Source organism: Oncorhynchus keta, chromosome 25 (assembly GCF_023373465.1).
Source record: "Oncorhynchus keta strain PuntledgeMale-10-30-2019 chromosome 25, Oket_V2, whole genome shotgun sequence".
Lineage (NCBI taxonomy): Eukaryota > Metazoa > Chordata > Actinopteri > Salmoniformes > Salmonidae > Oncorhynchus > Oncorhynchus keta.
Window position 1 is genome coordinate 16,232,781 of NC_068445.1, and position 106,464 is coordinate 16,339,244.

Consider the following 106,464-nt stretch of genomic DNA (forward strand, 5'->3'; position numbering starts at 1 on the left):
GGGATGCTGGCCAATGCTTCGTACAGTTGTGTCAAGTTGGCTGGATGTCCTTTGTGTGGTGGACCATTCTTGATACACATGGGAAAATGTTGAACGAGAAAAACCCAGCAACACTGTATTTCTTGACACAAACCGGTGCGCCTGGCACCTTCTACCATATCCCATTCAAAGGCACTTAAATATTTTGCCTTGCCCATTTAACCATCTGAATGGCACATACACAATCCATGTCTCAAGGCTTAAAATCCTTCGTTAACCTCCAAAAGTCTAAGCCATACAATAGCCCATAGAAACACATTGAATAACACATTCATAAATGGCAAAAAAGAAATTCAAATTATAAATAAGGAATAAGGCTTTGAAGTGTCTGTCCTATATCTAGGAGATATAGGACATATCTAACATGTTATCTTTGTTAGAAAAAAACTACCTCCATACTTCAATTAACATTACTAAAGTAAAAATCTCTTAATAGAAAATGACTCATGTAAAAGTGAAAGTCACCCAGTAAAATACTACTTGAGTAAAAGTCTAAAAGTATTTGGTTTAAAATATACTTAACCATCAAAAGTAAAGATAATTGCTCAAATAAATACAAAAACAATATTTTTTATTCTTATATTTATCAAACCAGAGGGCACTATTTTCTTATTTTGTATTTATTTATGGATAGTCAGGGCACACTCCAACACTCAGACATAATTTACAAACAAGCATGTGTGTTTACTGAGTCCACCAGATCAGAGGCAGTAGGGATGGATGACCAGGAATGTTCTCTTGATAACTGTGTGAATTGGACAATGTTCCTGTCCTGCTAAGCAGTCAAAATGTAACGAGCACTTTTGGGTGTCAGGGAAAATGTATGGATTCAAAAGTACATTCTTTTCTTTAGGAATGTAGTGAAGTAAAGGTAGAAGTTGTCAAAAATAGAAATAGTAAAGTACAGACAGATACCTATAAAAACGACTTAAGTAGTACTTTAAATTATTTTTACTGAAGTACTTTACACCACTGTAGACACGTTCATTTTGATTAATTAACTCCAGGAGTATAGCCTAGACTGTAAAATAAAAGTGTTTTTTTGTTGTTGTAGAAAGCAACATGCATTGAAATTGGTTGATTTTGCAGCACTATTCATAAACACATGCGCATACACTGGAAGATGGGCCATGATATTCACTTTCTGCATCCCATGATTTGTAGTGCTCATGAGAGCAACGTCACTAAAAACGATATAGAACATGATTTGAAACTCTGATTTGATTATCAAACAATTAAGTAAGAGGCCTAATTTAGATGATACACAACGCCTTGAAGAAAATGGTCTAGTTATCTGAACAAGGTGTGCCTTTTGCTAAAGGAGCTGCAATTAATGTTTCCTGTAAACAGGCTACTAAGCTTTGCCTCTGGCGGCAACGGTTTTATGATTAGAACTGAACGTGCGTGCGCATGAGCCGTTAGGCTACTCTCCACCCATTGCCGAACAAATATAAACCAACAAGCAATTTAACATATAACAACATTGGCAGCGCCACTTGATATAGACCTCTCCTCCGATGACTGTTTAGCCTACAAGTGGACAAGTGACAGGATACTGCAGATGCTTGCTTTCTAGACACACAGTCTTTTCAATTTCAACTACTTATTGTAACAGGAACAGTGGCGCGCCAGCCTTCGGAGGGACACTTTTTTAACGACATTATTGGTGAGTTTTAAGCAACTTGTTCCTCTTATGGTTTTTAGAATTGGACAATTAAAAGGCTACTACTCTATGGTGGTTTTATGTTCCACTTGTTTTAATTTCATAACTGGTTTTAGTATAAAGCACACGTGAAGCAGCCTAACCAGTCAGTTATTCATTGCAGGTTATGCAAGATACAGAACTTTCTGGTTGCCTAGTCGGCCTATTGCATAAGACCACTTTTACTGTGTTAGTCTATAATAACTTTATGTAGCATTCATGGATAAGGCCTCATTAAATCAAATAACACTGCTCTTGAAGTGCTTGAAATCTACTTTTGTGCTCATTTTTTATATTATTATTATATTTATTATTATATATTATGTTACTTTTATGTTAGTGTATGATCACTGACAACTTGTGAAGGCCTACAGAAAGACTACTTTTATACTGTATTCTTTCAGCGATTTAAATTCATTTTGAGCCATCATACATGATTTCTGAAGTACCATCTCTCAAATTACAGTACAAAACATAGACTCCTTCGGGTAATGATTCACACCATGGTTAACCCACCAATTCTTGGATGTGCTCTTAGTTCACAAATGAAAGGCTACTGTAAAAGAAGCCCAGACAGTTCACTAATGTTAAAGTCAATAGGTCAGCTTGACAGAGACTGCGCCAGTGAGCATGGTGGAGAGAATGGATTACTATCAAATGTCAAAAATTCCAAAACAGTAGTTTTGTCTGCTTTTTTTCCCACATATACCATGGTCATTAATTTGACCCCACCCAAGTTGTATCCATATTGACTTTGATCTGTCAGCAGATCAACATTGTTGATCCATAGTGACTGTTTTGGTCCTGTCTGTTAACTCCTGGTCTAATAAGTTTATGTCACTTCAAGTATGTAATTAGTGTTCAATGCTGAAATGAAACAATGCTTTATATCTTCTGATTCAGTGTGGTGGATTAATCTTTTTGGTTGTTTTTTTGCAGAACATTGTATATCATCAACCACCTGCTGAGGCTACCACACAATGGATGTCCTTTGCATATCATCGCAGTGTCTAAGAAAACTCTCACACCAGCTTTGTGTACTTAGATAACAAATATAGTTTTACCCTTCCCATCAGCCGCTTATTGAACAGAGCTCGGAAAGGAGTAAGAAAATAGCTATATTCTTTGATTTGAGGCTGGATACCTGAAACATTTATTTATTGAATCTCAAAGAAGCAATATACCTCGTTATTTATTAATTATATCGGAAAGCATTGTTAAGTAATTTTGAAACTATCCTAATATTTAGAATTTAGTTTTGAGATTCAAACACACAAGTTTTTTGCAATGGAGTCTTCCACTAGAGCATCTCTCGCAGCAGCCACCACTTTAGCTACCGCGGCCTATTCAAGCGATATGTCAGGCTACCTGTGGCTACTGATCCTGGGCTTTGTCATTGCCTTCATCCTGGCCTTCTCTGTGGGGGCCAATGATGTGGCCAACTCATTTGGCACGGCGGTGGGCTCTGGCGTGGTCACCTTAAGGCAGGCCTGCATCCTGGCCACTATCTTTGAGACCGTGGGCTCCATGCTGCTAGGGGCCAAAGTCAGCGAGACCATCCGCAAGGGCATCATCGATGTGAACATGTACAATGGCTCCGAACACGTCCTGATGGCAGGCTCCATCAGTGCCATGTTTGGTGAGTGCTTATATGATGGTCACTGTTAGGAGTTCTGAAACTCATTGCGTGCTATGTTGATTTGAAAGGTCTCAATGGCATTTGTTGATATCCTTTTGAAAAGGGCAACAAATTAGGATTTTGTTCATCCTTGTGTTCTACAGGTTCTGCTGTGTGGCAACTGACCGCTTCATTTTTGAAGCTCCCTATATCTGGAACCCACTGTATTGTGGGTGCGACACTTGGTTTCTCCATGGTAGCCAAAGGTCATCACGGGGTCAAATGGATGGAGCTACTACGCATTGGTATTTAAATGACTGTGGAGATATTCTGCAATAGGGACTTGCTCAGAAATTATAATTGTGAGATGACAAGACTATTAAAAGGGTGCTTATGACAAGTCTTACAATGTGTTATATCTGTATCATAATGCATTATATATGTCTGTGTTAAGGAAAGTGTTGACGAATAGTGTTGGTCAGAGACTCGTTGAAATATGCATTGAAAGGATTCTCTATTAAAATACCCCTATTTTCTCTCTGTAGTGGCATCTTGGTTCCTCTCACCTCTGCTGTCAGGCATCATGTCAGCAATTCTCTTCTATTTTGTTCGTAAATTCATCCTGAATAAGGTAAGATAAACCTGTAATTCACTATTGTTTATAGTGTTTCAACTTTCCCTTGGGGAGTGAATGTAGAAGGATGAAATTACTTTTTCAACACAACATGGGGAGTGTCTGAGGAATATATGAAATAACAATGATATTTAAGAAGAGATCCTTAGCTATGTTCTCCAAGCCAGACCTTACCCATCCTGTCTTCCTCAGGAGGACCCTGTTCCCAACGGCCTGAGAGCTCTCCCTGTCTTCTATGCTATCACCATGGCCATCAACCTGTTCTCCATCATGTTCACTGGAGCCCCCTGTGAGTACAATACATACTATTTCACAATGCACACATACACACCACCTACTTCATCCTCCCAAAACGCTCTCTCACAGCACTAATGCAGGGACCATTGACACGCCTGGAGTACGCTTGATGCCTTATTAAAGTGTCACTGGAGGCACCAAGAAGTCTGCTTTGATGACATCTGTAAATATTTCACTCCTATGTTTTGTCATTCAGCATATTTAACTACCTGAATCTTAGAAAAGCAAGCATGCCGCTGTCAGAACCTCTGCAATGACATTTCTTATACTGTGTTTTGGAAACAATTGAATTTTCAAGTTGAATGAGCCACTGAGAGAAATGTGGATATTAAATGGGACATTTCCACTCCTTTGTGTTTCACTTGCAGGGCTGAACTTTTCAAGAAGTCAACTGGCCTGGGCCCTTCACTGAAGGCTGCAGGCCGGTGTATGTCACGGATTAATATACACCATAACCCCTGCACACAGCACACATTCAGCACACATTCAGCACACATAGACAGCAATATATAGGCTATTTTGTATGGTATTGCTCATTTAACAGGATAAACATTTTAATGCTTGCCCACATACTCTTTTCACATACACTTGCCCACTTTTTCTGTTTCTCAGACACTCACAGTATCACAGCTGATGCTGATAATCTCACTCACTCCAACAGACACGTAATCAGAACCACACAATTGCATGTAGTATCATTGAGAGTAGGGCTTTCCTACCCTGTTCCTGGAGAGCTACCATCCTGTAGGCTTTCACTCCTACCTTAATCTAGCGCACCTTATAATTAGCTGGTTGATAAGCTGAATCGGGTTAGTTACAACTGGGGTTGGAGAGAAAACCTACAGGAGGGTAGCTCTCCAGGAACAGGGTTGGAGAATCCTGATTGAGAATATAAGAAGTGTTCTCTTGGGAGCCTCTTGCTGTATCTATGGCAGTAGGAGATTCAATGTCACTACATTACAGCATTTTCCATCCTGTATATTTTTATTGTTCATCTCTTCCTCCTGCTGTAAATGGTGTTTGGCTCCCTCTCTCTTACTTCTGTCAAGTCTTCATTAAAATAGGAAGAGCTAGACATTTTCTTTTGCTTCATATACCACTATGAGACACTTTGAAAGAGCATCTCTTAATTACATTTACTAGTTAGCTATACATTAGTCTGTTACATTTCATTCGCTACCGGATTAAACAGGTAAGTATTTGATGAAAATGGTGTTACTAACCATATAGTATAAACATATGTTAATACGTAGGAAACAAAAACGTAAAAACAATTACTAGTGATTGGTACATAGTAATGCACTGGCCTATTTTAGAGTGACCCTAAATCACATAATCACTATGCCACAGCGCCTGTCTGACTTCCATTATCTGTTGTGCAGAGCATGTCCTCTGTCTGATACTGCTAATCTCTGAGGTCATATACAAACAGCTTAGCTGGAAGTTAAAAATTTCTCAAGAAATTCTACCACGTGTCTCCCATCTCATGTGATCATGAAATAAGCAGGGGCATAGAAACTACCAAGAAAGGACAGCAAGAGGGGTCATTTGGTTTGTGCCATCCTAGTGATTATCTAAATGGACTTTGAAGGCACAAGCAATAGTATACTCAATAGTGTACTGGACACTGGCATAACTTAAATTAAATGATCACTTTCTACTTTATTCAAATGACTGAATTATGTACAATTTCAAATTTTAGAAAAGGCATCTAACCCAACTACGAATGTAAACTGAGATATATTCGATGTTTTGTGCAGCATTTTGTTGCTATGACTGTGATACAATACAGTGGGAAACGTTGACAATCCCATGGCAGGTGCTGTGTATGATGACCTTGGATTATGTGGAGGGTACATGCTTTAGTGAAAGCGTCCTCTGAGCATTCTGGTCTTTGTTCCCTTGTCCTGTACATAGTGCTGGGGTTCAACAAAATGCCATGGTGGGTAACACTGCTCATATCGCTAGGCTGCGCCCTCGTCACAGGTCTGGTCGTGTGGTTCTTCGTCTGTCCACGGCTCAAGAAGAAGATCAGGCGTAAGTGGCATTGCTATACTTTTTCTTTAATTTGAAAAAAATAAATACTGGACTTCAAACTTGTGTTGTTTTAAAGGGAATTGACTGATATGAAAATAATCCTGAGTGCTCCCTTTCTGCCTGTTTGTCAACCAGGTAAAGTTGCCTCCAGCCCCTGTATGACTCCACTGATGGAGAAGACCCCTTCCAAACCTGCCCTACAGGAGCATCCCTCCACAATTCAACCTTGTGACTCTGTTCCCCAGACACCACCAGACTATGAGAAAAGGGCGGCCTTTAAGATTGGAGGTTCGGAGGAGGCTGATCTGGACAGCAACATGGACACCAAAGACTTAGGTGCTAGCAGCGGTGAGATCCCCCTACTTTGTTGCAAGTGGCTAGTAACCATTTTAGTTTTAGGGCACAATACATTATTTGTAAATGTATACATTTTATATAGATAAAGTATTATCATATTATTACATTACTAAAGTAAGTGTTATAGTATTTGTACACTCATCTGTATTGTTTGAACTGAATGTATTGCTGCTGGTTATCCTTAGGTATTAATGGCATGGGCCCCATGACCATCACGGACCCACACAGTGGTCAGGCTCACACTGTACACAAGGATTCAGGGCTCTACAAAGACCTGCTGCACAAGCTTCACCTAGCCAAGGTGGGTGACTGCATTGGTGACGACGATGGGAGGCCCATACGGCGGAACAACAGCTACACCTCTTACACCCTGGCCATCTATGGCATCCATGGGGACCCCAGATACAAGGAGGGAGAGCTAGCAGATCAGCGGAGGAGATTGCGGCTGGACAGCTACAATAGCTACTGCTCGGCAGTAGCAGATGGTGGCACAGTGGCTAAGGAGGAGGCAGGGGCTGTGGGACTGACACTGGAGGCTGGCCAGGACATACTCCAAGAGGAGGATGAGCTGGAGGTGGACCGGCCAGAGGTCACACATCTCTTCCGGTTCCTTCAGATCCTCACTGCTTGTTTTGGCTCTTTCGCCCATGGAGGAAATGATGTCAGGTATGCTAGGATAGAGAATATGGAGAAATAATTACTGTCTGTGAATTATCATAGGCTGATTATAGGCTGTTATTCTCTCTCAGTAATGCGATTGGTCCTCTGGTGGCTCTGTGGCTGGTGTTTGAGAGTGGCTCTGTGGTGTCCAATGCTCCCACACCTATCTGGCTACTGTTGTATGGAGGAGTGGGCATCACTGCTGGGCTCTGGGTGTGGGGACGCAGAGTGATCCAGACCATGGGCAAGGACCTCACCCCAATCACCCCCTCCAGGTATGCCATGCACTCAAACTAAATATCTGTGTTTTACATGAGTCTGTGGGCCAATACAACAACATATCACATTGTTCAAACTCCGAATGTTTATTCAGTATGAATGTCATTCATTGTACTCTTACATCGTATTACACAGTATAGTGTATAATGTGGATCTTATTTGCTTCCTCCAGTGGATTTAGCATTGAACTGTCCTCAGCGCTCACAGTGGTAGTGGCCTCCAATATTGGTCTCCCTGTCAGCACAACTCACTGCAAGGTAATTCAACTTTAAATGTATAGATGAGTCTATCCAATTTCTTAGCCGAACAACAAGAAACTCTATGGTGCTAAATCACTGTTAAGAAATATTTTGGAAAATCATTGTTTTATAACAACATAATGGAGGAGTCGCATGACATGTTAATAAGTCATTCATTCATTGACCAGTGTGAGCCGGTAGAAACAAGTGTGAACCTGTGCATAGTGTTGAGTAAAGTTGTTTATATTATGCTCACTCAGGTGGGCTCTGTGGTTGCTGTTGGATGGCTGCGGTCCAGGAAGGCTGTTGACTGGCGTTTGTTCAGGAACATCTTCATCGCCTGGTTTGTAACCGTCCCCATCTCTGGGCTCATCAGTGCTGCCATCATGGCTCTCTTCACCTATGTTATCCTGTGAGGTTCAAATGGACCTGGGTTGACCTTGACTTCACCCCTGACGAGGTTCTACTACACTGCAGCCGGGGATACTGTTGTTTTCTCACTGACCATAGTTTAAAACTGTGTTGAAAAATGTGTGTTTCAGCATGTTTATGTTATCTGTACATATCAAGTCCTGACACTGTTTCTTTGTTTCTTTATACACATGTGTTTACTGCACAGTATTCAGCATCATTGAAGTTGATTACTATGTAATGTTGATCATCTATCTATCATGTAATGAATTGTTTGAAAAATTGTAAAATGTCTAGTTTACAGAAGAACTAGGAGGTGTCCCTCCAATGGTGTTTCTAATTACATTTTTGATTCAAAATAAAATGACATTACTAACCCATTTGTTGTTGGGGTTATGATGTCAGTACACTTACCAACAAGAAAATACAATGCAGTAAAAACATAGACAATTCATATTTAGTTTGAAGAAACAATAGATAAATACCCTCTGTCATGATTTGCGTAGGCACATACAATACAGAGACATTGTAATCCTCATAAAATGTAGATTATTCTAGTCTTTCATTCACTTAATCAAGGTTGCCATTCACTCTAGATTACAAACATTTATGCTATGTGCGGCACTTGGGTGATAAACATCTAGAGGATCATAATGAAGTAGTGGATAACACTGGACAGTATTTAAATCTATATGTAGGCTAGTGTGTGTGTGTCCAAATAATTTGACCCTGGGTGGGACTGAGGTAATCTGTCACACAGTGTAAGTATTTAGTGATAGATAAGATCCAGGAGATGATGCACACACTAGCCTACATATAGATTTAAAATGCAATACATCATTTTGTTGACTATGAAATAGGCTGTGCAATAGAGATTAGACTATACTACAACTATATTATTATATTGCAGTATGTACAATCACAAAGCGAATTGAGCAACTGCAGGCAATTTCATGACCATTTTTTAAAAGAATGACTCAGCAGCCCAATTATTAGCTATGCCTTTGCTGGGCAGTATTCACAAACCTATATGATCTCTTGCAATTATATAATTGCCACCAAAGCCCAGTCTGGCTAATAATATTGTCAGTGCTGGTTGAGCATGAACAGTCTGGGGTTTGGACCAGGGACACTGTGTTGAGTGAGTTCCTGGGGTGAGTGCATTACCGCAGATGCAGCACTGATATATGGGGAGGCTAAACCCACTTATTAACAGAGTTGAAATTCTAGAAAACCAAATCATTGCAATAATAAAGTTGGCCGCAGCGGTGACGCTTCAAATAGTCGATAGAGGGCATTGTAGGAAAAATGTAACGTCGAATTTGACTTATAACACGGACGGAAGCGGAAGTAATGACTCTTGTTGTTACATCGTGTTTTTCGGGACGTATGGCCAACGCTTTTATTTACAAAAAGTACATCACGTATCGCTAAGTGTAAATATAAATATATCTATAGGTACAGAGGATTTCTGCTTATCTGTATTTATTGATCTAAAGCACACCAACATTGACTGTGGAGCTAGCCAACCTTAGCGGGCTGCTCCGCAATCTAGCCATCGTTTTTCCAGTGTTGAACAACAAAAGTGCGATTACGTTCATTCAAAAATGGCAGATGTTACTGCGCGTAGCTTGCAGTATGAATACAAAGCGGTGAGTATGACATTTAACTCAGTTAGCTAACGTTAACTACTTGGAAATATGTTCACTCAGGCTATTGTTTTGTTGCGCCTATGTAGCTAGTTCGCAGTATATAACATTAGTTAGCGTAGCTGGATACAGGCTTTTAACTTTAACAACCAAAACTGACTAAAGTTACGGGTTACTAACCAGCCGCGCTTGTACGACCAGTTACCAGCTAGCTAGCGAGACAAGTTAGTCTGCTAACTAGACAGTTGATTGTCCAATGTTGGGAAACACGAATTCCTCAAAATAAGTTGTTTTTGTGTCTCAGTAACTGTATAACCAGCCAACATAATAATAACTTGGTGTAGGGAAGTTTACATTGCATTACAGTTCCTCCTTTTATATTTCGTCTCTTGTCCAATAATAGAACTCTAACTTGGTCTTACAAGCGGACCGTTCGCTCATTGACCGCACAAGGCGCGATGAGCCCACGGGAGAGGTGCTGTCCCTGGTGGGAAAGTTGGTGGGAACCAAGATGGGTGACAAGTCCCAGAGGACCAAACCTTCAATGCAAGGAGAGAAACGGGCAAAGTAACTACAAGTGCCTCTTCATGTCTATTTCCTGGTGCATGTCTGAATCACTTCTTGACTAACTAACCCACATATGACTCTTCCTTCCACCTTTGTCTTTTAAACTGTGCAGGAGGAGGAAGAGAGATGAGGACGGGCACGACATGAATAAGATGAAGGGCTTCACCCTCCTGTCAGAAGGCATTGATGAGATGGTGGGCATTGTGTACAAGCCTAAGACCAAGGAGACTAGGGAGACCTACGAGGTCCTTCTCAGCTTCATCCAAGCTGCCCTGGGAGATCAGGTCAGAGAAACAAACAATAAGGCACTTGTGCAATTATGTCTGTCTCAAGAGTCACTGATTTGAAAAGATTGAAGAACACTATGCAGACAATATATACTGGTGGAATTAACCTCTCTAGGGGCTGTGGGACGCTATCGTCCCACCTGGCCAACATCCGGTGAATTTGCAGAGTGCCAAATTCAAAAACAGAAATACTCATAATAAAAATTCATAAAACATACAAGTGTTACACATCGGCTTAAAGATTAACTTCTTGTTAATCCAACCGCGGTGTCAGATTTCAAAAAGGCTTTATGGCGAAAGCATACCATGCGATTATCTGAGGACAGCGCCCAGCTCACAAAACATTACATACAGTTACCAGCCAAGTAGATTAGTCACAAATGTCAGAAATAGCAATAAAATGAATCTCTTACCTTTGATGATCTTCGTATGGTGGCACTCACAAGACTCCCAGTTACACAATAAATGTTTGTTTTGTTCGATAAAGTCCCTCTTCATATCCAAAAACCTCTGTTTTGTTGGCGCGTTTTGTTCAGTAATCAAATGGCTGAAAGGCAGTCACAACAGGCAGACGAAAAATCCAAATACTATCAGTAAAGTTCGTGGAAACATGTCAAACGATGTTTATAATCAATCCTCAGGTTGTTTTTAGTCATAATAATCAATAATATTTTAACCGGACAATAGCTTCGTCAATATAAAAGAAAAACAAGAAAGGTGCGCTCTCGGTCGTGCGCAGCAAACAGCTCTGGGGACTTCTCACTATCCACTGACTCAAAGTGGTCTTACTCCCTCATTTTTCAGAATTACAAGCCTGAAACAATTTCAAAAGACTGTTGACATCTAGTGGAAACTATAATCTAGGTCCTAACCATTGACATACTGTATAGGCAGGCAAGAGAAAAGCACCCACATCAAAAATATCCCACTTCCTGGATGGATTTTACTCAGGTTTTCGCCTGCCATATCAGTTCTGTTATACTCAGACATTATTTGAACAGTTTTGGAAACTTTAGAGTGTGTTCTATCCAAATCTACTATTATATGCATATCCTAGCTTCTGGGTCTGAGTAACAGGCAGTTTACTTTGGGCACGCTTTTCATCCGGAGGTGAAAATAGTGCCCCCTACCCTAGTGAGGTTAACAACCATTCTATTCAAATCAATGATGACTTAAATATGCCTGTGATGTGTGTCTGTGTCTCCACAGCCAAGAGACATCCTGTGTGGAGCAGCTGACGAGGTGCTGGCTGTGTTGAAGAATGACAAGATGAGGGACAAGGAGAGACGGCGTGAGGTGGAGCAGCTACTAGGGCCTGCAGATGACACACGCTACCATGTGTTGGTCAACCTGGGTAAGAAGATCAGTGACTACGGGGGTGACAAGGAGCTCCAGAACATGGGTAAGGAAATTAACACAATGATGAAGGAATGTTTACATTATGTTCACTCAACTGGAACATGCCTTTATTTTTGGCTAGTATTATGCACTCAAATTAATCAATGTTTCAACACACAGATGACAACATTGACGAAACATACGGGGTGAACGTCCAGTTTGAATCTGATGAGGAGGAGGGTGATGAGGACCAGTTTGGGGAGGTGCGAGATGATGGCTCAGATGAAGAGAGTGAAGGAGAGGAAGCAGACTTGGGCTGCACCCTGACGGCCAACGTAAGAACCCTCGTTTACATGACAGCACACACATCTGTGTTCATACTAAACCACAATGTCTTTTTTAACCATTGCACTAATGAAACATTCATCTCCATGTTCCTCTGTAGCTTGGTGTGACAGGTGATGTGATGACAGCCAAGAAGAAGGAGCTGCACCCTCGTGACATTGATGCCTTCTGGCTCCAGCGTCAGCTCAGCCGTTTCTATGACGATGCCATAATCTCTCAGAAGAAAGCAGATGAGGTTCTGGAGATCCTCAAGGTGTGTGTTTTATTTGTTTCAGTGTGTCTGTGTGGTTGCCTTGGTCTCTGACTGACTCCCTGTCTCTGTATTCCACAGACGGCCAGTGATGACAGAGAATGTGAGAACCAGCTGGTCTTATTGTTGGGATTCAACACTTTCGACTTCATCAAAATCCTTCGGCAGCATCGGCGGATGAGTGAGTACCTGTCATTTCCACAATGGAGAACATCACAGCCTGCGTTGCCAAATTTGAAAGGTCACTCATAATCAATTTACCTTCACAGTCCAGTACTGTACCATGTTGGCAAGTGCTCAGAGTGAAGCAGAGAAGGAGAAGATTATAGGAAAGATGGAGGCAGATCCGGACTTGTCCAAAGTTCTTTACCAGCTGCAGGAGACTGAGAAGGAGGACATTATTAGGGTAAGACGCCATCTTCATTGTTGCATTAATCACTGGATAAATCATTATTTCTATACTGTGTAATATAAACATACATACAGACTGAAATAAATAAACAAATGATCACCTTAACATTTCATGTTGGTTCCCTTGGTCTTAAACAATGGCTGGTGTTCCATGTCTTTAGGAGGAGCGATCTCGCAGGGAGAGAGTGAGGAAGTCTCGTGTGGACAATGACTTGGAGTCTATGGACATCGACCACGGAGAGGTGAGGAGGAGAACCATGAATAATGCACACACTAATATAGTCCGTCTACCCACTGTGTAGCACACAGACTATTTGCACATACAATGCAAACATGACACACATGTTGCAATTCCACATGTAATTAATATGAATACATTGATGCTAAATACTAACTTGAATCATTTACCCCCCTCTCAGTCCATGGCCCCTAAACAACTGCTGGACCTGGAGGACCTGGCCTTCACCCAGGGAAGCCACTTCATGGCCAACAAGAGGTGCCAGCTACCAGACGGCTCCTTCCGCAAGCAGCGCAAGGGCTACGAGGAGGTGCACGTTCCTGCCCTCAAGCCCAAGCCCTTCGCTGACGATGAGGTGTGTGTTTGTGTGCACCTGTGCATGTTTTATTTTTTGCTGTAGTCAGTACTGAGGCTTCTAGCAAGTGGATGGTCTTGTCTTGTTAATTAATTTATTATCTGTGTTATTAGGTGCTGGTGGCCATTGAGAAGCTTCCCAAGTATGCCCAGGCAGGTTTCGAAGGATTCAAAACACTGAACCGCATCCAGAGCAAGCTGTTCAAGACTGCTATGGAGACCGATGAGAACCTGCTTGTGTGCGCTCCTACGGTTAGTAAATAAACCACGGTCAATTATAATACTTCTCCCCACAATACACTGCTCAGCACGCTGTCATGTTGCATATGTTTCGAAAGTGCCACTGTCGAACTCTTATGTTTTCTAACTTATCACTATGTATGGTTTCCCTCTGTCTTTTCCCCTTGGTGCCTCCAGGGAGCAGGAAAGACCAACGTGGCCCTGATGGCAATGCTGAGGGAGATCGGCAAGCACATCAACCTGGACGGAACCATCAACTTGGACGACTTCAAGATTATCTACGTTGCTCCTATGCGCTCGCTCGTACAGGAGATGGTGGGAAACTTTAGTAAGGTGAGACTTGTTGTCCTTTCTATGGGGTCAGAACTCAGTGTTCAATGCTGTCAAGGGCTTGATTTGCCAAGGAAGCTGTGTTTGTATAATTAATCACAAGGCATGTCCTGTTTGATCAGTTTTGCTTGTCTCCCTCCATCCCAGCGTCTGGCCAGTTACGGCATCACTGTGTCTGAGCTGACTGGAGACCACCAGCTGTGTAAAGAGGAGATCAATGCCACCCAGGTCATCGTCTGCACCCCAGAGAAATGGGACATCATCACGCGCAAAGGAGGCGAGCGCACCTATACCCAGCTAGTGCGCCTCATCATCATTGTAAGTACAGACACTCAAACGGTCCTCTTGTGGACCTCCTGCATGATCCTTCGAGTGTTTAGTCAAACATCCCATTATTACATTTCCCAAGCATTTACATTGTTTTACGTTATTTTTAAAACTAGTTCTAAACTCATTGGGTGTAAGTACTGTATATAACGGAGTGTGTTTTATGGTCAGGATGAGATCCATCTGCTGCATGACGACCGCGGGCCAGTCCTAGAGTCTCTGGTGGCCAGGACCATCCGCAACGTGGAGCTGACCCAGGAGGACGTGCGTCTGCTGGGTCTCAGTGCCACCCTGCCAAACTATGAGGACGTGGCCACCTGCCTGCGTGTGGACCCCGCAAAGGGACTCTTCTACTTCGACAACAGGTCAGCCAGGGCTCAGGAAGGAGGAATCTCAGGAATCTCTTCTACACTCATAATCCCACTTCAGTTTAAAGATTTTATCGTGTGAGTGGTTGCATTGTCAGCATAAGACTAACAGTCTTTTCTGTCCGGTAGTTTCCGCCCAGTGCCTCTGGAGCAGACGTATGTGGGCATCACTGAGAAGAAGGCCATCAAGCGCTTCCAGATCATGAATGAGATCGTCTACGAGAAGATCATGGAGCATGCTGGGAAGAACCAGGTGAGGCCAGCTCAGTCTAGTAAAAAAAATGTTTTACCCCCTTTTCTCCCCAATTTCTCTCTTGTCTTATTGCTGCAAAGGTTGAGTCATGTGACCTCCAAAACAACATGACCTGCCAAACCACACTTATTACAGGGATACAAACTAGTTACCTTTCTGCAAAATATGTCTTTTGAATCCAAAATTGGTGACCTATGTGATTTGTGTAGATCCGATGAGACATGTTTGGGGGAGGGGGGGGGGCTTTGGATGACCACTGGCTGCATGTGAACTAGTGGTGCGTGTTTGGAGCAATACTGCTGGTATCCAAGGCTCAGCCACTCGTTCACATAACAGAATGCACCACGCGACTGAAGAGATTGGCTAGTTACAGCATCAGCGCACGTTCTGGAAAGACAGCAGGAGAGTTGAAAGGCATTTTACCAGTTAACTTACAGCAGCGCGTCCCCTGAACGATAACTACGGTAGGTGAGAAGCCTGACCACGGAGACGAGGGTGAGAAGGGTACTGCATGAGCTGTAACCGAAAAACAACTGGCATTTGGAACGTTTGAGGTGAGGGAGAAAGTGTGGTAGAACAAGTATTGTTAGCATTGTTAAGTATTTTGCTCGCTGGATCGAATTATCCGTTTGCTAGCCAGAGAAATGTTGAGCAACATTAGCCAACTTTACTGATCAAATAATTGAGTTCATGGTGTGAAAATTAGCAGACTAATAAAGTTAGACCGCTAACGTTAGCTCACTAACATTACATCAGATGAGCTAACGTTAGTAACCTAACCAATTCGCTATAATATTAACTGGTAAGGTTATACGACTCCTTGCCGTTCCTCAAGTTATAATGTGTTAGTTGTTTACTGGACCCTGGCAATCTGTGTGACATGTTGACTAGCTAACAAACTCATGTTTTCCCTTTACAGTATGTGGTTAATTTTCAGAATGAGAGAATTAGATGAAAAATGAGATGTTGCTTGTTAAACAAGTATAGCTGGGCCTGGCTTAAACTGGATGCCACTAGGTGAAAGGAACACCACACACTTTCTCACTTGTTCAATATGGTGGATACAAAGGGTTATGCCAGGTGTACTCTCTGCCTGAAAGAGATCAATTATGCCAACAAAGGGTCTCATGCTGTGCTGGCACATTGTAGAACAGATGTCCACAGGCAAAGTGTAAAGTGCAGTGTAGGCCAAAGATATTGCTTTTGTTGTGTTGAACTTGACTAACACGTGTATGAGTGAGGGGGGATTATTAAATTTTTTTACTCAGTGAACTTTATTTTTGCACACATGTAGCCTTAGAGCAAAAATAGAATACCTGTTTGTTTCATTCTATTTCTACTTAAGATGTTTTTTTCCCCCAAGTATAATATTTAGAAGTGTGTGGTCACAAGCGTTCTATTATAAAGGTTAGCATGGCTAACTGCAATATTAATGTATTGTTTTTTTCTCAAGGCTTGAGTGTCATTTGCAGTGAAGTCTAGGCAACAAATAACATTGGATTGCTTTCTTTACATTTGTTTAGCTGTGAGTTAGTTTCACAACTACTTTTTATTTTACACACAGAGACTGATGATTTAGATCATATTCTTTGTTTAATTCGTTAACCTGCATTTCCCCAGGAGGGATTTTTTTAACATGTTTAAGTGCAAAAAACGTGTCACCTTTTTGGGCCCTCACCAGTTTGCATCCCTGTTCTTAACACCCACCTGCTTAACACAGAAGCCAGCCGTGTTGGAGGAAACATTGTTCAACTGACAACCACGGTCAGCCTGCAGGCGCACAGCCCACCACAAGGAGTCACTAGAGCGCGATGAGCCAAGTAAAACCCCCTTAGGCCAAACCCTCCCCTAACCCAGACAACGCTGGGCCAATTGAGTCGTGTTCTGTAATCATCATCATCTGACTCCACATTGCTCTAGAAAATCCCAATGTCTGTTTATCAGAGGAAGAGCAACAGAGTGTTCTACAATCTAGTATCCCTGTGCTAACTTGTGTTTGTTAGGTGCTGGTGTTTGTCCACTCCAGGAAGGAGACTGGGAAGACGGCCCGGGCCATCAGGGACATGTGTCTGGAGAAGGACACTCTGGGGCTGTTCCTGAGGGAGGGCTCAGCCTCCACCGAGGTCCTCAGGACTGAGGCAGAGCAGTGTAAGGTGAGCTCATCTGACCTGGATACTGATTTTAGCTGTCAATCTATGCACTTCATTGAAAACCAAATCTTACAATCTGATTATAAAATAAAAATTCTCTAAACAGTACATACATTTTTTTCATCCACCAGAACCTTGAGCTTAAGGACTTGCTGCCTTACGGTTTTGCCATCCATCATGCTGGTATGACCAGAGTGGACCGTACCTTGGTAGAAGATCTCTTTGCTGATCGCCACATCCAGGTTAGTCTCTTCTAAATCTCTACTAACCTCTTTCCCGTGGTCCTATACAGTCAGAGTTATTGTTACAATGTCACTAGACCTGTCCCACTGAAAAGGCTTTGTCCGTCTGTTTCAGGTGCTGGTGTCCACAGCCACATTGGCCTGGGGTGTGAATCTGCCTGCTCATACTGTCATCATCAAAGGCACCCAGGTGTACAGCCCAGAGAAAGGCCGATGGACAGAGCTGGGAGCCCTGGACATTCTACAGGTTTGTCTGCATTGGGTGGATTAGATGACTGAGATACATACACAGGGCTAGACTTTATTGTAGCACAGTGCAATTTGTTAGCTAAATAATCCTCAAACTCTGGCCGTGTTTGTGAGTTTGAATGACACCTCCCTGTGTTCTGTGTTCAGATGCTTGGTCGAGCTGGGCGTCCTCAGTACGACACCAAGGGAGAGGGCATTCTGATCACATCCCACGGAGAGCTGCAGTACTACCTGTCTCTGCTCAACCAGCAGCTGCCCATCGAGAGCCAGATGGTGTCCAAGCTGCCAGATATGCTCAACGCTGAGATAGTATTGGGCAATGTGCAGAATGCTAAGGTGAGCGTATAACTGGGGTTCACCCCCCCCACAACCAGGGCTGTGTCGGTCACGAAGTTTCGTCAGCCGGTAATTGTCAAGCAAATAACTGTCGGTCTCACGGTAATTGGCCGCAAATTAACAAACACATTTAGCATCACCTGGCTTCCACACAAGGTCTACAAACCACTGACGAATCCATGTAATATAGCCTACACCTTCACAATAAATCAATGATTTATTTTAGACAAGTCTAAAGAAGCATGATATAAAGAAAATGTCATCCATTTCAGAAGAACAGAATAGCATAGAGTTGTCCTTTATGGTCCTGATCATGCTATGCCAAATGGATGTGGGCTACACTAGTTCATTTAGCAAACAAGATTTGCTTAGAATTCCGTGGCATTATTTTATATTATGAAGAATACAATTGAACAAAACTGAATAAAATAAAAAATTATATTTTGAGGGAGTGTGCACATGCGGTTATTCTGTGTCGAGCGGTTAATAACAAAGAAATAGGTGTCTCCTATATGCTTAGTTATTCATGTAACTTCAGTTGTTCTAGAAACGTTGGGCTGTATGTTTTGATTTTTAATACATTGCAAGGCTGCATGATGCGACTCTAAATGATGATTTGAAAAAAGTTGCTTGAAAGGCATGAGCTCTGCTTGTTTTTTTTGCGTAGACTGTACACACTCCAATAGTCTCTCATTCACAATTTGACAAGCACTTGATAATGCCTATAATTTCACAGCGGCATCCCATTTGTGTGGCTTCATGCACCCTAAAAGAAATCCATGCCTTTTGCAGCCAGTGACCGTTATGCCCTACTCCCTGAGTGCTGTGCTGTGCCCTTCTCCCTGAGTGCTGTGCTGTGCCCTTCTCCCTGAGTGCTGTGCTGTGCCCTTCTCCCTGAGTGCTGTGCTGTGCCCTTCTCCCTGAGTGCTGTGCTGTGCCCTTCTCCCTGAGTGCTGTGCTGTGCCCTTCTCCCTGAGTGCTGTGCTGTGCCCTTCTCCCTGAGTGCTGTGCTGTGCCCTTCTCCCTGAGTGCTGTGCTGTGCCCTTCTCCCTGAGTGCTGTGCTGTGCCCTTCTCCCTGAGTGCTGTGCTGTGCCCTTCTCCCTGAGTGCTGTGCTGTGCCCTTCTCCCTGAGTGCTGTGCTGTGCCCTTCTCCCTGAGTGCTGTGCTGTGCCCTTCTCCCTGAGTGCTGTGCTGTGCCCTTCTCCCTGAGTGCTGTGCTGTGCCCTTCTCCCTGAGTGCTGTGCTGTGCCCTTCTCCCTGAGTGCTGTGCTGTGCCCTTCTCCCTGAGTGCTGTGCTGTGCCCTTCTCCCTGAGTGCTGTGCTGTGCCCTTCTCCCTGAGTGCTGTGCTGTGCCCTTCTCCCTGAGTGCTGTGCTGTGCCCTTCTCCCTGAGTGCTGTGCTGTGCCCTTCTCCCTGAGTGCTGTGCTGTGCCCTTCTCCCTGAGTGCTGTGCTGTGCCCTTCTCCCTGAGTGCTGTGCTGTGCCCTTCTCCCTGAGTGCTGTGCTGTGCCCTTCTCCCTGAGTGCTGTGCTGTGCCCTTCTCCCTGAGTGCTGTGCTGTGCCCTTCTCCCTGAGTGCTGTGCTGTGCCCTTCTCCCTGAGTGCTGTGCTGTGCCCTTCTCCCTGAGTGCTGTGCTGTGCCCCCTTCTCCCTGAGTGCTGTGCTGTGCCCTTCTCCCTGAGTGCTGTGCTGTGCCCTTCTCCCTGAGTGCTGTGCTGTGCCCTTCTCCCTGAGTGCTGTGCTGTGCCCTTCTCCCTGAGTGCTGTGCTGTGCCCTTCTCCCTGAGTGCTGTGCTGTGCCCTTCTCCCTGAGTGCTGTGCTGTGCCCTTCTCCCTGAGTGCTGTGCTGTGCCCTTCTCCCTGAGTGCTGTGCTGTGCCCTTCTCCCTGAGTGCTGTGCTGTGCCCTTCTCCCTGAGTGCTGTGCTGTGCCCTTCTCCCTGAGTGCTGTGCTGTGCCCTTCTCCCTGAGTGCTGTGCTGTGCCCTTCTCCCTGAGTGCTGTGCTGTGCCCTTCTCCCTGAGTGCTGTGCTGTGCCCTTCTCCCTGAGTGCTGTGCTGTGCCCTTCTCCCTGAGTGCTGTGCTGTGCCCTTCTCCCTGAGTGCTGTGCTGTGCCCTTCTCCCTGAGTGCTGTGCTGTGCCCTTCTCCCTGAGTGCTGTGCTGTGCCCTTCTCCCTGAGTGCTGTGCTGTGCCCTTCTCCCTGAGTGCTGTGCTGTGCCCTTCTCCCTGAGTGCTGTGCTGTGCCCTTCTCCCTGAGTGCTGTGCTGTGCCCTTCTCCCTGAGTGCTGTGCTGTGCCCTTCTCCCTGAGTGCTGTGCTGTGCCCTTCTCCCTGAGTGCTGTGCTGTGCCCTTCTCCCTGAGTGCTGTGCTGTGCCCTTCTCCCTGAGTGCTGTGCTGTGCCCTTCTCCCTGAGTGCTGTGCTGTGCCCTTCTCCCTGAGTGCTGTGCTGTGCCCTTCTCCCTGAGTGCTGTGCTGTGCCCTTCTCCCTGAGTGCTGTGCTGTGCCCTTCTCCCTGAGTGCTGTGCTGTGCCCTTCTCCCTGAGTGCTGCGCTGTGCCCTTCTCCCTGAGTGCTGCGCTGTGCCCTTCTCCCTGAGTGCTGCGCTGTGCCCTTCTCCCTGAGTGCTGCGCTGTGCCCTTCTCCCTGAGTGCTGCGCTGTGCCCTTCTCCCTGAGTGCTGCGCTGTGCCCTTCTCCCTGAGTGCTGCGCTGTGCCCTTCTCCCTGAGTGCTGCGCTGTGCCCTTCTCCCTGAGTGCTGCGCTGTGCCCTTCTCCCTGAGTGCTGCGCTGTGCCCTTCTCCCTGAGTGCTGCGCTGTGCCCTTCTCCCTGAGTGCTGCGCTGTGCCCTTCTCCCTGAGTGCTGCGCTGCGCCCTTCTCCCTGAGTGCTGCGCTGCGCCCTTCTCCCTGAGTGCTGCGCTGCGCCCTTCTCCCTGAGTGCTGCGCTGCGCCCTTCTCCCTGAGTGCTGCGCTGCGCCCTTCTCCCTGAGTGCTGCGCTGCGCCCTTCTCCCTGAGTGCTGCGCTGCGCCCTTCTCCCTGAGTGCTGCGCTGCGCCCTTCTCCCTGAGTGCTGTGCGCTCCATCACGTGATTGGGTCTTTCTCACAGGCTACAAATGAAGACGGACACAACGGGGACGCATCTGTCGCGTCCTTATCCAATTCCGTCCGAGGTGCATATTGAAGATATTGGAAGATACTTTTCTATGCCAACAAGAGGTCTAAGGAAGAGCAAAAGCACCAACCTTATGTCATTCTACTATCCTCCATAGTACAACAATCAACCTATTCTGTGCGAGAAATAAATATTCCAAACTGTCTGGGACAGTTGTGGGATGCGATAGATCTGAAATGAATACAACCACTAGCATTAAAACTACTTTTTTTTATGCATTGTGGCTGTTGCAACAGATCAGAACATTTAGCTTAAAATGTTGATAAATTATTAGGCTTTTTCACATTCTAAGCTCAGCAATGCGCACATGGCAGTAGGCTATAAGCGCAGATATTCTATTAGCGGAAAATAGCATTTATCAAAAGTGACCGCCAATGCAATTATGCATGTACTGCTTTTATTATAAAGGTGTATTTCTATGGTGAAAATGATCTTCCCCAAACTCACCTGCTTCTTAAATATGCCAGTTAGGCTCTACATGGTTTATTTTCATGCCAGCCAGGTAGGCTATACTCTTGTTGTAAAGATAAACAATGTGCTTAATATTTGGGGAGTTGAGAAATAAATAGAATAGTTGAGAAATAAATATAGTAGGCCTAGTCTATAGAAAGCTGATGGCATTCTCCTCTTTTTAATAGAGGCCGTCACTCTGTTAACTCGCGCAATTTCATAGCCTATAGAAATGTAGCGCAACATGAGCTCATGGGCTCTCATGAAGTGTTTGATTTAGATTTTCAAATACATTTTCATTGATGTTAGAGGGACAATAGAGTACCAGGCAGTTAGCAAGTTTGGTAGGCTACTAATGACCAACAGCAGCATCAGAGCTTGGAGAAGCCTAATTACCATGACTGAACGGTCACGTGGAATTTGACTGCCTTCATGACTCGTGACCTCCGGTGTGGCGGTAACAACTCACCACAAATAACCATACAGACATGCTGTGGTGTGCTCTTGAGACTGCACTTTACCTGTACAGAAACTGGTTGGCTAGAATCATTAGTGCTCACTCCTCTCTCGTTGTCTCCTCATCAGGATGCAGTGAACTGGCTGGGCTACACCTATCTGTACGTGCGTATGCTCCGTAACCCCACCCTGTACGGGGTCTCCCATGACGACCGCAGCTCTGACCCCTTGCTAGAGCGCCGCCGGATGGACCTGATCCACACTGCAGCCAACGTGCTGGACAAGAACAGCCTGGTTAAGTACGACAAGAGGACCGGCGCCTTCCAGGTACACACATTATTTTTGTTCAGGCGGATCAATGACCAATTGCGAACTCTCTTCAAGATTTTAAGATGGTGAAAGCAAGGATTATGCTATTGATATGAATGAGACAAATTGATGTGCATAATAGATTATATTTTTGCCAACTTCTTTGCATCCCTCCCTGAAGGTTACTGACCTGGGTCGCATCGCCAGTCACTTCTACATAACCCACAACTCCATCCAGACCTACAACCAGCTGCTGAAGCCCACCCTTAGTGAGATCGAGCTGTTCCGCGTGTTCTCTCTCTCCTCAGAGTTCAGGAACATCACCGTCAGAGAGGTATGCACCACTCTGGGATACTATATCAATTACTGAAGCCTACACATATTTTTTTTTTTGGGGGGGGGGGGGGCTTTTGGTTGGATCTACACAAAACTAGTTACTAGTAAAATGCTACAGATACATAAAATCTCACATGTGGGGACTTATTTCAGGAAGAGAAGCTGGAGCTGCAGAAGCTTCTGGAGAGAGTTCCCATTCCAGTGAAGGAGAGCATTGAGGAACCCAGTGCTAAGGTATACTACATGTGTCAATGTTGTCACTGATCAGACTTGGGTTGAAATACTATTTAAGGTATTTCAATTACTTTCAAAGACATTACATTTTTTGTTGTTGTTGAAAAGACAAGCACTTGAATATTGGAATGTATTTGGAAATACTCAAATACACTCCTGTGCATTTAACCCAGGTATTTGAAATAAGTATTTTAAGATAATTTCAAATAGTAGGCTATTTATAGGAAATACAATAGAAGTAGTTGATTCAGGCCACATTATTTGAAAATACTAAAATACACAGAAAATAAGTATTTAATTAACAAATACACATATTTGAGCCCAGGTCTAACACTGATCAATGATATGGTACACCACTGCAGTATGTATTACTAGAGCCCTGTTGGTATGAACCAGTTCTGAGGTGTGTGTTCTTATTACAGATCAACGTGCTGCTCCAGGCTTACATCTCTCAGCTCAAACTGGAGGGCTTTGCTCTGATGGCTGACATGGTCTATGTGACACAGGTAAGCCCATGTCTGTTTGCTTGATTTGAGAGTCGTTTTAAGTATGTTACCAGTCTCTGACTGTTAAAGCTGGAATCCTTAGTTGCTATATCCATTTTTTGTATAATTATAATTTGTATAATTATTTTAACAGTTGAAGTTGGAAGTTTACATACACCTTAGCCAAATACATTCAAACTCAGTTTTTCACAATTCCTGACATTTAATCCAAGTAAAAATCCTGTGTTTTAGGTCAGTTAGGATCACCACTTTATTCTAAGTATGTGAAACGTCAGAATAATAGAAGAGAGAATGATTTATTTCAGCTTTTATTTCTTTCATCACATTCTCAGTGGGTCAGAAGTTTACCTACACTCAATTAGTATTTGGTAGCATTGCCTTTAAATTGTTTAACTTGGGTCAACCGTTTCGGGAAGCCTTTTACAAGCTTCCCACAATAAGTTGGGTGAAGTTTGGCCCATTCCTCCTGACACTGCTGTTGTACCTGAGTTAGGTTTGTAGGCATCCTTGCTCGCACACGCTTTTTCAGTTATGCCCACAAATGTTCAATGGTATTGTGGTCAGGGCTTTGCGATGGCCACTCCAATACCTTGACTTTGTTGTCCTTAAGCCATTTTGCCACAACTTTGGAAGTATGCTTGGCGTCATTGTCCATTTGGAAGACCCATTTGCTACCAAGCTTTAATGTCTTGAGATGTTGCTTCAATATATCCACATAATTTCCCTCCCTCGTGATGCCATTTATTTTGTGAAGTGCACCAGTCCCTCCTGCAGAAAAGCACCCCCACAACATGATGCTGCCACCCCCGTGCTTCACAGTTGAGATGGTGTTCTTTGGCTTGCAAGCCTCCCCTTTTCCTCCAAACATAACGATGGTCATTATGGCTAAACAGTTCAATTTTTGTTTCATCATACCAGACGATATTTCTCCAAAAAGTACGATCTTTGTCCCCATGTGCAGTTGCAAACCGTAGTCTGGCTTTCTTATGGCGGTTTTGGAGCAGTGGCTCCTTCCTTGCTGTGCGGCCTTTCAGGTTATATCGATATAGGACTCGTTTTACTGTAAATATAGATACTTTTGTACCTGTTTCCTCTAGCATCTTCACAATGTCCTTTGCTGCTGTTCTGGGATTGATTTGCACTTTTCGCACCAAAGTACGTTCATCTCAAGGAGACAGAATGCGTCTCCTTCCTGAGCAGTATGACAGCTGCGTGGTCCCATGGTGTCTACTTGTGTACTATTGTTTGTACAGATGGACGTGGTACCTTCAGGCATTTGGAAATTGCTCCCAAGGATGAACCAGACTTGTGGAGGTCTACAAATTATTTTCTGAGGTCTTGTTAATTTTGATTTTCCCATGATGTCAAGCAAAGAGGCACTGAGCTTGAAGGGTAGGCCTTGAAATACATCCACAGGTACACCTCCAATTGACTCAAATTATGTCAATTTGACTATCAGAAGCTTCTAAAGCCATGGCATCATATTCTGCAATTTTCCAAGCTGTCTTAAGGCACAGTCAACTTAGTGTATGTAAACTTCTGACCCACTGGAATTGTGACACAGTGAATTATAAGTGAAATAATCTGTCTGTAAACAATTGTTGGAAAAATTACTTGTCGTGCATGAAGTAGATGTCCTAACCGACTTGCCAAAACCATAGTTTGTTAACAAGAAATTTGTGGAGTGGTAGAAAAACAAATTTTAATGACTCCAACCTAAGTGTATGTAAACTTCCGACTTCAACTGTATATACCCATTAATTCTTGAAGAATTTAACTTAGAAATGCCTCATGGGCTTAGTTCAACTGTTGTACCCCATCAGTACACAAAATATAAGCATGCTTTACTCCAATGATTGTAAGCAAACACTGTATATCCTCAACATGGTTAACTATGATTTTGAAATCATGGATGGTCAGTCCTTGCATCCATAGCTCTGTCTATGAATTTGAGAAAGGTGGCATTTCTCAAGGCGGCTGGGTGAACGCTTTGTCTCACCTTCTGATTCTAGCTTTAACTGTGTTCTTCCTCAGAGTGCTGGAAGACTGATGCGAGCAATCTTTGAGATCGTCCTGAGCAGGGGATGGGCCCAGCTCACAGACAAGACCATGAACCTCTGCAAGATGATTGACAAGAGGATGTAAGTTAACCATTGCTGTTTATTCCTAGTTTTCACTGATTTAAGACCTTCGTCTACAGTCCTAGTGAATTACACGATGAGGCTAGAATGAAATGTGATGTTCTTCCCTGTGTGGATGTGTCCCTCCTACACAGGTGGCAGTCCATGTCGCCTCTGCGTCAGTTCAGGAAGCTCCCAGAGGAAGTCATCAAGAAGATTGAGAAGAAGAACTTCCCCTTCGAGCGCCTCTATGACCTCAACCACAATGAGATTGGTGAGTCTGCTCTGCAGTCTGCTCCACATGCTCCACCTCAGACCTGCACAAACTAACACTACATTCTCATTGATTCATCTCCGGGTGTTAAAGTCCTTCTGTCCCTCAGGTGAGTTGATCCGCATGCCCAAGATGGGGAAGACCATCCACAAGTACGTGCACCAGTTCCCCAAACTGGACCTGGCCGTCCACCTGCAGCCCATCACCCGTTCCACACTGAAGGTGGAACTCACCATCACACCAGACTTCCAGTGGGATGACAAGGTCAGTGGTTTCTAAATGTGGATCTGTTTTAGTACCGTCAAGCTATAGTAGTTTAACAGGATTCACTTACTGTAACACACACACAAACCGTTAACACTGCTCTCTGTGGCCCATACAGGTGCATGGCTCATCGGAGGCCTTCTGGATACTGGTGGAGGATGTGGACAGTGAGGTCATCCTACACCACGAGTACTTCCTGCTCAAGGCCAAGTATGCCCAGGACGAGCACCTGGTCACCTTCTTTGTGCCCGTGTTTGAGCCCCTGCCCCCGCAGTACTTCATCCGTGTGTCCTCGGACCGTTGGCTATGTGAGTGACATTCCTCTGGCTAGATATTATATATATGTGTGTGTGTGTGTGTGTGTGTGTGTGTGTGTGTGTGTGTGTGTGTGTGTGTGTTTTTTTTTTGTGGTTAAGAGCATTGGGTCAGTAACCAAAAGGTCGCTGGTTCAAATCCCCAAGCTGACTAGGTAAAAAAATAAGTTGTCTGTGTGCCCTTGAGCAAGGCACTTAAACCTAATTGCTCCTATAAGCTGCTCTGGATAAGGGCTTCTGCTAAATATGTCAAATGTAGTTAATTAAACTGTATGAGAAAATCTAGACTTTAGAGGATGTCCATTGAAAATGTATCTCTCTCTCTCCTTCTCTCAGCCTGTGAGACGCAGCTGCCGGTGTCTTTCCGACACCTGATCCTGCCAGAGAAGTACCCCCCTCCCACTGAGCTGCTGGACCTACAGCCCCTGCCTGTGACAGCTCTGCGTAATGCCGCCTTCGAGACCCTCTACCAGAACAAGTTCCCCTTCTTCAATCCCATCCAGACACAGGGTAAGATTGCACCATGTTGGCTAACAGTTTCTCACTGCACCCATCTGACCTCTTAAGACCAATGTGGCCCATTCAATGACTTCGATCAGGCACATGCCTCTATACCTTTTGGTGCTTACACTGGGAGTAAGCTGTGTGGTATTGTCCGTCTTCCTCCAGTGTTCAACGCTTTGTACAACAGTGACGACAACGTGTTTGTGGGAGCCCCGACCGGCAGTGGGAAGACCATCTGTGCTGAGTTTGCCATCCTGAGGATGCTGCTGCACAACGCAGAGGGCCGCTGTGTCTACATCACACCCATGGAGGCCCTGGCTGAACAGGTACAGTTGTTTACCAACGTTGGATTAAAGCAAGTTTATATTTTGGGTTCTGATGGGGCAGGACAGTAAAACTACGCTCGTGAAGCATTTAGAAATTATATTCCTCAAGAATCAATGGGTACATATCATTAATTTAGATGTAGGAACTCTACATTGCCCCCCTTTTTAACATAATGTTGTTTTCATCTGACTTCTAATTGTTTGCCCATTTACACCTCCGTTTAATATCTTCCTGTGTGTGTCCAGGTGTTTGTTGACTGGCACCAGAAGTTCCAGGATGCTCTGAATAAGAAGGTGGTGTTGCTGACGGGAGAGACCAGCACTGACCTGAAGCTGCTGGGCAAGGGTGACATCATCGTCAGCACCCCGGACAAATGGGACATCCTGTCACGCCGCTGGAAGCAGAGGAAGAACGTCCAGAACGTCAGCCTCTTCATCGTGGATGAGACTCACCTCATTGGAGGAGAGAATGGAGTAAGTCCATGAATCCTAACTGATAAAACCTATATATCCACCTGCCTAGTGCTTTGATTAGATATAAACTATACAATACTTGTTTGGCATGTGAAGTAAAATACATTGATATTCACACTCATTGTCTTGCTTGTAGCCTGTGTTGGAGGTGATCTGCTCCAGGATGAGGTACATCTCGTCTCAGATTGAGCGTCCCATCCGCATCGTGGCCCTCAGCTCCTCCCTGTCCAACGCCAAAGACGTGGCCCACTGGCTGGGCTGCAGTACCACCGCAACCTTTAACTTCCACCCCAACGTCAGGCCTGTCCCTCTGGAGCTGCACATCCAGGTCTGGACAATGACTGTAATGTCTTAACATGTTATCATCATCAACCTGCCACCAATAAGGATTTGGCCATAAAATCTGTTATCGTTTGGCTGGGTAATATCATCTGCTCAATTGAACCTCATTGTAATGCCTGTCTCTCCTCAGGGGTTCAATGTGAGTCACACCCAGACTCGCCTGCTGTCCATGGCCAAGCCAGTGTACCACGCCATCATGAAGCACTCCCCCTCCAAACCGGCCGTGGTGTTTGTCCCATCCCGCCGACAGACCCGCCTCACCGCCATTGACATCCTCACCTTCTGTGCTGCTGACGTGGTCCCTCAGAGGTCAGACCCATAACCTCACCCTTTAATCTCTGGGGGGTTAAAATTTTGAATAGGTATCCAGTAATGATAGGTGTAACCTGAGGTCTCAGAGCAGTAACATGTCTCCCTGTAGGTTCCTGCACTGCACTGAGAAGGACCTGGCTCCCTTCCTGGAGAAGGTGACAGACGGCACCCTGAAGGAGACGCTGGCCAATGGGGTGGGCTACCTGCACGAGGGCCTGTCCACCACAGAGCGCAGGATCGTGGAGCAGCTCTTCAACTCAGGTACAACTGGCCATTCCATTAGACCTGCTGATGCCTAGTTAGAGGAATTATGGGCCATGGTTGTTAAATGACATGCTGTGTCTGGTCCTCGGTCTGCAGGTGCAGTCCAGGTTGTGGTGGCTTCACGCTCCCTCTGCTGGGGCACCAACATCTCTGCTCACTTGGTTGTTATCATGGACACCCAGTATTACAACGGCAAAATCCATGCGTAAGTAGCTACGACACTGGTTTTGGTGATGACTACATTTCCTAATCTATACCCGTCAGAACCTCCTACTGCCGCAGGTTGAGTGTGTGTTAGTGACCATGTCCTCTCTGCCCAGCTACGTGGACTACCCTATTTACGATGTGCTCCAGATGGTGGGCAAGGCCAACCGGCCCCTGCAGGACGATGAGGGACGCTGTGTCATCATGTGTCAGGGTTCCAAAAAGGTACGTTGGAAATATCCTTATTTTACTCGCCCTCTCCATTTTCACTTAGTCCCTCTCCATCTCTCGTACTCCATCATTCTGTCATTTATAACCTACTCTCTTTTTCTCAAATGTAGGATTTCTTCAAGAAGTTCCTGTATGAGCCCCTGCCGGTGGAATCTCACCTGGACCACTGTATGCACGACCACTTCAACGCTGAGATCGTCACCAAGACGGTGGAGAACAAACAGGACGCAGTGGACTACCTGACCTGGACCTTCCTGTACCGCCGCATGACCCAGAACCCCAACTACTACAACCTGCAGGGTGAGACAGACACTCATAGCACTGCGACTGCTCTCTACTGTTGATATTCTTACAGATGGGCGATACAGGTTTTTGGACTGTATGCCTTTTAGTTGAAGTTGATTTATTTTCCAGACATACAGGTAACTGCCAAAATAAAGGAAACAACTAAATAAAGTCTCTTAATAAGGTGTTGGGTCACCACAAGCCACAACAGCTTCAATGCACCTTGATATAGATTCTACAAGTGTCTGAAACTATTGAAGGGATGCAACACCATTCTTCAGTGAGAAATTCCATCATTTGGTGTTTTGTTGATGGTGGTGGTAAAAGCTAGCTCAGTTGCTGCTCCAGAATCTCCCATAAGTGTTCAGTTGGGTTGAGATCTGGTGACTGAAACGGCCATTTAGTTTACAGTCGTGGCCAGAGGTTTTGAGAATTATACAAATATTAATTTTCACAGTCTGTTGCCTCAGTTTGTATGATGGCAATTTGCATATACTCCAGAATGTTATGAAGAGTGATCAGATGAATTGCAATTAATTGCAAAGTCCCTCTTTGTCATGCAAATGAACTGAATCACCAAAAAAACATTTCCACTGCATTTCAGCACTTGCTACAAAAGGACCAGCTGACATCATGTCAGTGATTATCTCGTTAACACAGGTGTGAGTGTTGATGAGGACAAGGCTGGAGATCACTCTGTCGTGCTGATTGAGTTCGATTAACAGACTGGAAGCTTCAAAAGGAGGGTGATGCTTGGAATCATTGTTCTTCCTCTGTCAACCATGGTTACATGTGCCGTCATCATTGCTTTGCACAAAAAGGGCTTCACAGGCAAGGATATTGCTGCCAGTAAGATTGCACCTAAATCAACCATTTATCAGATCATCAAGAACTTCAAGGAGAGCGGTTCAATTGTTGTGAAGAAGGCTTCAGGGCGCCCAAGAAAGTCCAGCAAGTGCCAGGACCGTCTCCTAAAGTTAATTCAGCTGGGGGATCGGGGCACCACCAGTCCAGAGCTTGCTCAGGAATGGCAGCAGGCAGGTGTGAGTGCATCTGCACGCACAGTGATGCAAAGACTTTTGGAGGATGGCCTGGTGACAAGAAGGGCAGCAAAGAAGCCACATCTCTCCAGGAAAAACATCAGGGACAGACTGATATTCTGCAAAAGGTACAGGGATTGGACTGCTGAGGACTGGGGTAAAGTCATTTTCTTTGAAGAATCCCCTTTCCGATTTTTTGGGGCCTTCAGGAAAAAAGATTGTCCGGAGAAGACAAGGTGAGCGCTACCATCAGTCCTGTGTCATGCCAACAGTAAAACATCCTGAGAACACAGCCATGAATAAAGAATGGTACCAACACATCCTCCGAGAGCATCCAACCAGGAATAGCTTGGTGATGAACAATGCCTTTTCCAGCATGATAGAGCACCTTGCTATAAGGCAAAAGTGATAACTAAGTGGCTCGGGGAACAAAACATTGATATTTGGGGTCCATGGCAAACTCCAAGCATTGATTATGCAAGAATTGGCTGCTATCGGTCAGGATGTGGCCCAGAAGTTAATTGACAGCATGTCAGGTCGGATTGCAGAGGTCTTGAAAAAGAAGGGTCAACACTGCAAATATTGACTCGTTGCATCAACTTCATGTAATTTTCAATAAAAGCCTTTGACACTTATGAAATGGTTGTAATTATACTTCAGTATTCCATAGTAACATCTGACAAAAATATCTAAAGACACTGAAGCAGAAAACTTTGGAAATTAATATTTGTGTCATTCTCAAAAATGTTGGCCACGACTGTACATCGTTTTCATGCGCATCAAACCATTTTGACCACTTGTGCCCTGTGGATCAGGGCATTGTCATCCTGCCCAGCATTTGTACACAAGCATGATGGGATGTTAATGGCTTAATTAACTCAGGAACCACCTGCATTCACGATACTTTGTATCCCTCATTTACACAAGTGTTTGTTTTATTTTGGAAGTTACCAGTATATGTATAGTCTTATGTTAAACTGCTGCTCTCCATCTCCCCTGCAGGCATGTCTCACCGTCACCTGTCAGACCACCTGTCCGAGCTGGTGGAGAACACCCTGCATGATCTAGAGCAGTCCAAGTGCATCAGCATCGAGGATGAGATGGACGTGGCACCTCTTAACTTGGGCATGATCGCTGCCTACTACTATATCAACTACACTACCATCGGTGAGAACTACCACAACCAACAACCCACTCACGAAATATGGCTGTATCAGTCACATCACCTATACTGTGAACCATCGCAAAGACTAAACAACTGTTGAAAAAGAATACATTCATCATTGAGTATATAACGTGTTGCTATGTACAACAGTTCTGGAGTTACTGACATTTTATTTGTGTTTGTATCAGAGTTGTTCAGTATGTCCCTGAACGCCAAGACCAAGATTCGTGGATTGATTGAGATCATCTCCAATGCTGCGGAGTACAAGAACATTCCCATCAGACACCATGAGGACAACCTGCTCAGACAGGTAAACATACTAATGCACATCAATAATCATAATATGCATTTTGAGCAGACTCATAACCCACTCAAATACCCATGTAGAAGTGAAAAAAATTGAAATCGCTCACGAATACTAATCTGGAAACACTTGTCATTAATCAAATTGTATATGTGGTGTTTTCAGCTGGCCCAGAAGGTGCCACACAAACTGAACAACCCCAAGTTCAACGACCCACACGTGAAGACCAATCTGCTGCTGCAGGCTCACTTGTCCAGGATGCAGTTGAGCGCTGAGCTGCAGTCAGACACAGAGGAGATCCTCAGCAAGGTGAGGATGAATGGCTGAGACATTGATAGATACTTTGGTGGAATCTTAGCTGTGGTAAATGGACTCTGTCGAGCAGTAAAGGCATCCACATATATTATGATGACATTTTGAGACCTTTTGGACATGGGCAAGGGTTTTTCCGGCTACTTCCGGCACAACTTTTTTTCTAGAGGCAAGCCGAAGTCGGAAGCCGAGGACTACGCCCCCTCGTTTGTCGATTTGGTCAACAGTAGGGATTCTTCAATTCGTAATTTCTCTCAGACGACTCATCCTCATGCACATTTTTTTTTAGAAATACTGCACCAAACATCCTAGTCAGAAGCAAAATTGTGTGACTAAGATCTTGCCTGCAAAAATGTGTACATTAATTACAGATTTCTTGAGTTCTTTGACTAGATTCAGCCACTTGCCAATTTTGTTTCTTGAGCAGATGGTTGGGGGCCAGAATTGAATTACAAATAATTTGTAAACTGCAAGTTGACTGCAAGAAGCCCAAACATACAGTACCAATCATAGGTTTGGAACACCTACTCATTAAGGGTTTTTCTTTTTTAAACTTTTTTCTACATTGTAGAATAATAGTGAAGACATCAAAACTATGAAATAACACATGGAATCATGTAGTAACCAAAAAAGTGTTAAACAAATCAAAATATATTTGATATTCTTCAAAGTAGCCACCCTTTGCCTTGATGACAGCTTTGCACCCTCTTAGCATTCGCTCAACCAAAATCACCTGGAATGTTTTTCCAACAGTCTTGAAGGAGTTCCCACATATGCTGAGCACTTGTTGGCTGCTTTTCCTTCTCTGCGGTCCAACTCATCCCAAACCATCTCAATTGGGTTGAGGTTGGGTGATTGTGGAGGCCAGGTCATTCAGCACTCCATCACTCTCCTTCTTGGTGAAATAGCCCTTACACAGCAAGGAAGTGTGTTGGGTCATTGTCCTGTTGAAAAACAAATGATAGTCCCACTAAGCGCAAACCAGATGGGATAGCTTATTGCTGCAGAATGCTGTGGTACAGTAGCCATGCTGGTTAATTGTGCCTTGAAGTCTAAATAAATCACTGACCGTGTCACCAGCAAAGCACCCTCACACCACCTTCATGCTTCACGGTGGGATCCACACTTGCGGAGATCATCTGTTCACCTACTCTGCATCTCACTAAGACATGGTTGTTGGAACCAAAAATCTCAAATTTTGGACTCATCAGACCAAAGGACAGATTTCCACCGGTCCAATGGCCCAAGCAAGTTTCTTATTATTATTGGTGTCCTTTAGTAGTGTTTTCTCTGCAGCAATGCGACCATGAAGGCCTGATTCACAGTCTCCTCTGAACAGTTGATATTGAGATGCCTGTTACTTGAACTTTGAAGTGTTTATTTGGGCTGCAATTTCTGAGGCTGGTAACTCTAATGAACTTATCCTCTGCAGCAGAGGTAACTCTGGGTCTTCCTTTCCTGTGGGAGCAGATTTCCCAAATGTAAAATCATTTGAAGCTGATTTCCTGATGTTTTTACAGTTTTTATACATATGTCTCAAAAATATATATTATTTGTATAAACATTTTTCAAAACTTGGGGGGCCAAATAGGCCACCAGTTGGGTAACCCTGGGCTATGAGATCTCAAAATGGACAAACAGTACTATTGCTGCTTTTTTTCTTGTTTTTCAATCAAAGGTCTTTTAAGGGAGTACGCAAGCACACTCGTTCAATTCGGCTAGCTGGTATCGGCTAGGCGCCAGCCAAACTGAAGCATGCTTACACCTTAATACTGTGGTATGATCTAGTGTAATCTGTATATGGTTCTGTCTTGTCCAGGCTGTGCGTCTGATCCAGGCCTGTGTAGATGTGCTGTCCAGTAACGGCTGGCTGAGCCCTGCGCTGGCTGCTATGGAGCTGGCCCAGATGGTCACCCAGGCCATGTGGTCCAAGGACTCCTACCTCAAACAACTGCCTTACTTCACCTTGGAGCACATCAAACGCTGCACAGACAAGGTAACACATCCACTACTGCCTGTTACTCTATCCATTTGTAACACTTTAATTTACCAGACAAGCAATGAACATCTTGCACGGGTGTGGATCTTGAAGCTGATCTCTCAATATATTTCTCAGGGTGTGGAGAGTATCTTTGACATCATGGAGATGGAGGATGAGGATCGTAGTGGGCTGCTGCAGCTCTCAGACACACAGATAGCTGACGTGGCTCGCTTCTGTAACCGCTACCCCAACATTGAACTGTCCTACGAGGTGGCAGAGAAGGAGAATATCAAGAGGTGATTTAAATGGGGGCTGTTAGCGGTGTAGGGAAATCTTTGTGGGGAAATAGCTTGACCAAATATAAAGAGATCGGTAGCACAGGAAACTGTCAATTTGCTTAGGAGTTTGATCATGTTTTTACTAGTTACTACTACTGCCCAGTGAATCTATAGAACATTGCGAATGAGAGAGAAACTGAGTAGGTGTCTGATCATATCTTTGTGTTCAGTGGAGGTCCAGTTTTGGTTCTGGTCCAGTTGGAGAGAGAAGAGGAGGTGACTGGGCCTGTTATTGCTCCACTCTTCCCCCAGGTACCTATCATCACCACCAGCTTGTCAGAACTCCCATACTGATTTGTTCAAAAAGCACAAACTCAACAATGGCCATTTTTAACATTTGATTGTTGTGTTATTGTTCCAGAAACGTGAGGAGGGCTGGTGGGTGGTAATTGGAGACCCCAAATCCAACAGCCTGATCTCCATCAAGAGGCTGACACTGCAGCAGAAGGCCAAGGTCAGTTAAATACCACACATCAATCTGATCTTGTGGAGCCAATGAATACCTGCAGGCAACTGCATATGTTTGACAAAATTGTTGCATATGGCTTGTGGGTGTAAAAACAAAGTAGACAAATAATCTTAAAGGTGAATGCCCTCTGTCAGCAGTGCTTGGCCTCACTCTGTGCCCCTTCCTCCCACTGCAGGTGAAGCTGGACTTTGTTGCACCAGTGCTGGGTATTCACAACTACACACTGTACTTCATGAGTGATGCCTACATGGGCTGTGATCAGGAGTATAAGTTCAGTGTGGACGTGAAGGAGGCAGAAAGCGATGGAGACAGTGACTCAGACTAATCAGGGATCTATAGATGGTGAGGAGCCTCCCCAGACTGGGATCAGTAGGGATTGTTGGTTTTGTTTTAGGTGAGGCATACACGGGTTAGCTGAGAACGTCACGAAAACGAGGTGCACGCTTCAATGGGGCAGAAGTCTGCGTTGTGATTCTGGATAGCTAGCAGCCATGACAAGTAGCTGCCATATGCGGAATTGTAGATGGCTTGTTTCATCTTGTTCTTGATACCATGTCTTGTTTTGAGGTGTTATGGCTATAATTCGCTAGCTAGCTAACCAACAACTAACTATTTGAGACAAGTGCTCATATAGATTACATGTCAACAATCTTAGCCAACCCGGTCTTTTTTGCCCCTAAGTTGTGTGTGCGTCAGTTTTGTTGCTAAACCGTCTAGTTGTTTTTTCCCCTTGAATCTATTTTTGGACATCTCATTATATGCTCTTGAGATAATGTTAAACGTTTTCCATGTCTACAGTAGTTTTTGAATTTGGATCAGTCGAGAATGTATATAGTACCTAATTAGAGATGTCAACCACAAGGTTTGAATTGTACATGAAAAAAGCATACTTACTATTTTAGTGAACAGTCATTGAATATTAAAGATTTGTCTACTATAACTGTTTCAACAACGTGATTAATATTGACCTGTTTTTTTTTTTTGTAAAATTCTTGTGCAGTTTTTTTTACAATAAATCATTCAAATTGACCTGACTGCTTTGACTGTCAATTTAAAGGTTGACTAAGTGTAATGATGTTGCCACAAGTAGCACTGCAGATATTGCGATGAACGAGGTGCAAGACTTCACTCTCAGTGTCTATGCATGTGCATGGGTTCGCTTCATGCGCTTACGTGGTAGCCAAAGGACCGAAATTTACCCACTGCATTTTACATATAGCTGAGTCTACCTTTTAAAATGAGGACGATAATCCTTACGAACAATGTAATATTTTTTTAATGCAATGGTATTGAAAGCTAAGGCACTTTACATCATAGCTTACAATTAAGTGCTTTCTTTCCCTTACAACGTTTCTGGAAACTTTTAGCTAGCACCAGTCCTAGACATCCAAATGTGCCGAACCACTCAACTTTGATTAAATAGCTATAACAATGTTATTTTATTGATATTACAAAATTCCTTTGGAATATGTGTACATTGTATTGTTTTTCAAATACATAATTATGACAATACACATTTGGGACCCTTGAAACCACAATTTATGAAGCACAGAACAAGTGCACAGGCAGGAAGGAGTCTTATCAGTATCACATGAGACCAAGAAACCTAATGTTACAATCAACCACTAATCTAGTTATAACAGGATATTCCAAGAGACAAACAAAATACATTACTATTTCAGTGCTGGTAGCAACCTCGATTATACAAGGTAAATTCAGCAGTGTTAAACACTGGATGTGGAAGTCCTAACTGGCCCAGCATACTGTACATTTTCTCAGACCTCAGACTGGTAGTTCCAGACGGCTATCTCCCCATTGTCACTGCAGGAGACAAGGAGCCCAGCCTCCTTGGGGTGCCAGGCGATACAGTTGACATCCTGGCTGTGGGCCTTGGGTACATGGGCAGACAGGGAGAAAACAGGCTGGTCTGGGTCAGCCGTCTCATCCTCCTTAAACACACGCACTCCGTCATCACCACATGCAGTCGCCAGGGCACCGGTCAGCGGACACCTGAGCAAAACAAATAAGTACTGAATTGGATCTGTGGCTGCATTTTATCATTTTTTTTTATATAAAGAGGATGCTCACCATGCAATATCATACACTGTCCGTCCATGAAACCCTGAAAGGGTGCAAACACATTTCCAAGCCGTGTCTGTGCCTTCAGTAAAAAAAACAAATCGGGCGTTAAATGGGCATTTATCATTGCCTTCCTTTTCCCCTTACATCATTCACACATTCATGGAGCATCTTGCTCACCCTGCCCACCTCCAGACTGACATTCTTTCCAGATCTTCACAGTACGGTCATCACTGCACGATGCCAGTCTCTGGCCACTTGGGTCAAAGGTCAAACCCCAGACAGTGGAGGTGTGACCCTCCAAGGTCGCCCTGCACTCCCAGTCATCATCCTCTTCTTTATAGACACACACATTGTTGTCGTAGCTACACGAGGCCAGAAGCTGCGTAGAAAACATTTCACTTCAGTGGGTAAAAACACACTGAATGCAGAATACTGAAACGATTAGTCCAGAGAAGCCTTGCAATAGTGTTGGGTGTGAAAGGATTATATAATGCTGCTATTTAGCACAAAAAGTGAAACAGTATGAAATAGGCAGTACCTCCTGTGTTGGATGCCAGACAACATGCTTGACATCCTGTGTATGAGAGTTCACCACGCTCACACACTCATACTCATCCTCCTCATCCACTGAGAAAGACAGAAAGAGACATGGTGACAGCCTGTTCAAAACTACATACAGATACACAACAGCTGAATGTTTATGTGGAACACAAGTAATGTGATAAAAATACAAGGAATTCTATTCCTTTGTTAATGCAATACTAACCCTCCCAGATCCAGACACTCTTGTCTCTGCTACATGTGGCCAGCAGGTTACCGGATGGGGCCCAGGCCACACATTTGACCTCATTCTCATGTCCTTCCAACACTGTCAAGCACTGAAAGAAACAGAGACAGTGTGATGCTCTCACGGGCCATATCTTACTATCATCACAAAGCATTTGGTCAATTGTCTGTGGACGACTCACCTCAAAGTCATCGTTCTTCTTCTTCCAGATGCAGGTTGTGGCATCAAAGCTGGCTGAGGCCAGGTAGTTTCCACATGGGGACCATGCCACCTTTCTGACAGCTCTCTGGTGTCCATCCTGGAGCACTGTCTTGCATTCCCAAGAGTCACCTACACAGACAAAGGAGTTCATTTTTTCTGTTTTCCCCACCGGCACATGCCTCTGATATGGTTGATTTCACACAGTGGATTTGGGATATTTACCTTCCCTTCCCCATATCCGAATGGCCCGGTCACCACCACACGAGGCCAGCAATGTGCCCTTGGGGTTCCATGCAACATACCAACAGCGGGAATCTGGATGCGCGTTGAATTTCTGTAGAAGGGCCAAAGTGTCCTTCATTGCTAACAAGCTTGCTATCTTGCAGTTACTGGCAACTGATAAGCACAATGTGCAGCCACCAAACTAGTCGTGGCTATGAATGATACCAACAAAACCGTATCTCCAAGAAGATAATGCAAATATCATAGAGACATAAACAATGACGATAGCTAATATCCACTTAAAATACGATGTTGTTATCCGGTATATGTAAATACATTTACCAACCAAATCCAAAAACGCTCAACCTCAACTTCCTACTTTTTCTTCCTGTTCGTATCTAGTTACTGCTGGCTGCCAATCTAACGTCCATCTGGCTCATTACCGCCCCCATGAGTACAGGGTGAACATTGCGCGCGTTTTCTGGTGTGTAGCTGTACAATAACCCAGTAGATGGCGGTAATAACCACAAAAATACCTTGGTTTGTGATGAATAACAAGGAAGGAAACAATTTTACAGGAAGCTAGCTAGCGAATTGGCTGCCTTTTGTTTTTGTTTTTAGCGTGAGAGCTAGTATAAATCCTGATGTTCGCGTTTTAGATACATTTATTGGCCAGATTGTAAGTATCATATCATAAGATTGTATTTATTATGCCAGTTCACGTTACTGTTTCAATTAGGATTGTATACTTAGCTAGCTAACGTTATACGTCTAAAACGAACTAGATAGCTAACTTATGCTGCTAACAGGCCTAGGTCGAGATCTTAGCTCGTTCGACTGAAAATTATCGGTCTATTTTTTAGTCATTTATCATATCACACCCAACAGTTGAAACGTATTTATTTGACAAATAATGTAACCAGTTGACCTTCTCTATCGGTTTTGGTGAGCTGATTATTTCACAGGCGGAAGGGCGCATTGTCAAAACAAAAGCTGTCCTTCCTTTGAGTGACATAACATAGATATACATCAGGCACTGAGTCCTGGTTGAAAACAAAGCGGGAATTGAATGACAATGTATGCACCACCTGGTGCCACTGTCCCTGGAAGCCGGCGAAGGAGAGGGGGTACCGCACTGCCCAAGCAGCCAGAGCGAAGCCTGGCATCTGCCCTCCCCGGAGCACTCTCCATCACGGCTCTATGTACGGCATTGGCTGAACCAGCTTGGGTCCGAGTTCATGGAGGGACGTGTCCCAGGCAGGAGCTTGGAGTGGCTGATGTCCTGGGATACATTGACCCAAAACTCATGGAGGGTAAGTAATGATATTGTCAACAGTGGTTCGAGCACCGAATGTGAAATCACGTTGGCATGTTTACAAGACCTGTGGTTTGTGTTAACTATCACGAACTTCTCCTAAAGATTACTGCATGAACTCCCAGACCATCTTACTGATAAGGGTCATTGCTGCATTCTGCTTCCTGGGCATCCTGTGCAGCCTGACAGCTTTCCTGTTGGATGTCTTTGGACCCAAGCACCCTGCCCTCAAGATCACCCGCAGATATGCATTTGCACACATTCTCACAGGTATGAATGGTTTTGGCCGGTGGAAGGGGGAGGGAATGAGCTTTTCAGCTAAAGAGTGTGAAAACAATTGCAAGGCAAGGTAGAAGCAAAACAATATTTTCCCATTTGCTGTTATTTTGTATGGTTTCAGTGCTGCAGTGTGCCACAGTGATCGGGTTCTGCTACTGGGCCTCAGAGCTCATCTTGTCACTACAGCAGCAGCACAAGAAGTACCACGGATCCCTCATCTACGTCACTTTTGCCATCAGCTTTTACCTGGTGGCGGGGGCTGGTGGAGCCTCTATTCTGGCCACAGCTGCCAACCTGCTGCGCCACTACCCCACAGAGGAGGAAGAGCAGGCTCTGGAGCTTCTCTCAGAGATGGAGGAGAGCAGTGAAACATATCCTGCTGATTATGACATTGCCAATCAGTTCCAGCCGCCTCCTGCATACGTGCCTTAATGTTGCCAGACGGCCGCTTCTTTCTCTTACATCCAGGCTTCTCTATGAGTACCACTTTTGGCCTCGTAACAAACGCGTATACAGATATGTGATCCAATAATTGTACCAAATGGATATTCTCTGCAAATAGCTTATTCTCCTTTCCTTTATCAACACACTAATGAACACACTTATTTCTTGATTGTGGGTGCTTGAGTGCATGAAAGCTTCCTTTTATGATGGCAGAGATTCAATACTTGAATCTTATTTTCACCACTGAAGCTTTTAGTAATTTGCATGTAAATGGCATTAAGGTCTTGACCCATACATGTAAAGCAAGAGAAAGTGGTAATATATGGGGTGTTAATTCACTGTGTGGTTTGGGTCTACGCCTGGTTATTGAATGATCAGATATGGGTTGAGACTCAACTTGGTATATGACAGTGTATGACAGTCATGGCTTGACAAAGGTCAAGTTTTCAACAAAGTTTTGTGGTTCCACATTGTAGCAGTAGTATTTGGCCCTTGGTTTGAAGCATTAAATACCCACTGAACATCCAAAACTTGGTGACTTGCCTGCCATTTGGATATTATTTGACATTTTATCAGTTAACCTAATAAAAGGCACCAAGATTACACAGACACTGAATTGTGGACATTTATTTTTCAATTGAAAATTGGTTTGTCATGGTAGTAAAAAAAAAGTTATTTTACATGATTATGGCTAGTGAGTTAGGCACTCATTGCTGTGAAAGTAATTGATGGAAAACCATGAGAAATGTGAAGTGTCTCATATTGCAATGGATGTTATTCAAGATGTTCCTATGTTGGACAACTAGAGGAACATTATTTTAACAATGTGGAAAATGGGTAGAACGTCATTGAAGAATCATCAATCCACAATGCATTGGTCATTTCATAAATTAAGTCATTTCACTTAAATATACACAACTGATTGACAACTCTTAATTGTACTTTGTGATTACTTGGCTTGAGTTATGTGACAGTTGTGTGTTGTCTGTGCATGAGTTCTTCCCCCTTGATCCTTAAGATAGTGAGAATCTGATTGTAATTATTTGGGATGGAATCTTACACACACATATCTTAACTTGTGTTCAGATTCAGCCCTGTACTGCTTACTTTTTAAATGTTTTTATAAATGTGGTTAATAATATACTTTTACCATAGGTGATTTGTTGCTCTATTGTTTATTTTATTTTAGCCTTTCCCCTCATTGTTGCTTTACTTTCATCAGTCTGTAAACATTATTGTGGACTGTTTATACAAAAGCAGGTCATATTTGAAAAAAAATAAATTGTCCAATTTTCTTTTAGATAATTGCTTTCAATGTAAGAACTGTAAATGTAGGCTCGTACCCGGCTCCACAAGGGTACTAAAGGGGGCATGCTTCAGTTCGGTTAGCGCCTAGCCTAGGAGAACCGAACGAGTGTGCTCGCATAGTCCCTTAAAAGGCCTTCGCTTAAAAACGAGAGAAAAGTGGTAATAGTACTGTTTTTCCATTTTGAGATGCCGTAGCCAGTAGTACACTTCCTGAAAATAGTCAGAATTAATCTAATATTAAAACCCCTTTTTTTTAAATCATTATTATTAACAACAAATCAATACAAAAAGTACATGGTGGAACACAGTGAGATCTATGTGTATAAAGAATATACAAAGGACAATTGGGCTAGGGGGTACAATATCACATTACACATGGATGGACCTTAAGGGACATACACACACATTTATAACTCTTAGTTTTTTTGTTGGTAGAGTATAGTTGTCTTATGGTTCAATTTACTTTTGTAAGGTAAGAAAATGTGGTGTTTTGTTTGTAAATGTACATTTGTGAATATGAAATTGGGCCAAAAGAATAATACAATTAATTACATAATTGTTTCAACTTATTTCTATCGTAGGTAAAGAATCCAAGTAGTACATCTCTCCATAAGTGTAAATTCTTCATAAATGTGTTCAATTATACATCTACTGATGTCTTGCCACAGATTCATTACATGAATACAATGCCAAAAAAAGATGCAACACCGTTTCTGGGAGGTCATTACAAAAGGTACAATTTGAATTTATGTTTTTCTTAAACTTCTTCATATAGTGGTTGGCAGGATAATATTCATGTTTTTTTTAAACATCCTTAATTTTGTTAATACAGTAAGTAGGTATGTGTGTGGCAACATCCAAACTTTTTTCAACATATATGATCAATAAAACCATTCCAATAAAGGCATGACATGAGGTACAGATACAACATCCTGCTGAAAGAAGGCTAGTATTGTTGTTGGATGGACCAAAATAGAAACAAATATTTCCTACTGATGAGTCAACAGGGTTAATCTTAGGTATGTTCTGAGGGTCAGGCCTTGACACGTTCCTGAAAAATAAAGCAACACCTGCGGGAATGGCATCTAAAACAATTGCACATCTTTAGGTGTTACAGGGATCTTGTAGAGTGGTAAGAATTCCTTATAATTAAGTAAAAGACCCTCTGCAGCCTAAAAAAAACCTTACCGAAGTCCAAAACTAACAAAAACGTCACTAAATTGTGTCATAATATGGGCTCCAGAGGTCCGCAAAGTCTAAGGCACTGCATCTCACTGCAAGAGGCGTCACTGCAGTTCCTGGTTTGAATCCAGGCTGCGTAACATCCAGCCGTGATTTGGAGTCCCATAGGGCGGCACACAATTGGCCCAACGTCGTCTGAGTTTGGCCATCATTGGAAATAAGAATTTGTTCTTAACTCACTTGCCTATTTGAGGTGTCCAAATACCTTAGAAAAGATGGTAGTAATCTTGCTAAGACCAGAAGAGCTGAGGAGGAAAAGGTGATCATTAAGATGCCTTCCCTTTCTCAGAGGTCCCCAGCAGACCTCTCAGGGGAGGAGAAGATGGAACTAATTGAGTTACAAAATAAACTGGATAATATATATATAAATTAAAAGCAGGAGCCTTTATTAGATCTAGGAAAAAAATGGATTGAAGAGGGAGAACAGAATTCATCCTATTTCTTTAGACTTGAGAAATTTCACTCTACAAATAACACTATCCATAAGTTAAACATTGATGATGTTATTACACATGACAAAAAATGTATTGCTAAATACTGTAGCAATTTTTACAGAAAATTGTATAGCTCTACGTATTGTCAGGAATCCACAGATATGTTTTTTAACTCACTGAAAAATGTTCACTCTATCAGTGATATAGAATCTAAACAGTGTGATGAACCCATCAAAGTTGAAGAGATTATAGAGTCTATCAAACATCTAAAGAACAATAAATCACCAGGTGTTGATGGAATTACATCAGAATTTTACAAATTATTTTCTGAACAAGTAGCTTTTGCAATTGTTTTAGATGCCATTCCCTCAGGTGTTGCTATGTTGTTCAGGAACGTGTCAAGACCTGAGCATCAGAGCCTACCTTCTATTGACCCTGTTGACTCATCAGTAGGAAAGATTTGTTTCTCTTTTGGTCCATTCAACAACAGAGCGATACGATCCTTGTTTCAGCAGGGTGTTGTATCTGGATGTATACCTTATGTCATGCCTTTATTGGAATGGATTTTTTGATAATATATGTTGGAAAAAAGTTTGGATGTTGCCACACACATACCTACTTGTTAACAAAATTAAGGAAGTTTCCTTTAAAATTATTCATAAATATTATCCTGCCAACCACTATATGAAGAAGTTTAAGGAAAACATCAACTCAAATTGCTCCTTTTGTAATGACCACCATCATTTTTGGCATTGTATTAATGTAAGAAAACTGTGGCAAGACATCAGTAGGTTTATAATTGAACACATTTATGAAGATTTTACTCTATTGCTGAGAGATGTAGTGTTTGAATTCTTTACATACAATAGAAATAAGCAGGATCATTTTCATGTAATTAATTTAATTATTCTTTTGGCCAAATTTCATATACACAAATGTAAATTTACAAACAGAAAACCACATTTAATACCCTTCAAAAAATAAATTGAACTGTATTTTAAGACAGTTAAATGCTTTACTAACAAAAAATCTGTTAGAATTATAAGTATATGTATGTCCCTTAAGGTCCTTGTGTAATTGTAATGTGATATTGTACCTCCCAGCTCGATTGTCCATGGTTTGTAATCTATGTTTGCTTGTGTTCCCTCGTGTGCTTTATGTATTGATTTGTTGTTAATAAAAAATAAAAAACGGGGAAAAAACAACAACTCACTTGCCTAATTCAATAAAGTTTAAATAAAAAAATATATGTAGTAACTCTTCCGCCTAGGAAGCATGCGAACACCAACGATGTGCCACCTCAAATTGAAACTATTGCCAAAGATATTTATAACTAATCTGTGTTGTTTACAGTGGGAACAAGAGGGAAGCTTAGTGGGCAGAACATGCAAGGAGGTGGTCAAAATCAAGCGCGAGATCCTATTGTCTCGTAGCATATACAGTGGGGCAAAAAAGTATTTAGTCAGCCACCAATTGTGCTGGTTCTCCCACTTAAAAAGATGAGAGGCCTGTAATTTTCATCATAGGTACACTTCAACTATGACAGACAAAATGAGAAAAAAAAATCCAGAAAATCACATTGTAGGATTTTTAATGAATTTATTTGCAAATTATGGTGGAAAATAAGTACTGGGTATCTCCTGTAGAAAATGGCCCTCATGTTGAACTCAAGGTTTCCATCCTTCTTGAACTAACCTGTTCTTATGGTGTCATCCTCACAGCATACAAACACAGACAATACAATTATTCTTCATGATTTTGATGGAAAGATGGAAATCAAGGTTTATACTGAATAACATCAGATGTGATCATAGGCTACACCTTGCAGTGAAATTCTTACTCATGGGATCCTCTCAACTGTGCAGTACACATCCACCATTACCTAAGGTGGCAATATCTGTTCATGATAATGCAATAACAATGTCCCAGTGATGTGTATACCTGTATCTTTAGGCTGGCTGAGTCGAGGACGGTGGTCACTAGATTGGGCTTTAGGCTGGCTGAGCCGAGGACGGTTGTCACTAGATTGGGCTGGGGAATACACTGTAATGTATGATGCAGATGTAACAATATAGACTTTACGGCCGTCCCCTCGCCCCGACCTGGGCGCGAACAGTCACCCTCGAAGCATTGTTACCCATCGCTCCACAAAAGCTGCGGCTCTTGCAGAGCAAGGGGAACCACTACTTCCTCTTGAAGTCTGATAGTCCTGTCCAGCTGGTTTGGAATCAACTCAGGTATCTTCCACTATAAAGATATAACTATATAAAGATATAACTCAGAGACAGACACACAACTGATAATGTAGCTTAGCTATACCTCATTAGAATGTGTCATGACATCATGTGTTGCCATGCATAAATTACACTATTGCGATAATCAGATGCCATGTGAGGCTAAGGTATTCCCCAGATGCATTCATTCATTCGCTCCCTCTCATAATAGCTAGCTACTCCTCTCAAACTCACGATCACAAACAGATGGCTTCAACCTAACAAGCTTAGGAAACATCATTCAGTGTCGTAACATTAGCCCTTTTGTTTGCTATATAACTAAATAGCAATCTAGGTTAGCTAAAAAAGCAAAGTCTGGTCAGCATCTAAAACAGCTAGTTAGCTAGCCACGTCCGCTAACTCAACGATTTACGATTAGACTTGAGTTTAGCTTGGTTGGGTAGCTAACGTTAGTGAGAGAGCTATGTAGATCCTGTAACCACAATAGAGCCGAATTTAATGTAATCCATATAGCTAACTAGTTAGTTTAACTAGCTGATGTTATTATATAGCTAGCTTGCTACAGTTATCTAGCAATATTAACCACAAACAAACAAAAATGCTCAAACAACCAAAACATAATAGGCAATTGTAGCAGCACGTGATCACATCAACCAACATTTCTTCCAATCAGTCCCCTGGATTCTACTAGCTAGTCATTCAACGTAACACTCCATAGCAGTCTGAGCTGTAGCTACATATTGTGCCCCCTGCTGCCTCCCTCCCTCCACTTCTCAACGTTCTTCCAAAGAAGTGTGATGTGAAGTTTGCACTTACAATCGTACACTCTCCTGCCCATAGAAGTCGTCACTCCCGGTTCTCGTTGCATCAGCAGTTCGAGTCTCCCAAGAATCACTCTAATTGCGGCATTGCCTTATCAGTTGTTAGTTAAATATTATATTTTACAATCGAGGTATAGCACGCATTACGCCTCATACCCTAGCGCCGATTGGCATGAGAGAAAGAATGGTCTTGGGTCTCATCAAACAGAGCCTGAACTCCAACATAGAAGAGAGGAGGAACAAAACTGTGCTGAAATCCCGTCTGAGAAGAGTGGTGCTGTTGGACACAACATAATAATCACAAATTATGCTGCCCTCAGTTTTGAACCCAGTTCACTGAATGGTGACCTCGTGTAAAGTCTGAAATAAGTAAAGGTGTAAAGTCTGTGAATGATTCACTCTTGAGTTTTATCTCACTGTTACCAATAAAATGGGTGCTGACTGGATAGTTCAGGACACTGTTCAAGACTTTTCAATGTCAAATCATAATGTCACATTCTGGTACATTCAGAATAAAACAATTTATTCAATACAAAAATAAAAACGACAATGACAACAACCAAATGAGCAGATATTGAAAAAACATCCAGTTTGTACAAAACATCAAACTTATTTTTAAAAAATGCCAATGTACTCCAAATGTACAGATGTACAAATGCTCCTTAAGTATAATACATGCTTCAATTCTTTCCTTTTATGAAATTGTATAAGAAATATCTCTCTTGGTTACTGTAAAACAGTTCCATTATAAAGTACAGTTTTTTTATTAAATAACAAATGTCAGGACACAATTTTGGATATAAAATGTACAACACTAAATGGAGACTTCTTATTCCAGCAGAATTCAGCTTAATGGAGTATATTCACAGTGTGCTTTTCACATCAATAATGTGAACTTGCATGTAAACATTGTTGCATATCAAAACTCATGTTAATAAATATACAATAATGTTCAATAATGCTTGTAGTACAAAAGATGACATACATGATGATGACATACATGATGATTACATACATGATGATGACATACATGATGATTACATACATGATGATGACATACATTATACACAGTACTTAATCTCAAGCCGTATTGTTAGTCTTGAATTCCAATAATTTAATATAGGCTTAGTTTGGGAATAATGTTCAACCATAATTGTGAATGGTGAACTACCATTTTTTGGGGGGACAAAGGTAAAGCAAAGATGATACACAACCTGTCCCTGTCATGGACAACTTTATAACATATTTTTCATATGATCAAGGATTAAGATGTTGAGTTGCTATGGTACCAACAATACAAGGTGTAATTGTCTAGGGCTACAGTATATGAAAACATTGACACATAAAGTACAGCAATCACTCAACACTTTCCTGTTAGTCTGAAATACTCTGCGGAGAAAACGGAGTATAATTACAAACACAACAATGAGGGAGATTTACCTGTTTAATTGGGAAATGAATAAACATGTTTTTCTGCTCAGGTAATGGTGAGCTAGCTACCCACTCACTGTAACAATGCAACACAAAGATGAAGGCTCGCTCACTCAAAGCACATGCCATTTAGGTGGCTAATGACAGAATACTGTTTGTGTTGAGTACGGTACTAAATCTTCATATTCAGTGTTTTCACATACAGATCAATACATTGTCATAAACTGACTGATGTTTTCACCAATTTTCATAAAATGGTGGTGGAAGCAAAGAGACTTTGTCCTTGATGTGAAATACTCTTTGGACTTGAAATACAGATCTCAGGCACAAGTTATAGCTTGCCACCATTAGCTGGCCAAGTGGTTATGTACAAGCATGAATCCAGGGACTTTTCCAAGATCTTTTTTAAAGAGGGACAACTGTGTTTGATTGTCCAAGCTTACCAAAAGCCCATAAAACACTTGTTGTTTTGGTTTTACATTTGTACTTGCCTCTTTGCAAGGTTCCTGGTCAGTTTCACCAAAACACAAGAAATATAAATATCCAGCATCTCATAACAGGCTCCAATCAGGGCCAAGTATTATTCTGTGTCAATAATGATGGCACAACACAGGTATCAATATCTGTGGCAATTGGTGTGTACGACGTGTGCCATATGATCAAGCATATCCTGTCTCTTTCAGTTGGTTACACTTTTGACAGTGTTCCGTCCACAGAGGATCCAGTTGGATTGTGGAGGATTTGGATTTTGAGGTGTTGCATGAAGCTTCAAAAAAGATATCAAGCATACATCCAGGACCACAGAACTGTCAGTTCTCTGCATCTGAGTAACTATTTGGTTCCTTTCTTTGACATATCTGAAATACAAAATGTTAAAAACCGTTAAACACATTCCCTGGACAAACAATATAAGATTCAGAAAGACAAACATCAAAATACTGTGACATTAGGATTCCATTAGCTAGTATAAATTGGTGCTTTGCTTAAAAAATATAGTGTTCTAAAATAAACAGAAAAAGTGAACGCACAATTTCACAACAGATGGTTGAAAACTAGCAGGGATAGAGGCAGGCAGTGAGAGGTCAAAGAGAAGGTGAGGGGGTAACAGTAGCAGGCAGAGAGGAACGGACCAGGGTGGGCAGGCAGTTAGAGGTCAAAGAGAAGGTGAGGGGGTAACAGTAGCAGGCAGAGAGGAACGGACCAGGGTGGGCAGGCAGTGAGAGGTCAAAGAGAAGGTGAGGGGGTAACAGTAGCAGGCAGAGAGGAACGGACCAGGGTGGGCAGGCAGTTAGAGCAGTGCTGAGTTGGAGTCAGAGTCTGTGTCGGGAGGGAGGCAGGGATCACTGGTGCAGGAGGATCCCTGAGAGCGCCTGTACTCCTGGTACTCCAGGCGGAGTGCATTGAAGCGCGCCTCACTTAGGGAGCGGGTGTATTGGCAGTGAGGTAGGTTGGAAACTGGTGGACTGACTGAGGGAGGAGGGCCTGAGGGGCAGGATCGAGAGGAACAGCATGGAATGGGAAGAATCATGGGTACAACTCACATCACCACAACCACAACAAAAGGCACATGATATGATACATTCAGTGTGGTGAATAATAAAATACAATTGTCTTACCTTTCCTGTAGAGGTCCTGAAGGCCAGCCACAGAAAGGACTCGATCATGCCTGCCCTGGCCCCTGACCTTCCCTACCCCCGCCTGTGGCTTCATGGCCTCCAGGACTTCCAAATCCACACAGACATCAGCAGAATCCCACTCATAACTCTCATCTACTGATGTGTTCCTTCTAATGACAGACACACAAAACAAGTAGTCCGAGTCAGACATACAGGGGACAATAGCAATAATTTAACAGTAAATCAATTACATTTTGGCAATATCCTCAATTTCTTCAGCTGTGAAGACACCTGTGTGTGATGTTGGACTGGTGCGGTAGTTTCACCTTTTTTTTCTCCACTCACGTAGATCCATCTCAGCTCTGTGTCTCTGTGTCTCACTTTCCTCTGTTGTCTCCGGGGAGCTGAGAAGGATGGGAGTGATAGAGAGGGACTGACGGAGGAGGCCAACGCTACCTCTCCCACTGCTCTGACTGGCATAACTGGCCCTCCATCCTTCCCTGTTGTCGCTCATCTCTGCCTCACCTCCTGCCCCCTTCCCTGTCCCTCTCTCTGCCTCTCTATGACTGTCTACATCCCTGGCTGGGAAAGGGTCACCATGGTAGGGTGAAGGCCAGCTATACATCCGGGGCAGGTTGGGCCTCGGTTGGCCCCTCTTGGACTCCATCGGTCTGGGGTAGTCTCCCCTCATGCCTGGTCTGGGTGTGTACTGGTCTGGTCTGGGTGGGTACTGGTCTAGTCTGGGTAGGTACTGGTCTAGTCTAGGTAGGTACTGGGGTATTGAGGAGTTCATAGAGACATATCTTTGCTCTACAGACCTCAGAGCATCCTGATATGTGATAGGCGACGTGGTGGCATCAGGATAAGCACTGGCCTGTCTACACGGATCTGATAAGTCTAGTCTAACAGAGACTGGGGGTTGTCTTGGTGGGTACATGGAGGGGCTGAGGTAGGTATAGGAAGAGCTGGCTAGGGATCTGTCATACTGAAGCCTCTCCAAGGATCTGTCAGCATTCAGAGGCTTCTCCAAGCTTCCTACACTCGGCTGTCTAAACTGGACCCCGTCCCGCCACGAGGGGTCTGGTCTGGAAAAGGAGGATGCAGGGGTGTGTCCTAAACTATACGATTTGACCCGGACGTCTGGGTTTGGGAACTCATCCCAGTAACATTTCTCTGAGACATAAGTCCTTGGTCTTTCAAAATGCTCCCATTTCTGTGACCCTAAGCTGATGGACTTTTTTATGAATGGACGAGGCTGTCCCATGCCTGAAAGAGTTCTGCAGGGCCCAATGCTCAGAGATTTCTTGATGAACGGTGCAGGGTGTTGATAGATCCTAGAGGCTATTTTATTAGTCCCGTTGCCCTGAGAATGAAGTCTTTGGAATTGTTCTGAAGCTGACTCTGGTTTCCCTGCAAAAGTATTAGTGTGTTTAAACACAACTTCTGCCATGCTTTTAGCTGCACTAGCCAACGTCTGGGCTGGACTTAAACCAATTCTCGTTGGTGGTCTCTCTGAGCCTGTTGTCTTTTGACTAATAAGTGGTTGTGACTGCTCATAATAACGATAATTCCCTGTGTATTCTGACCCGGGTGCTAGTTTTTTGGACCTGTCTGGAATCGCAGCACTGTGGCTTGAATCTCTTGCTTGCACTTGCAGAGAGTATCTATAGTCTGGCTTCTCAGTTGCCTTTGAAGTTCCTGCTGGACCAACAAAGTGTCTGTTTTCTAAAAAAGAAACTGTGTTTTGGCTTGAACTTTTCTCTAGCTTCTCCTGCACATGAACATCCCAGTTTTTTGGAACCACGTCTGGCTTACCTTCCAGAGAAGTGTCTGTCTGTGGCTCTACGCTTTTGCAAGCAGTGTCTGTGAGTTCAGATTCATCCCCAGGGTTGTCCACACTCATCTCAATGAAACCCGGGAGGCTCAAATACTCCAGAATTGCACTTGTTTGTAGTGGGGACATTTTGGGTGCCTGGGTTGCCGGCTTATTCTTGAAAGACTCTGTTATTCTAGCAGCAGAGAACTGGGACTGATCGCTCTCACACGCTTCCAGAAGAGTTAAGGGGGAAATTTGACTGGGGCTGTCACTAAAAAGAGCCCTATCACTCCTTCTGGAGCGTGCCCTGACACCCTCTCTCTCCTGCTCAGGATTTGACAGTGAACTCTGAGGGTCATCCCTAATTTGATCACCTCTCACTTTCCCTTTGGCCCCTGCTTTGTGGAGCAAGGTAGAGTAACCATATGGCAAGGTAGAGCAACCAGAGGGAATTTGATTTAATCTCTCCCTATCATCCATTGTCTCTGTTCTCTCAGACAGACTATATGGTGCAGTGCCTGGGTATGGCTGGCCAGAACCAGTGGCCCTCACTCGCTCTGCTGAAACAGATCTTTCAGCTGTTGGCTCCAGATGCTGTGGACCATAAGCAAAGGACGATCTTGGTTTTAAGTCACCTCCCCCTGGCTGTTTTGTCTCCCTCCAGCCCTCCTCAACCATAGACCTTCTACGATACATGTCCTGCTCTCTTTCTACAGTTCTGTCAGGACTCCTTGGCCTGGCTCTGCCTACGTTTCTGTCTGTTCCTTGACTGATAGGTGGTCTTTCTGAGGTAGTGGAGAGCTGAGATGGAGAGGTGCATTGAGTGACTGGGCAGCGTGAGCAGTCCACATGTAGTGAGTCCTCCATGGACAGCCCAGCATGACGTTGGTGAAGATGTTGGGATCTTGGCGTGGTGCTCTCTAAGGGGCTCTGCACTGAAACAAGGCTGCTGATGGAGGTGACTGGGCTGATGTCCCATTGGATGTAGGAGGAAGGGAGCCGGTCCATTGGGCTGCTGGTGTTCCCAAAGTAGCAGGCCCTCCTATAGTCCGACAGCTGATGGGTCTGCCCGGACGCCCGGTGGGCTTTGGGACGTAAGGTAATGTCCTGTGGCTTCCATATAGGATCCTCAGCCCCTGAACTGCCCAGTTCTCTGTTAGGGCTTGTTGCCTTTTCAAGCTGGTTCTCCTCTTTCTCCTGCTCCCTTTCCCTCTGGCTGGCAGTATAGTTATCCAGCTCCCTCTCCATCATCTCCCTCTCTTTGGCCAGCTGCCGACACTTTCTGAGGTTATCCTGCTTTTGTTCACTTGTGTCAATCTGTGAGACCAGTGTGCTGGCGTTAGTCAGCTGGCTCTCTCTCTCCATGGGTTGGTAATCTGCTAGGTGATGCCTGTCCATCTCCAGCAGTCTGGCTGTCCTGCCCAGGCTGGGGAAGATGTCCTCTGGGTGCCCAGATCGGTATCTTTTCAGGGAGTCACAGACTCTCTTCTCACTCCTATCGGAGTGGAAACTGGCTCTCTCCAGCAGAGCCTCTGAGAAGCCCTGCTCGTCATCAGAGTAGAAGCAGCCGTGACGGGAGAAGTTCCTGGCCATTGCCCTCACTCTGCCCGGGGAGGCAGGGGGCTTGCTGAGTTCTGTAACCTCCACTGTCAGGGGGGAGTCCTTTCCCTCTCCCCTCTCAGAGCTAAGACTGCTGGACTTCGGAGAGTCTCTGAAAGATGTCCGGTTGCTCCCTGTGCCGCTGTCTCCCCTATTGTTTTGGGTTTGTAGGAAGACTGTCTTCATGTTGGAAAGAGTAGGCGCCTCTGGCAGGGGTTGGACAATGAAACGTCCATCTGGGCCTCTTAAGATGGACTCCAGAGCAGAGGGTGAGGGGGCCTTACCTCCCAGGTGGCTCTCAAAGAGGGTGTAATGTGGTGGGGGAGTAGAGCTGGACAGGAGCTGCCTGCGCTGGTCCTGGTACTCTCCACGGCTGCCTTTATTGAAGGAGGAACGATCAGCCTGGGAAGACGAGGAGTTGGGGAAGAAAGACAGGGGAGGACAAAACTTGATCTTCAGGACACTGTCGGGGCTGTCAGAAGGCGAACGAGCTCTGAGGAAGAGAAGAGTCATAAAGGAGGAGAGATGAGTTAAACAGTACAGGTTAATGCATTATTACATTATTGTCTCAAGCTTAGAAGAACCATATGTAAGGATGCATTCAGTGGATACAAATAGTTATGTTTGTTATTAGTAGCAGATCAAATAAATACACATTAATTTGCAATGATTCTCCAAAAAATGCACAAGAATGAAACATGGGTTGGTGAGAAGACGGCCAATGCAATGAGGAAAACATGCTGGTAAGGATGGGAACTTACTCTGGAGAAAGACTCTTCTGGAAGGCAGAGGGTTGATCTGAAAAGGCGGGGAAGGGTGAAAAGGTCAAACAATGGCACATGTAAAATAAACAAATAGATGGGATGAAAAGGAACGCTGTCAACTGAAATACACTGAGTATACATTTCACCGGGGCATGGACTCTACAAGTTGTTGAAAGCGTTCCACAGGGATGCTGGCCCATGTTGACTTCAATGCTTCCCACAGTTGTGTCAAGTTGGCTGGATGTCCTTTGGGCAGCGGACCATTCTTGATACACACGGGAAACTGTATAGTGTGATAAAACCCAGCAGCATTGCAGTTCTTGACACAAACCAGTGTGCCTGTCACCTGCTACCATACCCCGTTCAAAGGTGCTTAAATCTTTTGTCTTTCCCATTCACCCTCTGAATGGCACACACACAATCCATGTCTCAATTCTCTCAAGCTTAAAAATCCTTCTTCTTCCTTCCCTTCCTCTACACTGAATGAAGTGGATTTAAGTGACATCAATAAGGGATCATAGCTTTCACCTGGATTCACCTGGTCAGTCTGTCATTGGAAGAGCAGGTGTCCTTAATATTTGTATACTCAGTGTAGATTAGCATGCATAGGAACCACTTGACAGTTACAAAGAGTTGATCCAGTCACCAAGGCGTTGGAACTCCAGCTGAGTAGGCTTTGAAAATACTCTCTTAAAGATAACCTCTAATAAAACAAAAGCTTGAAATTCTCTGTTTTAGTATCAGAAAAATGTTAGGATGCAACAGTCTTTACCATCTCTCCTCTTCCTGCGCCGATGGGCTCTTCTGTGACTCATAACACAGGCTGTCACCAAGGAGAGGATGATTGCCACGAACAGGAAGCACACTCCACCCAACACACCAGCCAATAGGGGCTCAGGGACAAACTCCAAGACGCCTGGCTGGACAGGGTACATCTCCATCCCTGCAACCATACCAGGCACAGTGTCTGAGTAATGCACTACCAACAGCGTAGACAGCCATGCTTTTGGCTAACAATGGGAAATACCTACGCAATACATTTATCAACATAACGACAAGTGTCATGACCATTGATTATTATCAAGCACAATTGATATACTTGCTACATAATGTTTAGGACTGTTTAGTCTAGGCTTGATGAACCCAAACAGTGTTTCTATCATGCAGTTGATGATACTAACCTGTGGTGTTCACATTGACAGACTCGCTGGGCTCACTCAGTAGTTTGTTACTGCGAGACATCAATCTCAGATCATAAATGCAGTCCTGAGAGGGGAGAAGGACAAGTGTTCAGTAGACACAATTCTGGGCAACGTATCTGAAATCACATTAGAGCTTGGAGGTCATAGCCTTCAGATTACAGTTCATTACACCTCATTTATCAAATAGTCAGTGTCTTCATTCATTCTGCCAAGGTCCAAAATGATCATCGCCTCTCACCCTCAGTAATCCTTGCACCAGTAGTTCACTCTGGTTGGTCTTCACAGCACTGTTGAGAATGACCCATTGGCCTCTGTCCCTCCGAGCCTGGAGGACATACCCCGTGAGTAGTGTGGCCTGAGACTCAGGAGGATACCACTGCAGGACAATCCCCAGCACTGTCCGATTGGCTGACAGGAACAAGGGAGGGTTGAGAGTTGGTAGACTGGTCACCACTGTCGGTGGATATGTTGGCAGGGCTGTGGAGGTGAGACAAGATAAGATCAGACTTGTACATAGAGTAAAAATGTAGATAAATGTCCAATACAGACAAATTAAAGAGTACTTTGTAATTTAAAATTTGTACTGACCCTGAGTCCTGACAGAGGTAATTTCACTGAAGGGTCCAGAGCCCAGTTTGTTCTGAGAAAGGACACTGAACTGGTAGCTGGTGCCAGCCAGCAGCCCTGTCACCAACAAGTGAGACTTGGAAGTGGGCACAGAGATAGATCCCCACTCATGTTTCCCTCTGGAGGTCTGCTTGACCCTGGGGGCAAAAGGGAGGAACAGAGAGATTCAACCACCATGTTCCAGAGAGCAGTGTTGAGTTGAGTCTCATTCGGATAAACATTGAGATGAGTTACTAACCAGACAGTAAACTTCTGGGTGTATCCTCCATCAAAGCCAGGTTCCCAGGACACATTGGCCTGGTTCATCCCAGTACTGACTGATACAGATGAGGCAGCATGAGGGCTGGTGCCTGGGAGAAAGATGAGGAGAACAATGAGAATAGACCAGCAGAACTGTACGTAAATATAGTATAGCATGTCTTGTACCATGTTGCTCCATGCAGTTGGCACTCACCCAGCACCAAGACCACAGTGGCAGTGCCAACGGTGGCCACACGGTTGGTGGCGAGGCACTCCCAGCCCCCCTGATGATCTTTGCTGAGAGGCTTCAAGAGGAGGGAGCCATTGGACAGAACAGTGTACGGGGAGCGAGGAATGGGACCAACCTACAAATGAAAGGGACAAGATGTAGAGATTAGCGTAAGTAGAGAGATAGAGAGAGGGCTATGATGTCTGGGGTTCCTTCAGCAATGTCTATCAGGGACACCTCACCTTGCTCCATGTGATATTGGGAGAGGGGTTTCCATCAGCTTCACAGGGGATGACCAGCTCCCCGCCCACCTCCTGCATGTACTCAGCACGAGGGGACACCGAGAATGAGGGTGGGTCCTGCAGAAGGAGAGAGTTTTAAGTCCATATACTCTCAGAAATGTTTTCCCTGGGGTACAAAAATATCAAAATACGCATAACCTTCAGAGGTACATATGCAGTATACCAAACATTAGGAACACCTTCCTAATAATGTGTTCCCCCCTTTGCTCTCAGAACAGCCTCAATTCGTCAGGGCATGGACTCTACAAGGTGTCGAAAGCGTTCCACAGGGATGCTGGCCCATGTTGACTCCGCTTCCCACAGTTGTGTCAAGTTGGCTGGATGTGCTTTTGGTGGTGGACCATTCTTAATATACTGTTGAAACTGTTGAGCGTGAAAAAGGGAGCAGTGCTGCAGTTCTTGACACAAACCGATGCATCTGGCACCTATTACCATACCCGGTTCAAAGGCACTTCATCTGATGCAGCACTCCACACTTAACCAGCATAACTACCACAGCATTCTGCAGCGATATGCCATCCCATCTAATTTGCGCTTAGTGGGACTATCAATTGTTTTTCAACAGGTCAATGACCCAACACACCTCCAGGCTGTGTAAGGGCTATTTGACCAAGAAGGAGAGTGATAGAGTGCTGCATCAGATGACCCGGCCTCCACAATCACCCGACCTCAACACAATTGGTTTGGGATTAGTTGGACCGCAGAGTGAAGGAAAAGCAGCCAACAAGTGCTCAGCATATGTGGGAACACCTTCAAGAGTGTTGGGAAAGCATTCCAGGTGAAGCTGGTTAAGAGAATGCCAAGAGTGTGCAAAGCTGTCATCAAGGCAAAGGGTTTTAAGAATCTGAAATATAAAATATATTTGGATTTGTTTAACTTTTTTGGTTACTACAAGATTCCATATGTGCTATTTCATAGTTTTGATGTCTTCACTATTATTCTACAATGCAGAAAATAGTAAAAATAAAGAAAAACCCTGGAATAAGTAGGTGTGTCCAATCTTTTGACTGGTACTGTATATATATTTCCTGAGCTTTCTTATATCTCCTAGATATAGGACAGACATGTCAAACCCTTACTGCTTATGATAGATGTTTTACTGTCTTTTTGCCATTTCTGAATGTGTTATTCAATTCAATGGCTTAGTAGTAAAGGCCACTTTCGAAATTATATCAAATCGTTTTTAAATATATTTGATTTATAAATCTAAATCAAATAGCTAAATAATTCACCTTCTTAAAACAATTACATGTGTTAGCTTAGTAGTACGAACAGGAAGGATACAACTATGTACCTATAACTAATGGTACCTTACAGGGTACCTACAGTGACAAGCGTTTGTAACCCTTTAAGTACAATTCGGGAACCTTTTTTTTGCGTACACATTTACAGGTAGCACTGTAATCCATAACTAGGGAACAGAGGCCTGGGGTACAGCCTTACCTGCAGGATAACCTTAGTGGGTTCAGACTGACCCATGGTCCCGTAGCTGTTATAGGCAGTACAGGTGTACATACCCACTGCATTGTCATTAGCTGTGGCTATAAACACAGAGCCCTCGGCGTTCACCAACCAGCCAGGGAACTGAGCAGGCAAAGACAGAAGGAGAAAAAACAAATATGAATTACAACAGAGATTAATGGTGGATATACTGTGTGATAGGATTCATGTTGCCCTGATTGCCTACATTGTCAAGGTTTAAATTGTTCCCATCTTTGGTCCAGTTGACAAAGATCATGGGGGGCTCAGCCTGGACTGGGCAGAAGATGACTCCTCCCATGCCTGTAGGTAGATACGTCTCCCTGGGCATCCGGCCCACCCTGGCAGGGTCTAAGAGAGACAGAGGAAGTAGATATAGTAAGTCACTCTCCCAGAGATGGACTAAAACACACAAGCCAGGAAATCAAGGCATGCATAGCCATAGTCAACCACAATTCTTACGTTTGACTTTGAGGTGTGCTGAGGCAGAGGGTGAGGTCATCAGCCCATTGGTTGGTATACAGGTGTAATTCCCAGTGTCCTCTGGGACAAGACTAGGGATGAGGAGTGTGCCGTCCACTAGGATCTTCACACGTGTCTTAAGATACCTGAGGACAAAACACACACATCACAACCCGGCCTTGAGTTAGTATCTTCTTAGTTGCATTATGCACCACTGTCTAGGGATTACCTGTGGTGACAATGCTACTACCGGTATTTAACTGACTTAGTAACAATCCAATTAACCTGAATTGTAGTGCCAATGGCTTTGTAAGATCACATGGAATCAATGCTTGAAAACATAAATGCACCACATAAGAAAAAAGGGTTCCAAAAGTTATTCAGCTGTCCCCAAAGGAGAACCCTTTTTGCTTCCAGGTAGAACCGGTTTTGGTTTCAGGCAGAACACGTTTGGGTTCTATTCAGAACCCTCTGTTGAAATGGTTCTACCTAGAACCAAAAGGGTTCTAGCTGGAAGCAAAAAGTGTTCTTCAAAGGGTTTTCCTATGGGGACAGGCAAAGAACCCTTTAAGAACCTAGACAGCACCTTTTTTCTAAAGAGTGCAGTATGATTCTCACATATCCCTGTAGCTACTATAGTTTGTGTTATTTGTGTGTGTTTGTGTTGTAGTCAACTCACTCTATATGGTAGACATTCTGTCCCTGTTTCCACCACTCATAGGTGAGGTTGGAGGGATAGGCCTCAGCTTGGCACTGTAGAACTGCATCCTGGGATATGTTGAGGGTGGTGTCCTCTGGGGCGATAATGATGAGTGGAGGACCTATTTTGAATTTGAGAGATTTTCAGTTACTGCATGTGCTATTATCTGGCTGTAAAACAAGTGATTCAACTGATTAACCTTAATGATACAGTTATTCTCATGCCAAATAACAGCTTCACAATCAGATCACGATTTGATGTGACAAGGGCAGTGCATTTATAGACCATACACCACTAGATGGCAGTATGACAGTAGCTCTGATCTGCACTCTATTACCTATTAGAGAGATTCCCGCATTTGTTTTTCTGCTGCTCATTAAAGGACAAATCCACTCAAAGACTATCTTCTGGTCTGTTTTCATTAGTCCACTGTTGATACAGTCCCAAAATGTTTTGCATGTCAGCAGTTTTCAAGAATTTGGACGTTCAAAAAGCAAAGTGTCACTTGCCACATCATCATATGATGCAAAACGTATCATTGTGATGATGTGGCAAGTTACATTTTTGTCGCCTTCACGTGCTCTTCGGAACTAAGAAACTCAGACATTTCTGACTTGATAACTGGTTTAAAATAATCAATTGTACATTTATTTAAGTTAACTGCCTTGTTCAGGGACATAACAATTTTTACCATGTCAGCTCAGGGATTCGAACCAGCAACCTTTCAGTTACTTGCCCAACGCTCTAACCACTAGGCTACCTGCCGCTATAACTGCTACGTTGCAACTGTGTTGCAGTTATACACAAGTCGCCTACACGTAGCTGTCTTTTGGGCACCCGAGTGGCGCAGCAGTCTAAGGCATTGCATCTCAGCGCTAGAGGTGTCACGACAGACCCTGGTTCATTTCCAGGCTGTATCACAATAGCCTGGAAACGGAGTCCCATAGGGCGGCACATAATTGGCCCAGAGTCGTCCGGGTTAGGGTTTGGCCGGGGTAGGCCGTCATTGTAAATAAGAATTTGTTCTTAACTGACTTACCTAGAACAAAAATCTAGTTGGAAATGTTTCCGCGTTCTGACTAGTACGTGAATACGGCATTAGCTTCTTGAAAATCCTATATATTGAAAACTTGACTGCTGACATGCTAAACATTTTGGGACTATATCAACAGTGGACTAATGAAATAAATATGAATATTTTTCCTTTAAGAAAAAACTAAGATTTGAGTCTTGGGGGTGTGGTTCGATGTGGCTGTTATGTTCACTTTATCATACCCTGGCAGTTATAGAGTTGTTTTTCACTCTTGAGGCATGGTAACAACAAAACAGCCACTACCACCTCCTCAAAATAGTCAGAATTAATCTCAAATTAATCAAGAAATCTGTCTATTTTACATCTAGCTAAGGTGTTTGGTGCAGTATTTCTCAAGTAAACATGTTTGCATGAAAAACTAGACTATAACCAGAGTGTGCATCTGTCTGGCAGTGTTTCATAGCGTATCATGTTACAAAACAGGTCGTGACCTTGGGACTATAAGGTTTTATCTACACAAAGCATAGTTCTGAGATATTGAGCATCACATCCCAGATCTCAGAACAGTTTTGTAGTGAATGCTTCTTTCATAACCCATTAAGGTCCTCACCATAAAGGTACCTAGAGTGCAGAGTATCAAAATCCTGAAACATTTTAGTGGGTTGCAAAAGCAGTTAAAACCGTATGGCTCTGAAATGTCAATCTGGGTTTGGCCATAATGTTCTATCTGACACTTCTGAATTAGACATGTTCTGTTTTTAAGAAAACTGTTATTTTCATACATAAATGATAGAATAACACGATTTTACCAAGATAGAGTCAGAAAACATCATCAAATACATTAATAAATGTATTATGATCATCTGACCAACTACTGTCATCACTGAACAACGATGTGACAACATCATTTACTTTAAGATTACTGACAGTGTTGTTTTTTTTGTTTGCGTGTCATTATTGCTGGTTAGACTAGCCTAGACCATACTTAGAGTGAGATGGCAAAGACATACAGTATGTTTTGATTGGTCCATCTGTATTTGTTCAGGCTTGTTATTGGATTGCACATAGAACATTGGGTTTATGCTGATATAACTTTTTGATAGCCTAGCGGTTAATAGCGTTGGGTCAGTAACCGAAAGGTTGCGCTAACTGAGCTGAAGTGTCAGCAGAGGGAAGACCTTTCTGCCTCTCCCAGATTGTTAAAAAATAGTCAGACTCTGACCTTTGACCTGCAGCTGGGTAGTATGGGTCAGATTCCCTTCCGAGTTGGACACCTGACATTTATACATTCCTGATGTCTCTCTGGTGACGGTGACCAAAGACAAGGTGCCATTGAGCACCTGAGCGAGAGAGAGAGTGAGAGAGAGATTGGAGATGCTTTAAATCACAACCAACAACTTCATCCAACAACAGCAAACATGTTTTTATTTTTTATTTTTTTTACATACCTCCATCTTTTCATGTTTCTCAATTGGGGTCTCATCTTTATGCCAGATAACAGTTGGTCGAGGATTGCCATGAGCACCACAGCTGAGGGCCAGGGAATCCCCTTGCAAGACTTCTACAAAGGTAGGCGGAGTCTTGATAAACACAGGTGGGGCTGTAATAGAGGAACAATTGATGATCTTTAAACAAATATATCACAATTAGCTAGCTAATTAATTAACTAATGTGTAACAATTAGATAACTAATGGCAAACTATGAATTCTGTTATTGCTACATCTGTAAGCTAGTCATGGCCTTTGTGCATTACTTGGATGTAACACAATACTTGCCCTGATGATATCCTATTTGATGCATGAAGGAGGCAGGAGACAAATGGAAAGAAAGAAAGGTAGAGGTAGATAGTAAATTGGAGTGGCATGTGTTTTGACATGAGTGTGGATGGGAAAGACAGAATAGGAAAAGGAGAGAAGGAGAGAGTGACAGTAGGGGAGAGATGATCCAGGACTGCAACACAAACTGCAACACACATCACTGTTTTCCCTTTAGCCTCCACTATCCTGGTGAGGTCACATGCACTGTGTCTACGTCCCCTGTGGCTCCTAACAGACACTCCTGTGTCAACGTCATCCCACAGTGAACAGCAGAACCAGACAAGGACGAGACGTGAGCACTGTGTAAAACACTGAGCATTATGCAACAACAGCTCACACACCGCAATAAGACTCCATATGAAGATAAACAGGAGAGGGACTGTCATGCTCCAGCCTCATGCTGAGGATATTTTAAAGGGAAAACATTGATGGTTGTAAGCAGCTGGAGGATTTCCTGTCCTGTAAGCGCTAGTCCAGTTCCTCTGACTGCCACAGAGTCCCACTGAGCTGCACCTGTGATGGAGAGAAAGGTCCAGGTGCCGTTGCGGAACTCGTCTGTGGTGCGGTCCAGGAGCAGGATGTGACACTCGAACCAGCCCTCGTCCTCCAGGCTCAGCTCCTCCACCAGCAGCGAGGCCCCCCGGGTCAGAGACACACGGCCTGGGCACAGAGAGAGACAGGGAGCCACCAGGGTCAGAACACACAACCAGACTATCAGAGTCAGCACATGCAGACAGAGGGCTTACCAAGCAGAGGACACAGGCATCCAGTGTCACAAAAGGCCACAGTCAAAGTCCAACCTCTTGGGTTTTCAGCTCGGTTCAAGAGGACATTAACTATGCTGTCCCATAACGTTTGCTGTTAGTATCAAATATTCAATTATGCATTACATCCATTCCCAAAGAGGTTTGGACTCAGGGCTTTTTGGTCTGCTGAATGGAATGAGAAGAATGGCAGGGAGATAATAGAATTTCAAGAGAAGCCAGAGACCTTGGGTTTGGGGAAGTAGAAACACATGATTCACTTGTGACAAGTAAAGCAAGATTATAGTTGAGGAAGCTTTACTATGTTATTTAGAGCTCCTGTTGTTTACAATAGGAAGAGTGCAGAAGGCAGGTTGGTACCAAGATCAACAGAAAGAGAGAAGCTCCTATCAATGTCAAAATGTCAAGATTTCTTATGAAATGTACCACCTGTTTTTGTTTATCGTGGAGGAGCATATGGCAGAGAGAAACAAACACTGGAGAGCGGAAGACACTCTCTCTAGTCTCTCTATTTCTCACTCGCACCCCTCTCTTTTTCTTTCAACTTTGAAACATGATCTCGTGGTTGCCTGGTGACTGAAGCCTGGTTTTCAGGGTACCCACCCTTTTATTCTGTCTCTCAATTATTATTATTTTTTCTCCCAAATGCAGAGGATGTGTATAGTACAGTACATCAGGGGAAAACACATGCACTTAGCAGGCAACTGCCAAGCAGTTTGAAAATAAACAGAGCAGTTACAGAGAAACCTCATGCATCCCCCTCATGAGAACAAAACAAATGTAGGACCTACCCAATCAGTTACTCATAACTGTAATAACGTGTGTAGCTTTATATGAGCAGAGGAGAAAGTGCATGGCTTCCAAAAACAGGAAATAGACTTAAGGTTCGGGGAAGGGTTAGCTAACATCCTAAGTAGTTGCAAAGTTGCTAATCAGCTAAAATGCTAATGTTGTCTGTGATGAAATTTGAACACGCAACCTTTGGGTTGCTAGATGTTCGCGTTATACACCCATTCACCCTGACCAACCACCCTACTTCCATTTTTGCCTGACCATACTAAACATAACATATCATACTAATTTGAGTGTCCTGGATTTTCATGTACTATGTTACTTCTAGTCTATGAGACCAGGCTGAGCAATAGTATAGGGAAATTATCAGACCACAACAGTTCACCTGACACAAGACTGAATCCAAAAGTTACTTGATTTTATGTACTTTTCACAGCATTTGTCAATGATGAAATCTGAAAATACTCTAGATACATTCAGTAACATAATACAAATATTAATTGTAATTTTGGAGTAGGTGCAAGATAAGAAAAAACAATTACGAGGGTTTGAGTGAAAGGTCTAACTGGTGTCTCCATCATTAACACTGTTGTTGTTGACGCAATCCAAAAATGTTCCATTATAAATCGCAATCTGGATCAGGTGGGCATCGTGTTCTATTGCCAACATGGCTAGCTAAGTTATAAAATACGATCTTACAGTGTTAGGCTTTCAAAATGCACTTCAGAGAAACATAGTCTCATTCTGTTCAGGATAACCCGGGGTATAACGCATGTCATCCTGTAACTAACAGACTCATTCTGTTCAGGATAACCCAGGGTATAACGCATGTCATCCTGTAACTAACAGACTCATTCTGTTCAGGATAACCCAGGGTATAACGCATGTCATCCTGTAACTAACAGACTCATTCTGTTCAGGATAACCCAGGGTATAACGCATGTCATCCTGTAACTAACAGACTCATTCTGTTCAGGATAACCCAGGGTATAACGCATGTCATCCTGTAACTAACAGACTCATTCTGTTCAGGATAACCCAGGGTATAACGCATGTCATCCTTGTAACTGTGGATCAAACATAGAGATCAACGGCTCATCTTTCAGAACACATTGACTTCTCTCAATTTACAGCATTTCCCTCACTCAGACAACAACAAATGTGCAAAAGTAGCCCAATTAGCGGAAGGGATGGGGGCATCTTCTTGTCGGGCGCGGTGCTCAAATTACAGCTGTCAGTCAAAAAGCACACAGCGCTGTGATGCGGAGAACCTGAGCTCTGATATCATGTATAGCATGTTACTGTATAACCACTGCATTCCAACTTAGGCGCTTATCAATGACAAAAATCTGCCATTTTCAATCCGTATATGGGATGACAGTGGCTGTGAGTGGAAAGGGCGACACATATTTTTCAAGGTGAAAAAGTTGAACCAATTAACCCTGACAAGGAATATGATTTGGTCTGATAAATGCTTAGGCTTTATGGGCCTCTGTAGTAAGCAATTATAATAGATAACCAATCGAACTCTAGAGCCTACAGAATCTGGATAAAAGACTGTAGGCACCTTGTACACTAAATCCTATGATTGACAACACAATGTGTAAAAAGCCCCTATTTGAAACCTGGTCTGTTCATTGAATAACAATGAGAATAGAAACGGAGTAGCACCCTCATCATTGAATCTTTTCACCACACAATCTTGTAGTTCAGCTACTGCGGTCATCTCTCCAGGGTGTTGTATGACAGAGATTTATTGAATTTATGTCAACCTTAAAATGATGCCAAAACACGTCAGAGGAAAACCCAATAGCAACCCTATTCAGCTTTCCAGGATGTTTTCCCTTCAGACAGCAGTGAACAGAGGTAGCCTTGTGATTAATTATGCACCCACAGGGTGCAGGGTGAAACACCACACTGTATTTAAAAAGGAATTACAGTGACTAACAATTGACCCCACATTCCTGGCTGGGGCTGTTGCTTTGGTTAATAGTAAGGTTTGCTTGCCGAGGTAGGGATTGACCTGCTTAAACACAGACCCAACCCTTACTGGGCGGCGTTCAGTTTGTGCTTCCATAAAAAGGTCCCTTTAATCCCAGGTCAGTGTTACCAGGAGAATTGACAGAGCACTCAGAGAGAGGAAATGTGTGCTGAAATGATAACAGGTGTATGAAAGACTTCATCCACTGGCTGATATCTCAAACTGAGGGATCCTCCCTGAGCTGCCTATTTCCTATGTAGGCTTTTCCCCAAACAGCAATAAAATGTATTCTACACCTAGTGAGTGAACTGGAGGAAAAACACTTTTATGTGCAACACCATACAGACTCTCTCTCACACCACATCCCTGTGTGGCTAAATATTGCGGGATATTTTAAGTTCATTAAGATTTCCAGCACCTCTAAGAATGATTAAGAAACAAACACAAACCATGGAATTTTTAATGGTTAATTAAATCCAAATGCATGTGAGTGCTAGTGTGTAGTGCCAACTGGCTTACCAATGGGGAATTTCTCATTTGACCATCAAACATTTAACCATTTCTTGCTCCCCTCCTGCCTGTCCATCACTACAAAGGGACTGCAACCCCCCTTCCCACACCACCCCTCGTAATTCTCTCAGGTTACCATAGTGATGAAACCAAGAATACCCCAGGCTGGGCGTTTAGATTTGAATTCAGTTGCTGTAGCAACGGGGAGCGACGGCGGCAAAACACAGGGAAGGGAGGGTCGATCACAGGGGTTTGTGCCTGGGATTTGAAAGAGGACACGTGGAAGAAAGCATGTTTGTATTTAAAGATGGGTAAATGGCTTGTGACTGATAAAACAGTATGACATGGAGAGAGAGTGAGGGGAAAAAGAGAGTGAGAGAGAGAAAAGCTTGTTTTCGTTTGAATCTGTGGTCAGACAATAGCCCTTGACTTAGAGTGACAAATGCAGTTCAATTTGAATTTGAATATTTATTTTCTAGCCATGGTTAAAATTGCTTCCATTCATAAAAAAACTATTAGGATAAGATACAAATAAATATGTGCCCTGTCAATGATTGCTTTTGTTAAGATGGACAGACAGGTCTCTATCACATTGTTTAAAATATGTTCCAAATTTAAACTGTCGAGAATTTCCAATCCATCCCAACTCAAAAAAAAAATATGGGGATCTGAATACTCATCAAAGATGACCAAGTATTGATCAAAACGGTTAAGTGTCCCATCGCTGCATTCCACAAGGAATACAATGAGAGGTTATGAAGAGGTTATGGAGGGAATTTTGATCAATAATTCACCGACTGCTACCAATGAGTGAGAGACCTCTATGACCTCAGTGAGCCTGCAACACTCCAGCAGAGACATTGATCACTCCCCCTTCGTCTGCATTAGCACAATGTCTAGAGGTCCTATACACTAGTCTTTATTCAACACAGAGGCAGAGAAACAATAGATGCTGCTTTCTCCTGTCTGTTCTCCTTACTCTTTTTCCACCCCCAGATATCACATGATGGCTCCATTCTACCTTAAAATGAGCTGCTATTCTGGCTGGTGTGCAGTGAAGGGTGCAAAATGGAAACACTATAATCCACCCGCATCTCTAAAACGTACCACCCTCTTCACATTAGCCAGAGTCAGGTTCTCCCCCACTGGGTGGCAGGTTAAAAATCACTCAACTCTTTTTGAGCTACACCGCTCACTGCACTGCCAGAGAACTGGCTAGCCTGTAATAATAATAATAATAATAATATAATAATATATGCCATTTAGCTGACGCTTTTATCCAAAGCGACTTACAGTCATGTGTGCATACATTCTACGTATGGGTGGTCCCGGGAATCGAACCCACTACCCTGGCGTTACAAGCGCCATGCAGTCTACCAACTGAGCCACAGAAGGACCACAGAGAACTCACATGTGCATGAACATATACACATGGTGATTTCTAAGTCATGTTTTAGTAAGTGTCAAATACAGTGTTGTTAAAAACAGCGATGACACACTGACATGCTTTCGTGCTCTGTCACAGACCATGGTTGACTAGATTGCATGTTCTCTTGATTCATGCAATGGCAGGTACTGTACTCTGACAACCGTTTTTATGTAACCATGGCCTGGGGCCTTTAATATACAAGGACTCTCTCTGTGGTGTACTGCATTGTGTTTAAAATCACTGTGGTCCCCATGCTTACTTCATTGAAACTAGTGTTAAAATCATATTCATTTTACCCACATAATTCCAGTGACCTTGCAGTGCTAGCTGTGCCACTAGATATTCTGGGTTCGAGTCCAGGCTCTGTCACAGCCGCCCAAAACTGGAAGACCCATGGGGCGGTGCACAATTGGTCCAGCGTCGTCCGGGTTAGGGGAGGGTTTGGCCGGCAGGGATGTCCTTGTCCCATCGTGCACTAGTGACTCCTCTGGCGGGCCGGGCGCAGTGCACGCTGACACGGTCGCCATGTGTACTGAGTTTCCTCCGTGCAGCTGGCTCCCGAGTAAAGTGGGCATTGTGTCAAGAAGCAGTGTGGCTTGGTTGGGTTGTGTTTCGGGGGAAGCATGGCTCACGACCTTTGCCTCTCCCGAGTCCGTTACGGGATTTGCAGCGATGAAACAAGACTGTAACTACCAATTGGATACCATGAAATTGGGGAGAAAAAAGGGTAAAAAAAATCGAATTAACAAAAAAATGGAATGTTGTAATCCGCGGAGATATACAGAATTTCATATGCTACAATCACAGTGGCACCTATGGAGGAAGACAGATCATTCTGAGAGGCCTCAGTTCTGTTGTTCTTTGTCAGTTCCGTATGTGGCAGAGGTGCATTGTGGGATGTGTTTTGATTTGAATACAATCATAAGTCTGGGGCTGGACCCCAGCCCCTGGCAGCCCACCCCTCCCTTCCTCCAAAATGTCTCTCTTCAATCCTCCTCTCCCCTAATCACTTTAACCCTCTTATGAATAGCTCTTTGTCAAACGATTACAGGTAACTCTGTCCCTCACTCTCTGTCCGACTGCGTTAACCCCTGCTCACATGTTCAAGCCACTGCTTGACACATCCAAACTTCAGCACTCAGACAACTCGGCCAACTTCAGCATGACCTGCCATTGCATGAATCAAGAGACCATGCAATCTAGTCAACCATGGTCTGTGACAGAGCATGAAAGCATGTCAGTGTGTCATCGCTGTTTTTAACAACACTGTATTTGACACTTACTAAAACATGACTTAGAAATCACCATGTGTATATGTTCATGCACATGTGAGTTCTCTCATAATCCCTTCTGTATTCCACACATGATGTGCTGGTAAATGATTCACAGTTAGTAAAACATGACTTAGAAATCACCATGTGTATATGTTCATGCACATGTGAGTTCTCTCATAATCCCTTCTGTATTCCACACATGATGTGTTGGTAAATGATTCACAGTTAGATTGACTTTCCAAAATATATGCAGCATTTTTGGGGGCTCATTCAGGCAAGTCCAACCTCTTTACTTGCAAACTAACATGATGCATCAGTTTAAACCTTTTTAAGTGAATTCTACATAATAAATCAAGCCTTTCAGCGGTGTGTAATAACACACATGTTAAGTTTAACTTATAGCCCTATCCTCCGGTCTCAGGTCTGGGATAAGGTAGAAGGTCCCAGGAAGTGTTTGGGCCTTAGAGAAGGCTTTCATACAAAAGCTCCCAGGCAGCACAATACTGGGTCTGATCTCTTTCCCCCTGCTCTGATCCCAGTCCCATGGGACACACCTACAGCGTTGTGAGATGAAGAAACAGAGCCTTTGTCTTGATGGACCACCTCAGAGCTGGAGAACATGCCGCAACCTCACTTTACCCCAACCTACATGGACAAATGACCTCGACTAACCTGTACCCCCGCACATTGACTCGGTACCGGTACCCCCTGTACATAGCCTCATTATTGTTATTTTATTGTGTTCCTTATTTTTATCTTTTATTTTTACTTTAGTTTATTTAGTCAATATTTTCTTAACTCTATTTTCTTAAAACTGCATTGTTGGTCAATTAAGGGCTTGTAAGTAAGCATTTCACGGTAAGGTTTACACCTGTTGTATTCGGCACATGTGACAAATAACATTTGATTTGATGAGCTCCACGGGTCCAGCCTGCTTTCTTCTCTTATTGTGTCACTGTTTGGCAAACGTCTCCCTGGTCCAGTTTCAGCAGAAATGCAGGCTGCAGCTGGATCATGTGGATCGGCGTCAGCTGCCACCTATGTTCTGGTTTAGGTGGTCAAATACGGTTATGTTTACTAATGAAAATGTAAATTCCAAATAAGATTTGTGTTGGAACAAGGCTCATTTATTGAGGTTCTTTAATGTGTGTATTTGTAAAAAGGTGAAACAAAGCTATGACTCCCCCAGCGTTTAGGGCTCACACTGAGACCGAGTAATGGGTGCCTGCTGGGCTGAGTCGGGGGTTTTTGCTGCTGTCGTTCAACCCCCTCCACACTGTCTCCACTCATTTACTTCAGCAGAGAGGACACAATTGATCTGCCCTTTTTTAGAGTAAGTGCCTCTGACAGGGCATCCAGTGCAGGGAGACTCACAGGCCAGCTTGGACTAAACATTTCCTCAACAAGCACAACTCGAACAGACTTCACCAGTCAAGTTGACTGCACATTCAGTCACTATTTATTTGTCTGTTCCTCTGTTTTGTCAGGTGATTGATGTTCAGTTCTCCAGGGTATGTTTAGAAAATAGACACGGAGGAAGAAGGATGTGATACTGGGAAGCCTCCTTCAAAAGGGTTTCTGATTCCCTCCAGAAATAAGAGATTTGCAGAGCAGCCTGTACAAGTAATCTGTCTGTGTTTCAGAGGGATTGGCTTCTAATGGGGTCAACAGAAGAACATTACTCTGTTGCACAGACACAGACATAGACACAGCAAGCACTCCTCAAGCACTCACTGTCATCAGAAATACACCTGATATCCTACCGGAACAACTGGACATTAAATGCATGGCAATATTATGTCCTCATCCAAGATAATGCTTCCTCTCATTCTTGCATGTGACATTTTTAGGTTGGGTGATGGCATCAGGGCAAGATTGCACATGAGAGACAGAGATGACAGAACAGTCTTATAGGCTCTCAATAACGTTTAACAACAGTGAGTCATTTCTTCCCCTTACTAAAAAGGTGTTCTTGTTTGTCCCTGAGCATAGACTGCTTGAGACAAAGACCAGGAAGTGGTTGTGTTTCATACTGTCTAGTGAGATGGGGCTGTGGTTAAATCCCAAAACATTTTAATTTGAGGGTAGAATATATTAGATCTGCAGTGCTGATACGCTTCACATGTTGCCATCTGCCTCCAGAGGAAGGGGAGCTGAGAGGATATGTGGGAGACAGGGGTTAAGCGGAGCCCAGACACACAGAGAGGGAGAATATCCCTCATCAAAGCTAAGTAACAAACCGTTAGACTGTTGTTGCATCTTTTCTGTTGGTTTTACCCCCATAGATTCAGTGATGAATTCTGGGTCATGGAGCATCACATGATAGCCCTAAAACAATAACACTGTTAATGGCCTATCTATGGGTGGGTCAGACAGACTGCCAGACATCTGTTGGCCAGTGCTCTCCAGGCCATTCCTGAGTGGTCAGAGTCTGGTGTGTGTCCAGTGCATGCCAGGGTCCATTTGATCTTCAGTGTGATAGCTGAATGTATCTAGTGATTGTTTTTAAATGCAAACAAACTCTAGGTGGACTTGAAAAGCTTCCTGCCAGTTCAGTGACCTAGATGAGAGGGTATGGGATTTTGGAGTATTGGCATGGGCTCTGTCAGAGGACGTGGGGTGGGGTGGGGGTGGGGGGGGGGTGACATAGCCTTTGTCTTATTTCTCAGAGAAACAATGACTAGATTATGGTACTCAATGAAAGAGAACTCTAATATTCCATATGCTTCATCCATCCTCCTTACAGCTAAACAAGGTCACCCCTCTGAATACCAAGAACAAACTGTCATCAGACCACCAGCCCCCACCTCAGCCAAGCCTGTCTCAATTTAACCCCACTCTCTTCAATCCATACTCCACTTGCACTCACATAAACACACACACACACAGACACACACAGACACACATCCACACACAGCCCCGCCTGTCATCCCACCCCCCTGACTAACATATTTCCGTCCTCGCCTAGTCCCTGTCCCAGCACCCTGCCCTACCACACACACACACAGACACAGACACAGACACAGACACAGACACAGACACACACACACACACACACACACACACACACACACACACACACACACACACACACACACACACACACACACACACACACACACACACACACACACACACACACACACACAGTCTAATTACAGGGCTCTTAATTGATTACCTATTTGTAGTATTCTCACCACTGAAACCTTCCAGCATTCAAAAATACCAGTGTAGCCTCCATCCCCATCCCAACTCAAAAAAAATCAGCTGTACTTAAAGCACATTCCCAGCCAGCTCCTCGTCAGGGGAAACGAAGGATGAAAGGAAGGTAATTGAAAGTTGTTTTAAGACAATGCAACCTTATTGCACGCAATCTCTTCAGATATAATCAGATGCAGTTGTCAGGTCCTTCTCTTCACTCCTTTGAGATACCACAACTGCTATCGTCGGGTCTAGGTAATTGAGGTTAAACTCTCCTTTGTCCTTTTCCCATACCCTGCACTGTAAAAAAAGCAGTAAAAACACTGGGCTGTTGTGTGCTGGCAAATGGCTCCCAATAAACAAACAGGACAAAAGATTCAATTGCACCAGGACTCTGGAAGTGAGAACCAAAAGGTTCACATGCTCAGTCATGGTGTATAACTGCAATTACCACAATGCCTTTCCTGTGCATTGCGTAATTTGATAAAAGCAGTGCTAAGACATAGATCTGGGACAAGAGGACTCACCCTTGTAGTTGGGATGCACGCGTGGTGCGTACACTCCGAATTTGATGAGGATGGGCACATTGTATCCCAGGCGAACCCACTCCACCACGTGCAGTGGGAACAGGTTTGGGGTGGTGGCTCCTGTAGAAGGGGGGGTAAGACTGCAACTGAGCTCTGCAGTCCCCCCAACCCTGGCTCGTACCACCGCCTCCACACCCTGGGATGTACCTGAGGAGGAAGCACACAGGTAACACACAGGTAACAATACCATGGAGGAAGGCTGAGCATGACTGGTGAATCTGCAGTAAAACATGCTGATATCTGAACGGTCAACACCCACAACATAAATCAATATTTAACATCCATAAGCTATGTGGATCTGTTCCACATAGGTTTGAGTGTCATGCAGAACCAGATAAACTTTAAGTGTTTTTCTAAATGCATTCAGTGGAATTTCTGGTTACACATTCCAGGATGATATTGAGTAAATATTCAATAAATCTTAGTAGGCCTACGGGGAAAGAGACAAGAGTAGATAACATAAACACACATTTAAGTGTGAATAAATATTCATGAGTTGGATGCCAGCCTGAATATCTCCAGAGTATGCTCTGTTTAAAACAGGCACACAGAGGCCATGTAAAACAATGGTACTCCATTTGGTGACAAGATCACTAGGCTGCAACCAGCTCTGTAGACATGCTGCAATCTCATTAACGACACTTGGGCCAGAGCCTGTGTTGTGTTGTATCTGCACCTTGTTTAGCCTGGTGATTAAGTACTAATCTCAAAGGGCTTACCTGTAGTCTTTTTATCGAGCAAAACACGACAGCGAAGGTACAACACTACAGAGACTACAGACCCCTCTGCGCAATCAATATATGCATTGTACAATATGCTGAGTTTCCCTGTACTTGCGCAGGAAACAGCTGTGAAAGAGCAGTAGCCAATTGCATGTTTGTGTTTGAGTCTGTTATTAAAGAATGTGAAACAATGTTGTGTCTGTTTGCTGCTTTTCATTAAATCATGTATGGCTATTTTTTTAGGCTAGGACCTAAAATAAATGTGTTAATATGGGTAGAATATTAGTCTTGCCTATTAGCCTACGGACATTTGATCAGTTATGGAAATATTCAGTCCATGCAAAAATATAAGAATCTAGTAAAAGGCCAACATATTTTTCAATAAAATTGAGTATTTGTCACATGACTATAGAAATGGAAACAGTGTGGTTTTAGAGACTCAAAGTAACAGTAGCCTACTCTATGATTAAATGGACTGCAGTCAATATGTTTTCTGGGCTCACACCATCATTATCATTATCATTAGGCACTTCGCATAATTCAAATTCCATCAAGTCACATGCACAATTCGATCGCCCGTCATTCATTAATTGTCATCAGTAAGGAGAGACACATTGGGTCTAACAACACCATATATTTAGGACTATGATGTAATACTTCTTCGTCATGAAATGTCATAACCAGTCCATTTTGTTAATAAGCCCACTAGGCGACTCATTTGTTTTATGTCCTGAATAATGCTAAGGCTGTTGGGCAATAGCAATTGGCCTACACAATTGTGCACAGTGGACTAGGTGTTGATGGGTTATCTCCAATTTAACTGGAGTATACAACTATATCCCAGACAATGCTCGGATTCAGATCCGAAAGGTGATGAACGGCCTAAAGGAGAGAAGCCTGGAGACCCAGGAAGAAACCGACCAAGTTGTGGACCGTGGTACACACGGTTTGTGCTTATTTGGGGAGAAAATACATTCTTTCAGTGGCGACCCGTCATTCAGGGCAGGTGGGGCAGAGCCCCTAATTTTTTGCAAAAAAAGAAGCAAACAAACAAAAACCATTTGGGGGGGGCTTGCCTGTTTTGCATGTTATTTTGGCATTAATACGTGTCACATATCAGTTTGCAAACAATGTAAAAAATTATGTATTTAAGCCGCATACTATCCGTGTACAAACATGGTCTCTTTTTGTTTTCTTGAGTAAGGCAGCTCCAAAATGCAGGTGTTCCAGCCGAGCTCAGTGCTCTCTGTGGTGGTGGGGCAAGCCAACAGAAAATACAGAGCAATGATTGGCTCAGTGTTCTATCACTCATGGGAACACTACGTCACCACCAAGTCTCAGGGTAGAGCTAGAAAATTCTAGCCCCTTGGGTGCTGCCATAGAGTTACATTAGAAGTGTCCGTCCAAGAAGGCTCAAGGTCATTGGCCACAGATAAAATGACGTCAAATCACATTATATGTACAGTAGCTTTGATTGGACTGATCATGTCAACATCATACTTTCAAAATCTTACCTAGCAGTCATCATCATGAATCAAGTCAATAATCTACTGGCAAATCCTTTTTAATCCTTCCGTCATCGGAAGAGAAATAATGAAGAGAAATTATAGATAAAATGTATGGGTATCGGCCATTGGACATAAACATTACAAAACATGTTGGAAATGGCAAATTCCACAATGTAAGTGTCTTCACTGACATTTTCAACATGTCCCTGATTGAGTCTGCAATACCAACATGTTTCAAGCAGACCACCATAGTCCCTGTGCCCAAGAATACTAAAGTAACCTGCCTAAATGACTACCGACCCGTAGCACTCACGTCTGGAGCCATGAAATATTTTGAAAAGCTGGTCATGGCTCACATCAACACCATTATCCCAGAAACCTTAGACCCACTCCAATTTGCATACCGCCCCAACAGATCCACAGATGATGCTATCTCTATTGCACTCCACACTGCCCTTTCACACCTGGACAAAAGGAACACCTATGTGAGAATGCTATTCATTGCTATTCATTGCACCGTGTGGTGCAAGAAGAACAACCTCTCCCTCAACGTGATCAAGACAAAGGAGATGATTGTGGACTACAGGAAAAGGAGGACTGAGCACACCCCAATTCTCATCGACGGGGCTGTAGTGGAGCAGGTTGAGAGCTTCATGTTCCTTGGCTTCCACATCACCAACAAACTAACATGGTCCAAGCACACCAAGACAGTCATGAAGAGGGCACGAAAAAACCTATTCCCCCTCAGGAGACTAAAAAGATTTGGCATGGGTCTTCAGATCCTTCAGATCCTCAAAAGGTTTTACATTTGCACCATCGAGAGCATCCTGACGAGTTGCATCACTGCCTGGTATGGCAACTGCTCAGCCTCCAACTTTAAGCACTACAGAGGGTAGTGCGTATGGCCCTACAGGCATCCAGGACCTCTATACCAGGCGGTGTCATAGGAAGGGCCTAAAAATTGTCAAATACTCCAGCCACCCTAGTAATAGACTGTTCTCTCTGCTACCGAGTGGCAAGCGGTACCAGAGTGCCAAGTCTACGTCCAAGAGGCTTCTAAACAGCTTCTACCCCCACGCCATGAGACTCCTGAATATCTTATCAAATGGCTACCTAGACTATTTGCATTGCCCCCCCCACGCTGCTGCTACTCTCCGTTATTATCTATGCATAGTCACTTTAATAACTCTACCTACATGTATATATTACCTCAATTACCTTGACACATTGACTCTGTACCGGTAACCCCTGTATATAGCCCCACTATTGTTATTTACTAGTCTCATCTCTTACTTTTTTGGGGGGTATTCTCTTAAAACTGTATTGTTGGTTAATGGTTTGTATAAATAAGCATTTCACTGTAAAGTCTACACCTGTTGTATTCAGGGCATGTGACAAATAAAATGTTATTTGATTTTAATATTTGATTTGATTTGAGTGGTTTGGAAGGAATCCGTGTAGCTAACTGCAAGCATCGCAAAGCCATTATTAGCTTGTTACTCAGTGGAGTAGCTGTGTGGTCTAAGTCTAAGAATAGTGGTTTATTTTCCTAGTTTAAAATGATAAACGTTCAAAATTGGCCATGCTGTCAATGAAGCACAATTTGTGCCCCGCTCAAAACAGCTGTTAACTGCTAAATCTTACTTTAGTGAGTTCAAGACAATTGGGAACTCGTGAAAAATGAGCTACGACTGGGAAAGTATGTTTTAAACTTTCACTGAACTCAGAATTGTAAATTCGGAACTCTGGCCTCTTTCTATAGCTACGACCTGAAGATCACTGACATTATCATGATTCAACCTTTTTTTCAGAGTTCCCAGTTGTCTTGAAAGCACCATAAATCCAGAGAATGCCAGACTTTTTATTTTTTATTTATTTTTTTATTTCACCTTATTTCACCTATTTCACCTATTTAACCAGGTAGGCTAGTTGAGAACAAGTTCTCATTTGCAACTGCGACCTGGCCAAGATAAAGCATAGCAGTGTGAACAGACAACACAGAGTTACACATGGAGTAAAAAATTAACAAGTCAATAACACAGTAGGAAAAAAAGTCTATATACATTGTGAGCAAAAGGCATGAGGTAGGCGAATAATTACAATTTTGCAGATTAACACTGGAGTGATAAATGATCAGATGGTCATGTACAGGTAGAGATATTGGTGTGCAAAAGAGCAGAAAAGTAAATAAATAAAAACAGTATGGGGATGAGGTAGGTTAAAATGGGTGGGCTATTTGCCGATAGACTATGTACAGCTGCAGCGATCGCTTAGCTGCTCAGATAGCAGATGTTTGAAGTTGGTGAGGGAGATAAAAGTCTCCAACTTCAGCGATTTTTGCAATTCGTTCCAGTCACAGGCAGCAGAGAACTGGAACGAAAGGCGGCCAAATGAGGTGTTGGCTTTATGGATGATCAGTGAGATACACCTGCTGGAGCGCGTGCTACGGATGGGTGTTGCCATCGTGACCAGTGAACTGAGATAAGGCGGAGCTTTACCTAGCATTGACTTGTAGATGACCTGGAGCCAGTGGGTCTGGCGACGAATATGTAGTGAGGGCCAGCCGACTAGAGCATACAAGTCGCAGTGGTGGGTGGTATAAGGTGCTTTAGTGACAAAACAGATGGCACTGTGATAAACTGCATCCAGTTTGCTGAGTAGAGTGTTGGAAGCAATTTTGTAGATGACATCGCCGAAGTCGAGGATCGGTAGGATAGTCAGTTTTACTAGGGTAAGTTTGGCGGCGTGAGTGAAGGAGGTTTTGTTGCGGAATAGAAAGCCGACTCTTGATTTGATGACAAAATGTGACTGCCGCGCCACCTTCCTGTTCAAGTGGGCACAGCACAACAAGGTGAGTCCAAAAAATGTCTAGTATGCTTCTGCATAAATTATGTAATATGCCAGGAAGATATGTATACTGTAGCTAAGAAAGTAATAAGTGTATGTTGAGTAGTAAACTGTTAGTAGCCAATGTGCCTCACCCTAATAATTTGGTCTATTTTCACCTCTTAATTTCGCCTACTGTTCTGACTTGGTGGTGCACATGTAGCCTATAACCTGTTTTTGAGAAATGTAGTCTTTGAATATTGTAAGAGCTTTCATTGTCTGCTTATATACCCCCTTTATTTATCCTACGGTTCTGATTTGGTGTACAGGGAGAACACTGTAAGAACGGCCCATGTTCTGAATTCTGTTGCTGTACATTTCAAAAGTGCTGAACAAATAGTTATATTGACTACGTCCGTCCTAGCTCGCTCATTAATGTCTTAATCGAAATTACGGATTGCCTCTTATCCGCTTGTCATCCCCTTATGCCATAATTTGTACATCTCAATTGTCAGTAGAAACCACACTTGCTTCAACAAATGTGGTTTCTACTGACAATTGAGATGTACAAACTATGGCATAAGGGGATGACAAGCGGATAAGAGGCAATCCGTAATTTCGATTAAGACATTAATGAGCGAGCTAGGACGGATGTTCAAGTTTTTTTAAAGGCAGTAAATGAGGCTGAATGAACTGTTTCGCTCCCAGACAAGGCTCCGCTGATAGCCAGGTGTAGCAGTGGTAATGTGTTGGGACTGCTGTTGGGACTCTGCTGTTGGGACAGCTTTATGTAGGCCCTAACAGTTTGTGTGCACCGTTTTTCACTGTTATAGTGCAAATAATGTAATGTTTAATGTTGTGTAATGGATTTGCTGGCATGCATCCCAAATAAAATGTTTTTGCCCCACCAAGATTTCCATGCTAAAATCGCCAGTGCAGTCTTTAAAACGAAAACACATTGTAGAAAACTAGAAAAAAGACCTAGATATAGTATAGGCTGTTTTTAGCCTTCAGCCTTTATATAAACATATGAATTCATTTATATACAATTTTCTGCCCATATGAACACATGCATATGCAATATTTATATTCATACATGAATTAAATGAAAAGCAGTAAACATAAACATTGCTTCACAACCTTTAATAACAGACTCATAAACACAATCACGCAATTGGCTACAGCTCGCTTCACAGCTTCCCAGGGAAATTCAAGGCATTGTATGCCTCACGCGGACAAAAGAGTAGTGGAAGGAGTTCGCTTCTGCTGCACTGTTCTCTTTAAAATACAACACGTTGCGGCAGTGCTTTGCTCAAAAGGGGACACTCCCTGATAGATGGTAGGGTAGCAGGCCCCTCACCCCTCCCTCCCGATCCACAACCCCCTGGGGTCCACACATGGCCTCGCTCCACTAAACTCCCCTCCCCCTAGAAGCGTGCTTTTTGGATGGGACCAGTATAAATCCCAGATTAATCTAAATCCACACCATCAGATGTATTTTGTACATTCGGATTTCACCCCATTCCCTTGTACACACTTGTGTCTAGACCCCCCGACCCCCTCCTCATCACTTTCCCCAATCTATGTCACATGTACATAGTGGCTGATGTCAGAGACTTATCAGTATGATGCTTTGAATCATATGTTCTAGGGAGTGCATTCAGAAACGTCCACCAACCAGTACATGAGAGCCAAGGCCTTGGACTCTTTGCCATTACATAAGTGTCCACGTAAACAAGGAATGTAAAGAGAGTGGTATAAACTCCAGAGGAAAGGACATTGGTAATTAAGGGTGGAAAGGGATGAAGAGAGACAGAAACGGCGAGAGGCAGATAGCGAATTGAATGAGAGGATTTCTCTAGAGGCACATTTTATATGATTTACAGTACATAACTTCACGATATTGATTTACCATTGTAATAGAAATGTATGAAGTGAATTACTTGGGTAGCTCGGAGAGCAATGTAGGTGTAAGGAGAGAAACCAATAAAATGTTACGAGCATAGCAAATGCACTGTGCAGTATTATACTTACGCAGCAGACAGAGGGCAACAGCAGTGGTGACACCCAGAAGCCACAGCCTCTCCAATCCCATCGCCGTCCCTCACACTGCTTTACATATCTCCCAACCTGAAAACACAGAAACACACACATTCAAATCAAACCTCTGACATAAAGTAACACACAGCCTTCAATACTGTACAAGGACATTCCCACTGCATCTGGCATCAGACAAGACCAAGGTAATCCTCCAAGTTAACATCAACCCTAAAGTATTTCATAATCCCTACTTCAAACTGTATTCCAGTCTGTTGACGGTTTGATGACTGACTGTATTCTGTAAAAAGTCTTTGCTCACTGCAAAATTGGATGTCTGATTTGTGATTTGGATTTGGATTAAGGGAAACGTGCTTATTCAAACTAGCTTTGGGAGTGAAAATATATTGATGTGTATGTGTGTGTATGAGTTTGTGTGTATCGCCATTAGACAGACCTGTGGGTGTCCCTGTCACTGATATGGTCAAAAAGATGAACCTTCTGCCTGTGATTTGCCCAGCTCATACTGTATTTCTTGTCTCAAGCTAACTGGGCTAACAGCTTTAGACAGGTGACACATGCAAGAGGAAAACATCAGGGACATCTCTGTTTATCTCGTCATCCCAACCCCAGTCTAATGGTCAATGCACTTTCAATGCATATTTACTCTCGTGTTTCAATATATATAAAAAACAAAAACATTTCCAGTATTCGAGAAGAGAACGCTGTAAATTCCATGAATGTCATTTCTATCTCTGACATTGTGCATTATTGCACCGACCCACTGAATGTGAACCGGATATTACTGTAACCAGACTGCTCAATAATCCTCTTCCTAGAAAGAAGAATGGATGGGGCCTGACAATACAAAGGGTCAATAAAGCTCTGAAAACTGAATCTGTGTTGCACTGTCTGGCCCATGATGTGTTAAGGTAGCAGCATACAGCTTAAAATCATCTACAGTTTAAGCTTTCACCTTTCCTCCACACACACATATACACTGTATCCTCCCGCACACGCAATTCAGAGTCACTAATACCAGCTTATCACTAGTGTAAGTTAATTACACTAATAGAAGGAGGCCATTTTTAGAAAGCTAGGAAGTATAATAGCAACAGATATGCCAACTCAACTCACGTGACACAGTTGGTTTCATAGTAGTAACCTGACATAGTAAACAGATCTGGGAAGAATAGGTTAGGGATATTGTTATCCTCTGCACTTGTCTGATAAGAGTATGGGACTCAGCGGGACTCTTTAGTCCTGATGGGAATTAGCCATGGCATCTGTCCTAAGTTGGTTAAATCAGTGTGATATTTATCATTGATTTGGGGGCAGGGCAACAATGATTTTATTATATGAGAATAGCAGAAATGGCAACATGGCCATGGGCTATGTCACAACCAAAACAAAAGTCTCTCCTCTCTGAATGGAAAAGGAGCAACAGAAATGGTTTGGAAGGAATAATGATGTCCTCTCGTTCCTGCCTTATGCCTGAAATGCCAAATTAAATCGAACATTGCTCATCCCATTCTGTTTTTTTCCCAACTGCACTAGCTATTGTGTCTTCATCCCTACAAAGTGACAGAAACACACGATTACTTGTCACTGGAGCTGATTGCACAGCACTGCATCATTCTCTGAGGTAGAAGTAGTCTTCCAAGGTAACAGTTTTCATCATTCAGCCACATGGCATTCAATGGAGCACCCAGCCAACCAACCCCCTCTCATGTCATGTTGCTGCTATTGAGGGAAACGTTTAACTGCTAAAATGTTTATTTTGGATAGCTCTTTATACATGCTTATCACCTATAGGTACTTATATCACCTGTCAAATTCTTTAGAGTTTCTCCAGCCTTATAGTTGGTGCTTTGACAGGGCAGTTGAGAGGGGAGAGCCAGATTACAGACCCTGCAGAGAGAGCCTGTAGGGTTCCAGGTCTATAGGTGTAGACAGAAGAGACAGAGGACAGAACCCACCACTATTCTGTGGCTACAGGTATGACCTGTTTCCCAGGGCAGGAAGTCCTTTAATTTAAATACAAACAGAGGAGGCCTACAAGTTTATCTCAAGATGCCACATCATACATAGTAATGAGGGGTTGCATAGGTCACTGATAGTATGTTGAATGACAGTGCTTGGAGATGCACAGTACACAAAGCATCATATCAATGTGCCTTTAATCTCATAATGGAAAAGCAAATTGGGTGCCTTCAGAATGATTATCTCTCTATCTTCAAACAAATGAGAGGACTCAGTGTTCTTTCTAAAAGCATATTGTCAAGAGAAATCATTGCAATTATGGGAGCTGCTCAAGGAGGGTTCTGATTTTGCTTCTTCAATGAAAAAGTTGCTGGTTGCATACAAATACACCAAGTCAATTATTATGAATTATTGGATTATGTTAATATTGCCCAACAGTCATTTAAGTTCACCTTCCCCCCCTACTCACAAGGCAGGCAATACGCTCGACCTCATCTTTACTAGATGCTGTTCTTCCACTAACCTCATTGCAACTCCCCTCCAAGTCTCCGACTACTACCTTGTATCCTTTTCCCTCTCGCTCTCATCCAACACTTCCCACACTGCCCCTACTCGGATGGTATCGCGCCGTCCCAACCTTCGCTCTCTCTCCCCCGCTTCTCTCTCCTCTTCCATCCTATCATCTCTTCCCTCTGCTCAAACCTTCTCCAACCTATCTCCTGATTCTGCCTCCTCAACCCTCCTCTCCTCCCTTTCTGCATCCTTTGACTCTCTATGTCCCCTATCTTCCAGGCCGGCTCGGTCCTCCCTCCCGCTCCGTGGCTCGACGACTCATTGCGAGCTCACAGAACAGGGCTCCGGGCAGCCGAGCGGAAATGGAGGAAAACTCGCCTCCCTGCGGACCTGGCATCCTTTCGCTCCCTCCTCTCTACATTTTCCTCCTCTGTCTCTGCTGCTAAAGCCACTTTCTACCACTCTAAATTCCAAGCATCTGCCTCTAACCCTAGGAAGCTCTTTGCCACCTTCTCCTCCCTCCTGAATCCTCCTCCCCCCCCCCTCCTCCCTCTCTGCAGATGACTTTGTCAACCATTTTGAAAAGAAGGTCGACGACATCCGATCCTCGTTTGCTAAGTCAAACGACACCGCTGGTTCTGCTCACACTGCCCTACCCTGTGCTCTGACCTCTTTCTCCCCTCTCTCTCCAGATGAAATCTCGCGTCTTGTGACGGCCGGCCGCCCAACAACCTGCCCGCTTGACCCTATCCCCTCCTCTCTTCTCCAGACCATTTCCGGAGACCTTCTCCCTTACCTCACCTCGCTCATCAACTCATCCCTGACCGCTGGCTACGTCCCTTCCGTCTTCAAGAGAGCAAGAGTTGCACCCCTTCTGAAAAAACCTACACTCGATCCCTCCGATGTCAACAACTACAGACCAGTATCCCTTCTTTCTTTTCTCTCCAAAACTCTTGAACGTGCCGTCCTTGGCCAGCTCTCCCGCTATCTCTCTCAGAATGACATTCTTGATCCAAATCAGTCAGGTTTCAAGACTAGTCATTCAACTGAGACTGCTCTTCTCTGTATCACGGAGGCGCTCCGCACTGCTAAAGCTAACTCTCTCTCCTCTGCTCTCATCCTTCTAGACCTATCGGCTGCCTTCGATACTGTGAACCATCAGATCCTCCTCTCCACCCTCTCCGAGTTGGGCATCTCCGGCGCGGCCCATGCTTGGATTGCGTCCTACCTGACAGGTCGCTCCTACCAGGTGGCGTGGCGAGAATCTGTCTCCTCACCACGCGCTCTCACCACTGGTGTCCCCCAGGGCTCTGTTCCAGGCCCTCTCCTATTCTCGCTATACACCAAGTCACTTGGCTCTGTCATAACCTCACATGGTCTCTCCTATCATTGCTATGCAGACGACACACAATTAATCTTCTCCTTTCCCCCTTCTGATGACCAGGTGGCGAATCGCATCTCTGCATGTCTGGCAGACATATCAGTGTGGATGACGGATCACCACCTCAAGCTGAACCTCGGCAAGACGGAGCTGCTCTTCCTCCCGGGGAAGGACTGCCCGTTCCATGAACTCCATCACGGTTGACAACTCCATTGTGTCCTCCTCCCAGAGCGCTAAGAACCTTGGCGTGATCCTGGACAACACCCTAACATCAAGGCGGTGGCCCGTTCCTGTAGGTTCATGCTCTACAACATCCGCAGAGTACGACCCTGCCTCACACAGGAAGCGGCGCAGGTCCTAATCCAGGCACTTGTCATCTCCCGTCTGGATTACTGCAACTCGCTGTTGGCTGGGCTCCCTGCCTGTGCCATTAAACCCCTACAACTCATCCAGAACGCCGCAGCCCGTCTGGTGTTCAACCTTCCCAAGTTCTCTCACGTCACCCCGCTCCTCCGCTCTCTCCACTGGCTTCCAGTTGAAGCTCGCATCCGCTACAAGACCATGGTGCTTGCCTACGGAGCTGTGAGGGGAACGGCACCTCAGTACCTCCAGGCTCTGATCAGGCCCTACACCCAAACAAGGGCACTGCGTTCATCCACCTCTGGCCTGCTCGCCTCCCTACCACTGAGGAAGTACAGTTCCCGCTCAGCCCAGTCAAAACTGTTCGCTGCTCTGGCTCCCCAATGGTGGAACACACTCCCTCACGACGCCAGGACAGCGGAGTCAATCACCACCTTCCGGAGACACCTGAAACCCCACCTCTTTAAGGAATACCTAGGATAGGATAAAGTAATCCTTCTCACCCCCCCCCCCTTAAAAGGTTTAGATGCACTATTGTAAAGTGGCTGTTCCACTGGATGTCATAAGGTGAATGCACCAATTTGTAAGTCGCTCTGGATAAGAGCGTCTGCTATATGACTTAAATGTAAATGTAAGTTTCTTTGCCTAAAACCTGGCTTTAGTTTACAGGGTTGGGAGTGGTAGCTAAGCCCCTCTTATACAGTCCTGAACAGCAGACAAATGCAGCTCTGGCAGGATCAACTGTACATAGAGCAGATGCGGGTTAGGAAGTGAGGGAGCTGAGCCTGAGGGTATCTGAGGGGAACACGGAGACGTTACATAAGTGTCTAAGTCACACAAAAGAAGCCATTGAGGGAGATCCGGACCGTTCTGTCATACTGAGTAAGACCATTCTGTCAGTACACAACCGATACACAACCTCAGACACTCAAATAGTCTGGGCCTTTTCTCCCATAAGTCTGGCAATCAATGCAGTAGACTAATGGACACTTACACAGAAGACATTTTACTTTGGAATGACAGTGTAAAGACTTTCAAACCTGTTAAAGCTGCAATATGTAACTTTTTGGGCGACCCGTGACGAGACCTGTCATTCCCATTGAAAGCAAGTTTAAGAAGTGGTAGATCTGTTCTATGTGCTCCCGCTCTTAAGTTCAAACAGCTGAAAATACAACATTTTTGGTTATGGAAAATATTTGTCCGAGCAGTTTAAATGGTATAAAAATTCTCTACACAATGATTGCTTGTTTTGCCACTTAAACTGAAAATAGGCCAACAAGGAAATGCGATTTCTGCATATTGCGCCTTTAAGAATAGTTGCATCTCTTACTGGGCTTCAATGAGACAAATGACTTTGGACTGCACCCTTGTGAACACCTAGTCTAATCCAGTACTGCTGCTCCCAACCTTAATAGTGTAATCGAATTAGAAATCAAAGATAAAGGGCATCCGTCAGCAGCACGCTGTCCTGTATATGCTTTTACAAACAGTTGGTGAATTTGTATTATTAAGCACTGCTTGCCATAGCAGAGTGACAGCCATTGATCTCACTGACAAATGTACCATACCAAACCTTCCATCCATCCCCTGTGAGAGAGCCATCATACATAAATCCATAATCTATCAAGACTGTTGTCTTCTCCTCAGTAAACAGTTGTCAGCAAATACTGTTCCATAACCTGCCAGATTGTTCTGTTATAAATAACATGGATGGTTTATCCCATCTAAATGTGGCACAGCGTGCATGGTACACACTTACAGTAGCGCTAAGGGAGCAAATGACAGACAGGGCTGGGCTGGATCTCACAGGTAGGATGCAGCACAGTTTGAAGAGCCCTGCATTAAGATGGAAAGAGGTGAAAACATGGAGGAAAATGATCCCCCCCCAGGCCAGGCCAGGCCAGTAGTAAGCCCACTGAGAGTAAACCCCACCACCCCCGAAAAAGTTTTGCCGAATTTGCACCCAGACAAAACCGCAAATGTGTACATCAAACTCATAACAATAGAACACGACACTATCCATCTGACTAACTCTCTACGTTCACACACTTGGTAATACATACTAAGAAGATCCTATCGGCCTAGCGGCCAAGGCCCATCTGTGATGTTGGTGATAGTGACGGACCTGATAAGCAGCTGTATTACTTTCTGAGTAATCCTGGTTAATCCTGTTTGGGCCATGGCCTCAGAACAGGCCTGCTGGGTTTGATGGGGGAACTGAGGGCCCTATTGCAGGTGCAAAGAAAGAACACACCTACTAGTAAATCATAAACAAATATAGAATTCATCCACTGCACATCCCACCAGATTACTTCATAAAAGGAAAGGGTTAAGGCCAACATTTTACTGACCGAATTAGCGAGAATAGAGACCAAACTCTTCTTTCAAGGTGTAATTTAGTGTAGTAGGGGGGAGAAGAGATGGATACGTCTGTCATCATTGAGACCCATTATTAATAATAATGATAATAATTTGGTTGGTGCTTATATTTGTGTGTATTGTACTGTACACATGTGTGAATTTGATTTTTTGTTGTTGTTCATATCCCAACTCCCTCTGATACAGCCTCTACATCTTGTGTACTGACATCCTCCATTAATTCAACCAGCCCTTTAGAGTAGTTTGCCCCACCCCATGACCTCTGGTTCCCATACAAACCTTAATTTAGGGTCAACCACTGCATTGATGTGAAATGAAGTGTCTCAAGGCATAGATAGCTGATTGCTGCACCTGAGCTAGAATACTTCACACGCAATAACCACATTGGCCTTGTTAGAAGAAGGAGAGAGACAAAAGTGAGGTGCTGCCCAAATGTCTTGGTTGATTGAAAGAAAGCTAAAATAACACTAAAGAACCCATTTAGTTCTGGAGGTTAATTTATACCACACCAAGTCAACTCTTACCATCTATGACTGAGAAACACATTCAGAGTTTCCAACAACACTGCAGATTGAAATGGCCATGTCTATACAATGGTGCCTTTTACACTGCATTCAGCTGAATATGTCTTTATTTGCTCCCTTTTTCTAATCTCCTTTAGGTTTTCCCTCAAAACTCTAAGCGGTTTTGTATCAAATCCGTGCAAGAAACAAAAACTTGCTTTATTACACCTCGATGCTAAATAATAATGTTCCGTTTTGCAACTAAAACAGAGTTTCTATTGGACAAATTCTGTTTGGTTCCATTTTAATAAACGTTTTTCAACAGAATCGGTGGAATAAATACAACCCTGATCACCCGTACACACAGTTCACTCTCACAGCAGCCACATAGAGCATCATCACTTTGCTCATTGTATAATTCCTTCGCGCATCTATCTGCTTTTCTCGCTCTCACCTTTTGTCTTTGCTTGTGGACTTCAGTGCACAACACAACAGCTGTCTGTGACCAGGTGTAAAAACCTCTCTGAGCCAAACCTTCAAACCATAACCCCTAATCACTACACAGCCGACATCGTTGTCACCATATTAATGTTATAGTCAACAAACTAGAACAAATGCGTTAGTAAACCCACAATCCAATATGTGTGTACAATCACACAGTACAGTGTACAGCAAGCAGTTACACTGGGCACCGGTGGCAATGAATTTATAAAACTGAACACTTACCTTGACTTGGAAGAGTTGCTGTGTTGGATATCTTTAGCCAGCTAGCTAACATTAAGTAGCATTCCTCTCTGTTTGAGTCAGCTTGTTGAGTAGGCTAAATTAGCTGCATTAGCTACATAAGTGAAAGGTAAACTAAGAAGCTAAAATACAACAAAATATAGTTAGCTCTCTCTGCTGCTTCTCCTTAATTTTTGAATAAATCTTTTTTTTCTCAAAACTGTTCAACCATTGTCCTTTCTCTCTATGAGTCACATACTCACAACATTTTATGCACTGCAATGCTAGCTAGCTGTAGCTTATGCTTTCAGTACTAGATTAATTCTTGGATCCTTTCATTGGATGGACAACATGTTAGTTCATACTGTAAGAGCTCTGATAGGTTGTAGGATGTCCTCCGGAAGTTGTCATAATTTCTTGTATTGAAGTCAATGTACCCATTGGAGGATGGAAAATAGCTGTCCTCTGGCTACACCATTCTACTACCCTAGAGGGTGCTGTTGATGCTACTGTGGAACTTCATTGCTAAACTGTGTTTTAATTAGATATTTGTTGACGTGAATATATTCAGTACAGTTTTATCTAAAAAGGATAACTTTTTTTATGTTTCACAATTTTTATTTTTATGAAATTCACTGAAGAGGATGGTCCTCCCCTTCCTACACTGAGGAGCCTCCACTGTGCAGAACATAGAACCACAGAGTCCGGTAAATCACTAAGGCCCATGGATGAACTGAGCATTACAGTTGGACTTTGGTCACCTGAGTAAGCAATTAAAATCTACAAAATCAGCAATAAAAAACATCACTCTGATACAATGGACACTTTACTATATCATGAAATAGGTGCCATGGTAGATAACTGAACTATTTAGCATCAATGATGCCGGTGTGTCATGACTCATGAATTGCCACAGTCTGAGTGAGGATATCCAGTATAAGTAATTCATAAACGTATCAAACAGAAGAACTGAACGACACAATACATGGTCTTTCAGAATGAAGTTAGTCTCAATAACCAAGTGTGGATTGAACTGGTGACTCATTATGGAGTAAGTAAGCAAATATGCATCATATTCTGTTGGGTTTTTGCCTTTATCCATAGTGGGGGATGGGAGGGTTTAGTAGCAGATGCTGTTTTCATTGATCAGTTTTTAAACATAAAGAAAAATATAATATGTGGCATCAAGGCTGATATCTGAATGCAGTAAATAATTAAAGAATAGGAATAACATCATATATCAGAAAAAAAATCTGAAAGTCATTGTTATTTTAGAGTAACTACATGGTTTGTTTACAAGGATGGTCTCCATATCAGGGAACAACAACAAAAACAGGTGCCTCTATTGTCTGACATGGACTGATTGGAAAGGGACCCAACCTGAATACAAAATGACCATTCTGCTGTGATTGAACATTGTTCTCAGTATGCATTCATTTAATGCATTAATTCATCTTAATTTCACCAAAGGCTATGAATAATCTACCTTTTTCCAAATGTACACTTAAAAGCTAACGCACGCTACATAAATCACACCTCAACCTGTAATCATAAAGCAACATGTCTCGAGCAAAATGGTCAACAAGAACGGACGTCAACACAATGCACTTCAGGGAATATTCTGCTTGTCAAACTGTTTTAACGGTAGGTCGAATAGGCTACTTGAGAAAAAAGTATAAAGCTACAAAGGAATCTTTGTCTAGACAAAAAAAAAGGGTGAGGAAATGTGTGTTTGTGAAAAGAAGTAGATTCTATAATAAGTGAATGTACATTTGCAATAAAAGTGGACCACGTGTGTAAATCACATAAACTGTTATTCACATGTAGGATGTGGCGGAGTCGATTTACCTTGCTTGAGGTACTTCTCTGAGTTGACCAGAATACAATCAGTCCATCGGGTCCTTTGCTTTTTTTCAGCAGTTGACGTATTTAGGCTTTCATTGGTTATTCTAAAGTTTGATACGTTTGACTTAAAAATGCAGGTGTTCGCATATTTTATAACAGCGTGAAACTGTCTTTCACGAGCCCCTGATAGGTGCTGACTCAACAAGAGTGAAGATAGGAAGAACTCAGTTTAGATGTAGCCGTAGCAGTATTTCATTCTATTCTAAGTCATTAAATCCAATATAACGACAGAGAAAAACTTAAGGAGTGCCTAGATTGGTTTATAATCATTTGAAAGTTTCCGAGCATATTTCACATTTTTCTTCTTCTTGCAGCTTTGTCCAAAGTTATCCAAAGTGTCGTAAAAAGGACCAGTAGAAACAAACCATCTGAATCCATTAAGCGAATTTATTTAACTAATGCGTTGTTCAAAAAAATCCCCAAATGATGTGCACCTCTCAGTTCCACCCTACAATGACGGAGAATGTGTAAGAGTATAGTCGTCTATTCATGCACTACGTTCCTCGCGCTTTCTTTCCTTCCTCGTATCTCCCTCCTCCTCCCTAAGATATGCACTCAGTTTAAGCGCTCCAGACAAAAGCGCTTTTCCGTGGGAGAGGACGTTTTGGAGACCCTGACAAAAGACACATGCTATACAACGGGACACGTCCATAAACAATGACAATGTAATGTTGCCTATGCCCCCAGTCATACATTTTTAGTAAGGGTCCAAATGTTATCCAAAATGCCTTGCTTCTGTTCTTCTCATGTCTCTTTCCGTGATGCAATGATCAATAACGCCTTTATTACAAGGGGAAATACTTTGCCCCACAAAGTTACAACAAAATGCCTTCACAACATCACATTTTTATCAATATGTGTGGGATAGTTTTCCTATAGGAATAGATGTCCCTCCAACAACTTTTTAAAAAATGGTTTTGGGGTCTGAGGTCGTTGGGGTAAACTGCTCCTAGAAACCCTCACTTAGTGGTAATCTCGTTCCCAAACACTTCTACCCAAATGCAGAATAGCCAGTGCACAATAGCCTGCTGAGGTTACCTTAGTGGTAACGCCCTACCTGCTTGATTTAGGCATAACTTCATCTACTCTACCAGTAGCATCATTCACACAAATATGTCAAATAATAGCTCTCAAACAAACACAGATCTTACATTTTCGAAACATTTAGTTCAGACAACATCAATGGTTGTCTGTAGAATATTGGGTTTGTTTTTTCCCCACTGAGAAAACTTTGGAACACCACATGAGGGCGTGAGTTGACACAAAAGTGAAGATGGTTGTTTATAATAGCCTTTATTTGAGCTGGTGCACAACCACAATTGCCTTTCTTTTCAACATATGGATACACTCCTGACGTCATTGCCAGTGGCAATGCCTCTCAAACTTAGTCAGTAGATATCTATACCAGACACTTTGAGCTCTGTATTGTTGCGTGACTACTTTTCCCTCTTGACTGTCACAGGCCTAGCAGCACACCATATGGAGATCAAAGGATTGGCATTAATCACATAAGATACTCCTACCAGCAAACCCTACAGGAAAGCACAAGTGAAATTTCAACAGAAAAACAGTCAACTTTCAAGTTTAGCCATAATGTCTCAAACTCATGGTTCTGTTTATGGTTACAGTGATCCGGTATAGGACTAACAGTTGGACAATAAATTCAACTCATGCCTCCCTCATAGCACAGCTAAGTATTTTATCAGCATAGAAATGACATCCTTCTCTTTTATATGTTGAAAAAAAAAGCATCCTAGAATTCCCAATTGATCAGTCAACTAAAAAACATGTTCTTTGTTAGAAACAATAACACAAACATATCTAAACTAAATATAGTAATCAATCATAATGAACTATGGTGGTAATTCAGTCAAAGAACAAAAAGTTAAGACATTCTATGATTAACAAAAACATCAAAGGACATCCGTTTTAGAACTAGATACCTGTCTGATTACTGTATTTAACAACACTATATAAAAATAACACACGACTCTCAGTTAGGAGTGGCTCAGTCATCAAAATCTGGTATATCGTCATAGGAGTAACCACGGTAGCCCTTTGATGCATAGTAAGCTATCCGCAGGTGATAGAATCCAGGAAGGAAAACCAGGATTCCAATGATGAGAACAGGCACAGTCCGGTCAGCATGCTGAAACGAATGAAGACAGAAAATCTATAAAATATTCATATCGAAGGAACACACTAGAATGTGTCAAAGTTAAATGTGTGAAAATGTATTTGTTGTAAAACATGACAGGAATGTACAAATAGACTTAACTGTCATACTCACTGTGACTTCAAAGTATCCTGCCAATAGGAGGGCTCCAATGGTGATTAACAGAGAGCCAATCAAGAAGAGGCCAGTGGCCAGTGCAATGGCTTTGTATGGTACCTTGGGTGGGCTCTTTTTGAACTGTGGGGGGATAAACATGACTTAATAACAACATACTACAGAATATCAAACATTTTGTCATTTGTGTTTCACCAAACCATCCCAAAAGATATACAGGGTTGATTGATGCAATAACGATATTGGACTATGTCTATAGTTACATAATGATGATGATAGATTCCCATAATGGTCATGGGCAGTTCATTTCAAAGGCCTATAGATTCCAGATATCCATTCCAACCCTACCAGGCCCATTCTAGCACACTCAAGCCCTTACCTGCAGGTCAATGTAGCCGTCATCATCACTGGCTAATTTGGAGTACCTGACCTTAGTGTTGGGTATTCCATGTGTTACACTGTTGCGAGCTGTCATCTTTGCTTTAAATTACAGAAAACAAAAGTATCACTCTTGCTTAAAAATGTTGCATTGTTCTGTTACATTGGCAGCCGATTATATCATTTCATATTGAGAAATGCTACACTGATGGCGCCCGCCTTGTCAGCTACAATGTTATTTCTCTCGATAATTAGCCTACTGTAACCTACGTTGGAACCAAGTGTAAATAGAAAGAAGGGTACCGCCGATTCAGATAAGAAGTTAAAAAGAGAGGTAGCCTAATTCTGTAGAAATCAAAACGATGGTTGGTAGTCCACCTAGCTACTCATGCTGAAGTGACCTCTTCCGTTGTTTCGTCTGTACAACGCCTGCGCAATGCGCGTTTCTTTTCTCCAGATAAGAGATGTGTATTCATTACGGAAATCGTTTAACGTTTAAGAACCAAACGAAGCAAAATGAAAGTTTATATTAGACACATACCATTTGCTTTCGTATGAGAAACGTTTTGCATCAAAATGGGCAGGATGAATACATCCCAGGTCCCTAAAGTGTATTGGAAGAAACCTACCCCTAAGGGGCGGTGCCGTATCACAGTTGAAAAACAATTTGGTACCGCTCAAGTGAATCACAAAAATGTAGGCTATATAGGCTATAGTATATAGGCTATCGTGGTCCTGATGTTATTTCATGTGTATTTAATAACTTTTTTGAGCGTGTGAGTTCCTCTTTGTCAAATAATATTTAGAAAACTGATGGAAATCCCTTGGATTACGTTAAGTGACATTTCCCTTCTCTGCGTCAGTTTGATCCTCCTGATGTAATGGAGGTGATGGAGATAATCGTCAACTTAAAGATATCAGCAGCAGGTCATGATGAGATTGGATACTCATTGGTGAAATCAGTGTCTTCCTCGTAATATCTTCACCAAATCTATGCAAACTGGTATTGTTCCTTAAGATTTGAAAATTGCCAAAGTTATCCCCCTTTATAAATCTGGGGATCCAAGATCTTTGACAAATTATTGCCCAATTTCTGTACAAGAAAAATTGGTGTGTTGAAACATTTAAATCAACACTGTATTCTATATGAGCACCAATTTGGTTTCCGTAAAAACTACTGCAACTTGTGAATAAAATCTTTAGTCGTTAATTAACAACAATGAATACGCTTTTGGCATATTTTTAGATTTATCCAAAGAGTTTGACATGGTTGATCATGAAATATTACTTTCTAAATGGCATTATTACGTTTTTCATGATTATACATTTAATTGGTTATATAGTTATGTTCATGATAGAGAACAATGTGTTTATGCAAATAACTCTGTATCTACCAGGGCCAAGATATCATGTTGTGTACCACAGGGTTATAATGGGGCCTTTGTTATTCCTAATCTATATCAATGACCTTGCTGCTGTGTCTTCTACCATACTTCACATTCTCTTTGCTGAGGATACCAATTTGATTTTATCACACAGTAATTTTGATTCACTAATTAATGAAGCAAACTCAGGTAAGGCCACATTTTCCGAATGGTTCCAGATGAACAAATTATCTTTAAATGTCACAAAAATTCTACTTTATTGTATTCACTAGTAAGAATAAGATTTTTTTTAAATTTTTAAATTTATTTTAAGAGCCCGAATTTCAATTGGTTGGAATGAAACGGAACAAGTCACATCCACTCGATTCCTCAGAGTTCTAATTAATGAAAAGTTATCCTGGAAAGATCATATTACATTTGTCTGTAGCAAAGTGATGAAATCGACTGGTATCATCAGAAAGATTAGTGGATTGGTTCATCAGGCTTGTGTCCTAACTCTATACTATAGCTTAATTGACCCATATCTCATTTATTATAATATTGTCTGGGCCAGTACATATGCCTCGTACCTACACAAATTACTCATCATACAAAATACATTTGAAAGACTAGCCACCTCCTCTAATTACCTGGCTCCATCTGCACATTTGTTTAAGAAACTTGTCTATTTACAACATTAATTGTACGCCAATTATGCACTTTCATCTAAATACTCCTATCTCCCAGACAGTTTACCTAAACCCTTCAATGTATTCTTCCAAATTAATTCTGAAATCCATCTATATAACACAAGACACTATGATAACCTTCACCCTCCCTACTGCCACACCTCACATAGTCATTTCTCTATCAGATACAGAGGTACCATACTCTGGAATTCTTATCTTCACATTGCCAAAACCTCATCATCCCTCAATAACTTCAAGCGAAGACTGGGGGTCAGCTTTATGAACCAAACTACTACTAACCCTACTGATTGAAGACATTTTTTTAACTTATATTTGTGGTGTGGTTTTCATATAAGTACCTTTGGGCTTCTAACCTCACCTGCACACTGTTTTTTCCAGTTTTTTATCTGTACTGTTTTGTCTTTTACTTATTTTCTTTGTTGCCAATAAATAAATAAATAAAACATTCAAAATAAACTAGGCTATAGGCTACCTGGCATTCGTTTCGGCAGAAGATGCTAGCTTACTGGCTTGGAGACACTTACTGACAATGTCATTATCTGTCTTTTCATAAAATCAATAGATCTATCACATGTAGGTTTACATAATGTGATACTGTCAGTGATGTTATTAGTTAGTTAGTGCTGAAATATTCAGTACATTGTGATTTAGTATTGGTTTTAGTTGACAGCTTTCTCTACATCGTCTTCCCATGCATTATTTAACTTATAACCTTCACCTTGAGGTAGCTGTCAGATCATACATGATTCTACATGTTCGCAGTATAGTGCATAGTCATTACTCATTTATTTTGTATGCACACAGATGCAGATATCTTCATTTGATGATCCCGTTGTTGCAGGAGTTTTCCTGCGTTGCAGAAAAGCAAACTTGCAGTGCATTCAATGTTTAAAAAGGCTTCTAAGGGACGGTACGTTATTTAGAATGATGGATACCTGGAGAAAATATGACCTCTCTGAAGTGAAAATGGATGGCCCTCCCTTCAGCAAAATATATATCTTTATATGCCATTTAACCTCACTCCTAGGACAGACCAGAGCCTTAGATATGCAGTTTTAGAAACTGTTCTCTGTTTTGTCATCATTACATGGCAAAGTAGCCAGAAGCTTGTAGATAATACAGACCACTGCGGACAACGGTAGGGGTGAAACGATCTCAATTATAATAAAAGCACTACATGAAACTGTTATCTTATTTACAGAACCAGTTACAACTGAAGCATCTGATCATCAATGAATTTGAGAAAAAGCCATTTCTTAAAAAAAAAAACTCTAGTAACTCCCCATCCCGGGTCCGGGAGCGTAATCATCGACTAACATTAATTAGCATAACACAACGGACATAAATATTCCTAGAAAATATTCATATTCATGAAAATCACAAGTGAAATATATTGAGACACAGCTTAGCCTTTTGTTAATCACCCTGTCATCTCAGATTTTCAAAATATGCTTTACAGCCAAAGCTAGACAAGCATTTGTGTAAGTTTATCGATAGCCTAGCATAGCATTTTGTCCAGCTAGCAGCAGGTAACTTGGTCACGGAAATCAGAAAAGTAATCAAATTAAATCGTTTACCTTTGATAAGCTTCGGATGTTGTCACTCACGAGACTCCCAGTTAGATAGCCAATGTTCCTTTTTTCCAAAAATGTTATTTTTGTAGGCGAAATTGCTCCGTTTGTTCTTCATGTTTGGCTGAGAAATCGCCTGGAAATTGCAGTCACGAAAACGCTCCATAATATCGACAGAAACATGGCAAACATGGTTTATAATCAATCCTCAAGGTGTTTTTCAAATATCTATTCGATAATATATCCACCGGGACAATTGGTTTTTCAGTAGGACCGATTGGAATAATGGCTACCTACCTGTATTTTACACGTGAATCACTCTGAGAGCCATCAGGTGACCACTTGCGCAACACCGCTTACGGGTATTCTTCAACATAAATGCGTAAAACTACGTCACAATGCTGTAGACACCTTGGGGAATATGGAGAAAAAGTAATCTGGTTGATAGCCCATTCACTGCTCAATCAGGATGCATTGGAACGCAGAGCTTTCAAAAGATGAGTCACTTCAGGATTGGATTTTTCTCAGGCTTTCGCCTGCAATATCAGTTATGTTATACTCACAGACAATATTTTTACAGTTTTGGAAACTTTAGAGTGTTTTCTATCCTAAGTTGTCAATTATATGCATATTCAAGCATCTTGTCCTGACAAAATATCCCGTTTACTACGGGAACGTTATTTTTCCAAAAATGAAAATACTGCCCCCTAGTCACAATCACAGCAGGCGCATATCATCAGGTAGGGTGAAACTATAATTTTCTAATTTATCCTATTTATTCCATGATATTGTTGTAACAAAATAGGTTTGTGTCGACAGTGAATAGGGCATGGGAATATAAATTAACAAACTAGGCATGCATAGCTCACCGCATGATCATCAAACCTGACTGGCCAAACTCATGTTTCTAAAAGTGAATTCAAAAGGCACTGAATAGCCTAATAAGGTATTTTTTTTCATTTCATGATTATTTAACTCTAAGTATTTTTTAAAAATATATTTTTTATGTAGTCTAAATGTGAAATTTATAGGCATGTTGTTGAAGTGCTGTTGTTACATGCTGAGTGTTCCTTCCAGCCTTCTAGCATGTCACAAATGCTTCACAATTGATTTCTTAAATGACAAGCTATAGCTTTGAAATAAGAATAATATAGCCTAAATAATTAACTTCCATTCCTTCTTAGGCTACCTGGCTTGCTCCTGACTGATTTGGAGTTAGTATGTTGTTGAATCGCCTGTTGAAATGTTGAATATCAATTGATAGCAGTGGAGTGTATTCATGATGCCAAAAAGTTGACCAATAAAATATTGACTTAAAAAAAAAAAAAAAAAACTTTCCTCTCTGTGTTTCATCATTTTCCTTGAATTCGCAAGAGGCTTTTCCACAGGAGAATCCGAGCGAGCAAAAACAGCGCCCCTCTGTCTCTCTACGTGTAGGCCGTCTATCTGATGCTGTCTGGTCGAAACGAGTATCACATTGTTGCTGCCTGTAGCATTGAAGACAAGGGAAGCCAGCAAGCTTTTGTTCTTCCTTGATAAAAAGGTATAAAACATTAGCCAATCAGCTTGTGGGCTAAACAACTGTGAATGGTCCTGGCGCACCAAAAAAAAAGTGTAAAGGAAAGCCAGTTTGGCGTCCCTCCTATCAAATCCCATCGAGCATATGTCATTGACAGAAAAACTTCTGAAACTTCTGAAAAACTTCTGTTGTTGTCCTCCGGTGGCTGGACTTGTGGTTTTACTTAATTCTCCATACTGGCCAATGATTATAAGGCGATTCAATATAAGTTAAGTTCAATATGTAGCTAGATGTAGAAGCCTAATGTTAACTAGCTAACGATGCCCATGAACAGAAGTTAGGCTAACGAGCAAGCGTTTTAGCCAGGTAAAAAAAATATTAGCGTGTACTGTATGACAAAGTGATAGACCGTTTCGTCAACAAGAAAGAGGAGGATGGCATTGGTTTTCTCTACAAGTTGGGTGAGTCAACATGTTTTTCTACTCGCATGAACGCGCACGCACACACATACGCACACATGCACACAGAAATCAGAAGTATGGGCATCCACATATTTAGCTTAAGTTGATTGGATTAAATTGTTTTTGGTATCTTTTAGTTGTCACTGTATTAGACTAATTAGAGTTGATTTGATGATGTTGAAATGTTGAAGTTGAAATGGTGCTGGAATAGTGGAGGCAGCTCTTGTTTTCTTTGCGACTTGTGGTATCTCTCTGTGGTTCAAAATCAATAATTGTTTAGTGGTCCAAGAATGTCGGCTTCCCTAGTGATTTTATCCACGCACCGCAACTGATTGATAGTGACAGAATCACACATTACTTCCCAAGCATAGTCAATGTTTTCTCTCCTCAGGTATAGAAGGTTGTAGCGCAGCCTCTGAATGCCATACAGACAAACCCATATGATATCCCATATGTATCGGAGTCACATCTTTCCCTGGAATTTTACAGTTTGTTTCTAGCACAAAGCCCTATGCTTTTAGACATTTTCTTTATCAAAGACCACAATACCTTCACATACTCCTCAGTTTTTAACTTAACACTTTAATAAACCATTCACTGACACTGAGATATTTAAGGAGTGCATGGTGACAGAAGGAATTGGCAGACAAAATATGTGGATAGTAGACTATAATTTTGTCTGTCAAACTTATTTATATTTTTCTTGAATAGGAAGAAATAGGTTCCAACACAAAGCCCCTCTTGTTCTTCGTAGGCTAAATTACAATTCAAATGAAGACATTTTAAATGAAGCCATCTCAAATTGGCCTACTTTCAGCACCTGTGCTGTCCATCTCTGTGGCTGCCAATTCATAGCAAATGATGTAAACATGGCTTATAGTGAGGTCAATAACTCTGGTAATTAGCTTCCTTATGGGCAAAGAACACATATTGTTTTATATTACAGCAGTAACAAGCTTCCCTCCGGTCATCTTCACTCTCTCCCTCTCAAACTGAACAGGACATCAGTAGGCCTGGTCCACACCCCAGATAAAGCATTTTTTGGACACAATATTTTGTTGTTGTTATAAGAAGCCCCTGAAGTTGTTATAAGAAACCCCTGAAGTGACACTGGTACACAGCACAGCCAGGGCAGGCCAGGGCTTACAATTGGGAAAGCCTATCACTGCAGTGTATAATGCAATGTAGCCTAGTTTTATATACACCATCCCAGCAGTGCAAAAACTCGGGAAGGAAGTACATTTTCTTAGAAATATTACTTTGCCCTGCGCTTCTCCGAGCGTGCTCTTCGTGTTGGCCTATAGCCTATAGTATAAGCAATGGATAATTTGATTGAGACCACTCTAGGCACACTTGACATTGTGCTCCCAGCAGAGAATCAGGAATGAGAGGCTGCAATGGGCACACATCGTGATATAACAACCAACTAATTCTCAAACACTGAGCAATATGACTTTTAATCGATTACAAATTACATGACCCTCCCCTGGACTTGATAAAAAAGTACTAAACCCTCCCCCTGTTATCCACTGGGTAACAATTGTGTAGATTTTGACTTCTCCCTAAAGTTTGTAATTTTCACTTTGAATTTTCAAACTTGATTTGCCCTAACAGAAATTGTATCAACCCCTACACAAATGTTTCATTAATTATAATCCACATAATAATTATAATTTCCTTTTGATGCAAGATTATTTTCCTGCCGTAGCCAACTGGCTCAAATTAAGATCTGTATGAAAGAAAGTCAAATCAACAGATGGTAACTGTATTAGAACCTCCAGCTACTGCATCTGTCACTTCCTGTTGTTTGTGCGAATAAAATTAAGAAGCTCTGTTGAAATAACAATCAAAACTGTGCAGGGATCACCTCCCACCACTACTCAAACACACACACACACACACACACACACACACACACACACACACACACACACACACACACACACACACACACACACACACACACACACACACACACACACACACACACACAAACACACACACACACACACACACACACACACACACACACACACACACACACACACACACACACACACACACACACACACACACACACAAGCCATCAGTTGCAGCTCAACAGTCTTTGTCAATAAACATGAAATGGTGCACATTGTCATAGTAATCCATGTTAGACATTCATTTTCATACGATGACAACATGTCAGATTCAATTGGCAATTACTGTTATCTGAAATTGTTATCTAATATGGTAATATCACATCTTTTGCCCTGAGGCTTGTACTCAGATATGGATTGATGTGCTTAAATATACTGTTTCTCTTATTCAGGGCACTGTCTCCTTTCTCTAAGATATATTTTTTTAATCTCTGTATATTTCTCCCATATACTATATTTGTCTCTAACTTATCTTGCTTTCAGTCAATTAGACAAATACAAACCCCATCTCTCATCTTTGTGTCCAGTGCATTTTGAAGTGGCATGTTTGAATATTTGTTATTAATATTTGGCCCTTATTCAGGGCACTGTCTCCTTTCTCTAAGATATATTTTTTTAATCTCTGTATATTTCTCCCATATACTATATTTGTCTCTAACTTATCTTGCTTTCAGTCAATTAGACAAATACAAACCCCATCTCTCATCTTTGTGTCCAGTGCATTTTGAAGTGGCATGTTTGAATATTTGTTAATGTTTTATGTATGGACATGGTTTTACGGCTTCATTTCCATCGCAGTATCCTTATACACATACTTACTGAGGTACATTCCATGTGCACCATTCACTCCCATGCTGTATGTCTGTTCTCATCAAACTCCCTCAGAATAAACCAGTCTTTGCAGGGTCAATCTTGTCCAGAGCTCTGTGTTCTGTAAAAATATCAATTAGCCCTCGAGTCAATTTATTAACTGTGATACGATAAGTTGACTTTTTCAATTAATGGTGATATTGAGTCAACAAAACAATTAAAGGCCATCACTTCCCAGAATATGTTGTCGTTGTTGACCTAGGCTGTATCTCAGACAGTGTTTCACAGACTAGAAATGATTTGATTATCTATCTGGTGTCTGTGCAATAAGAGATGTGACTGATCGCTCTGCACAGGTCAATAAAGTAGATACACTTGGTGTTGTCTGAGAAGAGAAAACAGGATAGAGGCAGACAAAGTCTACTCAGGTTACCTGATGATTCAAACACACAAAGAATAACAATACTGCACGACTTTTACACTGATAAATAATTGATGTCGTTGCAGATGATAGAGGGAAATTGTCTTCCTTCCTTTAAAAATACTATATTATTCCACATTGCCCCTCTGGTCCTGGGAAAATTGGACCATCAACACATAGACAAACTAGAGAGCCCCGTTTAGGAAGGGGTGTCTGATAGCATCCTCACAGTACAGCCCTCCAGCTAGCTAGCGGGGAAACAGTGATATGAGCGCTTTGCCAGGGTCACACACAGCGTTCATGGAGTAAATGCTCAGATTATGAATTATCTTACGGCTAAATGTGAGTCAAACAGGGAAGATTCCATTTAAATATCTGAGGACTCATTCCACCGCTACTGTGATAGACTCATCAGCGTTGCTTTGTATGAAATAAATGAATCTCTTGTCTGGCAAGTTATTAGAATCTTGAGACAACACATATCCACCTGGACACACACATATGACACGTACATGCTGCTATTTGAGTTGTCATCACACTTTTGAAGTGAAAAACAATACAATCTTATTCCTCTGGTCTTGATGTTCTAAATGTTGTATTTTATAATGCAGTACAACATATACAGACAGTACAGTGCCTTCAGAAAGAATTCACACCCCTAAACTTTTTCCACATTTTGTTCTGTTACAGCCTGAGTGCCACCGATCTACACACAATACCCCACAAGGTCAAAGTGGAATTTCGTTTTTAGAAATGTTTACAAATTAATATAGAATGTAAAGATGAAATGCCTTGAGTATTCAACCCTTTTGTTATGGCCTAAATATGTTCAGGAGTAAAGATGTGCTTAACAATTCACATAATAAGTTGCATGGACTCACTTTTTTTATGATTACCCCATCTCTGTTACCCACACATACAATTATCTGTAATGTCCCTCAGTTGAGTAGTGAATTTCAAGCACAGATTCAACCACAAAGACCAGTGCGGTTTTCCAATGCCTCACAAAGAAGGGCACCTATTGGTAGATGGGTAAAAAAAAAGAAAAACAGACACTGAAAATCCCTTTGAGCATGATGAAGTTATTAATTACACTTTGGATGGTGTACCAATACACCCAGTTACTCCAGAGGGGAAGGAAACCACTCAGGGATTTCACCATGAGGCCAATGGGGATTTTAAAACAGTTAAATAGTTTAATTAATGGCTTAACAACATTGTAGTTACTCCACAATACTAACCTAAATGACAAATATTCCAAAACATGCATCCTGCTTTCAATAAGGCACTAAAGTAATACTGGAAAAAAATGTGGAAAATATATCAACTTTTTGTCCTGAATACAAAGCATTATGTTTGCGACAAATCCAACACAACAACACTGAGTACCACAATTCATATTTTCAAGCATGTTGGTGGCTGCACTACGTTATGGATATGTATGTTATCGGCAAGGACTAGGGAGTTTTTGGTGGGATAAAAAGAAACAGAACAGAGCTAAGTACAGGAAAAATCCTAGATGAAAACCTGGTCCAGTCTGCTTTCCACCAGATACTGGGAGACAAATGCATCTTTCAGCAAGACAATAACCTAAAACTCAAGGCCTAATAAACACTGGAGTTGCTTACCAAGACAACATTGAATGTTCCTGAGTGGCCTAGTTACAGTTTAGACTTATATCGTCTTGACAATCTATGGTAAGATGTCTGTCTAGCAATGATTAACAACCAACTTGACAGAGATTGATACGTTAATTATTTAAATAATGGGCAAATATTGTGCAATCCAGGTGTGCAAAGCTCTTCGAGACCGACCCAGAAAGACTCAGCTGTAATCACTGCCAAAGTGATTCTTACATGTATTTAGTCAGGGGAATCAATACTTATCTAATCAAGATATATTAGTGTTTCATTTTTTCTTGGGGTGTGAATACTTTCTGAAGGCACTTTAAATGATGCATTGCGTAGACTTTTTAACCATTTTCTGGTATAGATTTCTGGTAGTGCAGAGAGCGCAAACAAAAATGTCTGTGGGAAACATGTATTTCCTTGTATAGAATTTTTTGAGTAAACAAAGCTACTAAAATGTATCGGTATTGTTTAATTAATGATGGCCCAACAGTTCCTTCTGGAATTTGGTAATGGAATCTTAAATAATGGTGTATTGATGTGAAACTGATTCAGAGGATTATTAGATAATTACTCCGTGATCAGATAAAACAGATGGTTAGACTTGATGGCAACCAATACTTCATTTACATTGACTTCATGTTACTTTTAACATAAATATGTAATGGCCATTTTAATTGGAAAATATTAGTACTGGTATTTTTATTTCTGTTTCAGGGTGTAAGGCATTGATTTTCCTTTTAAAAACTCACTCATTAAGACTCAAAAGACATGACACTAAAGCCAGTAAAACACATCAACATAGTAACATGATTAAACCATGTGTGAAACCAAGCCCTAACTCACGCAAGAGTCCATTTGTCAACATCTAAAATAGTTTGTCATTGGTCCAAAGGAGACGTGAAGGGTTGTCATTTTAGATGATAACCACGAGAGCATTTTCCCCCCACAGTCAGTTATAGCATAATAACAGATGTGCATAGCCCCGGGGATGTTTGTGTATGTGCAGCAGTCAGGCAGCTGCAGCAGGGCCATAATTAGAGTCCTGTTTGGGGGCAGAGTTCCATCGGCAAAAATAATTAGGGCCGACTTCATTACAGCAATTCAGACAGTGCCATGACTGGAAATGTCAAATGCAGAGTTCTAAAATCCCACGGCAAACACAACCGCAGAGGCAGGCCAAAGTGAAATCAAAGATAATTTTTTTAAATTCCGCGTTTATGACAATAATACGCAGTATCACTATGGCCCGATTAGAAACATACGGAAAGGCATAGGATTTTGGGCTATAGGCTAACTATGGGCACCGAGCCAAACTAACACTGCAGTTGATTCACTCACGGAGCGGTGGCCATTGTTAGTTCGTTTGTCTCTACCCAAGCAGGGTTCATCTCTTCCTACTGAGCTGGGGTCGTTAGTCGATGCTCCCCATAGCCGCCGTTACATAGATAGAACGTTTTAAATTCCTCTAAAATGGATGGAAAAGGTGAAATTAGCTCAAGTGAGGGGTTCACAGAGAATGAGATATTCACTGTTTTGGCTCTTGTACTTCTAACCTGTTGAATATTATCTGACAAGAAAATGTTGGTTTTCAAGCATGCAAGAATTTTGTCCTCATCTTCAATCTGTCTGCCCATGTGAGGCTTGAACACACTTCAACCAATGATGCACAAGCCTGTCTTTTTTTCTACCTGAGATGTTTTTGTGTGTGGGTGGAGGATTGGCTGGTGCGCTAACACATTTCGTCAGATTCCGTAAGGCTTTATCCTCGGTTCAAATGGATGACTAAGACTGTCACCTTCCTGTGTAAATGTGAAGACCCGGGTATCTATAAGCGGCTGCTGGACAGATGTCCATGATCATACAATGTCATCTCATCATACTGTGACATTTTGAAGGCTCTTGCAGCTGAAACTGAACTACATTATTTTTTTGTCAGTAAATCCAAAAGAGGTTTGTGTGCTCCAATCGTCTAATAACTGTTTAAAATATGTATGTATGTGAAATTTGAGGAGTTGTCGTCAAGGAACATATTTGATCGACAACAAGAACATCTCTAGCGGAAGTCATTAAGGTGAGTGTCGGTGTAAATAGCAAAATTTGTATAAATGTTTAGGCAAGATATGTCCCTCAGTTAAGTGTAATGTTCTCTAACTTGATTTTTAGAAACATCAAAACTCATCAGACTGAAAGGCTCAGACTGATAATTGCCATTCAGACAGGTCTTTTACAGATGGAACTTGACAAGATGAACAGAGAGAGAGAGAGAGAGGGAGAGAGAGAGAGAGAGAGAGAGAGAGAGAGAGAGAGAGAGAGAGAGAGAGAGAGAGAGAGAGAGGGAGAGAGAGAGAGAGAGAGAGAGAGAGAGAGAGAGAGAGAGAGAGAGAGAGAGAGAGAGATGGGGTGGAAAGGAAGGGAAAGAGAGATACAATCTGTTAAAGTAATAGTCTGCTCTTGTTCTAACATTTAGAGAAATCTCTCATCTCTAACCAAATTAATCTCATAGGATAATATACCTTGATCCATGCACAGCGCAGCGCACCGCAGCACAGCGCAGCACAGCACAGCACAGCGCAGCGCAGCGCAGCACAGTTATTTATTTAAAATGTTTAACATGTGTTCATATTCCATCATTCAATTTAATGACGTCCTTGATGTTTTTTAATCACTGATAATATCTCATCAGTGAATTAAAATGTTAGATGTTTAATAAGGAAGTGTCAGAACAGATTTGCTCTGCAGCAACCCAAATGTGGGAAAGGGAAAGGGGATACTTAGTCAGTTGCACAACTGAATACAATTCAACCGAAATGTGTCTTCCGCATTTGACCCAACCCCTCTGTGCAACCCAAATTTCATCACTGCTAAATATGTTTATTATATGTTTACTAAATATGTTTACATACAGATGTAGGATCTTAATTTGAGCCAGTTTGCTACAGCAGGAAAACAATCCTGCAGCGACAAGAAATGGGAATTATTATGGTAATTATAGTTATTGGACATTTTTTGTAGTGGTTGATGCATTTTTCGTTAGGAACATTCCTGCAACAACAGGTTGATCAAATTAAGATACAGCATCTGTAACAACACTCTTAGAAAAAAAGGTTCTATCAAGAACCTAAAAGGCTTACGCTTTGAATAACCCTTTTCGGTTCCAAGTACAATCTTTTGGGTCCCATGTAAAATCCTCCACAGGATTCAACATGGAACTCAAAACAGTTCTATGGGGACAGCCAAAGAACCCTTTTGGAACCCTTTTTCTATGAGTGTACCATTACTAGTCATTTTAAATGATGATGAACAACTAGGAGTTGTCATGGTGATGTATCATCCCCAGGCAGGAGGAGCAGGTACTGAGAGGTGGTTTGCTGCTCATCTGCTTGTGGGGGAGAAGGGATTCTTTGCTATGATACAGTAGCACCCTAAAGGCTTGTGTTGGTGTTGAATCTTTATGAGCTTGAAAACAAACAAGCTATGGACAGTTTACAATGGATGGTAGAGAGAGGGGGGGGGCTAGGAGTAAAGCACTGCATATCGATGAAGGTAATGAGCCTCAGATGAATTGTTGAAGCCGAAGATGGTCAGATGGTCTTTTCACGGACATCTGTCCCTGGTAAAGTAATTTATCTTCAGTGCCCTAACTACAGTCATCTCTCACTGTAAGGCTCAGATATCGTACAGTTCCCAGCACCCCATAAATATCTTACATCTGGAACCATTTGAGATAAGATTTCAACCACATGGCAGTTTATACTATTTGAGGATTTATCCATGTGTGTCAATCGTCTTGTTGCTTATTGTGTGTCTACGTCTTTGTGTTTGTTTGAGGCCCATGGGGGATATGAGACTAATCTATTTAATCCACAACACATAAACACATGTTTTGTTCTACAGCTCTTCTAAACTCTTTGACCCGCAGACTTCTTTTTTAGCATTAAAAAATGCCTCAGGCATTTTCCAGAACTTTAGGTCTTATTTATGGACCCTCCACCGCAATAATTCTGAGTTTAATGTAACATAACTGTAAACCAATGAATTAAAGATAAACAATATACAGCGTCTCCAAACCAGTTTCATTCGATTCCTTAGTTCGACCGTGCTATAATGAATCATCATTTTCTGGAAACCATGAAATATGGC

At 42.6% G+C, this 106,464-nt stretch overlaps 6 protein-coding genes across 9 annotated transcripts; 3 read left to right on the plus strand and 3 right to left on the minus strand.

Annotated features, from left to right (window-relative positions):
* The first annotated feature begins 1,495 nt into the window (after positions 1–1,495).
* On the plus strand, positions 1,496–8,653 carry slc20a1a (solute carrier family 20 member 1a). The gene is made up of 11 exons (XM_035735928.2): positions 1,496–1,705; positions 2,681–3,380; positions 3,524–3,664; positions 3,905–3,990; positions 4,186–4,282; positions 6,208–6,327; positions 6,463–6,675; positions 6,870–7,350; positions 7,434–7,619; positions 7,796–7,880; positions 8,123–8,653. Exons 2-11 carry the CDS (start codon positions 3,029–3,031, stop codon positions 8,276–8,278), a joined length of 1,917 nt encoding a protein of 638 aa, XP_035591821.1. The 5' UTR covers positions 1,496–1,705; positions 2,681–3,028; the 3' UTR covers positions 8,279–8,653.
* Positions 8,654–9,609: 956 nt separating this feature from the next.
* On the plus strand, positions 9,610–36,214 carry LOC118358290 (U5 small nuclear ribonucleoprotein 200 kDa helicase-like). The gene is made up of 44 exons (XM_035735930.2): positions 9,610–9,925; positions 10,326–10,489; positions 10,602–10,773; positions 11,986–12,178; positions 12,295–12,449; positions 12,560–12,712; positions 12,791–12,890; positions 12,979–13,115; positions 13,282–13,362; positions 13,540–13,713; positions 13,827–13,964; positions 14,130–14,285; positions 14,430–14,600; positions 14,781–14,974; positions 15,107–15,230; positions 17,234–17,383; positions 17,512–17,622; positions 17,738–17,869; positions 18,019–18,207; positions 22,407–22,604; positions 22,768–22,920; positions 23,076–23,156; positions 23,579–23,662; positions 25,697–25,803; positions 25,938–26,056; positions 26,166–26,320; positions 26,439–26,628; positions 26,971–27,144; positions 27,304–27,464; positions 27,711–27,938; positions 28,075–28,266; positions 28,411–28,589; positions 28,702–28,853; positions 28,953–29,061; positions 29,177–29,285; positions 29,402–29,591; positions 31,619–31,783; positions 31,970–32,091; positions 32,251–32,394; positions 34,217–34,393; positions 34,514–34,674; positions 34,887–34,968; positions 35,078–35,170; positions 35,361–36,214. The coding sequence occupies exons 1-44, from the start codon at positions 9,881–9,883 to the stop codon at positions 35,508–35,510; spliced, it is 6,414 nt and encodes a 2,137-aa protein (XP_035591823.1). The 5' UTR covers positions 9,610–9,880; the 3' UTR covers positions 35,511–36,214.
* A 229-nt stretch (positions 36,215–36,443) lies between these two features.
* Positions 36,444–38,885, minus strand: LOC118358291 (probable cytosolic iron-sulfur protein assembly protein ciao1-A). Of its 2 annotated transcripts, none has more exons than XM_035735932.2 (7): positions 38,478–38,885; positions 38,236–38,384; positions 38,034–38,145; positions 37,806–37,894; positions 37,454–37,646; positions 37,274–37,346; positions 36,444–37,195 (listed from the first exon to the last, which is right to left on the minus strand). In XM_035735932.2, exons 1-7 carry the CDS (start codon positions 38,614–38,616, stop codon positions 36,961–36,963), a joined length of 990 nt encoding a protein of 329 aa, XP_035591825.1. In that variant the 5' UTR covers positions 38,617–38,885; the 3' UTR covers positions 36,444–36,960. The 2 variants fall into 2 exon arrangements, with proteins under 2 accessions (XP_035591825.1, XP_035591824.1); XM_035735931.2 differs by having other exon boundaries at positions 37,445–37,646.
* A 131-nt stretch (positions 38,886–39,016) lies between these two features.
* Positions 39,017–41,674, plus strand: LOC118358292 (transmembrane protein 127-like). Of its 2 annotated transcripts, XM_035735935.2 has the most exons (4): positions 39,019–39,156; positions 39,428–39,790; positions 39,898–40,062; positions 40,193–41,674. In XM_035735935.2, the coding sequence occupies exons 2-4, from the start codon at positions 39,547–39,549 to the stop codon at positions 40,501–40,503; spliced, it is 720 nt and encodes a 239-aa protein (XP_035591828.1). In that variant the 5' UTR covers positions 39,019–39,156; positions 39,428–39,546; the 3' UTR covers positions 40,504–41,674. The 2 variants fall into 2 exon arrangements, with proteins under 2 accessions (XP_035591827.1, XP_035591828.1); XM_035735934.2 differs by having other exon boundaries at positions 39,017–39,790.
* A 5,382-nt stretch (positions 41,675–47,056) lies between these two features.
* On the minus strand, positions 47,057–90,386 carry LOC118358293 (protein turtle homolog A-like). Of its 2 annotated transcripts, XM_035735937.2 has the most exons (22): positions 89,194–90,386; positions 79,501–79,596; positions 72,351–72,557; positions 62,386–62,532; positions 61,503–61,654; positions 61,277–61,394; positions 59,001–59,142; positions 58,322–58,467; positions 58,068–58,210; positions 57,824–57,964; positions 56,321–56,437; positions 56,064–56,214; positions 55,848–55,959; positions 55,571–55,746; positions 55,221–55,459; positions 54,962–55,046; positions 54,553–54,723; positions 53,778–53,814; positions 49,928–53,509; positions 49,602–49,771; positions 49,258–49,467; positions 47,057–48,842 (listed from the first exon to the last, which is right to left on the minus strand). In XM_035735937.2, the coding sequence occupies exons 2-21, from the start codon at positions 79,559–79,561 to the stop codon at positions 49,274–49,276; spliced, it is 6,291 nt and encodes a 2,096-aa protein (XP_035591830.2). In that variant the 5' UTR covers positions 79,562–79,596; positions 89,194–90,386; the 3' UTR covers positions 47,057–48,842; positions 49,258–49,273. The 2 variants fall into 2 exon arrangements, with proteins under 2 accessions (XP_035591830.2, XP_035591831.2); XM_035735938.2 differs by lacking the exon at positions 49,258–49,467.
* A 141-nt stretch (positions 90,387–90,527) lies between these two features.
* LOC118358295 (transmembrane protein 230-like) lies at positions 90,528–92,362 on the minus strand. The gene is made up of 3 exons (XM_035735940.2): positions 91,920–92,362; positions 91,541–91,663; positions 90,528–91,399 (listed from the first exon to the last, which is right to left on the minus strand). The coding sequence occupies exons 1-3, from the start codon at positions 92,013–92,015 to the stop codon at positions 91,259–91,261; spliced, it is 360 nt and encodes a 119-aa protein (XP_035591833.1). The 5' UTR covers positions 92,016–92,362; the 3' UTR covers positions 90,528–91,258.
* Between the last annotated feature and the right edge of the window lie 14,102 nt (positions 92,363–106,464).

What these genes read in the sequence shown, in the direction of transcription:
- slc20a1a (XM_035735928.2), top strand. Translation starts at nt 3,029, where the DNA reads ATGGAGTCTTCCACTAGAGCATCTCTCGCAGCAGCCACCACTTTAGCT. An exon ending in CATGTTCACTGGAGCCCCCT is followed by an intron (nt 4,283 to 6,207) that starts GTGAGTACAATA and finishes TCCTGTACATAG; the next exon opens with TGCTGGGGTTCAACAAAATG. An exon ending in CATGGAGGAAATGATGTCAG is followed by an intron (nt 7,351 to 7,433) that starts GTATGCTAGGAT and finishes ATTCTCTCTCAG; the next exon opens with TAATGCGATTGGTCCTCTGG.
- LOC118358295 (XM_035735940.2), bottom strand. Translation starts at nt 92,015, where the DNA reads ATGACAGCTCGCAACAGTGTAACACATGGAATACCCAACACTAAGGTC. An exon ending in ACGGCTACATTGACCTGCAG is followed by an intron (nt 91,664 to 91,919) that starts GTAAGGGCTTGA and finishes ATCCCCCCACAG; the next exon opens with TTCAAAAAGAGCCCACCCAA. An exon ending in CAGGATACTTTGAAGTCACA is followed by an intron (nt 91,400 to 91,540) that starts GTGAGTATGACA and finishes CATTCGTTTCAG; the next exon opens with CATGCTGACCGGACTGTGCC.
- LOC118358293 (XM_035735937.2), bottom strand. Translation starts at nt 79,561, where the DNA reads ATGGGATTGGAGAGGCTGTGGCTTCTGGGTGTCACCACTGCTGTTGCC. An exon ending in CCACTAAGGTTATCCTGCAG is followed by an intron (nt 56,438 to 57,823) that starts GTAAGGCTGTAC and finishes CTCCTTCTGCAG; the next exon opens with GACCCACCCTCATTCTCGGT. An exon ending in ACCCAGAAGTTTACTGTCTG is followed by an intron (nt 55,747 to 55,847) that starts GTTAGTAACTCA and finishes TTTTGCCCCCAG; the next exon opens with GGTCAAGCAGACCTCCAGAG.
- LOC118358291 (XM_035735931.2), bottom strand. Translation starts at nt 38,616, where the DNA reads ATGAAGGACACTTTGGCCCTTCTACAGAAATTCAACGCGCATCCAGAT. An exon ending in GAGTGTCTGGATCTGGGAGG is followed by an intron (nt 37,895 to 38,033) that starts GTTAGTATTGCA and finishes TGTCTTTCTCAG; the next exon opens with TGGATGAGGAGGATGAGTAT. An exon ending in TCTGGCATCCAACACAGGAG is followed by an intron (nt 37,647 to 37,805) that starts GTACTGCCTATT and finishes TTTTCTACGCAG; the next exon opens with CTTCTGGCCTCGTGTAGCTA.
- LOC118358290 (XM_035735930.2), top strand. Translation starts at nt 9,881, where the DNA reads ATGGCAGATGTTACTGCGCGTAGCTTGCAGTATGAATACAAAGCG. An exon ending in GAGCCCTGGACATTCTACAG is followed by an intron (nt 17,870 to 18,018) that starts GTTTGTCTGCAT and finishes TTCTGTGTTCAG; the next exon opens with ATGCTTGGTCGAGCTGGGCG. An exon ending in CCTCAACCACAATGAGATTG is followed by an intron (nt 26,057 to 26,165) that starts GTGAGTCTGCTC and finishes TCTGTCCCTCAG; the next exon opens with GTGAGTTGATCCGCATGCCC.
- LOC118358292 (XM_035735934.2), top strand. Translation starts at nt 39,547, where the DNA reads ATGACAATGTATGCACCACCTGGTGCCACTGTCCCTGGAAGCCGGCGA. An exon ending in TGACCCAAAACTCATGGAGG is followed by an intron (nt 39,791 to 39,897) that starts GTAAGTAATGAT and finishes CTTCTCCTAAAG; the next exon opens with ATTACTGCATGAACTCCCAG. An exon ending in ATTTGCACACATTCTCACAG is followed by an intron (nt 40,063 to 40,192) that starts GTATGAATGGTT and finishes GTATGGTTTCAG; the next exon opens with TGCTGCAGTGTGCCACAGTG.